Below are 144,179 nucleotides of genomic sequence, written 5' to 3' on the forward strand. Positions count from 1 at the left end.
TCTTGAATTCTAGAACCAAACCAAACAAACAGAAGACATTAATTTCCAAAACCTACTGATTTCTCTATGTCAGATGATGCTTAGAAAGAATCCCAGAGAGGGATGCCTGGGTGGCTCAGTCTGTTAAGCGTCCTACTTCACCTCAGGTCAGTTCATGGGTTCGAGCCCCGCGTCGGACTCTGTGCTGACAGCTCAGAGCCTAGAGCCTGCTTCAGAATCTGTGTGTGTGTGTCTCTCTCTCATCCTCCCCTACTCACTCACTCCCTCTCTCAGAAATAAATTTTAAAAAAGACATTAAAAAAAGAAAGAAAGAAAGAATCCCAGAGAGAGCGAATGAGCACTGGTGTTAATAACTCTAGAGTCGGAGATGTAAACCTTAAAAAAAAAAACCCCTCTTTTAAATGACCTCACATTAGAAAAGGGGGATCCATTTCAAAACTAGGCTAAGAAATTGAATTAACAAATCAGAAAACATTTACAGAGCTTAGCGGTACAAACTTCCATGAAAGCAGCAGAGAGAATCATAATGTGGCTCCTGTTCTTAAGGAATTTATAAGGATAATACATCAGAAAAATAAAGGAATTAAGAGACAATTTTGAACTCTCCTTGAATTATCTAATAATCTGGAAGTAGGAAGCAAGAAGCTGGATTGGATTTATTGTTCTAAACTGTAGAAGAGACATGATGTAAATTGCATCCCAACGCAAGAAAGGGTGTTCTAAAAATTTGCAGTGTTCAAACATGGAACAGACAAAAGTTTCAGGTAGCAGATTTCATTCAACAATTATTCATGCATTCAGCTTCCTCACTTGTTACACACATGTGTGCTGGAGTGATGGGGTCTATCAGTCCACAAGACACCTTCTTATCTTCCATGGGTCACAATCTTGGGATGCATCATATATAGATAGTTATTTGACATGGATATTCTGGAAAGATACATCAGGATTCTTTTTTAATATCTTTTCAGGAGACAAGACATATGTATAGAAAACAAAATATCAGCATTAGATTTAAATTAAAGGTCAAGAGAACAGCAAGCAGTGAGAGTCATTCACCAGGACAAGAGAAATGTGCTCGGATGGTTCAGCAATATTGCTTAGAACCAGGGGTAGGTTTGAGAGAACTCTACACAGGGTTAGAACTTAGACAGTGAGCCAGGACATTTCAGGGAGAATTGGGCAGAGAATCATCTAGGTAGAGTAGTGCATGGAGTGTTCAGAGATCAGGGAATGATTCAACTTTACTGAATAAAGAATTCATAAAGGTAGCTGTAGAGAGAAATCCAGGTTGTAGGAGAACTTGAACAATGTCAGCTTTTCCCAATTTTCAGGAAATCATGTCATTATGCCATTATCTTTATGACTTTTGTATTAAGCATATACCATTTATTACTTACTTGGTAATCTTTTAAGATTAATGGACATCTTTTATGTTGCCTCATCCTAAACTCTTCTATCCATACGTTTATGAGTCATAAAATATCTAATAAACATGATAGTGAATCTGTAACTATTAAAAGTATTTACCTGCATATCTTGCAAAATCAACTTGCTTACCCCTCATGGAGCATGGACCACATTTGGAGAATTAATGTTTTAAAAAATGGAAAATCCCTGACTTTTTTGGAATTTAAGTAATGTAATAGGATCTGGACTTCAGAGAAAATTCATCTGGTGGCTACATGTCAAATGAACAACTTTGGGAGGTAGGAAGATCAGTTAAAAAGCAGAATCTGGTTTAGCATAAACAATTAGGATGGGAAGAGACGTTTATTTTATTTGTTTATTTATTAATGTTGATTTATTTTTGAGAGAGAGACAGACAGAGGATGAATGGGGGAGGGTTAGAGAGAGAGGGAGACACAGAATCTGAAGCAGGCTCCAGACTCTGAGCTGTAAGCATACAGCCCAATGAGGAGCTCGAACTCACTGACCCTGAGATCATGACCTGATTCGAAGTCCGATTCTCAACTGACTGAGACACTCAGGTGCCCCAGGACAGGAAGAAATGTTTAAAAGAAACTTTACAATGAATTAGATGTGGGAGCAAAGGGAGAGGAAATTGTCTGAAATCCTGTTAAATAGATAATACCTATACCTAATATTTTAAAAATAATTAGCTTTTTAGAGGCACAAGGAAATCGTTTCCTGAAAATGAGATTTTGGATAATGTACCAGTACAAGTACTTAGGGAAGAGGATTTCATTAAAAAAAAAAAAAATGGACAGATTTGGGTGCCTGGATGCCTCAGTCAGTTGAGCGTCCAACTTTGGCTCAGGTCATGATCTCACAGTTCACGAGTTCAAGTCCTGTGCTGGGCTCTGTGCTGAGAGCTCAGAGCCTGGAGCCTGCTTTGAATATGTGTCTCCCTTTCTCTCTGACCCTCCCCCACTCACACTCTGTCTCTCTCTCTCTCAAAAATAAATAAACATTAAAAAAAAATTTAGGGGTCCCTGGGTGGCTTAGTTGGTTGGGTGTCCAACTTTGGTTCAGGTCATTATGTCACGGTTCGTGGGTTCAAATCTTGTGTCAGGTTCTGTGCTGACAGCCCGGAGCCTGGAGCCAGCTCCGGATTGTGCATCTCCTCTCTCTGCTCCTACCTCGGTTGTGCTCTGTCTCTCTCTCAAAGATAAATAAACATTAAAAAATTAAAAAAAATTTTAATGGGCAGGGCTATAAATATGAAGAAATTGTATGACCTGAAGCCTAGCTTCTTGGTTTTCAGCACATGAACTCTACAGCATTAGCCGATTCTGGAGAGGTCCAGAGACTCAAGTCACTGGGCATTCACTAACTTACTGACCATGTTATAAGCTGTGTTTTATAAAGTGGTCAGATAAAGCTCCTACTTTTCAGACTATTTTACAGCCTTTCCCAGGGAAACCAGCAACTGTGCTTCCTGATGAAATCCTTTTATAATGCAAAAATTGAGGGCCACTGGTTATGAACGCAATCATAAGCATGTATATCTATTCTCCCTTGGCATTTTGTGAGCTCTGTTGAAACTAAACCTTGTCTTACACTCTGTTCTGCGTCTGTTACAGACACATACATAAGTTCTTAGCAAATTGCTATTATGCTGGGTGCCTTCTAGAAGAGTTGAGTATTGGCCCTATTATTGGAAACGTTGAGCTACCAGGAAAATATATTTTATTTAAAAAAAAGAGTTCAACAGGGACGCCTGGGTGGCTCAGTTGGTCAAGCATCAGACTTCTGCTCAGGTCATGATCTCACAGTTCATGAGTTCAAGCCCCGCATCAGGCTCTGTGCTGACAGAGCGAAGCTTGCTTGAGACCCATTCTCTCTCTCTCTCTCTCTTTCCCTTTCCACACTCATGCATATTATCTCTCTCTTAAAGTTAATAAATAAATTTTTAAAAAGTTTAACAGCCAGTGTTTTGTGGATTGGGATGAACTCATCTGATCGCTTACTAATTTCACTTTTTGAGTTGAATAAACCTCTGAACCAGTGTCAACAAGGACATTGCACACTTGAGTCAATGTGATTTTGTACTTCTGGCTGTCAGTTTTATTGCACAACATTCCTTCTTAATGTGTTGTGTAATGTTTTTCTGAGAAACAGGGCTTTACTATAAAAGTGTCTTCAGTGATATCAGATATGAGAATCTGAATTTATCAAAGACCACTAAATTCTAATGATGATTACATCCTCTTTTCCAAAATACGTGGCAATATTTGCCATCTTTGTCCCATGTGTCGGTGCACTGGACACTTTCATCGCCGCAGTGTATAAACATGCTGTCATTTTACCAAACAGGACAAGAAGTCCAGTTCCAAAAGAAGAAGACTTTGTCCTGATGAATAGGAACATAGATGTTTTGGAGAACGCAGTTCAACTGACAGCCATGGAAAATATTATCCTTTCTTTCGCTGGCTGGGATAGTGTAAAGGAAATTTGAAAGTTGGAAAGAGTATGGGCATTTGGAATTTATGAAAGACTATTTTGCTCATACTTGTTTCGACCAGGGTGCATATATCATTGTTACCCCAGAAGACAGAATTTATGGCTCGGTTTTCACAAGAGAGACCATTTACCTCTATCTGGAAGATATTCCAGACCCTAAGGTGAACTGGATTCCATGTACAGATCCCCAGAGATAATGTCATTAACCTTTGATTGTTGGACAAAAAGTTGTGATATTGTAAAAATACAAATAGCAAATTCATTAACCTTGACTAGTATTCTTTTCTGGCAATCAGTTTATGGCCCTGGACCCACAAGCCTCTTCATAATGTGTGCCATCTGGCACGGCTTTAGATGATGATTCTTGGTGAAGAGCCAAAAATTAAGTCCTCCATTAAGAGAAACCTCGGGCTGCACGTAGCCCCAGTCCCAGTCCCAGGAAAAGCCTCAGACTGTTCAAGGCTAAAGCCATCCTCAGACCGCCCTCAGTTCAGCTAATCAAAAAGAAAAAATAGAAACATTCCTATGGTCTGAGTCAAGGCTGGAAACTGCAGATACAAACTAGCCAATTTCTCACTGCTTGTCTGAACCCCATGTGGGCCCTTTAAACTCACCTCACAACTGGTCATTTTCAAAGATTCTCAAAAGTCATGATTGGGTCCCACCAAAAGTAATGAACACCTCACAGACACTGAATGGTCGAAGCTGTAATTGTAACTGGTGCTTATATGATGATGCTACATGTACTGTAACACCCTCATCCCTTACTCCTTAAAAACCCTGTTCGCTATTGTTCTTGGCTTCACCTTGCTGCCATGACACCAGCAGGCTGGGTGAGCCCCTGCTCAAGCTTGTAATAAAGACCCTTTTGTATTTGCATCGGTGCCGGCTCCTTGGAGTGAGGGGCCTAGACAAACTAAACCAAAAACTCAACCAGCTTTTCTGCTTCTGTACAAGTGCTTGCACTACGGGAAACTAAAACCTAACTAGCTCCTTCCGCTTCTGTACCATTGCTTAAGGCTTGAGTTTCAGCCTCCCCGGAACTATCAGGCAGCTGCACACTGCCCAAGGCCGAAGAAACTGCCCACCACATCACTCCACCACACTACCCTGGCAACACTCAATCAGGAAAGGCCAGCAGCCACCCTCCGCCTTACTGAAGGAAGGGCCTAGGGAGAGAGAAGTTAACCTGTTAGTCGCTGAACAAGACCCTAGACTCGCTCTATGATTGGCTGAATTCAAAGGTATCCTAAATGTTATAATTGGATCCCGCCAAAAAACCTGATGGCGGGAACCAATCAAATATGGTATATGTTCATATTTAAATATCAACCAATGACAAACCTGTAACCATAGAGATCCCCTGTCCCTCCCCACGACTTGTTTACTCCTGTCTATAAAAAGGCTGCAAAGGCTTTTTTCAGGGCCTCTCGGCGTCACCGGCGACGAGTGTGCGGAGGTCCGGGTTCGAACCTGCAAATAAACAACCCTTGCTGATTGGCTTTGACTCTGGTCTCTGGTGGTCTGTTTTTGGGGTCTCTCGAACTCTGGGCGTTTCATTGGTTGGTTATTTATTGTGCCTTTCTTTAATGAATGGCCTGTGTATATACAGTTTTTATAATAAATATGCTCCATTGGGTTTCAACAAAGTGAAAAAGCTGTAATAGCTAGGACTTCTGTTCCCAAGTAAAGTAAATTCATCCATGAATATTTGCCTCCTTTGCAGCAATGGTAAAAAGAGAAATGAACTTAGGTTTCCAAAGAGCTCTGATATCGCTCTCATTTGCCCTGTGGTGAGTGTGGGAGGTGGAAATCCCACAGAACTTGAAAAAGGAAATATTGTCACCAAGACCACAATGTGCCACCTCCTAGCTGTGTGATGTGTGGCACCTAAATGCTTCGCATCTCTGTTTCTTTATCCATGAAACTGAGATAATAAAATTTCCTGTCCTACTTCCTGTACACAGTAGATGAGAATGTCAAGTGAAATGATACACGTAGAATCTAAACACCATTGTGCTGCCTCCAATGTTAGCCGTCTCTATTCCCTTTTTATTTTTTCACAAAGAGAACTGGATCCGAACATCTTTGTTTTCTTGTTTTTGAGAAAATTAAGCAATTATTAATAGCTATAGTTTAAGTGTAACTTTCTAATGTTTATTTCATTTTTGGGAGACAGAGATACAGAGCACGAGGTGGGGAGGGGCAGAGAAAGAGGGAGATCCGGAATCCAAAGCAGGCTGAGCTGTCAGCACAGAGCCTGTCTCGGGGCTTGAACTCATGAACCAGGAGATCATGACCTGAGACGTTTAACCAATTGAGTCACCAGTTGCCCCGTTTAAGCATAACTTTCTTAGGGAAAATCTGTATAAAATATAAGACATATTTGTGAAATTATTTTAGGTGTGTTGACTTTTTAAAATGGTTTATATGTATTTCCTTTAAAAGGCAAAAATCTATGCATTAAAAAGTAATTTCATTTGCTGACTTTAAATTTGCATGCATCTGTTCTGAACTATATCCATTGTACAAGAAAACGAATGTCTTTAATAACTTTGACATCTGGAAGTGAATGGGGAGTCAAGTCCGATGCTGCAGCATAAGAGCTCTACTGTGTGAGCAGTCTTGCCCCATGAGTTTCAACTTTGAAAAATAATCTCTGAGTGTTGCATCGTCTATGTTTATAATAACAACGTTAACATTAACCCAATGTTTACTTTGATCATGAGGTTTTTTTCCAGAGCAGGAAGGACTCATTATTTGCAACAATCCAAGACGCTGATACTAACATTCACTCTATTTGCCTGGGCTGATAATACTGACTTTCCTAGGGGAAAGAGCTCCTGAAGCCTGAGAATTAATCTCAGATGAATTATTTTAAGTTGGGGAGGTGGGTGACTGGTGAAATTTCAATATTAATGAGGGTTGCAGACATTTATTCAAATGGTAAGCTTTCAGCTTTGACTTACAAAAGGAGAAATCCAATATTTAATATAATGGTAATATTGGTTTAAAGAAAAAGCCACCCCAGGGCGCCTAGGTGGCTCAGTCAGGTAAGCATCTGACTTTGGCTCCTGATCTCCCGGTTTGTGAGTTTGAGCCCTGCATCAGGCTCTGTGCTGATGGCTCAGAGCCCAGAGTCTGCTTCAGTTTCTGTGTCTCTCTTTCTGCCCCTTCCCTTCTCACATTCTATTTGTCTCTCTCTCTCTCAAAAATGAATTAACATGAAAAAATTTTTTAAAAATAATAAAAATAAATAAAAATAAAACATGCTTTTAATGCTACCATTTTTTTCCCTAGTCATATTTATACCTAAACGAGATAATAGAGAGCCACATGGTAAACCTCGTGTATTTAAATACTATCACTTGGAATACTGACGTGTCTCATACTCCTTTGAGCTGTACCCATGAGGAACTAATAGAAGATAGCAAAATGCCCTAATTACTTAGAAAAAGAAAAGAGAAAAAGGAAAAGAAAATCCGTGATAGTTTTATTTAAGGTTTTAATGAATATCAATGGTAAAAACGTTGTCCTATTTTTCCCGAGAGCAAAAAAAAAACAAGAAAAACAAAAGAAAAGGTCTGAAACAATAGTCATAAATCTGTCCTTTCTCTTCAAAGGTTAAGTCAACTGATCAACTGTAGAGAGGGTGAGAGATGATGGAGAGAACCCAAATGGCTTCTAGAAGCAGTAAATCCATCAGTTTCATGGGTTGTCCTCCTGTAGTTCGAAAGTCCATAATGGCCATTATTTCTTTATGGAACATCTACTTGGTTCCAGGTACCTGGTACATATACATATTATCTCCTTCAATTTATAACTATTTCCATTTTTCATATCAGGTGAAAAAGGAGGCTTGTGATATCATATTGGTAATTAGCACAACAGGAAATCAAATCCAGCCGTTTCCATCTCAGCCCCCATCACTGAGTAGACTCAGAGCTCCTGGATGCACCGTAGTGTATTTGAAATCACCAATGACCAGTGAATCCACTCCTTTGACAGAATGTTCTGGTTGTAAAAATTGTTCTTTTCTGCATGTCTGTTTCTCTTAACTTTAGTCTTTGTACTGCCTTTATTATTTTATAATATTGTTGTTGTATATATATGACTCCCCTCCTTCAGATTAGAGCCTTTCAAAGATTTGAAGCCACCTATTATTCCACCTATTTTATCACTTCAATCCCTTTTATTTCTGGGTTAATGTCTCCAGTGTAGATGGACTTGGCTTTGAAAAGCAATTTCATAGTCTAAATCTCAGGGCAAGAGAGAAGCAGTTATGTTATAATGACAGATAAGGAAACCGAGCCAATATAGTGAAGTCCGTCTGTTCGTTCTTTCGTTCGTTCTTTCTTTCTTTCTTTCTTTCTTTCTGTCATTCGTTTGTTCTTTTTTTCTTTTCTTTCTCCTTCCTTTCCTCCCTCCCTCCCTTCCTGCATCCCTCCCTTCCTCTCTTTCTTTCTTCCTTTCTTCCTTCCTTCCTTCTTTCCTTCCCTTCCTTACTCTCTCTCCCTCCCTCCTTCTCTCCCTCTCCTTCCTTCCTCCCTCTCTCTCTTCCTTTCCTCCTCCCTCCCTTCCTTCTTCCCTTCCCTTCTTCCCAAAATATTGTAAGTACATAATGCTGCATTTGTTCTCTATAGAAGTTGATTGACATAGGACCGACTAATTACTGCTTCCTAGTAAGACTATGGCTAGAATTCTAGAAAAGGTTCTCCCCATTAGAAGAGTGTGTTAAATTTCAAGCCCATCATTTGCCTGCCTGGAAGCACTTTATAAGAGAAAGCTTTCCCTCTCTTCCTTCTCCTCTTCCTCCACCATCTTTCCAGTGCTTCAGTCTCACACTGCAATTGAGAATCTGGCACATTAAAATAGGTTAGCCTTCAGGGGAGGTTGGGGGATGGGCAAGATGGGCAAGGGGAGTGGGAGGTACAGGATTCCAGTTATGGAACGAATTAGTCACGGAATGAAAGGCACGGCATAGGGAATATAGTCAATGGTATTGTCATGGTATTGTATGGTGACAGATGGTAGCTCACTGGTGGTGAGCACAGCACCGCATATGGAACTGTCGAATCATTATGCTGTACACCTAAAACTTACGTAATATTGTATGTCAATTATACTTCAATAAAGATAAACAAAATAAAACATGTTAGCTTTCATAAAGATGAAGATTATGTTGCATGTGAAATGTTAGACGTTTTCTGATTTGATTCTTAACCTAGAGCTTGTGTTCTAACTAACAGGCAAATAAAGTATCATTCTGGAAGATTAGAAATCACTAAAATACAGTAACTTTAAGGCAAGATCTATTAAATCAGGTTTGGCTACACCCCTGTGCAACAAGGCTCAGCTGCATGGCCAAGGACAAGTCCATTTACGTTGTGGCAAATATTGGGGACAGAAGCCATGCAATGCCAGTGACCCTCAGTGTCTCCCCAATGGTTGTTACCAGTACAACACTGATGCAGTGTTTGATTCTGAGGGTAGGCTGGTGGCAAATTACCAGAAGGTAAGAATTTCTTCTTTTGTTTGTTTGTGGTATGTGTGTACACTCTTTTGTTGAACATGGCTAAGAAAATTGTTATGAATTCCTTTCTTAATTATTATACTTTAGTTGAAAAGAGGGTTTCATTTACTTTGGCTTCATACAAGGGTCTAAGTTTGAACTAATCATAAAATAGAATTTGGCAGAATACTGAATGTGATAACAGTCTCACAAAGGTGTTAATAGTCTCTGAGAAAGAAGGAGAAATGCTCTTTCATCCATGATTTAATACCAGGTTAGTTTTTTGGCTCACTTAATCAACATTCATAACATGACTAAGATTTAGTCATTCATTCTATTAGGACTCTTCCCTTCCCTTCCCTTCCCTTCCCTTCCCTTCCCTTCCTTTCCCTTCCCTGTCCTTCCCTTCCCTAAATGTAAGTAAGCTCTATACCCTGCGTGGGGCTTGAACTCATGACCCTGCAATCAAGAGTCACATGCTCTACCAACTGAGCCCGCCAGGCACCCTCCTTTAGGGCTTTTTTGATTGCAACATTAGAAACCCCCAGATGAAATTTACTTTAAAAGCACCACAGAATTTCCTTATGTATCTGAAAAACTATCAATCATGGGAAGGGTAGGTCTAGTTTCAGATGTAGTCCAGAGGCTTAAAAGACGTCAGCCATTCCTCTAGCTCTCTTCACCTTTGTTACGGCTTTTACTTGGGCTGTGGTTTTAGAGGCCACATAGTGCTCACATTTTTTAGCAGCAAAATCCAGAGGAAGAATATAATTGTTTACTCCTAGTAAACCTGCATAAGCCTCATACTGCCTTGACTCCAGTTAGGCTACGTGCCTTCCCTGAGCTGATCCCTGTGGGACAAAGGACAGGCTGCCATCAGAGTGTAGGGTGGAGGAGGGAGCAATCCTCACTCAAGGGGAGGGGGGATAGCCAGACCACACACGTATACACATCAAGCCTAATGGTACATAGGAGCGGAGCAAGTACTCTTGACCGAGGCAAAGTGGATTTTGGAGCAACAATAAAGCTGGAAAAAAATTACCATGGGCTTACTGATGAACAAGTTTTAGCTATTACATTGCCTAAATTCACATTAAATGTACTTCACTTACATAAACCTAGCAGTATCAAAGGGAGATATAACAAAGTTAATTTTATTAACATGTGTTAGACCTCATACTGGCAGTGTTGTCAGTATCGAAAGAATACAGTGATAAAAATCTGAAATTTACAAGATTCAAATTTTCAACCTGTGATGCTAAGACAAATATTCACCTTTTAAATATCATTTATAGATATGATTTCATTCATTAGTTGTGGAAGGGTGAAATTTTCTGATTAACATCATAGTAATAAAACTTCTAGGCAGTGGTATATTGGGTGTGATTTACACAAATTTATGTGTAAGAGTTTTAAATATGCACATCAACATGGATGGGAAAAATTTTTATGGATATGAAACACCTCTGCTTGGTAGTTTTCTTATGAATTTCCCCCTTATTTGGTTTTTGTTAACAGTACAATCTTTTTGCACCCAAAATTCAATTTTATTTCCCCAAGGATTCAGAATTTGTGACTTTTGAGACGTCTTTCGGGAAGTTTGGCCTTTTCACTTGCTTTGATATTTTTTCTCACGATCCGGCTGCGGTGGTGATGGATGAGTTTCAAGTGGACAGCGTTCTCTACCCAGTGGCACGGTACAACACGCTGCCCCTTCTGTCAGCTGTTCCTTTCCACTCTGCGTGGGCCAGATCCATGAGGGTCAACCTGCTTGCTGCAAACACCCACAACACCAGCATGCACATAACATGCACAGGTAACTCGCACGTGTCCTGCAGCGAGTGGCCGTGACAATCTTAGGAAGTTTTCATTGACTTTCAAGCCACACTTTTCTTTAATAATTCTTTTATTAACTTTAATGTCACAAAATTAATAATAGCATGGATTTCTATACTGACATGTTTTAAGGACCATTATCCCTATGAGTACTGAAGGAGGTAAACACTATTATCTCAATTTCACATGAGGGAACATTGGAGTTAAAGAGAAGCCAAGTCACATAAACAAACAAACAAATGAATGAACAAACAAAAAAAGCCAGATCTAAGCAACTTTTCCATCATTAATAGTGAAATAAATCTGGGGGGCGGGGGCAAGATGGTGGAGAAGTAGAAAGCTCCGTACCTTTCGCCTGCACCCATTTCTGAAACAGAGAAGGCCTGAAGTCATGGGACACTGAGCCACAGGAGTTTCGGAAGAGAAAGAGACAGAGTACACTGGGAGGGAAACCTCATAAGTGCGTGAGTGCAAACTGCGGAAGATAAAAGCGGGATGGGACCCAGAGATACGGAGGGAGGGGGGGGAACCCGGCTTGAGTGCAGCTGCGGTGAGTGATAAACCAGCGAGTGGTGGTGAGCTGCTGCGAGTCCAGGGGAAAGGAAAGAAAAACTGAGGTTGCTCATAGAACCGTCCCTGGAGAAGAGAAAAAAACCTCAGCTTGGAAAAAGTGTTGTTTTTTTTTTTTTTTAGCTCTGGCTGGGGTGCTGACTTTAAACTAGGTGCCCCAGTCCCAGAAGGCGCCAGGAAAAACTGCAGTGCGCGCCCAGCACCATCCAGGGCGGCGGCCTGGGGAAGTGGAGGCAAGGCCTGCGGCGGTGGGGCCTGCAGCCCGCTGAAGCGGCGGCGTGGGGCGCTGCGGCATCCCAGACTCGGCGGGCCTGAAGTTGCTACGTTCGGCAAACTCACTTGGGTTGTATCGCTGCTTGACCCGGCGGATCTGAGGCTGCGACACTTCCCCCACCCCCCACTCAACACCCCGGCAACAGGGAAGCAGTGACCTTCGGACCTTTCAGGGCGGTATAACAAAGCCCGCAGACTGGGACCTGGAAACGAGGCGGGGCATGGAGCATAGAGCTCAGCCCACCCTGGCTACATCCGCAGCAAATGGAGATCAGACCCGAAGAAGTGATTTGCAACACTTGGTTGAGAAGGGACTGGCACGACATTCGTCTCTGCACAACCACCAAGGCAGGGCCTCAGGCAGTGGCCAGCAGGCACAGTGGAGACAAGACCTGCCAACCCCAAACCACGCCCATCCCCTCCAGATACCTGTTTTGTTGTTGCTGTTTTTACCTGAGCCTGGGTTTGCGTGTTTATTGCTTTTCTCTCTGCATTTGTGTACCTTTGTTCCCTCTGTGGTTGTCTGTTTTCTTTTTCCAGGGCTGCCTCAAGAAACAAGCCAAAGTACACATGGTGGAGAGTCCCAAATACCACTGCCAGTAGGGAAACAAAATAACCAAATGCTCAACAAGAGAAACGAAGAGACACCATCCAAAGAACACTTCCTGAACAGACAGGCCCTGAACAGTCAAAAATCCCTCTCTAATACAGCAGAACTCGCAAGGGCAGAGTGTACAACAAGCTTTTAAAATTAACAAGAGATAGAAAGCTAACCAATATGATGAAACGGAAGAACTCTCCTCCAAAGAAAATCCAGGAAGAAATGACAGCTAAAGAACTCCTTAAAACAGATATAAGCAACCTAACTGGACAAGAATTTAGAACAATAATCATAAAATTAATCACCGGGCTTGAAAAAAAGCATGGAGAACATAGAGAAACTATGGCTACAAACAATACGGAGCTTAAAAATAGTTATGATGAATTAAAAAATGCGATAAATGAGATACATAATAAATTGGAGGCGTCCAATGCACGGATTGAAGAGGCAGAAAGGATAATAAGTGATTTAGAAGACACTATTATAGAAAAAGAAGAAACTGAGAAAAAGAGATAAACTAATCCAGGAACATGAAGAGTCTGAGAGCTCAGTGGTACAGTTAAATGGAACAATATCCGTATCATAGGAATTCCAGAAGAGGAAGAGACAGGGAAAGGTGCTGAAGGAGTCCTGGAACAAATTATAGCAGAAAACTTCCCAAACCTGGGGAGGGAAGTAGATGTTGAAATTTAAGAGGCACAAAGAACTCCCCTCAGACATAATTTGAATCGATCTTCTTCATGACATATCATAGTGAAACTGGCAAAATATAAGGACAAAGAGAGAATTTTGAAAGAAGCTAGGGATAAAAGGGCCCTAACATACAAAGGGAAACCTATCAGAGTGGTGACAGACCTATCTAATGAAACGTGGCAGACCAGAAAAGAATGGCAGGAGATCTTCAATGTGATGAACAGAAAAAAATATGCAACCAGGAATCCTCTATCCAGCAAGCCTGTCATTCAGAATAGAAGGAGAGATAAAAGTCTTTCCAAAGAAACAAAAATTGAAAAAATTTGTCACCACTAAACCAGCCCTACAAGAAATCCTGAGGGGGACTCTCTGAGGGAAATGTTGCAAGGAACGCAAGATACCAGAGACACCACCACAAGTATGAATCCCACAAAGGACACAATGACTCTAAACCCATAGATTTCAATAATAACACTGAATGTAAAGGGGCTGAATGCTCCAATCAAAAGACACAGGGTAGCAGAATGGATAAAAAAACAAAACCCATCTATTTGCTTTCTACAAGAAACGCATTTTACACTGGAAGATACCTTCAGATTAAAAGTAAGGGGATGGAGAAATATCTATCATGTTACTGGAAGTTGAAAGAAAGCTGGGGTAGCTATACTTATATCAGACAAACTGGACTTTAAATTAAAGACAGTAACAAGGGATGAAGAAGGGCATTATATAATAATTATAGGGTCTATCCATCAGGAAGAACTAACAATTATAAATGTCTACACACCGAATATGGGAGCACCTAAATATTTAAAAAAATTAATCACAAACAGAAACAATCTTATAGATAAGAATGTGATAAAAGCAGGGGACTTTAAAACTCAACTTACAGCAATGGATAGATCAACAAGACAGAAAATCACTAAAGAAACAATGGACTTGAATGACACATTGGACCAAATGGATATGACAGATATATTAAGAACTCTACATCCTGAGGCCAAGGAATTCACTTTCTTATCAAGTGTGCATGGAACATTCTCCAAGAAAGATCACATACTGGGACATAAAGCAGCCCTCAATAAATATAAAAGGATTGAGATCATACCATGCACACTGTCAGATCACAGTCCTTTGAAACCTGAAATCAATCACAGGAAGAAGTCTGGAAAACCTCCAAAAACGTGGAGGTTAAAGAATACCCTACTGAAGAATGAATGGGCCAATCAGGCAATTAGAGAAGAAATTAAAAAGTATATGGAAACAAATGAAAATGAAAACACAACAATTCAAAATCTATGGAATGTGGCAAAGGCAGTCCTAAGAGGAAAGTACATTGCACTCCAGGCCTATTTCAAGAGATTAGAAAAAGCACAAGTGAAAAATCTAACGGCTCCTAAAGGAACTAGAGGCAGAGCAACAAAAGCACCCCAAACCCAGTAGAAGAAGAGAAATAGTAAAAATCAGAGCAGAAATAAACAACATAGAGACCAAAGAAACAATTGAGGAGATCAATGAAACCAAGAGTCGGTTTTTTGAAAAAATAAACAAAATTGACAAACCTCTAGCCAGGCTTCTCAAAAAGAAAAGAAAGAGCACTAAAATAGACAAAATCATGAGTGAAAATGGACCTACTACAACCAATCCTGAGAAATACAAGCAATTATCAGGGAATACTATGAAAAATTATATGCCAACAAATTGGACAACTTAGAAGAAATGGACAAATTCCTAAACACACACTCACTACCAAAATTCACACGGGAAGAGATAGAAAACCTGAAGAGACCCATAACTAGTGAAGAAATAGAATCAGTTATTAAAAATCTCCCAACAAATAAGAGCCCTGGACCTGATGGCTTCCTTGGGGAATTCTACCAGACATTTAAAACAGGATTAATACCAATTCTTCTCAAGCTATTCCAAAAAATAGAAATCGAAGGAAAACTCCCGGACTCATTTTATGAAGCCAGCATCATTCTGATTCCCAAGCCAGACAGAGATCCAGCAAAAAAAGAGAACTACAGGCCAATATCCTTGATGAATACGGATGCAAAAATCCTCAACAAGATACTTGCAAATCAAATCCAAAAGCACATAAAAAGAATTATCCACCAAGATCAAGTGGGATTCATTCCTGGGTTACAAGGCTGGTTCAGTATTTGCAAATCAATCAAGGTGATACATCACATTAACCAAAGGAAAGATAAAAACCATACGATCCTGTCGATAAATGCAGAAAAAGCATTTGACAAAATACAGCATCCCTTCTTAATAAAGACCGTCGAGAAAGTCAGGATAGAAGAACTTACTTAAACATCATCAAAGCCATCTATGAAAAGACTTCAGCTAACATCATCCTCAACGGGGAAAAACTGAGAGCTTTCCCCCTGAGATCAGGAACACGACAGGGATGTCCACTCTCACCACTGTTGTTTAACACAGTGCTGGAAGTCCTAGCATCAGCCATCAGACAACAAAAGGAAATAAAAGGCATCAGAATTGGCAAAGAAGAAGTCAGACTTTCACTTTTCAGAGATGGGACATGATACTCTACATAGAAAATCCAACAGACTCCACCAAAAGCCTACTAGAGCTAATATATGAGTTCAGCAAAGCTGCAGGATACAAAATCAATGTACAGAAATCGGTTGCTTTTTTATACCCCAACAATGAAGCAACAGAAAGAGAAATCAAGAAACGGATCCCATTTACAATTGCACAAAAAGCCATAAATTCCTAGGAATAAACCTAACCAAAGACATAGAGATCTGTATGATGAAAACTATAGAAAACTTATGAAGGAAATTGAAGAAGACACAAAGAAATGGAAAAGCATTCCATGCTCATGGTTCAGAAGAATAAATATAGTTAAAATGTCATTACTACCCAAAGCAATCTACACATTCAATGCAATTCCAATCAAAATTGCACAGCATTCTCCTCAAAACTAGAACTATCCTAAAATTTGTATGGAATCAGAAAAGACCCCGATGGTCAAAGTAATATTGAAGAAGAAAACCAAAATAGGAGGCATCACCATCCCAGACTTTAGCCTCTACTACAAAGATGTCATCATCAAGACAGTTTTTGGACCCAAGAGTGTACAGCCAACTAATCTTTGACAAAGCAGGAAAGAGTATCCAATGGAAAAAAAGACAGCCTCTTTAACAGATGGTGCTGGAAGAACTAGACAGCAACATTCAGAAGAATGAAACAAGATCACTTTCTCACACCATACACAAAATAAACTCAAAATGGATAAAGGATATGAATATGAGACAGGAAACCATGAAAACCCTAAGGAGAAAGCTGGAAACCTCCTTGACTTCAGCCGCAGCAATTTCTTACTTGACACATCCCCAAAGGCAAGGGAATCAAGAGTAAAAGTGAACTATTGGGACCTCATCAAGATTAAAAGCTTCTGCATGGAAACGGAAACAATCCATAAAACTAATAGGCAACCAACAGAATGGGAAAAGATAGTTGCAAATGACATATCAGATAAAAGGCTAGTATCCAAAATCTATAAGGAACTCATCAAACTCCACACCCAAAAAACAAATAACCCAGTGAAGAAATGGGCAGAAGATATGAACAGACACTTCTCCAAAGAGGACATCCAGATGGCCAACAGACACATGAAATGATGCTCAGCATCCTTCCTCATCAGGGAAATACAAATCAAAACCACACTGAGATACCACCTCACGCCAGTCAGAGTGGCTAAAATGAACAAATCAAGAGACTATAGATGCTGGTGAGGATGTGGAGAAATGGGCACCTTCCTACACTGTTGGTGGGAATGTAAACTGGTGCAGCCCCTCTGGAAAACAATGTGGAGATTCCTCAAAAAATTAACCATAGAAGTCCCCTATGTCCCAGCAATAGCACTGCTGGGAATTTACGCAAGGGATACAGGAGTGCTGATGCATAGGGGCACATGCACCCCAATGTTCACAGCAGCACTCTCAACAATAGCCAAAACATGGAAAGAGCCTAAGTGTCCATCAGCTGACGAATGGATCAAGAAGATGTGGTTTATCTACACAATGGAATACTACATGGCAATGAGAAAGAATGAAATCTGGCCACGTGTAGCAACACGGATGTAACTTGAGGGTGTTATGCTGAGCAAAATAAGTCAGGCAGAGAAGGACAAATACCATATGATTGCACATATAGGAAGATTAGGAGGAACCTAACGGAGGACCATGGAGGAGAAGAAGGGGAAAAATAGTGGGAGAGAGGGAGGGAGGCAAACCATGAGATACTCTTGAATGCCGAGAACAAACTGAGGGCTGATGGCGTGGGGGAAGCCTGAGGGGGGAGATGGGCATGGAGGAGGACACTTGTGGGGATGAGCACTGGGTGTTATATGGAAACCAACTTGACAATAAACTATTCAAAAAATTAAAAAAAAAAAAAAGAAAAGAAATAACTGGAGCAGAAAGAAAAAAATAGTGAAATAAATCTTTGTGCTTAAGGTGACAAAAATCATTTTAGATTTAATGAGGTCTTTAGAGTTTTTCCTTCATTGCATCCATGTTCAAGGGATATAAGCTCCCCTCTTGGCTTCTTGGTTATTCGTTGATCTCGGTGAAGAAACTTAAACACAAATAAATTACATAGGCCAACAGAGAACTAAAATTATTATTTGTGTTTGGGGAATTTTCTAGTTGTTGTTAAGTTGGCTAAAAAAGAGGTAGTTTAAGTAAGAAAGAGATGTCACCCAAGCCAGCTGATAATTTCAGGGCAAGCAGAACCTTATGGAGGACACGGAGTCATACTGGAACTATGCCAGGCTAACAAGCTATCTCCTTAACTATCCTGAAAGTGCTTATGCTTTCCTAAGGCCATATCTAATTTCTTCGGGGAATGATTCTATGAATTTGTGACCATGCAAAATTTGCAACCAATGTTTGTGTTACCTTGTGTCCCCAAAGGGAGTGGAATCTATGTGCCAGAAGTGGTAAAAGTGTATCACTATGATGTGGAAACAGAGTGGCCTGCTGATGCTGTCAGAACTGAAGTCCGGGCCTTGAAGTGAACCCACCTATCCTGCAGCTGCTGATTGGAGTGCTTATGCCAGAAGTGTCAAGCCATTCTTGTCTGAACAGTCAGCTTTTCCAGGGATGATTTATTTTGATGAGTTCACTTTCATTGAGGTTAAGAGAAACAGGAAATTACACAGTTTGCCAGAAAGACCTGTGTTGTCACTTAACTTACAAGATGTCTGAGAAACGAACAGATGAGGTGTATGCACTAGGTGCTTTTGATGGACTGTACACAGTAGAAGGTCAATGTACAGGTAAAAACTACTGACATAGGTTAGAGTGGATTGTTTATGTTTTTCTTCTATATCATTATTGCATTTCTTTAAAAATTATGCTGGATTCAGTTACTTGGTAGCACATTACATTTATCACTGACATTTCCCCCCAGAACACTTTATTTATTTAGTCTTAGCAAGAACAGGATTTCTTTTCTTGGGTGCAAGGTAAAACATAAAGCAGCTTGACTGGTTCTCAGCCAGCTGGATTTGAAAAGACTGTAACTTCCATGCATTCTCATTCTGTGTCAGGTTACTTTAGAACATAGCTTTCCAAACTGTCTTCAACAGGAGTCCATTATCAGAAGTTCAGTTCACATAATGATGCAGTGCAATGCAGATGCTTGATTAAAATTTAAACAAATATTTTATTTATTAATTCAGTTCGAATTAGAAACAGCCATAATTATGAGCAATGGCAGTCTGACTTTTAAAGTCTGATTTATTGCATTTCACTTTATTAAAGAGAGAGAGAGAGTTAGTCCTGACCTATTGAACTGATTTTAGAATTCACTAATAGTATATGACCTCCAGTTTGAAAAGACTGCTTAAGAGATGTAGGGGATAAAGGCAGGCTACCCCAAAAGGAGCCATTTGGGCATGAAGATTATTGTGACTTAAAAAGCAATCAGAAACCAGAAGAGTCAGAAAAAAACTCTTTACCTCCCCCACCATTGTTTATAAGAATTTAGATCTAGGATCTGCTTCAGGAAGACAACTACCAGCATAGACAACAATGTCAGGACATGAACTAGGAGTGGCAGACAGGGGGGTACCTCACAAGCCCTGTTTGATCCAAGGCCTCCATGTCCCATGGTTTCTAAGAGGTCCAGCAAACATTTGTTTACCAAATGGTTATTCTTTCTCATCTTTCTATGAATTGCATTCCTTCCCTTTGAAGTCCCAGACCCGTATGCCCTTCTCCTCACTCCCAAATGATATGAACACCTCATTTGGCCTGTTTTTGGAATTTCCATGTCTGTATGGATTCCCATACACACATTTTAAAGTTGACTTTCTCCTGTTAATCTGTCTCATGCCCATTCAGTTCTCAGTCTGGCTAGAAGGACCTTGAAGGCGACAGGAAATTCTTCTTCCCTGACAGATGCAACTTAACAGATCTTCCTCTAGTCCTTGAGATCGTGTCTTTCACGGAGAAAATATTTCCAGGATCTCTGACTACTTATCTCCCCTTTGCCTACCCAGACATGCACGTTACTGAAGTGTCAAACCACTGACCTGAGAACTTGTGGGGACCCCATGGGGTCAGCTTGCACCCAGTTTGAAGAATTCTCCCTCAGTGGTGCCTTTACAACATGTTATGTTTTCCCACAGATCATTCTCATTGGAAGCCAACTTGCTCCTGAAAGACACTATGAGGTAGGAGGAATTCAGGATGATCCATTTCTTTGAACAGATGGGGTAGACAGGCATAATGAAAATCTTTGACATTATGACACACTGTTGCAGTGTGCGGTTCACATTATGTAGGCAGAATTTTAAAGACATGGGAAGCTTTAATATGGAGAGAGGTTGTGGTTCTAGACGTCTTTAGGTGGTGACAGAGAACTTGGGGTTCACTTTTTCTACGTAAAGGTGATGCTCAGGTCCAAGGTAACAGTAGGGTTATGGAAAAATAAAGATATTGATTGTGACGATGGTGTGGAAGGTGTGGAAGGCCCGAGGTAAACACATTAAACAATGCACCTACAGCTTATTTCATGGGGATATTTTGAGAACTTGTTATAGTGACAGCAGTAATGATAGTAATAATGGTAGTGTTTCATGAGTTAAAAGAATTTTTTTATACTCATCTTTTTTAACCCCCTGCGCAATAGTTTATTTGCTGCACTTTCACCCAAATCTCTCTACTATTTGACCTCTAGATCTGACACATGGGTCTTCTGACATCACATCCCATGTGCCTGTTACTATTTTAGAGTGATGTTGTCAGAGGAGGTCTCTGAGCTGGAAACCAAAGCTCTGCATGGAGTTAATCCTTTGCTTTCTTTGATCGGGTTTTATGAGATGGCCGTCTGAGGAACCTCTTTGCTTGTCTTAGTTATGGCCCTCCATAACAGAAGAGTGTTCGAGAAGGACCCTCCGCGCTTAGGGCAAGGACTGGGGAGATGATAAGGATAAGGAAGGGGATAAGGATCCGCTCCCTCTGGCAGACTTTTAGGATTACCCTGGCAAAGAAAGGGAGAGAGAAAACAAAAGCATCATGTCTGTTTAGAAGAGATGTCACAAACTGGCCAAAACAACAAACTTAAAATTTAAAAAACGTTGGATGGGTTGTACATGTTTTACATTTTCTGTGTCTGATATAGCACAAACTCATTTATGTGTGAGCTGCATGTGTGAGCCATGTAGATGCAATGTAAGTATATGTAAGTATAGGTATGGGTAGTGGACCCTACAGTTAAATGGAGGGGGACTTAGAAAACTCCCTACTCTAATGTATGCAAATGTTTTTCTATCATGTGTAAATACACAGGGGGCACATTAAATATGCAGAGGGCTTTTGATCCTAGTTGATTAAGATTTAGGAAGTTAAAAAAACAAGGGCATCTTGTAAAGTAATTATGAATAACTTTTTAACTGATTAAAATTCTTCTATTATCTGTTTGTTATACTCTTAAATTCTATTTGCATGGAAATAAGATCCTTAGGACAGAAATAAAAAAGAAAAAAATGATCTCCTTCAGACCACACCCTGTTTCCTTCTGGAATTATTCCATGCTAAAACGTATCCATTCCTGATTAAGCTCCCTGGATTCATAGATTTGTTGCAGCCTGTGCTACCCTGGGAGCTCCCTGGGAGCTTCCTTAGAAAGGGCCTCCCTGTCACCTTTCCCCCACTGTCTCCTGGCACCCTAAGCTCTTTTTTCCAGCCAGTCACTGATTAACACTGGGAAGAAATACACAGGAGAGCAGGGAGCTTTCTGGTTCATGCGGGAGTGGTTGAGGATCACTCTGGGTTGGGGACATGTTAGTCACCCAGAAGATGACAGTTGTTAGCCTAGATTTTTCCCAGATGTGTATTTCCCTTCCATTTCATTCAACCCGGTTGTAGGAGGCTGGAGATATTCTGGACAGCAGGCGACACCCTTGACCTCTGCTCCCATCGTGTCTGGATTTTCTCTCCAAGGGCTATGACATTCAGATCCTAAGATTGTACCAGTGCCCCGGACTCTTTGATGCGGGACATGGGCATCTTCTGTCCTAATGGTCTTGTGCTGGCTTTTTCTAGGCTTCTTTCCTCTCTTTCCTAGATAGGTGTCTGGTGACTGCATTGTACCTGGTGGCCTCAGCCTCCTCACCACCTTTCACCCCGTGCATCTTATGTAAGTGACCTCTGCCCCCTTTCTCCAGCTTGACGACTGCAGAATCACCAGATCCTGTGTTTCTTGGCTCCTACTCAGCATGACTCAACAAGCAAGCTGTCTCTCCGGAAGGTGTTTTGATCCTTATCTTTTAATACCACTTTTTATTTCTCTGACTTGTTGTCTCTGTCCTTGTCTCCCTCCCCCTTTCACTGTATGTGCCATGACTTATAAATGAGGACCTCTGATAGACTCAGTCCTCAGAGCAGTGCCTTCCTCATCTAAATTCTTTCTTTGGAGAGTAGAATTATTCTTCTGGCTTCAGCTAGTATTCCTGAGTCCGCAGAGTATAATTCGCAGGTAAGCAAAAATTATTTTTTCTTTTTTATGGGAGCCAGTTTCAGTCACAGAATAATGGTTAGGACTGATATTTAAAAAATAAACATTTTATTAAGTTCTATGGCAAAAATATATATATTCTTACAGTGTAAATAACTGTGTCAATCAGATTCATGTCCATAGAAAGTTGAAAGTGTTCTAGTCAGTAAATATTAAATAACAAAAATTCAACGGAGTAAATTTAAAGGTCAAATTGGCTTTATTCAATGATTCATGAGGCCAGCAGCATTTCATCCAGGGGTGGAAAAAAAACTCTACTGAGGTTTAGGAAAGGGAAGGTTTTTAAAGGCAGAGAAGGAGTGGAAAAAGAAAAATTATTATCAAACAATGCATTATTTTTTTCAAGGTGGCTCTCCTAAGGGGAACTTAAGGATTAATTTCTAGTAATCCTGAAATTAATTTCTGAAATCCAGAAGATTTCAGGTTGTCTGGCTAAAGGTCACATTTCTGCAAGAAGCTGAAGCTGCCAATTAGGTTAGGTAGTAAGTCTCGGTGGGGTTTAGAATAGATGACTCCATTTTGGGTTTGCTGTCTTCTTTTTAACAATATTAATGGGGTGCCTGAGTGGCTCAGCCAGTTGGACATCCAACTTCGGCTCAGGTCATGATCTCACAGTCTGTAAGTAGGAGCCCCCCACTGGACTCTGTGCTATCAGCCCAGAGCCTGGAGCCTGCTTCGGTTTCTGGGTCTCCCTCTCTTTCTGCCCCTCCCCCACTCATGCTTTGTCTCTGTCTCAAAAATGAGATTAAAAAATTAAAAAAAAAACAATATTAATATCTAGGCCTTTATATTTAGTAGCAACACAAAGACAGATTTCTTATCTTTTATTATACATAACACATTATAACTCTGACTCAGGTCCCATTTCTGATCACCACCCATAATTCTGACACCGAGTTCTGATGTGGGGGAGGTGGTTCCCACACCCGTAAGCAGTTGCCTAACCCCAGCTGGAGGTCCTACAATTCAACTCGATTCTGAGTAGCATCTCTATACCTGGAGATAGTGTTGGGACCCACAGTTGAGGGGCTTGGCCCCACAAAATTGCCCTCTCCCCACTTTAGACGTCAAACCCAGATTGTTACCTGTGCTTCTGACTGACTGGCTATACAAAGGAGGGTCCGGGGACCCCTTCCTTCAGTTTCGTTAATTTGCCCTAGTGGCTCATAGAACTCAGAAACATTTTACATCAGATTACCAGTGTTACAAAACAAAATTCAACTGAGTCAATTTGAAGATCTAACTGGCTTTGTGAAGTGATTCATGAATCAGGCTGGTGGCATCCCATTACACGTGGAAGGAGCTCCTTGGAGCTAAACTGGAGAAAGGTATTTGAAGGCAGAGAAAGGGCATTTTAAAAAAATGGAGGAGGAGAAGGAGAAGAAAGGAATTTATTAGCAAGGAATGCATTGTTTAGCCAAGTTGCCCCTCTAAGTAGAGTATAAGTTCTACATACTACTCTACTCCTGGTCTAGATTGACCAGGAAATTTGATGTTGACTGGTTACAGGTTACATGGGGTAACATTTGGGGTGTTGCAATCTCCGTTAGGTTAGGTAGTAAGTCTTGGTTTACTTGATAGGGTTTTGGGGTTATGATGGGAGGATCCAGAGCTAATGGCCAAGGAGGAATTCTTGAAGACGTCTTTGGTACAAAAAGGTGATTTTACTTTATTTTATTTTTTTAATTTAATGTTTTTAATTTATTTTTAGAGAGAGATAGAGACAGCATGAGCAGGGGAGGGTCAGAGAGAGAGGGAGACACAGAACCTGAAGACAGCCTCCAGATTCTGAGCTAGCTGTCAGCACGGAGCCCAACACGGAGCCCTAACCCACGAACTGTGAGATTGTGACCTGAGCCGAAGTCAGACACCTAACCAATTGAGCCACCCAGGTGCCCCAAAAAGGTGATTTTATTAAAGCAGGGGGATAGGCCCCTTGGTAGAAAGAGCTGCACTGGGGTTGTGATGAGTAACTGACTATATACCACCAGGTTGAGAGGGGTCAGGGATAGAGCAAGTATCTAAGGTATTTTGGAAGCAAGGCTAGCTACTGTTAGGAAAACACCATTTATTACTGTTTAGTAAAACCTCAGTCATGAGACCCTTCAGATGTATATTAGGGAGTCATAAGCTTGGGGTATGATTGCCAGAATGTTTCTTGGGGCAGTTGAGATAAAGGAAGTCTCTAAAGGAATTTTATATGTTAAAGTAGACTTACAGGATCCTGGGGGGTTGGGATAATGTTCATCCAAGACTCCTCTGTGCCCCTAGCAAAGTGTCATCATCGAGGTAGCTGAGCTCCAAGACGGAGGTCACCCTGCCTGTTTCAAGAACTCGTCAATGGGCTGGAGGCAGTAAGGGAATTTACTTTTTCATTTGCCTTTGTTTCCCACATCACCATGGCAAGTACTTAAACCCCCTTACATCTTGATGAGGGTGATATTAGGGCTCCAGGAAATAGAGTCTATAGGTTTGTGGAGATGAGGCTATGGATAAGATTGCCTTTTTCTTGCAGTTTACTAAGTTATCTGTCAACTGAAGGAGACCCCTGTCCTGTGTGACTGTGATCTCTATCAGGCAACCGTTTGCTTTCTTTCCTTTCCTTCTCCCTGTTCTTGGGCAGCCAGAGATGTCTGAGAAATATCGCTCATATCCCATCTGGTGGTGGCGGGGGCTTCTGTTAGCCTGTACTTTGCCCTCAGCTTGCCGCATGCTCCCTCAACACACTGACTTGGGGCCTTAAGTGATGCCATTTGGGCTTGTGATTTTCTTTTTAACAATTCCCTCCTTTTGATCAGACTTTCAGCTTAACTGAGAGATGTGACCAAAATTTACGGCATTAATGTCACTGCTCTGAAAGTTCTTGAATCTTTCGTTGATTCTTTGCGTGGCATTCACAGGTCATGACTTTATCTCTGTGATATTTGCAGATTGTGAATTTAGGTTTGCGTCCTGTAAATCAGTCATCCTTGGTTCCTTTGCTGCTGCATTTAAAGCTTTTGAAAGAATATAATGGACCAGAAAGGTTATCTTGATTACTTTAAGTGGGATAATTCCCAATGTTTGGAATACCCTTTGAAGCCATGGTCCCTCTTTCAGGGTCATTGAGCTCAGGAGTCAAGAAAGAATTCTTGAAATATTTTTGGTGCAAAAAGGTGCTTTTATTAAAGCAGGGGACAGGACCCATGGGCAGAAAGAGCTGCACTTGTGATTGTGAGCTGTGACTGATTATATATTTTGGAGTTTAACATATACGGATTTCTGTACATTAAAGAAGACTTACAGGATCCTGGAGGTCTGGCTATCATCAAGCTGTTGCTTTTAGTCTCTAGCAAAGCATTAGCATTAAGCAAATGTGAGTTCCTTGAGGAATGTCACATTCTTCCTGTCTCAAGTATTTATCAATGGGTGCAAGTTGTAAGGAAATTTAATTTCATTTACATTTTTTTCACCTTTGTTCTCTTCATTATTCCCTTCCCCCCCCACCCCTCCCCCCAACAATTTTGACCCTTAAATCTTTAAGACTACTGAGGTGGAAGGTCTTATCTTCTGTACTTTTTTCTGTGTAGAGATGTCCCTACCTATGGGTCAGCATTGGTCAGTTGGGGGAATTTATATAAAGGAGTTACGAAAGCAGTGACAGTCAAGTCCAAGGCAGACAACATATATGAATCTCCTTGAGTACAAAGGATCATGTGTCAGCTTGAAGTTATGGAAGTGAAGGAGTCTAGGCACCAGGCAGGGAGACACTGGAAGAGACCACAAATTAAGATTAATATTATTAGAGAAAAAGAAGCCTAATATAAAGAGACCTTTGATAGTCAACTAAAATTTTCCTTTTGTCCAGAAGTTTAAGCAATCATTAAAGGAGAGAAAAGGATTATGTAAAGTGCCACTTTGGAGATTCATATCTTTTAGCAATCTTGTTCCATTTTTGTGATAATCTGAAATATATCTTTTAAAAAATATGGAATATATACACTACATTCCACTTTGATAATGGCACATGTAACTACTTATGCAGCTGTTAAAACATGCAAGGCCATATAATTTTGTAGAATTGCTTTACACATCAGTGTAATATCAGCATTGAGTAAAGAAATACTGTTTGTGAGTCATTTAGTGCTTTTACAGTTTATTTATTAAGGGCTTCCATATGCCAAATGACATTCCTTAGTCCCATTGATGGAACAAAGATGGACGTTAAGTGATCTTATCAGTGAAGTATTTATTGTGTCCATCATTGTTTTAAATTTGAAGATTAGCCAGGGTTGTGATAGTTTTGATTATACACCCACGAATCCAAGCAAAACTCAAGGGGCAATGACCTATTACCCATCCTGGAGGAAGTCAGGGCCCTAGGTTAGATCCACATAACCACTGGATTCCATTTGGAGCTAGCCATCTAATTCTGCACTACCTTGTCCAATCAGTAGCCTGGAATACGAAGATTTGAGAACATATTTCTAGAGATAGCCATCCCAAATGTCATGTGCTATTTGTCCAGGTATCATATGTATGGTTTCTTTGTTTCTAGTGTAAAATTGCTTTTTGACTGAGTTGTCCAGTGAAGGGGTGTGAGCCATAAATATTCATCCCAGATTTGGTATATATACCATCCTGGGTAAATTGATAAGTAGACTTTTGTAATCTAGGCATTCCTTGATGGGCATTAGCTAGTGGACTTGTGAATTCAATTAAAACCTTGATAGTTTTAGGGTATGAAAAAGTTTGGTTATGACCCAGAAAATTCCAAGTCATACTGATCATGGGCCAAGAAGAAACATTGTGTCTAGTGATAGAATTATCACAATATATGTTAGTGTTAGGATTATGTATTATATCTAAAATATAAGTGTATAAGGAGTGCTAAGCAGTGCCTTGTAAAGGAGAAGCCTATTGGGGTAACCCAGACATGCTCTATATGGGCAAAACTCCACATATCCAACAGTCTGTTTGATTCTGAAGTCCAGTATAATGTCGTGCCCATTGTAGAAAGGAATTGTCTATTAAAATTGGTGAACAGAGAAAAAAGAGAAATTATACAACCTTCATCATTATTTGAGATCTTTTACAAGTCCACAAGAATAAGAAGTGATGTTAGTTTGTTCATTGTTTCCTACGAAGGAGTTACATGTATTATTCTAAATTTTCGAGTCCAGGAGGAGTGTCCCTTTAATTTTATTGCAGTGGGAGTACATAATATGAACTGACATGGACTGGGAGTTTAGGTCCTCTGCTATGTTTGACTTCCAATCTTTTAAATAAACCATGTCTCTGGGGCTTGCATGGGGTAAACTTTTGGTCATAGTTAAATCAGATTTGGGGAGCATGCACTCAGTATATTTATTAAGTAATTTGTGAATTAAACCAGCCTCACGTGAGTAATTTAATAAAGTATTATAATCATCAACTAACAACAGATCCACTGTAATAAATGGTTTTCTGCATAATAGTTCAAAATGGCTTAGTCCTATAGGCCTTTTTGGAGCAGTCCTCATTCTGAAAGTCCTATCAGTAAGAAAGTAACCCAATTTTCCTGGATCTCCAGTATAAATTTAGTAAGGTGTTGTTCTAAAGTATGATTAGCATGGGGCACCTGGGTGGCTTTGTTGGTTGAGCATCCAACTCTTGATTTCAGCTCAGGTCATGATTTCAAGGTTTGCAAGATAGAGCTCCGTATCGGGCTCTGCATTAATAGCATGGAGCCTGCTTGGGATTCTCTCTCAACCTCTATCACTCTGTACCACCCTTGCTCATGCTCTCTTTTTCTCTCTTTCAAAAAAAATAAACCTTAAAAATTTGAGGTATGATTAGCTTTCCCTACCTTTCCAGAGAATTGTGGTGCCAGGCTAAATGTAAACATTATCTAATTTTTAAAGTTCATGCTATTTGTTGAGTTATTTGTGCAATAAAATAAGGGCCATTGTCACTTTGAAGGGATCATGGAGCCTAATCTAGGAACAATGTCTCACAACAGGACCTTGGTCACTTCTGTGGCTTTCAGTTTTACATGGAAAGGCCTTGACTCATCCAGGGAAAGTATCGACAAACACTAGTTGGAACTTCGGCCTTTGCAAGGAGGCATTTGTGTGAAATCAAGCTGCTAGTCCTTTCCTGGGTATGTTCAAGTCTTCAGACTGGTTTGAAAGACTGCACCTTCCAGATTTACGTGTGCACAAAAAATACAGGATCGACAGGCCTATTTCATAATAGTTGTTAAATTTATTCCATCATATAGATATATATTTTTAATGGTTATTTTATTTTTCAGAGAGACAGAGAGAATGTGAGTGGGGAAAGGAGAGAGAGAGAGAGAGAGAGGCACAGAATCTGAAGTAGGCTCAAGGCTCTGAGCTGTCAGCACAGGGCCTGATGTGGGGCTTGAACTCGTGAACCACAAAATTATGGCCTGAGCTGAAGGTCAGACACTTGACCGACTGAGCCACCCAGGTGCCTCAATCATCAAATATATTTTTAATTAAATGTTCTAAAGCATTTTTGCCCAAATGAGTAGCCTGCTGTAAACCTGTATTACATTTCACCAGTTATTTTTGGGTATGAAGATTTTCCCCTTGTTATTAAGAAGCCAGTCCTGTGTATTCTTTTTTTTTTTTTTTTTTAATATCCTCATTTCTGGACTATGTGAATTTCTTGGTGTGAAGAGACTGGAGTTATGGATTGTATTAGAGTTAACCTGATATATGTTCACTTTGTGCTGCCTGCTTGGCTGCATGGTCTGCCAAATTGTTTCCTTTAGATTCTAAATTCATACCCTTATAATGTATTCTAGGTGAATGACAGTTCCCTCCTTAGGTAGGTGTACAGCCTCAAGAAGGTTGATTATTTCAGGCCCATATTTGATTGGGAAATTATGACTTGATAAAAATCTCCTTTCCTTCCAAATTGCTCCATGGGCATGTAGCATCAGGAAAGCATGTTTAGAGTTAGTATAAATATTAATTTTTAGGGCTTTTGCCAATTGAAGAGTATGGGTAAGTGTTATTCATTCAGCCTTTTGGGCAGATACCCACTGGAAGGGCTTTTGCCTCAATGGTCTTAATTAAGGTCACTGTAACATATCCAGCCTTTCTCTCGTCCTTATCCATGAAGCTACTGCCATCAGTAAAGTAACCATTGTCTGCATTTTCAATAGGAGAATCTTTTCAGTCTGGTCTGCTAGAATAAACAAGTTTGATAACTTCTGAGAAGTTATGTTCTAGCATAGAAGTATGATGGTCAGGTCCAGGAATCAGGGTAGCTGCATTTAAAGTTTGACAGGCAGAAGTATTATTTTAGGGTCATCTAAAAGCATAACCTAGTATTTAGTAAGTTGACCTCCTGTTATCCATTGGTGGCCTTTGGTCTCTAGGACACTCTGGGCCTGATGTGAGGTCATCACTGTCAAGAAATGTCCTACAGTAAGTTTTAAAGCTTCTTCTACCTGTTGTTGCAGGTAGAAGGGCTGTTGCAGCCACTGCTCGAAGACAAGAGGCCACCCTTGTGCTACATTCTCAACTATCTTCAAAAAAGAGCCCACTGGTCTTATTTTATTTCCTAATTTCTTGATAAGAACTCCCAAAGCTTGTCCCTGTTTTCTGCTACACATAAAGGAAAAGCTTTTTCTAAGTTTGGTAAAGCCAAAGCTGGGGCTGACAAAACCTTAGTTTTTAGTGCTCGAAAGGCTGTCTGCTAGGCTTTAGTCCTTAAGTCATACAATGGTATGGTTAAGAGCCCAAATCCAGGAATCCATATGTGGCAAAAACTTCGCATGTCTAGGAAAGTATGGAGTTGCTTCTTTGTATTGGGGGCTCAAGATCTAATATGGCCTTTTTCCTGTCAGTAAACATTGTCCAATGACCTGATGTTAATTCATATCCATATATTGTGCCTTCTGTTTAGATATTTATGCCTTCTTATGGAAGACACAATACCCCCATCTGCCAATAAATTAAGCAAGGTTATAGAATTACTATCAGACATCTCTTTTGTGGGACTGCAGTTTAGAATATCATCCATGTATTGAATTATTTTTCCTTGAGGGGAGGATATATCACAGAGGTCTTTGCTAAGTGCAGCCCCTGAGAAGGTAAGGACTGTCACTAAACCCCTGCATCACAACTGTCCACATTAACTGAGCAGCCTGTGGGCTTAAAGGTGAGGTCCATTCAAAAGTAAATAGTGGCTGTGATTTTGCACTCAGAGGGATGTAAAGAAGGCGGCTTTTATTTTATTTTTTTATTATTTTTTAAATTGTTAACTTATTTTTGAGAAAGAGAGAGAGATTGAGAGAACACAGCAGGGGAGGGACAGAGACAGAGGGAGACACAGAAACTGAAACAGGCTCCAGGCGCTGAGCTGTCAGTGCAGGGCCCTATGCAGGGCTCAACCCCACAAACCATCTAAGAATCACCCACGAACCACCCACAAACCACCCATGAACCACTCAGGAACCACCCAGGGACCAAGCTGTCAGCACAGAGACCAACACAGGGCTCAAACCCCATAAACCGGGAAATCACGACCTGAGCCGAAGTTGAATGCTTAACTGACTGAGCAACCCAGGTGTCCCCCAAAAAAGGCAGCTTTTAAATCAAGTATAGTAAGCCAGTTAGTATCACCAAGGGCCTGGGTGAGAATAGTATATGGATTTGGCACTATGGATGAATAGGTAAAATTGCTTCGTTTATAGTTCTTATATCTTATACCATTCAATAGTTCCCATTTGGCTTTTTTACTGGTAAAATTGGAGTATTATAAGGAGATTCACAGGGTCTTAAAATATTATGTTTGAGAAACTTAACAGATGTTTGTAACTGGCTTTTGCCTGCAGTTTTATGGGATATTATTTATGAGGCATAGTGGTTGGTCTTTTTAAGATCACTTTAACTGGTTGGGCTTTAAGAGCCCCTCATGGGACCTTGCAATCCCAGACCCGTGGATTTACATCCTTCCAAATATTAGAAGGGATATCAGGGTAAGGTTTTAATTCTCCAAGTGTTAAAGAGAATAAGCCATCCTCTTTAGTAAGAGCAAACTGCTTCCTAGTTTATACATTAAGTCTCATCCAAGAAATGGAGTGGGACAAGACAGAAGGACTAGAAAAACATGAGTAACCAACTGACTTTTTTTTTTTTGTATTTACAAGTTAAAGGCATTGTCTGATAGCATGTTTTGGTTTCCCCACCTATGCCAACAATTTTATGGTTAGAAATACCAGTAGGGCCTGAGTGCTGAACAAGAAGAGAGTTAAGTGTCTTCTTTGTCAATAAGGAAATTGATAAAATTACCTTACACATCCAGGGTAACCTGGGCCTTAGTCATCCTGATATCAAAGGGAGCCAGACCAGCCTCAGAGCTTCATCATATGAGTTCTTCATATTCTTTCAGTTGTGCAGGAAAGTGGGTTCCTGTCTTCCTCTTTCTCTGGAAATAAGGGTGGCCTCTCTTCCAATGTCCTTCTTTCTCACAGACAGGACATGACTCTAGTAGAGAGCATTTGTTTGGACATTCCTTGCTCCAGTGTCTGATCTGGCCACACCTCTAGCATGGGATCTTACCTGGTCCTTTGTCTGATACCTGCTTTTTCTTTAGCCCCTGGTTAGTCTGGCATTGTGGTGAATCTGTGATAGTGGCAGCCAATATTTGAGCCTGTATTTCTCCCTGCAATTTAGCTCTCCATTACTTTTCCTGTCTTAAAACCATACTGCTATTATGAAAAACTCCAGTAGCCCTACCCCAAGAAGCAAGAAAAGTCTCATATACACAACTTAACCTTACACCTAAAGGAGCTAAAAAAGGAACAGCAAATCAGACCTAAACTCAGCAGAAAGGAAATAATAAGATTAGAGTGGAAATAAATGATATAGAAACAAAAACAATAACAAAAACCCAATAGAATAGATCAGTGAAACCAGGAGCTAGTTCTTTGAAAGAGTTAATAAAATTGATAAACACCTAACCAGACTATCAAAAAGGAATGAGAAAGGATCCAAATAAATAAAATCATGAATGAAAAAGGAGAGATCACAAGCAATACCAATAATAAGAAAATATTATGAAAAATTATATGCTAACAAATTGGGCAATCTTGAAGAAATGGATAAATTCCAAGAAACATATTAATTCCCAAAAACAGGAAGAAATAGAAAGTTTGAACAGATCCATTACCAGCAAAGAAAGTGAATCAGTAATTAAAAATTTCCCAAGAAGCAAAAATTCAGACCAGATGGTCTCCCAGAGGAATTCTACCAGACATTTAAAGAATGTTCCAAAAATCAAACTGTTCTGAAAAGTAGAAATGGAAGGAAAACCTTTGTTCCAAACTCATTATAAGAGGCCAGTTTTCTTGATTTCAAAGCCAGACAAAGCAAAGCAGGAGGCATCATGATTCCAGAATTTAAGCTATATTACAAAGACAGTATGGCACTGGCACAAAAACAGACACATAGATAAGGGAACAGAATAGAAAACCCAGAAAAGGAACCATAACTGTATGGTCAACTAATCTTTGATGAAGCTGGAAGGAATATTCAATGGAAGTCATCTGCGAAAAGTGAAAGTTTGACTTCATCTTTGCCAGTTCTGATGCCTTTTATTTCATTTTGTTGTTTGATTGCTGATGCCAGGACTTCCAGGGCTGTGTTAAACAACAGTGGTGAGAGTGCACAGAAAGAGAAATCAAGAACCTGATCCCATTCACATTTGCACCAAAAAACCATAAAATACCTAGAAATAAACATAACCAAAGATGTAAAAGATCTGTATGCTAAAAACTATAGAAAACTTATGAAGGAAATTGAAGAAGACACAAAGAAATGGGAAAACATTCCATGCTCATGGATTGGAAGAATATTGTTAAAATGTCAGTACTACCAAAGCAACCTACACATTCAATGCAATCCCAATCAAAATTGCATCAGCCTTCATCTCAAAGCTAGAACAAACTATCCTAAAATTTGTATGGAGCCACAAAAGACCCTGAATAGCCAAGGTAATATTGAAGAAGAAAACCAAAATGGGAGGCATCACAATCCCAGACTTTAGCTTCTACCACAAAGCAGTAATCATCAAGACAGTATGGTATTGGCACGAAAAGAGACACATAGACCAATGGAATAGAATAGAGAACCTTGAATTGGACCCAAAAGTGTACAGCCAACTAATCTTTGACAAAGCAGGAAAGAGTATCTAATGGAAAAAATACAGCCTCTTTAACAGATGGTGCTGGGAGAACTGGACAGCAACATGCAGAAGAATGAAACTAGATCATTTTCTCACACCATACACAAAAATAAACTCAAAATGGATAAAGGACCTGAAAGTGAGACAGGAAACCATCAAAACCCTAGCGGAGAAAGCAGGAACCAACCTCCTCGACCTCAGCTGCAGCAATTTCTTACTCAACACATCTCCAAAAGCAAGGGAATCAAGAGCAAAAATGAACTATTGGGACCTCATCAAGATAAAAAGCTACACAGCAAAAGAAACAATTGATAAAACTAGTAAGCAACCTACGGAATGGGAAAAGATAGTTGTAAATGACATATCCATTTTACAAAGGGCTAGTATCCAAAATCTATAAGGAACTCACCAAACTCCACACCTGAAAAACAAATAATCCAGTGAAGAAATGGGCGGAAGACATGAACAGACAGGTATACTTCAAGTGGGAAACACAGTTTTTATCAGCACCCCACCCCCATCCCATATCTTCAGCTTGTCTGGAAAACATATATATAATCACAAAGACATATTGATAACTCATGCTAAGTGACAATTGAATGAAGTCTAGCTGCAGGTGTTCAACGAGTCTACAGGGAGATGTCTGAGGACACTGGAGACAAAATTACTTCTTTTAGAATTATGGGTCCGACACGTTAGACATTTTGGTAGACTGTCTTTGCAATTTTATGGAGGTTTTCCCACTAATGATTATTTATCATTTGAGTCATCTTAAATGCACTACAGTGGTTGAAGGAACGCAAAAATTTAAGAAATGGGGCTTGTCGAGGACCTGGCAAAAATGAAACAAGCATCTTGGGTTTCCCATGGCCTCAACTATTCATTTAATTTATAGCCATTGCTTATCTGCCTCCATTTCTCTGATTCAGAAGCAGACTGTTGCCATGTTAGAGGGATATCAGGATAGCAAAAGTCTGGCAAAGAGGTACCATCAGAAGCAGAATGGTCCTCATCCAAATGTGCTACAGTCATTATAGATTCTGTTGCTGCAGCCTTGTCATGGAAGGCGGCTTGATCACATATTGAAAGTTCTTTCCAAAGATTTCTTTTTCATAAACCTTTTTTAATTTTCTTTTTTTAAACTCAGATTTGTCCTATGTTTTCCCTCTTTAAAAAAACAGTCTCACTTTAGGAGAAAATTACTTGATTTTCCCTCAACAAAAATATATCTCTGCATCTCACAATTTTTTCTTACCAAAAACATCCATCTTACTTTCTTTGCACACAAAGTTTTTTCCCTTATTATTTCCAATGATCTAATAAGTTACACTTATTAGAATTTTTAAGCCTTAGAAACCTTAATTTCTAATGAAAATTTAGCAGTAATTGTAAACTGTTTTTTCACAATTCTCTAGATTTGCACGTTTATGAATATATCTCATAATTTTTAGAAGCATATGCCTTTTTAAATTTTCCAGTGGAACATGAACAGATCAGGACATCTTTTAGTTTCTCTGCAACTAGAAGTCAAAATTACATAAACCTATGTTTAGTGATTAATGTTTTAGTATTTTGTTTTATTTGGAAGTGATCTAGATATTTAATGAATTTATGTATGTATGCATACATATATGTATGTATGTAAATATGCTCCATGACCAGCATGGAGATCAATGCAGAGCTTGAACTCATGACTCTGAGATCAAGACTTGAGGTGAGATCAAGAGTCAGACACTTAATGGACTGAGCTACCCAGGTGCTTCAATATTTAACAAATTTAACTTAACTCATCATTTAACTTAACTCAGCAAAATTTTAAGGTTCTAGGTTCCCAATAAGATATAGAAAAACTATTTAAAATGTTAGTTTTACTTGTTCTTAACAATTTATGCTTAGGTTACTCATAAAAACTTTGCGATACATTAAAGTCAATCAGTCTTCCAAGTTATTTTTCTTTTTCATTAATTATTTTATTTTATTTTTTATTCTTTGAGAGAGGGAGAGCACAATCAGGGAGAGGGGCAGAGCGAGAGTGAGAGATAATCTTAAGCAGGCTTCATGCTCAACATGGAGCCTGGCATGGTGCTTGATCCCATGACCATGGGATCATGACCTAAGCTGAAACCAAGAGTCTGATGCACACCCAACTGAGCCACCCAGGTGCTCCTCCAAGCTAATTCTCTTTTAAATATTCTGTAACAGGGATAATATTGACTTATAGGACTTTAAGTAAACCTAGGCAGAATAAAAGTTTTTTATTTCATTGCTGATAAATCTAAAGACATGTTTATTTTAATGAAACCAACAACCTTAAACAAGCTTTCATATTGAATAGTTTTCTGGATCACATGAAATTGAAAAAAAACCATTTGGGTTAGTTTCTATCTTTTTGAGAGGTCTAGAATAGTCAGTCCTTATTAGCACTTGTCTTCAAACCAACTAAATAGAACTCTTTTGAAAATTAATGGAGTTTTTTAACATTTGTACTTGTTCCTAGAATTAATCTTAAGAAAGCTGTGCTAGAGTCTGGTCACAAGAGCCTTTTTAGCAGTTAATTTTAATGTGTTTTTTTTTTTCTTTTTTTTGAGAGAGAGAGAATCCCAAGCAGGCTCCACTTTCTCAGGGCAGAGCCTGACATGGGATACCAACTGACAAACCGTGAGATCATGACCTGAGTCAAAATCAAGAGCTGGACACTTAACCAACTGAGCCACCCTGGAGCACTGGCAGTTTATTTTTTTAAATACTTTTCATTTTTCTTTCTTTCTTTCCCCCTTCAGTCTCAGGTAATTTTGGGCTATGTTTGCATTGCAAAGACATAAGATGTATAACATCAAGGGGAAGGAAAAAAAAGTGAGTTCTTCCAAGAAGGATTTTGATTTTCTAAGGCCAATAATTTATAGGGTTTTTCAGATAAACAAGGGAAGTTTTGGGATTGGAAAGGAATAGGTGAATTTTGAACTGCCTGTAGACTGACTTTTGTTTTGTAAAAGATTTATAAGATAAGAACGTTGTTTTCAATTCCTCAAAGAATTGGGTTATAAATTAAATAACATTATAGGTTAATCCATCTATCTTATGACATTATCCTCTTTTTTTGCTTTCCCTCTGGGTACATAGTTTTGTTGTTTTTTTAATTCCAGTATAATTAGCATACAGTATTATATTTGTTTCATGTGTACAGTACGGCGATTCAACAAATCTATACATTACTTATTGCTCATCGTGATAAGTGTACTCTCAATCCCCCTGATCTATTTCACCCATCACTCCACACAGTTCCCCTCTGGTAACCATAAGTTTGTTCATAGTCTATATTTATGAGTCTGTTTTTTGTTTTTTGGGGATTTTTTTTTTTGCTGTTTTTTAGGTCTCTTTTTCCTTCGTTAGTTTGTTTTGTTTCTTAAATTCCACATAAGTGAAATCACATACTATTTGTCTTTCTCTGACTATTTCAGTTAGCATTATACCCTGTGGATTCATCCATTTTGCTGCAAATGTCATTCTTTTTTATGGCTGAGTAACATTCATTGTGTTCAGCGATCAACGGACACTTGGGTTGCCTCCATAACTTGGCTATTGTAAATAATGCTGCTTGGGTACATAGTTTTAATTGTAAATATTTCTGGCAGTATTGAATAACATCTCATGGGTGTCCAACAGGCCCCCAAAGAGAGTGCAAAGGATACTATCTTCCTCAAACCCAGAGTCACTCCCACAGACAGTCAAAAGAAAAAAACAACTTGTACGTAACAGGCGGGCAGAAAGCCAAGCCTACTTATGCAAAATGAAACAAGTAAGAAGGCAATTCCTATCCCTTGGAGATAAAAGAACAATACACAACGGATTTGCATTTGGAAATGAAGGGACAACAGTGAGAATTTCTTTTTCTCCCTGGACGGGGCACCACAGAGATTCAGAAGAACTGATTCTGGTAAGAATTTTCATCTTTCACTGGCTTTTGACAGTTTTTCCAGGAACCCCTCTGAAGGCTCTGGTATCCACCAGAGTTTCCCTTTAGCTGTTTAAGGAAAGAATGTAGCAGTTAACCAGAAAATTCCCGTTTCTTCAACTCTGGGAGGATACGGGAGTGTCTGTAAAAGCATTAAATTGGAAGACTTTTGCTTACAATTAGGTAGTCTTTCTAGAGTGGGAAAACAATTTAGACAGAGGATTAATAGAATGAGTACACAGAGGAGGGTAGAGGTGAACCATAAGAGTTACATCAGTCTAATTGTTGTTGTAGGTAGTCAGGGAGCAAGAATTTCCCATTCCTTTCAGGACCCATCAGGCCAGATTAGGAATCAAACTGACAGGAGACAAATTAATAGGAGAAAATCAAATTTAATTTTGTATGTACTGGGAATTCACATACACATGGAAATTCCAAGATAGTCGGGCAAAATGAGGTATGTATGTCACTGTGAAGTAAGGAGAAGAGCGTGGGCTCTGGGACTTTAGAGGGAAGAAACGCAACTCACGGGGAGATAAGAAAGAGTAAAGGTTGGTAAACAAATGTTTGCAGACCTCTAAAAAAATGTGAGACATACAACACTTTGATTAAACAAGTCTTGCTAGGTTTCTTCCTGTCTGCCACACCTAGTTCATGTCAAAACATAGTTACCTATGGTGATAGCTCTCTGCCTGGAGCAGATCCTCTATCTAGATTCCTTTTAGGCAGTTGTGGAGAAGGTAAAGAGCTTTTCCTGAATCTGCTGGGATTTGATTACTTTCTTTTGGTCAAATTTTTATTAAATTCTAGTTAGCTAACATATAGTTTATTATTGGCTTCAGGAGTAGAATTTAGTGATTCATCACATACAATACCCAGTGCTCATCCCAACAAGTGCCCTCCTTACTACCCATCCCCAAACTAGCCTATCCCATGGAACCCCTCCCCTCCAGCAACCCTTGGTTTATTCTCTAAAGCTAAGAGCATCTAAGGTTTGTCTCCCCCTTTCTCTTTTTTTCCCTCTTTCCTCTATGTTCATTTGTCTTGTTTCTTAAATTCCACATGGGGTGAAATCATATGGTATTTGTCTTTCTCTGACTGACTTATTCCACTTAGCATAATACACTCTAGCTCCATCCACATCATTGCAAATAGCAAGATTTCTTTTTTTTTTTATAGCTGAATAATATTCCATTGTATATGTATATACCACATCTTCTTTATCCATCATCAGTCAATGGACATTTGGTCTCTTTCCGTAGTTTGGCTATTGTTGATAATACTGTTATAAATATCAGGGTCGTGTACCCTTTTGAATCTATATTTCTGTATCCTTTGGGTAAATATTTAATAGTGCAATTGCTGGATCATAGAGTAGTTCTATTTTTAGTTTCTTAAGGAACCTCCATAACGTTTTCCATACTGCACCATGTTTGCATTCCCACCAACAATGTAACAGGGTTCCCTTTATCTACATTCATGGCAACACCTGTTGTTTCTTGCAGTGTTAGTTTTAGCCATTATGTCAGGTGTGAGGTGGTATCTCATCATGGCTTCTATTTGTATTTCCCTGATGATGAGTGATGTTGAGCATCTTTTCATGCATCTGTTAGCCATCTGGATGTCTTCTTTGTTGTTGTTTTTTTAAATATTTATTTATTTATTTTTGAGAGAGAGACAGAGCATGAGTGAGGGAAGGGGCAGAGAGAGACACCCACACCCACACAGAATCTGAAGCAGGCTCCAGGTTCTGAGCTGTCAGCAACAGAGCCTGATGTGGGGCTCAAACCCATGAGCCATGAGATCATGACCTGAGCTGAAGTCAGACGGTTAACCGACTGAGCCAGCCAGGAGCTCCTGGATGTCTTCTTTGGAAGAATGTCTGTTCATGTCTTAAATGGGCTATTTCTCTTTTGGGTGTTGAGTTTGGTAAGTTCTTTATAGATAGATACCTAATCAGATATGTCATTTGCAAATATCTTCTCCCAATCCATAGGCTGCCTTTTAATTATGTTGATTGTTTCCTTCACTGTGCAGAGGCTTTTTATTTTAATGAAGGCCCAGCAGATCATGTCTGCTTTTGTTTCCCTTTGCCTCTGGAGATGTGTCTACTAAGAAGTTACTATGGGCAAGGTCAAAGAGGTTGCTGCCTGTGTTCTCCTCTAGGATTTTGATGGTTTTCTGTCTCACATTTAGGTCTTTCATCCATTTTGAATTTATTTTTGTGTATGGTATAAGAAAGTGGTCCAGTTTCACTCTTCTGTATGTTGCTGTCCAGTTTTCCCAACACTACTTGTTGAAGAGACTGCCTTTCTTTCACTGGATATTCTTTCCTCCTTTGTCAGGATTAGTTGACCATATAGTGTGGGTCAACTATATTTCTGGGTTTTCTATTCTATTCCATTGATCTATGTGTCTGTTTTTGTGCCAGTACCATACTGTCTTGATGATTACAGCTTTATAATATAGCTTGAAGTCCAGAATCGTGATGCCTTCTGCTTTGCTTTTCGTTTTCAAAATTGCTTTTGTTCTTCAGGATCTTTGGTGGTTCCATGCAAATTTTAGGATTGTTGTTTTAGCTCTGTGAAAAATGCTGGTGGTATTTTGATAAGCATTGCATTAAATACATAGATTGCTTTGGATAGTATAGACATTTTAACAATAATTCTTCTTTTGATACATGCGCATGGAATGTTTTTCCATTTCTTTGTGTTCTCCTCAATTTCTTTCATAAGTGTTCTATAGTTTTCAGAGTAGAGATTCTTAATCTTTGGGTCGGTTTATTCCTAGGTATCTTACAGTTTTTGGTGTAATTGTAAATGGGATTGATTCCCTGGTTTCTTTTTCTGCTGCTTCATTATTGGCGTATAGCAATGCAACAGATCTTTCTTTCTCTTTCTTTCTTTCTTTCTCTTTCTTTCTTTCTTTCTTTCTTTCTTTCTTTCTTTCTTTCTTTCTTTCTTTCTTTCTTTCTATTGTCAAGTTAGCTAACATACAGTATGGTATTGGCTTCAGGAGTAGAGTTCCATGATTCATCACTTACATACCACACCCAGTTCTCATCCCAACAAGTCCCCTCCTCAATGCCCATCACCCATTTTCCCCAGCCTCCAATCCCCAACCCCATCAACCTTCTGTTTGTTCTCTGTATTTAAGAGTCTTATGGTTTGCCTCCCTCTCTGTTTGTATCTTATTTTTCCTTCCCTTCTCCTATGGTCTTCTGTTAAGTTTCTGAAATTTGATGTATGAGTGAAATCATGTGATATCTGTCTTTCTCTGACTGACTTATTTCACTTAACATAATACCCTCCAGTTCCATCCACGTTGAATGCAACAGGTTTCTGTACATTGATTTTATATCCTAAAACTTTGCTGAATTCATGTATTAGTTCTAGCAATTTCTTGGTGGAGTCTTTGACTTTTCTACATAGAATATCATGTCATCTGCAAATAGTGAGTTTGATTTCTTCCTTGCTGATTCAAATGCCTTTTATTTCTTTTTGTTGTCTGATTGCTGAGGCTAAGACTTCTAATACCTTGTTAAATATGGTGAGACTGGACATCTGTGCCTTGTTCCTGACTATATAGGGGGGTGATGGACATGGAGGAGGGCACTTGTGGGGATGAGCACTGGGTGTTATATGGAAACCAACTTGACAATAAACTATTAAAAAAAAAAAGGAAAACCTCCCAGTTTTTTCTCATTGGAGATAGTATTAGCTGTGGGTCTTTCATATATGGCCTCTATGATGTTGAAGTGTGTTCCATTTATCCCTATGTTGTTGAAGGTTTTTATCAAGAATAGATGCTATATTTTGTCAAACACTTTTTCTGCATCTATTGAAGGGATCCTATGGTACTTATCCTTTCTTTTATAAATGTGGTGTATCACATTAAACAATTTGTGAATAATGAATCACCCCTGTTGCCCAGGAATAGATTTTACTTGATCGTGGTGAAGAATTCTTTTAATGTATGGTTGGATTTGATTTGCTAGTATCTTGTTGAGAGTTTTTGCTGCCTGTAATTCTCCTTTTTAGTGGAGTCATTGGTTTTGGAATCAAGGTAGTGTAGCCTTACAGAATGAGTTCAGAAGTTTTCCTTCCATTTCTATTTTTTTTTTTTTTGTAACAGTTTGAGAAAACTAGGTATTAACTCTTCTTAAATGTCCGGTAGATTTCCTCTGGGAAGCCATCTGGCCCTAGACTTTTGTTTATTGGGATATTGTGATTACTGAGTCACTGTCTTTGCTGGTAATGGATCTGTTCAAATTTTCTATGTCTTCCTGTTCCAGCTTTGGTAGTTTGTATGTTTCTTGGAATTTATCCATTTCTTCCAGGTTGCTCAATTTGTTGGCACATAATTTTTCATAATATTTTCTTATAATTGCATTTCTGTGGTGTTGGTTCTCTCCTCTTTTATTCATGATTTTATTTATTTGGTCCTTTCTCTTTTCTTTTTGATAAGTCTAGTCAGGGGTTCATCAATTTTATTAATTCTTTCAAAGAACCAGCTTTTCCATTAATCTTTTCTACTGATTTTTTTGTTTCTATATAACTTATTTCTGCTCTATTTTTAAAAATTATTCTTTAATTATTATTATTATCCTTTCTTTTGCTGGATTGCTACATACTTCCCTCTTCTGACCTCCTTTGCTGCATTTGAAAGGTTCTGAGCTGTCGTATTTTCATTTTCATTTGCTTCCATGTATTTTTTAATTTTCTTCTCTAATTTCCTGGCTAACCCACTCATTCTTTAGTAAGATGCTCTTTAATCTCCATGTATTTGTGGTCTTTCCAAATTTTTTCTTGTGTTTGACTTCATGTTTCATAGCACTGTGGTCTGAAAATATGCATGGTATGATCTCAATCTTTTTTACTTGCTGAGGCTTGATTTGTGAATCAGTATGCAATCTATTCTGTTTACTTTGGGAACCCTTGCTTTCAAGTGTACTACTTAGATGGCCTTATCTAATGGAAACATTCTCCATCAGGACAATCATAATTCTATGTTGTTTTTATTACAATGTTACCATTTCTTCATTATCTACCATTCTAGATAATCACAGCCCCCAGCCTCATAGTTTTTAGACATGAAATAAGTAGGTGTAGCAGAAGGTGACACACTTGACTCTACTGATTTTAAGAACCCCATTAGTTAAGTGTTTGTTTATAGGAAACAAGATAAACAAAGTGGGCATCTTGATGCCCAGCAGTAAACAAAAGCTGTCACTGAGGACTGGTTAAGTGAAGGCTGAAGCCCACCACTAGCAACTCCCATTGTGGACTAAACCAGCAGAATTCATTATGGAAACTGCAGACTGGAACTGGGGAAAGGACTAAACCAGGAAACTCCAGTAAATGGGGACTTCAGCGTGGAAATTAAGAAGGAATCCCAATGTGGAATTGCAGACTGATCAAAGGCTGAGGACTCACACTCCATTAGAATTTCCTGTTGGTCTAACCTACCTGTTAACCCTGGACTGGAAAGCCGATTATGTCAGGAGCTCGAATGCAAAAGGAGCAGAGCTTGACCGAGAGGGACTTACCAATGGCCCTCAGGAGAAGCAAGACAGTGAACTCAGAGGTGTTCACAGAACCTTATACCTGTGTTTCTCATTGCTCCCAAACATAGTCAAAATTGTGCTTCAGATCCTGACAGTGCCCCCAAGGTAAAACAAAAGAAAACAATTCAGCCAAGTAAATTTGAAGATCTCATTGGCTTTATTTTTTTTAATTTTTAATGGTTTTTTTTTTTTCAATTTCTGACAGAGAGAGAGAGAGAGAGAGACAGCATGAGCAGAAAAAGGTCAGAGAGAGAGACACAGAATCCAAAGACAGGCTCCAGGCTCTGAACTGTCAGCACAGAGCCTGACGTGGGGCTTGAACCCATGAACCGTGAGATCATGATCTCAGCTGAAGTCTGACGCTCAATCGACTGAGCCACCCAGGTGCCCCTCTCATTGGCTTTATTAAATGCTTCATGAATCAGGCAGCATTCCATCTAGTAAATAGATGAGAGCTCCCCTGAGGTTTTGTAACTGAACCAACGTTAAGTTTATCCTTGGCGTGTCAGAAATTGCTCCAGATTAAGTTGTCACACAAAGAAAGATTTATCTGCAGCAAATAAGGACAACATGACGGAATGGCTTCTGGTGCAGTGACTCTCCAAGCAAGGGTGAATGGATTCTCTTTATTTAAGTTCAGGGTGAATATTTAGATTAGGAAGCCTCCCCTTCCTAGGTAGAGGTGTCATAAGGTCATGCCCAGGGCCTTAGAGAAACATGCCAATAAGTGCATGGTGTGTTATGTAAATGAGGCCTGTGCTCTTCCTTGGGCAGAGATTTTAGTATTACAATGAGGTAAAGGTAGTTGTTGGTCATTTTAGAGGTCATTTGTTGGTACATCTGTGCAGGCAAGTCAGTTGAAGCTCCAACTGGCTGGAGGTCTTGTCACTATTGCCTGAGGGGTGATTTTGGTTTCTGTTTATCCGAGTTAGGGGATAAGCCTGGAAGAAGAGCTTACAGAAAAATGTGAGACAAAGTTTGGTGAGTACAATCAGGTGGGGAGTGAGGGTCAGGTCTTGGGGGCTTGCAGGCGACAGTTTTTAAAGGGAGAGAGAAGGCACAAAAAAAAAAAAAAAAGAAAGAAGAAAGGAATTTATTAGCAAGGAATGCATTGTTTAGGCAAGGTTGTCTTCCTAAGGGTAGTGGTAGGAGCCTATCAGTAAAATTTTCTAGAATTGGCCAGGAAATTCTAGGTTGACTGGTGAACAGTTACATCCTTGGGGTGTTGCAATTACATACAAGTTAGGTGTTAAGTCTTGGTTTACTGACTTGGGGCCCTAAGTGATGCCATTTGGGGGCCTGTGTTTATTTTATTTATTTATTTTTTTAACATTAGTTTAATTAAAAAGGATATAAGTCAGGAACAGCCAGATGGAAGGGATGCACGGGACAAGGTATGGGGAAGGGGTGCAGAGCTTCCGTGTCCTCTCCAAGCATGCCACTCTTCACCCACCTCCATGTGTTCACCAACCCCAAAGCTCTCCAAACCCCTTCATTACATAGGCACTCTTGATTAAATCATGGTTCTCTTGCATTGACTTCCCTTGGATCAGCTGGATCAACTGAATTAGCTGTGACAACAAAAGAGATAACTGATGAGGGCAGGAAAGTATCCAAAGGTCTATGGCAAGCTGGTGGCAGTATTGGGGTAATTTCTTAAATGACACACTTATTAGGTCTTTTGTGTATCAGGTACTGTGCTGGGTATTGGGTACATAGAGAAATGCAAGAGGAAGTGCCCACCCCATTCAGTCTTTGTTCTCCTCTCTTTTCTCCTGTTTCTGGTTCTTTCTACTTGGGCTGGGCAAGATTTGCTGCTGAGTTCCTTTTGGAGTTTGCTGCCTTGGTTGCTGTCAGTGAAACCCCAGATACTGTAGGTCTTATTCCAACTCTAGGCAGTGGAAAGTCACATTTTCCCTCTCAGGAGGTAATCGTCTCCATCTTTCAGTTTTGGCTGGAAATCTAGTGGTATTAATCAAGGCTTCTCTCCACCTAAAAGTTTTGTTGGGCGGGGGGTGGGGGGGGGCGGCGGTAGGGAAGTGGCACTTGGCACCTGGGTAGCTCGGTTGGTTAGGCATCCAACTCTTGATTTCCACTCAGGTCATGATCTAATGATTCGTGAGTTCAAGCCCCATTCGTGAGTTGGGGCTCCAGGCTGGCGGTATGGAGTCTGCTTAGGATTCTCTGTCCCTCCCCTGTTCACTTCCTCTCTCTCTCTCTCTCTCAAAGTAAATGAATAAACTTAAAAAAATAAGTTTCGTTTGGGCCAAAGGCAGGCCACTGCAAAATGTGCCACTTTGGCATATGGGTTATTTTAAATAAAACTTACTTAAGAAACAGTCATTGCAAAAAGAACACTCTGACTCCGCCTTGTCTTGAGAAAACAAGGCAGCGAATCTCTTCTGTAGAAGGTAGTCTCTGTGCCTGGAGGTAAATAGATTCTTATCACCAGAGATAGGAAATTTAGAGCCAAAAAAGCTGTTACTTTTTATTTAATTTACTACCCCAGCCCAAATTCTGTTTTGAATTCCTTACTAATTGAAGCTTCCAAAGTTATGTTTTCTTTGTCCTGTCGATTCCTCCCAGATTTATTGTCTCTTTGTCTAAAACGTATAAAAACTGTCGTCCTTGGTAATTTCTTTAGGACTCTGTTTCATTACCGGACCTCTGTGTGTGTGTATTAAAGCTTTGCCTTTCCACACCCCCACCCTCCTGTTAATGTCTCATGTCTTTTTAACTCGTAGACTAGCTGGAAATTCTTGAAAGCAGAGGGTGTTCCTCCCCTACGGTTGGTGTGGCCAGCTGGATCAACTTCCGCTGGATATTTGCTCTGAAGATTCTGCAGCTTTGAGGTCTTGAGAGATCTGACATAGAGCTGGCAGAAGGTAAGGTCTCTTACCATGTCAGCCTCTGTGAGGTCTGGTAGAGTGAGAGTGATGACAGTCTTTCTCTCCCTCTCTCTCTCTCAGATGAGATTAGCCGGAGAAAATATTTGTGGAACTAGTTCCTTCGGTTTCATGACTCTTGGTAAAATTTGGTAGAGTACTGTTTGCTTAGCTGGAGAAAATATTTGTGGAACTAGTTCCTTCGGTTTCGTGACTCTTGGTAAAATTTGGTAGAGTACTGTTTGCTTGGTGATCCCTTTCCTCTCAGAGGTGGTCTTTGTTTTCCTTGGTCTGTGTGTTTGGTATTATTTGTCTTAAAAGGGATTACCATAGAGCAGAACTCAAGCATAGACCTTACCAGCCTGCTGTACAAGCTGGCCCCACTAAGTGATTGATGAGTTCACAGTCTCTCATCAGTGTCAGTTTAGACGTACTTTGCTGTGAATCCTCTGTGCAAAAACCGGATGAGGGTTTTCCTTTCATCTTGGTCTATGTGCTAAGAGCTTGGCTTTGGGACCAGTGAGAACATTCGCTCTGGCCTCTGGAGGGTGCATTTGCTGGAGTGCACTTTGGTGGCCAGTTGAACAGAGTGGAGATCTGAGATGCCCACTGACAGGGACCACGCTCTTTGTCCGGCTGTGGCAGCTCTCAGGGGAATTTGTCATAAGACGCTCTAGACCATAAGGGCCTTTGTCCGCTCAACTTTCATTGCTGGTTAAGTGCTAGAAAAATCCCATTCTGGTAGCAAGTGCCTACTGACACAAATTAGTGGGTCTGTGACAGGAAGGGGGAGACTGGAGACACTCGACACACCATGTCATTCTTACCAAGTGTCCCCAAAGGCCTTTGCTTTCTTATGCTATTCTTGAGAGTAGACTTTTGGATCATGGGGACTTCATTGACTATACCCTTTCTAGGGATGCCTTTTGTATCTTCGGTTAAGCCATAAAAAGGCTTATTGGTTTGAGTCACTATTAATAGTAAGATCTTACTCATCAATGACCAGAAGGTGAATCCTTTAAATTAGTTAAATTAAAAAAAAACTTTATAGAGAGCTCTCAATTGTCTTATTGTATAAAGCTAGCCTTAGGGGCTCCCGACAAGACAAAGAACAGAAATTAAACTTTTCTCTCCCTACAAGATTTGTAGGCAGCATTCCAGCTTAATCTCAAGTTCAAAGTATACAAATGACTCTCATAAATGCTGAAATGTAGTAGAAGCACCTGAGACAGGCAATAAGGCTTGCTTTGCTCTGACAAGCCTCTGCCAGCTTTAGGCATTTCTATGCAATGACCTTGGCAGATACATGTTAGACACCCCACCCCAAACCTGCCTCCAACAAACAGAGAACTCCTGTCCCTTGAACAGCAGCAGATGTTTTAAGTTATAATGCCTCTTTCCCTTCACTTGCAAAAGACCCTACTGGGTTGCCTGTTAAGTCGGTGAAGCATCTGACTCTTGATCTCAGCTCAGGTCTAGATCCCAGGGTCATGAGTTCAAGCCCTGCATTGGGCTCCACACTGGGCATGAAGCCTACAGATATTTAGAAGAAAAGATCCTACCAAATTTAAAGGAAGTAGCTTAATGGCTAGTCACAACCCCACTCACAGAGAACTTGATTGGTTGTGAAGGGAAGTTTCTTTCAGCTCATGGTTACATACAGTAGTTAGTGATTAGTCATGCCAGAAGGCCTCCCTGGAACTCTGCCTCTCTTCACAGAGGAAGCAGATGACCAAAATTTCTTCTAGGACCTCCTTCAATTAATCGGTGGAAGGCTGATAGTCAAGGCTTAATATAATAATAAAAGCTCAAGGTTAAATTATGTCCTGAAAATACTTTATACAGAGTTTACAAAGGCATAAACTTTTGATTTTTATAGTAAATGAATAGTAGATGTTTTAGTTAAACATCTCCCTGATATAAATAGAGTTTAGTTAAAAAGGCTGGATGGGCACCTGGGTGGCTCAATCAGTTAAGCATCTAACTTTGGCTCAGAGTATGATCTCACAGTTCCTGAGTTCTAGTCCTGCTTCAGGTGAGCCCAGCTTCTCTCCCTCTCTCTCTTCTCCTTCTCTCTCTGCCCCTCATGGGATTCTCCCTCTCCTTCTCTTTCTCTCTCTCCTTCTCTCTCCCTGCCCCTCGATTATTCGCACTGTCTTTCTCACTCAAGGCAGGTCAATCCCTTGATATTGAGGGTGCAATCCAAATCTTTGGGGGAATAAAAACAAGTGTCTTTATCTTACAAGTCTCTACAAATCTAGAAATGCAACTCTAAAAACAAGTCAAAGCCCACCTATCTTTACCAATCTCAGAATCTTGCCTATTTCTCTCAAAATGCTTATAGATATTATAAGAGATCAGGATATTGGAGCAAAATTGTCCTAAGAAAAGAAACAAATTTTTAAAAAGCATTTAGCCCACATTTCTTTAAAAAAACAAAACGAAAACAAACTTGCATTCTTTCTCTATCCCTTAAAATTATCAATTTTTATCGTATCGTTGAAATGTAAACACAGCCCACACTTGCCTGAGACTGAAGGAAAAAGGCAGAGAAGGGAAGTCTTTTAAAAATACAAACTACTAAAATGGCTCTTATGCCCAGGCTCAAGCATCTCTGATAATAGGTCAGTATGTCCCCAAAAGTCCACCTCAGAGAAAATTTGGATACTTTCTCTATGCCTTTGTGATATAAATTTTCTACCTAAAGGCCATTCTTTGAAATACAAAGTCTAAAAACATGTTTCTCATCAGAAGGAAGTAAAAGAGAGAGAGAAAAGGTATATAAAAATCAGGCCTATAATGTTCTTGCCACAAAACAAAAACTCTAAGATCCTTGTTTATATCTGTAAGTATGTTTGCATATATGTTTGCATATATGTTCATATTGTTAAATAACAAAAATCCAACAGGGTAAATTTTCAAGATCTAATTGGCTTTATTCATTAGTTCATGAATTGGGCAGCATCCCACCTAACCAGTAGAAAGGAACTCCAAAGTGCCTTTGGAGACCAAAGGAACTGCTTTTGAAAGTAGGGATGGAGTGGAAAGAGATAATTATTAGCAAAGAATCCATTGTCGTAGGCAATGTTGCCCTCCTAAGGGAAATGGAAGGAGTCTGTCAATAAACTTCTTGTGCTGACCAGAAAATTCCATGCTGACTGGTTAAAAGGTTGCATTCTTGGGGAATTGAAACTGCAGTTAGTTTAGGTATTAAGTCTTGGTTTACTGACTTGAAGCTTTAACCTAAGTAATTCCATTTTAAGCCTGTGGTTTTCTTTTTAACAATACTTATGTTGTAAGGGTGAGATATTTTTCTACATCTGGATGGTATTACTAAAATTAACTTGTAAAAGAGCCCTATTTAGTTGGTTTAAAGGCAAGCACTTATTTTCAAGTTCGTATGATCTGGGAAAGTATTCAGTGTTAAAGGGAATTTAAGGTTGTTGGTTTAATTAAAATAGACTTGTCTTTAAAATTATCACCATTAAAATAAACTTTTATTCTGCCTCAGTTTAGTTCAAGTCAAATAAGTGGATACTATCTCTGTTGTAAAATGTTTAAAACATTTAGCTTGGGAAGACTTCCATGTCTCATATAGTTTTTATGGGTCATCTAAGCATAATTGTTAAGAACAAGTAAATTGAATGGATCTGAATTTTAAAAGGTTTGTAGGTAAACTTTTAAAGTAGTTTCCCCAAATCTTTTTTGCAAGTTGAAACCTTGAAGTTTTGCTCACTGATAAGTTAGGTTGAATTCATTGAATATCTGGCTTATTTCCAAATGAGATAAAATAATAAACATTAAATACTAAACATAGGTTTATCTACTTATAGTTTCCTTATTACAGAGAAACTAAAAATAAATTTGGGTCTGTTAGTAAACATGTTTTGTGCTTTGTTAAAAGATTGTACTATGAAGAAGCACATGTTTCTAGAAGCTATAAAATATATTCAGAAATTTGCCAATCTAAAAAATGCTGGGAGCGCCTGGGTGGCTCAGTTGGTTAAGCGTCCGACTTCGGCTCAGGTCATGATCTCACGGTTCTTGGGTTCGAGACCCGCGACGGGCTCTGTGCTGACTGCCAGCTCAGAGTCTGGAGCCTGTTTCAGGTTCTGTATCTCCCTCTCTCTCTGATCCTCCCCTGCTCATGCTGTCTCTCTCTCTCTCTCAGAAATAAATAAAACATTAAAAAATTTTTTTAAAAAATTGGTGGAGTGAGCTGCCTGGGTGGCTCACTTGGTTGAGCCTCTGATTTTGACTAAGGTCATGATCTCACAGTTCATGAGTTTGAGCCTCACATCAGGCTCTGTGCTGACAGCTTAGAGCCTATAGCCTGCTTCAGATTCTCCCTCTCTCCCTCTCTCTCTCTCTCTCTCTCAAAAAGTAAACAATAAACATTTAAAAAAATTTAAAAATGCTGGAGAAACAGACAATTCACATTTTTTACTACTTAGTTTTCACTAGAAATTGAAGTTTGTAAGGGTTAAGATTTGTAATTAATGTATGTGATTAAAGCTGCTAAAAATGAGGGTACCTGGGTGACTCAGTTGGTTAAGTGTCAGACTCTGGATTTTGGCTGAGGTCATGAGCTCACAAACTGAGATCAAGTCTAGTGTCAGGCTTGGCATTGACAGTATAGGGCCTGACTGAGATTCTTTCTCTCCCTCTTTCTCTGTGCCTCCCCCACTTGCATGCTCTCTTTTTTTCTCTCTCTCTCATATAAACTCAAAAAAAATTATAAATGACTAAGATTTTATTTATTAAATAAATGAATTTATTTAAGAATAAGTTTTAATATGAAGAGTACACTGATAGAAAGAAAATTAGAATTTGGTTTTTTTCTCTGTTATAAAAGCTTTCTTTGGGCGTCTGGGTGGCTCAGTCGGTTGAGTGTCCGACTTCGGCTCAGGTCATGATCTCACAGTTCATTGGTTCGAGCCCCGCGACGGGCTCTGTGCTGACAGCTAGCTCAGAGCCTGGAGCCTGTTTCAGATTCTTTGTCTCCCTCTCTCTCTGATCCTTCCCTGCTCATGCTGTCTCTCTCTCTCTCTCTCTCTCTCTCAGAAATAAATAAAACATTTTTTAAAAAATCTTAAAAAAAAGCTTTCTTAGGTGATTGGTTCGCTTTTTATTAGAAATTGTAAAGAAATTTTCCTTACCTCTAATGTAATCTGCCTAGAAAAAGATTGTATGTTTGTCTTTATCAAATCTTTGATCATTCAAGAAAACCGAGTCTTCTTAATATTAAAAGAGCTAAGATTTGTTTACAACTATGTAACCCTCTGTATTTGCCTTTAAAATCTTTTATTGTCACTTTGGTTCAATTGATAATTAAATAGTTTTATAATCTGTGACCATTCTTTAATTAATTGTTTGAACTCATGATATTTTTGATGAGCTTCCCCAAATCAACATTTTTTGAAATATTTTGTTTTTTAAAAATTTATATTATTTATTTATTATTTTTAATAGTTTCTTGTCAACTTAGTTTCCATATAACATAACACCCAGTGCTCATCCCCACAAGTGCCCTCCTCCATACACATCACCCACCTTTCTCTCCCCCCCACCCCCATCATCCCTCAGTTTGTTCTCGGCATTCAAGAGTATCTCATGGTTTGCCTCCCTCCCTCTCTCCCACTATTTTTCCCCTTCTCCTCCCCCATGGTCCTCCGTTAGGTTCCTCCTAATCTTCCTATATGTGCAATCATATGGTGTCTGTCCTTCTCTGCCTGACTTATTTTGCTCAGCATAACACCCTCAAGTTACATCCGTGTTGCTACACATGGCCAGATTTCATTCTTTCTCATTGCCATGTAGTATTCCATTGTGTAGATAAACCACATCTTCTTGATCCATTCGTCAGCTGATGGACACTTAGGCTCTTTCCATGTTTTGGCTATTGTTGAGAGTGCTGCTGTGAACATTGGGGTGCATGTGCCCCTATGCATCAGCACTCCTGTATCCCTTGCGTAAATTCCCAGCAGTGCTATTGCTGGGACATAGGGGACTTCTATGGTTAATTTTTTGAGGAAACTCCACAATGTTTTCCAGAGAGGCTGCACCAGTTTACATTCCCACCAACAGTGTAGGAGGGTGCCCATTTCTCCACATCCTCACCAGCATCTATAGTCTCTTGATTTGTTCATTTTAGCCACTCTGACTGGCGTGAGGTGGTATCTCAGTGTGGTTTTGATTTGTATTTCCCTGATGAGGAGGGATGCTGAGCATCCTTCCATGTGTCTGTTGGCCATCTGGATGTCCTCTTTGGAGAAGTGTCTGTTCATGTCTTCTGCCCATTTCTTCACTGGATTCTTTACTTTTCAAGTGTGGAGTTTGGTGAGTTCCTTATAGATTTTGGATACTAGCCCGTTATCTGATATGTCGTTTGCAACTATCTTTTCCCATTCTGTCAGTTGCCTATTAGTTTTATGGATTGTTTCCTTTGCTGTGCAGCTTTTTATCTTGATGAGGTCCCAGTAGTTCATTTTTGCTCTTGATTCCCTTGCCTTTGAGGATGTGTCAAGTAAGAAATTCTGCTGTTGAGGTCAAGGAGGTTGTTTCCGGATTTCTCCTCTAGGTTTTGATGATTTCCTGTCTCACATTCTGGTCCTTCATCCATTTTGAGTTTATTTTTGTGCATGGTGTGAGAAAATGATCTAGTTTCATTCTTCTGCATGTTGCTGTCCAGTTCTCCCAGCACCATCTGTTAAAGAGGCTTTTTTCCACTGGATACTCGTTCCTGCTTTGTCAAAGATTAGTTGGCCGTACGTTTGTGGTTCCAATTCTGAGTTCTCGATTCTATTCCATTGGTTTATATGTCTGTTTTTGTGCCAATACCATACTGTCTTGATGATGACAGCTTTGTAGTAGAGGCTAAAGTCTGGGATGGTGATGCCTCCCATTTTGGTTTTCTTCTTCAATATTACTTTGACTATGGGGGTCTTTTCTGGTTCCATACAAATTTTAGGATAGTTTGTTCTAGTTTTAAGAAGAATGCTGGTGTAATTTTGATTGGGGTTGCATTGAATGTGTAGACTGCTCTGAGTGGTAATGACATTTTAACTATATTTATTCTTCCAATCCATGAGAATGGAATGTTTTTCCATTTCTTTGTGTCTTCTTCAATTTCTTTCATAAGTTTTCTATAGTTTTCATCATACAGATCTCTTCTATCTTTGGTTAGGTTTATTCCTAGATATTTTATGGCTTTTTGTGCAATTATGAATGGGATCAGTTTCTTGATTTCTCTTTCTTTTGCTTCATTGTTGGTGTATAAAAATGCAACCAATTTCTGTACATTGATTTTGTATCCTGCAACTTTGCTGAACTCAGCTCTAGTAGGCTTCTGGTGGAGTCTGTTGGATTTTCTACGTAGAGTATCATGTCATCTACAAAGAGTGAAAGTTTGACTTATTCTCTGCCAATTCTGATGCCTTTTATTTCCTTTTGTTGTCTGATGGCTGATGCTAGGACTTCCAGCACTGTGTTAAACAACAGTGGTGAGAGTGGACATCCCTGTCATGTTCCTGATCTCAGGGGGAAAGCTCTCAGTTTTTCCCCATTGAGGATGATAGCTGAGGGCTTCTCATAGATGCCTTTTATGATGTTTAAGTAAGTTCCTTCTATCCCTACTTTCTCGAGGGTCCTTATTAAGAAGGGATACTATATTTTGTCAAATGCTTTTTCTGTATCTATCGACAGGATCATATGGTTTTTATCTTTTCTTTTATTGATGTGATGTATCACATTGATTGATTTGCAAATATTGAACCAGCCCAGTACCCCAGGAATGAGTCCCACTTGATCTTGGTGGATAATTCTTTTCATGTGCTGTTGGATTCGATTTGCAAGTATCTTGTTGAGGATTTTTGCATCTGTATTCATCAAGGATATTGGCCTGTAGTTCTCTTTTTTTGCTGGATCTCTGTCTGGCTTGGGAATCAAAGTGATGCTGGCTTCGTAAAATGAGTCCAGAAGTCTTCCTTTGATTTCTATTTTTTGGAATATCTTGAGAAGAATGGTTATTATTTCTGTTTACATTTCTGGTAGAATTACCCAGGGAAGCCAACTGGCCCAGGGCTCTTATTTGTTGGGAGATTTTTGATAACTAGTTATGGGTCTGTTCAGATTTTCTATCTCTTCCCGTGTGATATTTGGTAGAGAGTGTGTGTTTAGGAATAATCCATTTCTTCTAAGTTGTCCAATTTGTTGGCATATAATTTTTCATAGTATTCCCTAATAGTTGCTTGTATTTATGAGGGGTTGGGTGTAATAAGTCCATTTTCATTGATGATTTTTTGTATTTGAGTGCTCTCTCTTTTCTTTTTGAGAAGCCTGGCTAGAAGTTTGTCAATTTTGTTTATTTTTTCAAAAAACCAGCTCTTTGTTTCATTGATCCGTTCAACTGTTTCTTTTTTGGATTCTATATTGTTTATTTTTGCCCTGATCTTTATTATTTCTCCTACTGGGTTTGGGGTGCTTTAGTTGCTCTCTTAGTTCCTTTAGGTGAGCTGTTAGATTTTGTTTTTGCACTTTTTCTAATTTCTTGAAATAGGCCTGGATTGCAATGTACTTTCCTCTTAGGACTGCCTTTGCCACATTCCATAGAGCTTGTATTGTTGTATTTTCATTTTCATTTGTTTCCATATATCTTTAAATTTCTTCTCCAATGCCTGATTGGCACATTTGTTCTTTAGTAGGTTGTTCTTTAACCTCCATGTTTTTGGAGGTTTACCAGGCTTCTTCCTGTGATTGATTTCAAGTTTCATAGCATTGTGATCTGAAAGTGTGCATGGTATGATCTCAATCCTTTTATATATATTGAGGGCTGCTTTATGTCCCAGTATGTGATCTACCTTGGAGAATGTGCTATGCACACTTGAGAAGAAAGTGAATTCCATGGCCTCAGGATATAGAGTTCTAAATATATCTGTCAAATCCATCTGGTCCAATGTGTCATTCAAATCCATTGTTTCTTTAATGATTTTCTGTCTAGTTGATCTATCCAATGCTATATGTGGGATATTAAAGTCCCCTGCTATTAGCACATTCTTATCCATAAGATTGTTTCTGTTTGCGGTTGTTTTCTGTATTTAGGTGCATCTGTATTCGGTACGTAGACATTTATAATTGTTAGCTCGTCCTACAGATAGACCCTGTAATTATTATATAATGCCCTTCTGCATCCCTTGTTACTGCCTTTACTATAAGTCCAGTTTGTCTGATATAAGTATAGCTACTCCAGCTTTCTTTTGACTTCCAGTAGCATGATAGATATTTCTCCATCCCTTTACTTTCAATCTGAGGTGACCTCAGTTCTATAATGAGTTTCTTATAGACAGAAAATAAATGGATTTTGTTTTTTTATCCATTCTACTATCCTATATCTTTTGATTGGAGCATTTAGTCCATTTACATTCAGTGTTATTATTGAAAAATACAGGCTTAGAGTCATTGTGTTATCTGTAGGATTCATGCTTATGGTGGTGTCTCTGGTACCTTGCGTTCCTTGTAACATTTCCCTCATAGAGTCCCCCTCAGGATTTCTTGTAGGGCTGGTTTAGTAGTGACGAATTCTTTCAATTTTTGTTTATTTGGAAACTTTTATCTCTCCTTCTATTCTGAATGACAGGCTTGCTGGATAGAGGATTCTTGGCTGCATATTTTTTCTGTTCATCACATTGCATGTTTCCTGCCATTCCTTTCTGGCCTGACAAGTTTCAGCAGATAGGTCTGTCACCAATCTGATAGGTCTCTCTTTGTATGTTAGGGTCCTTTTATCCCTAGCTCCTTTCAGAATTCTCTCTTTGTCCTTATATTTTGCCAGCTTCACTATGATATGTTGTGCAGAAGATCGATTCAAGTTACATCTGAGGGGAGTTCTCTGTGCCTCTTGGATTTCAATGTCTGTTTCCTTCCCCAGATTGGGGAAGTTCTCTGCTATAATTTGTTTGAGGACTCCTTCAGTGACTTTCCCTCTCTTCCTCTTCTGGAATTCCTATGATACGGATATTTTTCCATTTGATTGTATCGCTGAGCTCTCGAACTCTCCTTTCATGTTCCTGGATCAGCTTATCTCTCTTTTTCTCAGTTTCCTGTTTTTCTATAATTGTGTCTTCTAAATCACTTATTCTCCTTTCTGCCTCTTCAATCTGTGCATTGGATGCTTCCATTTTATTATGCATCTCATTTATAGCATTTTTAAAAATTCATCACACTATTTTTAAGCTCCATAGTCTTTGTAGCAATAGTTTCTGTGATGTCTCCCATGCCTTTTTCAAGCCCATTGATTAATTTTATGACTATTGTTTTAAATTCTTGTTCAGTTATGTTGCTTATATCTGTTTTGAGCAGTTCTTTAGCTGTCATTTCTTCCTGGAATTTCTTTGGAGGAGAGTTTTTCTGTTTCGTCATTTTGGTTAGCTTTCTATCTCTTATTAGTTTTAGAAGCTTGTTATGCACTTTGCACCTGCGAGTGCTGCTGTACCAAAGAAGGCTCTTTGACTGTCCAGAGCCTGTCCGTTCAGGAAGTGTTTTCTGAATGGTGTCTCTTGGTCTCTTGCCGAGACCTTGGTTATTTTATTTCCCTACTCGTAGTGGTATTTGGAATTCTCTACCATGTGTACTTTGGCTTGTTTCTTGAGTAGCTGCTATAAGGTTTTCTCAGTGGACTCTGTCTCCTTTTCCTCTGAAACTCCTGGATTCTGTAAGGGTTCCTATGGCTTCAGGCCTTCTCCGTTTGAGAGATGGGGGCGAGTGTAATGTACGGAGCTCCCTACTTCTCCTCCATCTTTCCTCTCCTCTAAAGATTTTATTTTTAAGTTATCTCTACAGCCAACATGGTGCTTGAACTCACTACCCTGAGATCCAGTCACACACTCTTCCAACTGAACCAACCAGGCACCCCCCAAAATCAAAATGTAAAATAAAGTCTTCTGACTATAAGCTAATTGAAATGTTCCAGAGGACCTCTGGAATATTTCAATGATTCTGTTTTCATCATAAAAGAGAGATATGAAACTAATTAGGCTTGCTTGGTAAGTTAAGTTACACAGGAAATTTTGTCAAGTAAATAATACTAAACTCTCTTGTATTTGTGTAGATATGTACTACTAAAGTCAGTATTCTGGAAATTGTATGAAATGCCTATAAATCTGAAAAGTCCTGGTATGTAATTACCTTAAAATGTTATGTGTGACCAACAATAACCAAATTGCCTTGCCCATTACATAGTAATGAATTCTAATCAGATCTTTAATCATGGATTTTTTAAGTCCTTTATCATTTATGGACAGTTATACTTTTTCTCAGATGCTTTTACAACATTTGCCTGCACATGTGTTTTATCTACAGTGAGACTCATGGAAAGAGCTCTGAGTGTAGGTTTATTGGGGTTTTTTGTTTGTTTTTAAAGCTTTAAACAGATTTTCAAAAAATATCTTTGTTTACTTTTGAGAGAGAGAGAGAGAGAGAGTTAAGCAGGGGAAGGGCAGAGAGAGGGAGACAGAATCCAAAGCAGGCTCCAGTTTCTTAGCTGTCAGGGCTCGAACTCATGGACCTTGAGATCATGACCTGAGCCGAAGTTGGACGTTTAATAGACTGAGTCACCCAGGCGCCCCAGAGTACAGGTTTTTAATAACCTTAAGATGATAAAACAAAACCTGGTAGGAATTTCTGGAGCTAGTGGGAAAACTGGATTCAATCAGAACAAAAATTACTATCACAAGACTAAATGAACTGAGGATGATTATAATTTTCATGAATTTTTCAGTTTGAAACATTGCTGATCTTTTAAGGTTTTGCTTTTCCAGATTTAAGGAAACTTTCTCTTAAGCTAACTATGATCTATAGCAATTTGACAAAAAAAACTTTTCAACAAATTAAAACATATACCTTTTCTTTCTATCTGATCCCTTCAGAATTTTCAGTGAATATTCTTATATTTTCATGGCAATGTATCCATTTGCTTAAGGTCAATAAGAATCTGTTCTTGTAACAAAACATAATTAAAAACATTGATTGTATTACTGAGGCTTTGACTGGAATGTTATATTTGAGGGAGAACTGCAAAAACTAAGATATGACCAGACAGCTTTAAGGAACTAAGGTTAATTATGTGAAGCCAATAAAACTCTTCGGGAAAACAGCCCAATACCTTACTTATGGGATTGCCGGCAACCTTACCAGTTAAGAAGGTCACTTCTTGGCAGGTGCAGAAACTTCAGGATATTTTGAGAATCTCAAGAAGAGAAGAATGAATCTAAATCTATAAATATTAAATGCAAAGTCTGATGGCGTATATTTGGCTTGGCTTCTGGCTTTGAGAGGCTATGAAAAGTTCAAGCTAGAGATTCTTTATAAAAAGTTCCAACAAAGCAGATTTAAAAGAGTCTATATGATAAATTGGTATTCTTGCTGAACTTTTATAAATAATCAGGCCAAGTTGTTTCTTTTTAAGTAGGTTTATTTTATAAACAGATCAGTCTTGATTTGACTATCTTTGGTAAAATCAGGGTGCTTATAAAAGAAAAATTATGTTTCAGTAATACACCTTTGTGGATATTAGATTCTAAAACAGTTCATTATAAATAATATTAGATCCATGGGGAATTTGGTTGGCTCAGTCAGTTAAGCATCTGACTTCGGCTCAAGTCATGATCTCCCGGTTCGTGAGTTTAAACCTCACATCGGGCTCCATGCTGTTAGCACAGAATCCCGCTTTGGATCCTCTGTCCCCTCATCTGTCTGCCCCTTCGCTGCCTGTGCTCTTTTCTCTGTCTCTCTCAAAATAAACGAACTTAAAAAAAAAAAAACCACAAATGAGACTAGATCTTTATTTTTTTCTAGTTTCCTTCAATGTCTGGCTACAACTCTGAATTAACATTACCAGTTTTTCCCCATCATTTTGACTTGGAATCATTTTGTAAATAAAATTTCTCCTTTTTCTGAAGCCTCATAAACTAAATATAAACAACTTGATGTAAACTTCAGAGAAGCTACCACAGACAGCTCATATATAGATAATCTTCACGCCTGTTACTCTGTGGGTCCCTCAGAAAGGTCACCAGAGACACTTGATGTACAAAGGAGTCTGCCAAATTGTCCCTGCCTGCCCTAACCCTATTTGAAGATGCTTTAGCCTGCCATCTAGAAATCTTTTTAACTGGCTATGCTCAGAACTCAAAATCAGTTTTATGATTTATCTAATCTTAACCATTATTTTTCTTTTGTTTCCATAAAAATGCCTCTTATTTACTACATGATTATTGAACCATAGGCTTAGCTTTGAAAACACATAAGCATCACGGCCTTCTAAAGTTCATTTAATTAAACTAGACCATTGTCAGAACTGAAAGACTGTTTAATGAGATAAAGCAATCTGCCAGCTCAACTTTGAATGTATGACACTTTTAGGGAAGTTTCAGAGGAGGAAACTGTAGGGGCCAAGAACAGACCACCCCAAAATATGACTACTTTGGCATAATGATTATTTTATTTATTGTTTAAAATTTTTCCCAGTTTAATTAATTATAATTTATTGTCAAATTGGCTAACATATGGTGTGTAAAGTGTGCTCTTGGTGTTTGGGGTAGATTCTCATGGTTCATCGCTTTCATACAACACCCAGTGCTCATCCCAACAAGTGCTCTTCTCAATGTCCACCACCTATTTCTCCTGGCATATTGATTATTTCAGTTATTTATTTAGTTTATTTATTTTTGAGAGAGAGAGAGACAGAGACAGTGAGAGCAGGGGAGAGGCAGAGAGAGAGGGAGACACAGAATCCAAAGCAAATGCCAGGTTCTGAGCTGTCAGCACAGAGCCTGACTCGGGGATCAAACTCACCAACCATGAGATCATGACCTGAGCCGAAGTTGGATGCTCAACAGACTGAGCCACCCAGGCACCCCATATTTATTATTTTAAGTAAAAGTGACTTAAGAAACAACCTATGCAAACAAAACAAAATAGAACCAACTCCGACAACCCCCCATCTTTATCTCCAGAAAACAAGAAATAAATTTCCCGTTTGAAATGTAGCCTCTCTGTACCAGAAGGCAGAGAGATCCTTCATATCAAAGATAGGAAATTTAGAGCCATAAAGACTCTATAAACAACTCTTGTTACTTTTTATTTAATTTACGACTCCAGCCCAGATTCTCTTTGGAAGCCCTTGCTAATTGAAGCCCCTGAAGTTAAGTTTTCTTTGTTCTGTCAATTCCTCATAGATTTATTGTCTCTTTGTCTAAAGAGTAGGAAAACTGCCTGCCTTGGTTATTTGCGAGAGCACCTGGCAATTAGTCAATGACAGTTAACATGATCATACTAGTTATGGCTCCAACCACCTGCACCTTAGAATATGGCCTCATTTGGAAGTAAGATTGTTTCAGATATACATTAAGATGAGGTCATTATGGAGTAAGGTGGGCACTAAATCTAATGACTGATGTCCTCATCAAAAGGGGAAATTTGGACTCAGATGTGTGCATGGGGAGAATATCATGTGTCGACACAGGGAGAAGATAGCCGTCTACACAGAGAGACACCTTGCCTTCCCTTGTCGCCCTCAGGAAGAACCAGCTCTGTTTTCCTCTGAAACTTCTTGCCTCCAGAACTGTGAGAGTGTTAAGTTTCTGTTGTTGCCCAGTTTCTGGTCGTTTGTTATGACAAGGAAACATATATTTCCTTATTAGATCCTCACAAATCTCTTCAATAAGAATTCTGTGTTAAGATTTGTTTACATCTCTGTCTAGGATGTAAAACCGTAAGTATTGCTTATAGTAGATTTTGTAATTTGCTTTTAAGGGACTAGGTTCTGGGACTCACATGACTTATTTATTGTGTTTTCTCTCTACACATATCAGGACTTGCTCTGTTTATCAGCAGTCATTGGACTTCAGCATGATTACTTCTCTGTTGCTGGCTTTTGTGGCAATTTTAGCTTCCTGTGTCTTGAAAGTCAGCTCCCTGGATACCTTTATTGCAGCTGTCTATGAGCATGCGGTGATACTGCCTAACACTGCTGTAATACCAGTGTCCCATGAAGAGGCATTGGCATTAATGAACCAAAATCTGGATCTTTTGGAGACAGCGATCACTTCAGCAGCAAAACAGGTACCATCTCTCAACTGTGCTAGATTCCATGTAGAGGAAGAGTGGGGACAGGGTCACTGTCAAGTTCAGTTATACTTTTGGATGATATATGTCTCAGGGAAGCCAACAACTTTTGCTCTACAATCAGAGTCCTCCCTCCTTCTCAGAGTTATTACAGCCAGGATACTATTATGCTTCCCTGAGTGAGACAAAGTTAAGAAAAGAATGGCTTCATCATCATTAAGTCGCGGCAGACCTTTAAGGAACTTGCTGTGAATTTCACAACTTTGCTCCTGTCCCTTTGCCGCACACGAAGGAGTCAGGACTGGGCGCTGTGCCTTACAGTATTAGCAGCCTTGGTACACTTTTGTGCTCTTAAGTGTGTGCAGGTTTTCAGATTAGTTCATCACACCAAACTAAAGTTAAGAAGTTGCAAATTATTTAATATGCATCATGTACTTCATACTTCATTCTAATTACAAGGTAAAAGTATATATGTTAATGAATAGTAAGTCCTTGAGTTCAATGAAGGGTTAGGTTTCAGTGTGTGGTTTGAACGGTATGGTTTAAATAAGATATTCGTAGATCAGGTATAGAGGAGGGATATGTAGAGTGAGTCATGAATATCTATATATAAGTTACACATTACATCTTACATTTACATCAATACACATTCTTATACATACACAAATTATAAAGGTTATTAAGAATTCTGAGGTTCTTTTGCACCCTTAGTGCAGCCATTTTCTTAAAGGCTGCAGCAGCTTTCAGGATGACTCTCCCATCTGAAGGTGCCCTGGTTAGTGCGGGGTGTCCCTCTGGGCTTGGCACACTTCAGGTAACCAGTGTCTGAGTGCCCTCCTTCTGAGAAACCAGACTCACTTTTGCAGGATACGGAGCAGGGAAGGCTGGAATGGAGGAGGAAGTAAAAACCAAGACTCTTGAGTATAAATCAATCCGGTGACACTCAGACACAACATCTGACCGAAGTCCAGAGAAGGGAAGTGATTTTGAAAAGAGCTGGATTTACAATTAACTGCTGTGGGTGGTAAACATGTAAAGCTATTGATGTTTATGGAAGAACGAGAAAGTTGTCTAGAAATGGCAACAGTGGGATTAGACAATAAAAATGGCTGGGTTGAGAAAACAAGTTATAAAAATAGAGAAAACAAAGGATTAAGACTGAAAGAAAAAAAAGCCTGGTTTCTCATCTACTCAGTTGCTCAGGTCATCTTCCAGACTTCTCTTGGAACATTTCCTTAATTGAGAAATTTTTAATTAAGGTACATTTTTCGCAGGGTGCACATATTATTGTGACTCCAGAAGATGGTATCTATGGCTGGAATTTTACCAGGGAAACTATCTACCCATACTTGGAGGATATCCCAGACCCTGAGGTGAACTGGATCCCTTGTAATAATCCCAACAGGTAAAGAAACAGATGGCAGACAATTCGATCATGAATTGTTACCTGGAAGAACTTCGTAGAAGATTTATGCATAAGATTCACTATCAACTTGAAGTTCAAGATGATTTTATTATTTTTCATCTGCTCTGGATACATTTACTAGGGGAGTGAATATGAATTGTGAAATCACCGAGATCAGTGTTGGAAGGTCCCATAGAAACCACCAACTTGAGTGTGAATATATTTTCCTTGAAGTAATGAATCTGGAGAGACAATAGCATAAATTACTTATGGTTTACAAAGGTAGTTGGTTAGTGGGAGAACCAGAATCAAACTCTAGGCTCTGACTTTTTGTCAGTGAACAAAATACTGTTTCCCCATATGGGCACTGTAATTTGAAAACTGAGAAAATGGTAAAAGTGTCACATGTTAGTTTAAGATAGAAAATTTCCCTTTTACATTAATAAGATAGCTAAAGGAGGTTAATGTGAGTGAAATCCTGAGAGCTTAAGTTAATTACTGGTGTCATTGAGTTATGTGAGTGGTTTAAGTCGGGGGTAGACTAACGAAATATGACATATGATGAAAGTAGCACTATTTTTTTTAGTGTAAGCAAAGCAATACCTTCTATATCTAAGAGAAGTATCTCTGTTAACTCACTTCTTTCCAAAGACAAGTTGCCAACATCATTAAGAACTCCTGTTTTGGAAATGCTCTCAAAACCATGCAAACCAACTACTGTAACTGCTTATAGAGATACCCTGATTTTGACAAAGTTCAGTATTATTTATTCTTAATGATCTACTTCCTTCATATTTTATTGTATCATCATGATTCAATGCTAGATTTTCAGCTTTTAAGGGGTAAGCACTCTGTGGTCACTTCCATTAGGTATTGACTTCACTTGATCTGAATGACCTTTTCCCAGAACCACATTTCCAAGGGCCTCTTGGAAATCCCCAGAAGACCCTTCCATACATTCCATTTCAGGAAATCTGGTTGCCCTTCCTTTTGTCCATCAACTAATGACATCTCCATTCCTTGCCTTCATTCATTTATTCAACTTTGTGTGGGCGTACTTATTATGTACAGGCACTATTCTGGATAGTAGAGTGGACAAAATAGATTAAAACACTCTGTCTTCCTGGAGCTTATATTATAGTGTGGGGAGATAGTCAATGAAAAAAAGATAATATCTATTTAGTTATCTATTATCTCACTACTTATCTATGCCATGCAGTAAAGATAAATGTTATGGAGAAAAACAAAAGCAGGGCTGGTGAATATGGCAGCAAGCAAGGGCTTAAATTTTTGGTCATCGGTTGGCTTCATGGTAACATCTCAACAGAGATTTGGAAGAATTGAGGGAGCAGGTCATATGGGTGTGTTTTCTAACAAAGCATTTTGGAGCCTTTCCTGGATGCAGCAAACAGTCCAAAAAATGTAGTTTAAATCTACATATAGTAGAATATATGATGTACTTTCAAGATTAATAGTCAGGAGGGAAACATGTAACTGGAAACTGAAACATGTAACAAGAAACTGAAGTTTCTTGTATATAACACGTAACTGGGACTGTTTAAGAAATCCCAGGCACCAGGCTTCTATTTCAATGTACTATCTACCATTTGTGGAGATCTGAGAAGACTTGGACTAAATATGTTTCAAGTCATTCAACGTGTTGTGTTTACATCTATCTCGTTCAGACAATAATTGAAGCAAACAAGGGAGAACAACTATCAAATAGTCATTCTTTATATAAATGCATTAAAACAATAATTTTTGATGTGGCTTCTCATCCTTATTGGTCTTTTTCAAGGATATGTTTTGTAGATAATTGCTCATACTAATTGTGCCAATTTGTTTATAGATCTGTCTAGATTTCCTACTCAAAGAAAGCTTTTACTATTGCCAGCAGATGGCACCAAATTCCCATTCATTCACCAGTAATTTTACCCTTCTCAGCTACTCTTCAAATTTTTACTTTTTTTAATTTTTTTAAATGTTTTTATTTATTTCTAGGAGAGAGAGAGAGAGAGACAGCGTGAGCACGGGGGGGTCAGAGAGAGAGGGAGTCACAGACTGAAACAGGCTCCAGGCTCTGAGCTGGCAGTCAGCACAGAGCCCGATGCGGGGCTCGAACCCACGAACCGCGAGATCATGACCTAAGCGAAAGTCAGACGCTTAACCGGCTAAGCCACCCAGGCGCCCCTCTCAGTTACTCTTCAATAACCTAGTATTAACCATTTATTATATAAAGATTGTGCCAAAAAAAGAATAAATATGTCTCTATGTTATATATTCTGAGTTCTCACTTTTGAAGATTGCATTTTAATTGATTTACTGGGACAACTATTGGTAACATGATAAAGAATAAGGAAACCAAACATTAACAAAAGTTCCAGTATTTCCAGTTCTGCATACTGTCTAGCACCAGTCTAGACCAACCCTTATTGCTTTTAACCTGAACTATTGCAACAGTTTCCTAAAATTCCCTACATTTAGCCTCTCACCATTCTAGTACATTCTACACCCTAATGCCCTATTATCTTAAAAATAATTCAGGTCATGTTACTTCCATCCTCAAAACCTTTAATGGTAACGTTCTGTTGATTACATTTAAAGTAAGCTTTTCAGCTTCTTTTGCTGAGCTCTATCTTTTATGACCCCAAGTGCACCTTTTTAAATTTCCCCTTTCTTTTTCCTCCATAAAGATGCCTCTGCTCCAACCAGATTGACTACTTCCTTGAACAAGATTTCCCTTTTCGTAACCTCCAAAAGGTTATTTTTTTCTAATATTTTTTATTGAGGTAAAATACACATAACATAAAGTTTATTATCTTTTTTCCTTTTATAATTTATTGTCAAGTTGGTTTCCATATAACACCCAGTGATCATCCCAACAAGTGCCTCCTTCATGCCCATCACCCCTTTTCTCCTCTCCCCCACCTGCATCAACCCTCCGTTTATTCTCAGTATTTAAGTGTCTCTTATGTTTTGCCTCTCTCACACTCCTTAACTATTTTTTTCCCCTTCTCCTCCCCCATGGTCTTCTGTTAAGTGCTTCCTGTTCCACATATAAGTGAAAATATATGGTATCTGTCTTTCTCTGCCTGACTTATTTCACTTACCATAACATCCTTGAGTTCCATCCATGCTGCTAAACATGGCCAGTTTTCATTCTTTCACATTGTCATGTAGTATTCTATTGTATACATAAACCACATCTTCTTGATCCATTCATCAGTTGATAGACATTTAGTCTCTTTCCATGATTTGGCTATTGTTGAGAGTGCTGTTATGAACATTGGGGTGCATGTGCCCATATGCATCAGCACTCCTGTATCCCTCAGGTAAATTCCTAGCAGTGTTACTCCTGGGTCACAGGGGAGTTCTATTGTTAATTTTTTGAGGAACCTCCACACTGTTTTCCAGAGGGGCTGCACCAGTTTACATTCCTACCAACAGTGTAGAAGGGTGCTCCTTTCTCCACATCCTCGCCAGCATCTCGCGTTCTCTGATTTGCTCATTTTAGCCACTGACCGGCGTGATGTGGTATCTCAGTGTGGTTTTGATTTGTATTTCCCTGATGATGAGTGACGTTGAGCATCATTTCATGTGTCTGTTGGCCATCTGGATGTTCTCTTTGGAGAAGTGTTTTTTCATGTCTTCTGCACATTTCTTCACTGGACTGTTTTATTTTCACGTGTGGAGTTTGGTGAGTTCCTTATAGATTTTGGATACTAGCCCTTTATCTGATGTTATTTGCATAAAGTTTACTATCTTAACCATTTTTAAATGTGCAGTCAGTGGTATTAAGTTTATTCATATTCTTATCCGACCATTACCATCATCCACCTCCAGAACTCTTTTTTATCTAGCAAAACACAAAACCTTGTGACCCTTGCACAAGGATAACATGCAAATTCCTTCAACATGTCGTATTTTTAGAAATGAAAGAGGAGACATTATGTTCACATGAAATCATAGAAATACTAAAGAACATAAGAAAGAGACTACTATGAACAATTAAATGCCAACAAATTGGACAACTTAGCATAGATTTATAGAAACAGGAAACCTACCAAGACCAAATCATGAAGAAATAGAAAATTTGAACATACTAATAATGAGTAAGGATATTGGATCAGTAATCAAAAAACTCGCAATGAAGGAAAGCCCAGGACCAGATGGCTTACAGTCAAATTCTATCAAACTATTAAAGAAGAATTAATGCCAATCCATCTGAAACTCATCTAAAAAAATTAAGAGGAGAGAACAGTCTTTTATGAGACCAACATTACCTTAATGCCAGAATTAGATAAAGATGCCACAATAAAATAAAGCTATAGGTCAATATCCCTGATGAATATAGATGTAAAAATACTTATTAAAATACTAGCAAACCAAATTCGATGGCATATTGAGAGGATCATAAACCATGATTAAGTGGAATTTGTCCCTGGGATGCAAGAATGTTTCAATATATGTAATCAAAACATGTGATACACCACATTAATAGAATGAAACATAAAAATCGTATCATTTCAATAGATACAGAAAAAGCATTTGACAAAATTCAACATATTTTCATTTTAGAAACTTTCAACAAAGTGTGTAAAAAAGAATATATCTCAACATAATGAAGACCATTGGTAGCAAGCCCATGGCTAACATCACCCTCAGTGATGAAGTTTGAATTTTCCCTCTAAGATCAAGAAAAGATAATATCGATATTCCTATTCTATTATTACTGGAAGTCTTAGCCAGAGCAATTAGGCAAGAAAAGGAAATAAATGGCATCCAAATAGGAAAGTAAGAAGTCAAATTGTTGATGTTTGCTGATCATACAGTCTTGCATAAAGAAAATCCTAAGGACTTCACCAAAAGCTATTAGAGTTAACAAATGAATTCAGTAAAGTTGCAGGATATAAGATCAATGTACAAAAAATCAGTAGGATTTTATATAATAACAATGAACTATCTTAAAGAAGAAATAAAACAGTCTCATTTGCAAAGCATCAAAAACAATAAAATACTGGGGTGCCTGGGTGGCTCAGTCAGTTAAGCGTCCGACTTCAGCTCAGGTCATGATCTCACCGTTTCTGAGAACAGAGCCGTTACACCAAGCCCTGCCCAACTACATCCTCCAAGCACATCCCCTAGATGACCATCCCAAGTCACTCCACCTGCTTAGAAGGCTTCATAGTTTCAGTTCTAGGGGAAACTGGAATGTACTTTCATTCAGGTTTCATCTTGTTTGCTGGTTCATTTATTTATTCCTTTTCTTTGCTTCTGATCTTGCTTAAATTGTTTTCTTTTTTTCTATCTTTTTATCCTTTCCTTGGATATAGAAAGAGAAAATTTTATTTTTTTACATTATTTTTTATTTTTAAAAAATTTATTATACTTCATTTTATTCTATTATATAATTTTATTATTTTTAAAATTTTTCTTACCCTTTTCCCCTTTTCTTTCCTTTTTTTTTCTATTATATCAAGCTTCTTCCAACAAGCAGACCAAAACACACGTAGGATATAGCTTCCTTTATTTGATTTTTTGTTTTGTTTTGTTTTTAATTTTTTAATTTTAATTTTATTAATTTTTTCCCCTCCAAAATGACAAAATGAAGGCATTCATCCAAGAAAGAACAGGAATAAATGACAGCCAGGGGCTTAGTCAATACAGATGTAAGCAAGATGTCTGAACTAGAATTTAGAGCCACAATAATAGGAATATTAGTTGCTTTTGAAGAAAGCATAGAATCCCTGTCTGCAGAGATAAAAGAAATAAAATCTTTTCGGGATGAGATTAAAAATGCTATAACCAAGATGCAATTTCGAATGAATGCCATTGATGGCGAGGATGGATGAAGCAGAGCAGCGAATCCGCAGTAAAGAAGATAAAATTATGGAGGAGAATGTAAAAGAAGAAAAGGGAAAGGCAAAAGATCATGATACAATTAGAAAACTCAGTGACTTATCAATAAGGAATAACATACAAATAATCAGAGATGAAGAGAGAGAAAAGGAGGTAGAAGATTTATGTGATCAAATTATAGTGGAAAACTTTTCTAATCTGAGGAAGGTCACAGAAATCAAAATCCAAGAAGCACAGAGAACTCCCATTAGATTCAATGAAAATCAACCATCATCAAGGCATATTGTAGTCAAATTCACCGAATACACAGACAAGGAAAGAATTATGAAAGCAGCAAGGGAAAAAACGTCTTAAACCTATAAAGGAAGATAGATCAGGTGCACAAAAAACCTATCCACAGAAACTGTGCAGGCCAGAAAGGAGTGACAGGATATATTCAATGTGCTGCAGGATATATGCAGCCAAGAATTCTTTATCCAGCAATCCTGTCATTCAAAATAGGAGAGATAAAGAGTTTCCCAGATAAACAAAAACTAAAAAGAGTTTGTGATCACTAAACCAGCCCTGCAAGAAATTTTAAGGGGGACTCTATAGGTGGAGAAAAGACCAAACCAAACAAAAAAGACCAAAAGCAACAAAGACTAGAAAGGATCAGAGAACATCACCAGAAACACCAGTGCTACAGGGAACACAATGGCGCTAAATCCATATCTTTCAGTACTCACTCTAAAGGTCAATGGACTAAACGTTCCAATCAAAAGACATATATTGCTTACAAGACTCATTATAGACCTAAAGACACCTGCAGATTGAAAGTGAGGGGATAAAGAACCATCTATCATGGTAATGGTCATCAAAAGAAAAGAAAGCTGGAGTAGCCACACTTATATCAGACAAACTAGATATTAATATAAATATTTTAACCAGAGATGAAGAAAAGTATCATATCATAATTAAGGGGTCTATCCACCAAAAAAATATAACAATTGCAAAGATTTATGCCTCCAATATGGAGCACCCAAATATAGAAATCAATTAATCACAAAGAAACTCATTGATAATAATACTATAATAGTAGTGGACTTCAACACCCCACTTACAGCAATGGACAGATCATATAAACAGAAAATCAACAAGGAAACAATGGCTTTGAATAACACACTGGACCAGGTGGACTTAACAGGTATATTGAGAACATTTCATCCTAAAGCAGCAGAATATACATTCTTCTCAAGTGCACATGGAACATTCTCCAGAATAGATCACTTACTGGGACACAAATCATCCCTCAACAAGTACCAAAAGATTGAGATTATACCTTGCATATTTTCAAATCATAACACTATGAAACTTGAAATCAACCACAAGAAAAAATTTGGAAAGACCTTGCATACTTGGAGATTAAAGAACAGCCTACTAAAGAATGAATGGGTTAACCAATGAATGAAAGAAGAATTTACAAGTACATGGAAGCCAATGAAAATGAAAACATGACAGCCCAAAACCTATGGGATGCAGCAAAGATGGTCATAAGAGGGAAGTACATAGCAATCCATGCCTTCCTGAACAAGGAATAAAGGTCTCAAATACACAACCTAACCTTACACCTAAAAGATTTGGAAAAAGAAGGGCAAATTAAGCCCAAAACCAGCAGAAGAAGGAAAATAGTAAAGATTATAGCAGAAATCAATGATATTGAAAAAAATAAAAAAACAGTGGAACAGATCAATGAAACCAGGAGCTGATTCTTTGAAAGAATTAACAAAATTGATAACCCTCTAGCCAGATTGATCAGAAAGAAAAAAGAAAGGACCCAAATTAATAAAATCATGAATGAAAGAGAAGAGATCACAACCAACACTACAGGAATGCAAACAATAATAATAGAATGTCATGAACAATTATATGCCAAGAAATTGGGCAATCTGGAAGAAATGGACAAATTTCTAGAAACATAAACTGCCAAAACTGAAACAGGGAAAAATAGAAAATTTGAAAAGATCCATAACCAGTAAAGAAAGTGAATCAGTAATCAAAAATCTCCCCAAAACAAAAGTCTATGGCTGGATGGCTTTCCAAGGGAATTCTATGAAACATTTAAAGAAGAACTAACACCTATTCTTTTGAAGCTGTCCCAAAAAATAGAAACAGAAAGAAAACTTCCAAACTCATTCTACGAGGCTAGCATTACCTTGATTCCAAAACCAGATAAAGACCCCATCACCATTTTTTCATGAACATATAAGCAAAAATTCTCAACAAGGTACTAGCAAACCACATCAAACAATACATTAAAAGAATTATTCACCACGATCGAGTGGGATTTATTTCTGAGATGCACGCTGGTTCAATATCTGCAAATCAATGTGATACATCACAGTAATAAATGAAAAAAAAAAAAAGAACCACATGATCCTCTCAATAGATGCAGAAAAAGCTTTTGACAAAAAGTAATATAGCTTTTTTAATTCCTTTTTTAAAATTTTGTTTATTATTTATTTATTTATTTATTTATTTATTTATTTATTGTTTAATTTACCTGCAAGTTAGTTAGCATATAGTGCAATAATGATTTCAGGAGTAGATTCTAGTGATTCATCCTCTATGCATAACACCCAGTGCTCATCCCAAGTGTCTTCCTTAATGCCCGTTACCCATTTAGCCCATACCCCCTCACCCAGCACTCTAACAGCAACCCTCAGTTTGTTCTCTGTATTAAAGAGTCTCTTACGGCTTGTCTTCCTCCCTGTTTTAGTTCTATTTTTACTTCCCTTCCCTTATGTTCATCTGTTTTGTTTCTTAAATTCCACATATGAGTGAACTCATATGATATTTGTCTTTCTCTGACTAATTGCACTTAGCGTAAAAGTCTGTGGTTCCATCCATGTAGTTGCAAATGGCAAGATTTCATTCTTTTTGATTGCCAAGGAATACTCCATTCTATATACCACATCTTCTTTATCCATTCATCAGCCAATGGACATTTGAGCACTTTCCATACTGTGGCTATTGTTGATACCGCTGCTATAAACATTGGGGTGCATGTGCCCCTTTGAAACACACACCTGTATCCTTTGGATAAATACCTAGTAGTGCAATTGCTGGGTCATAGTGTAGTTCAATTTTTAATTTTTTGAGGAACCTCCACACTGTTTTCCAGAGTGGCTACACTCGGTTTGCATTCCCACTATCAGTGCAAAAGAGATCCTCTTTTTCCACATCCTTGACAACATATGTTGTTGCCTGAGTTGTTAATTTTAGCCATTCTGACAGATATGAGGTGGTGTCTCATCGTGGGTTTCATTTGTATTTCCCTAATGATTAGTGATGTTGAGCATATTTTCATGTGTCTGTTAGCCATCTGGATTTCTTCTTTGGAAAAATATCTAGTCACGTCTTTTGCCCATTTCTTCACTGGACTATTCGTTTTTGGGTGTTGAGTTTGATAAGTTCTTTACAGATTTTGGATACTAACCCTTTATCTGATATGTCATTTGCAAATATCTTCTCCCATTCCGTTGGTTGCCTTTCAGTTTGTTGATTATTTCCTTCACAGTGCAGAAGCTTTTTATCTTGATGAGATCCCAATAGTTCATGTATGCTTTTGTTTCCCTTGCCTCTGGAAATGTGTTGAGTAAGAAGTTGCCTTGAATACGTACATTGCTTTGGGTAGTATTGACATTTTAACAATATTTGTTCTTTCAATCTATAAGCACAGAATACTTTTCCTTTTGTGTGTGTGTATTCTTCAATTTCTTTCATAAGCTTTCTATAGTTTTCAGTATAGATTTTTCAACTCTTTGGTTTGTTTTACCTTTAGGTATTTCATGGGTTTTGGTGCAATTGTAAATTGGACCAATTCCTTGATGTCTCTTTCTGCTGCTTCATTATTGGCATATAGGAATGCAAATGACTTCTGTGCATTGATTTTATATTCTGCAACTGCTAAATTCATGGATCAGGTCTAGCGGTTTTTTGGTGGAATCTTTTGGGTTTTCCATATATAATATCGTGTCATCTGCAAAAAGTAAATGTCTGACTTCCTTCTTGCCAATTTGGGTGCCTTTTATTCCTTTGTGTTGTCTGATTGCTGAAGCTAGGACTTCCAACACTATGTTGAATAACAGTGGTGAGAGGGGACATCCATGTCCTGTTCCAGGCCTTAGGGGAGAAGCTCTTAGTTTTTCCTCATTGAGGATGCTATTAGTGGTAGGTCTTTCACATATGGCTTTTAAGATTTTGAGGTATTATCCTTCAATCCCTACTTTCTTGAGGGTTTTTATCAAAAAAGGAACAGACCTGCCGCTAATATTGGCCATTTGTGTGGCCATTTTTTTTTTTTTTTGAGAAAAGCCTATTCAAGTCTTTTACTCAGTTTTAAGTCAGAGTTTTGTTGCTGTTGTTGTTGAATTTTAAGAGTTCTCTGTTGTATTGTGAATATAGATATATAATGTTCTTCTGTCTCTTATAATCTTTTATTATTTAAAGTCAATTATGTCAGATACTAGCAGGGAATGTCTTAATTTCCCCCTCACATTTGAAGAATAGTGTTGCTGAATATAGGATTCTTAGTTGAATGCATTTTTTCCCTTTCTTTTAGTGCTTTAAATATATTGGCCCCTCCCTTCTGGCCTCTAAAATATCTGATTAAAAACTGTGATAATCTTATTGAGGATTGCTTGTATGTTATCAATTGCTTATCTCTTATGGCTTTCAACATTCTTATTTTGTCTTTGTCTTTGATTAGAATGTGTGTTGGTATGGGTGTCATTGAATTCATCCTTCTTGGAGATCATTTATCTTCTTGGATCTTTATACTCATGTCTTTAATCAAATTTGGAAAATTTTTGGACATTATTTCTTCAAATAATCTCTCCATTCCTTTATCTCACTCTTCTTGGACTCCTAGAAGGTGTATATTCATCCACTTGGTGGTGTCCTACAGCTCCCCTACGCCTTGTTCACATCAATCTTTTTCTCTTTCCATTCTTTCAACTTGCTCATTCCAATTGACTTACCTTTAGTTTATTGATTCTTTCTTCTGCCAACTCAAATACATCTCTGATTCCCTTTAGTAAATCTTTTATTTTAAAGTAATTTTCAGCTCCAGAATTTCTTTTTGGTTTATTTTAGGTTTTCCATCTCTTTATTGATATTTCCATTTTGTTCATACATTATTTTCTTGACTTTCTCCACATTTGCCTTTAGTTCTTTGAGCATCTTTAAGATCATTGTTTTTGTCTTTGTCCCGTAGGTTTGCCATCTGGTCTTTCTCAAAGATAGTTTCTGTAGGTTTCTTCTTATTTTCCTTTGAATGGGGACACACTTTCCTGTTTATTTGTATGCCTTATGACTTTTTTTTGTTGTTGTTGACAAGTTGATATTTGAATCTCAAAATGTGATAATTATGGAAATCAAAATTTCCCCCTTCCTCATCGTTTACTGCCTTTTGCTTGTTTATTTGTTTTGTTTGCTGTAGGTGTTTCTGTGCTAGGCATAAGCTTGAGGTATAAACTTATCTTTTGAAGCCTTGTCTTAGCCTTTATTTTTCTCTGGGCATGTGTGGGGACTTTCTAAAATCTCCTATATATGTGATTGCTTTTGTATATCCTAGTCCTTCAATGTCTGATTCCTGAAAGGAAAAAAAAAATAGCAAAATTAAAGAAAGGGGAGAGAAGACGACCCTGGCTCTTTAAATCCTCTAGAAATTATTTCAGCCAGTGGGAGAAGGACTTACAACACTGTAGTGGTGGAGGTGCAACAATGGCTACCTGTCCCTGTGTCTGCAGCTCCAGGACAAGAAGCAGTTATCAGTGCTCAGAATACAGTTCCCTGATATTTGGAGGACAGGGTTTCTATCGCCCAACCTGATCCCGTAAACTACCTGCACGGTGTTCCAGGAATACTTGCATGGCTGCCTGGCATGGGGATAGGGGTAGGGTAGAGTATGGGAAGCCACTGCTGAGTGAGATAAGAGCTGAAATGGACTGAAACTAACTGCAATTTGCCGTCCAGGCCTTCCCCCTGGAACTTAACAACACTTGGAATAGATTCCAGAAATTCACTTAAATTCCGCCAGCACGAATACTATTTACATGGAAGGATGGATTCCTGGTACTTTGTACTCTGCCATCTTCCCAAAATTCTCCTCATTCCAAGTTGTTTTTGTTTCAATTGAAATATTTTTTAATGCCTCTTTTCTTCCAGGGTTAGTGAGCAGAAGATGTATATCTTTGCCCCAAAATATCTGTGAGATGTGACACGCATCATAAGCTAAACATATAATGAATACATGATTATCGATAATGATAAATGCTATGAAGAAAAAGATACATGACTAGAATCTTATCCTAGTATAGTTTTCTACAACCGAATTCCCACAAGCATGTACTTCTCCAAAGTCTATTCTTGTTTTAATTCTTCTCTTCTATTATGTTATTTAGGATTCAGTTTTGTGTATGTCTAATAATAGCTTCAGGCAATATAATACTGAATTTTATGAAAAGATAAGCTTGATTTTTGTTTTCCTCTTCCAATGAACACATATTAGGTTTGGCCACACCCCAGTGCAAGAAAGACTCAGCTGCCTGGCCAAGGACAACTCTATCTACATTGTAGCAAATATTGGGGACAAGAAACCATGCAATGCCAGTGACCCTCAGTGTCCCCCTGACGGTCGTTACCAGTATAACACTGATGTGGTGTTTGATTCTCAGGGAAAACTGGTGGCACGTTACCATAAGGTAAAATTAATTTGCACACAGTTCAGTTATTGAATGTTTAACAAAATAAAGTGGACAAAAAGGGAAAAAAATCATTCTTGTTGATAATAAGCATAATTTAGAAGCAGAGTAGAGACAAAGCAATGATTAGGTGTGGTAAGCTCCTATAAAGAGGTTCAAGAGGTTTTCTATGCATTTAGGAATACAGGAATGTACCTTTGGAAGCATGTGAGAATCAGCGGGAGGTACCTACACTGAAATATAATATTGCCTTTAGACTTTGTCTTTTTAAAGACATGCTTTGGCAATGGGTCAAGACTAGAACAAAAAACTACCTACCGGATACTCTTGGTTTTGAAGAGAAAGGAGCAATTCTGTCCATGGAAACTAGTTAAGTGTTCTTGGCAAATAGAAGTTACCTATTTCACTCCTATGTCTTGTAAGATTCAGTAGGGTCTTAACAAATAAGGATTCCCTTCTACATATCTATAAAATATAGAGATTGAACCAAAGGCTCCTATCAGCTGTAGTATTCTGATTCTCTAACACATCTTCCCTTTGAAGACAGTGGTTATAGATGAAATTGGCACTAAGAGATATTGGCTTCCACTTTTTCAGACACAGTAATACCCAGACCAACTTCTGAAAAGAGACTTTTACCCCCTTTATCTTCTGTTTATTACAGCACAATCTTTTCATGGGTGAAAGTCAATTCAATGTACCAAAGAAGCTTGAGGTTATAACTTTTGACACCATCTTTGGAAGATTTGGCATTTTCACGTGCTTTGATATACTCTTCCATGATCCTGCTGTTACTCTGGTGAAAGATTTCCATGTGGATACCATAGTCTTCCCAACAGCATGGATGAATGTTTTGCCACATTTATCAGCTATTGAATTCCACTCAGCTTGGGCAGTGGGCATGGGGGTCAACTTCCTTGCAGCCAATATACACCGTCCCCAAAAGAGAATGACAGGTAATGTGTAATCTCTAAGATTTACAAATTTTATGTAATCAAAAAAGTAAAATAATAATAATGCTTTTTCTAGCTAACATGTGCCCCTTAATATAATGTTTCCAACTCTTATTTTTTGCATATCTAGCTGGTGACATACTATAGAGTCCATCTCAATCTAAATTGCTTTGTAGATTTGTTTAGTTTTATTCAACTTATAGGCACACTTTTTTTTTTCTTCAAAATCTACCACTTCTGACCAGAAAGTTTCTCTTATTGGCTTCTTGGTATCAAGCTCTGTTGAATTTTCTCACACCTGTTGTTCTTCTCAGTATATTTTACTGAAATTAATGAAATAGTAAGCTTAGGCAGACTAAATATTCATGTGAGTTTAAAATAATAATAGCAACCGTGCAATCACTTTTCTATGTCAAATGCCATTTCCAACGTCACTTTCAGGAAGTGGCATCTATGCACCTGACTCTCCAAGAGCATTTCATTATGATATGAAGACAATGGAAGGAAAACTCCTCATCTCACGACTGAATTCTTCACACCACCCTGTAATGGTGAATTGGACTTCTTATGCTAGTAACATAAAAGCATTCTCAACAGCAAATCAGGAATTTAAAAGCCCTGTCTTTTTTGATGAATTCACCTTCCTGGAGCTTACAAGAGTCACAGGAAATTACACAGTTTGTCAGAAAGAACTCTGCTGTCATTTGAGCTACAAGATGTCTGAGAAGAAACCAGATGAAGTTTACGCCCTAGGGGCATTTGATGGACTACATATTGTCGAAGGGACTTATTATCTACAGGTAATGCTTGTTTTGTTGGCAGAGGAGTTAACCAGGCAAAATACAGGACACCCAGTTGAATTTGACTTTCAGATAAACAATGACTTGTTTTATTTAAGTGTGTCCCACTTCAAGAAAAATATGTGTCCCAGTTTTGAGGCTATATGTACACTAAAAATTTTGTTGTTTACCTGAGATTCAAATTTAATTGGGCATCCTGAACTTTTATTTGCTAACAATTGCAATCCTAGATGTCAGTCCAATTTTAAGCTGACTGGAAAAAGGCAGATTTATTAACAGTACCCGCATTTAAAATGATACAATAATCAAGGTACAAGCGATTTTAATGGATGATTAACCTCCGATATTTCTTCCTTGAACAAACATACCCATTTTCTTGATATGTTCACGAAAGCTTTTTATTTTTATTTTTTGTGTTTTTAAATATTTATTTTTGAGAGTGAGATCAACAGAGCATGAGTGGGGAGGGGCAGAGAGAGAGACACACACACACACACAGAGAATCCAAAGCAGGCTCCCTCCAGGCTCTGTGCTGTTAGCACAGAGCTCAACAGGAGGCTCAAACTCATGAACTGCAAGATCATGACCTGAGCCAAAGATGGACGCTCAACTGACTGAGCCACTGAGGCACCCCCACCTTTTTTTTTTTTTACTTAAGGACTTGACATTAAGTATGTCCTGGAGACATATAGAGTTGCCTTCTGAGATACGCATAGAGTAGTTTACTGCTGCAGAGATTGGTATCACACAGCCCTCGATGTGAAAGGAAGACCTATGGTGAGGTGCAACTACTAGAAACAAGCAACTTCCATGTTCCTCATTGATTATAGGCTGCCCTCCTCTTCCTTGACGTGGCTACCATCCTATTTCATCCAGATTGTTGTAACATCCTCTGAACAGGGCTTCCTGTTGACAGTTTTAGCTCCATCCCATCCACTTCCTATACTCTAATTATAACAATTACTAAAAACCAATTCTGATTATTTCCCTCTCTTCCTTAAAATGCCTCGCTGTCTCCCAACTAGCAAATCAAATTCCTCACCAAAAAGATACTCAGAAATTCTTGACATGTACCTCCTCCTACTCTCTGTTCTCTTCTCCCACTTCTACCCACATGTGCCCTGGGCTCCTCTCATGTTGAGACATTTCCTCATCCCCAGCATGCCAGCATCTGTAGACCCTCTGGATGTTTCCACAGGTTGTCTCCTTTATCTATGATGGCCCCACAACTCACCATTCATGGTGCTGTTCAGGTGTTATCTTCACCACGAGGGCTTCCCTGACACTTCCTATAGCACCACGGCCACCTTTCCACCTGGGCTAAGTACCTCAGACATCCTGTGCTCAGATTTATCAGGGATATATTATGTGAAATTATGCCCATACTTGTTTGAGACTGAAAACCCTTTAGTGTTGGAACTACCGTGCAACATGTTTACTGCATGATAAGCACTCTATTAATGTATCTTCATCTGGACACTTGTTGAGTGCCTACTACATAGTAGGTATATATATTCAGTGCTAAGGATATGAAGATGAATAATTCAAGGCCCTCCTCTTGAAGAACTTAGTAGGAGGGAAAGACATATAAACAGATAATGTCAGTACAAGTTGGGATGTGATAGAACACAGAACGCACATTTTGTTGTAGGAATACTAAAAAGCTGTACCTAGCCTAACTTGGGGATTCATGGAAGTTTCTGGAGACAGGATGTATGAGCTTAAGCTTACGCTATTATCTAGATGAAAAAGAGGGGGAGGAAATTTTAGGTGGAGTGGAGAGTATGAGCAAGGGTGAAGATGTGTCAAGAAGTATGGTATGTGGGTCAGTGTTACTAAGGCATAATGTAAGAAACAAGGATTGGTGGAAGATGAGCCTAGAGGCAGGATTACGTTTGGCAGGATCTTGCCTTTCATGCCTAAGGGTTGGACTTTATTATCTGGGTGACAGTCTTCTGTGGGAAGGCATTCAGCAAGGGAATGATGTGATCAGATCTGCTGTTGCATAGATCACTGTTGCAGTGCCGTGGAGGGGGGAACGAGGCACAAAGACTAGTTAGATTATTAAAATGGTCTTATTAAAACCTGTATCAAGATTATGTCAGTAGGAATAAGAGCAGGGTATGGAGTCTGGCAATATGTAGAAGACTAAACTTAGATGCTAATTTGACAGAAAAGCAGAACGAAGGTGCTAGAAAGACAGGTTTCCAAGAGTGGCTGGGTGATGTATGTTTCTGACAGGTCAGGATTCTAGAGGGGGAGCAGACTGAGTGGCAGTGGAGAGATTTTCAGTTCAGCTTTGGATATTCCAGTTTTGAAGTATTTATGGGACATTCAGCTGGAGATGTGGTACCTGATACCAGTAGCAGAGTCTGGAGCAGCACCTCAGATAAAACGTGTTAGTATGTCTGCTGGAAAACATGGGACTATTTACCCTAAACAGCTTAAATAAAAACATGACGGCCTTATGTTAGTTCAAGTTAGGTTTCAATGTCCAATGTGCTACAAAAACCTTTATTTTCAGTGAACTTTGGTCTTGGAATTAACGATGAGGGATTTGGGTGTTGGATTATATTCATAATCTTTCATAGTCTAACTGTGATGATAACTAATGCCAGAAAAATCTCTGTAACACCAAAATCTAGTTCTTAACTAAGAAGAGAAGACAAAGAAAAGAAGATAAGGGTACAATAACTCCGCATCTTGCTGCGGAGATTTTCCAAGTGTTCTATACTGAATTTTAAGGCCATGGGGAAAGAAGGTGTTGTTAGCATTTTCTAGAGTAGAGGATGGTGAAAGATTGGGTAAAGATTTATAGCAGTGGTTATAGGAGACTGGGAAAAGGAGCAGCCTACATATTTTAAAGAATCATTGAGTAAATCAATGGATAAAGAAAGAATAAACTAAACAAAGGAAGTTCATTCCCTTTACCCCATATAACCTGGGTGACCTTCCTCTTTAGATTACTTTCTGTACCCTTTGTCCTTTCCATTTCCTCCCACCAAGGTCCTCCAAATCACCTAGTCTTTCTAGTCTTCTAGAATGTAAAACTATTTTCCAACAGGGTAAGAAATCAGGGATATAACATGATGAGAACATAGATTCTGGAGTCAGAAATTCTGGCTAAATCCCTTCTTTACTGTATAGTGGCCACCAGGTCAACCTCTTTAAATCTCTGGTTCCTTATCTATAACATGTGGATTCATTTTCAGTCACCAAATATTTATGTAATGCTTTCTGTGTTCAAGCACTTGATACAGCCTGAGGATATTAGGATGAGCAAGACAGATATAGCCCCTGTCTTCATAGAGCTTGGGGACACAGGCACTGAAGAGAAAACTAAGGAAATCACTAGTTAGTTTTAGCTGTGACAAATGCCACTAAAGGCAAGTACCATGGACAATTAAACCATTCAACTGGAGGGCCTAGGAGGGAGTAAGGATAATAATAATTCTTTATAGCATTTTTGGAAACTTTGATTTAATAAATAAATATAAAGAGGGGCACCTGGGTGGCTCAGTCAGTTAAGCATCCAACTCTTCATTTTGGCTCAAGTCATGATTTCACAGTTTGTAGTTTGAGCTCCACGTTGGGCTCTGCATTGTCTTCCTTTCTCTCTGCCTCTCCTGCTTCTATTCAACTCTCTCTCTCTCTCAAAATTAGGAAAAAACTTAAAAATAAATAAATAAATGTAAAGAATTTAGCACCATGCTTAGCATATAGAAAGTCCTCAATAAATGTTAAATTATTATTATTATTGTTGTTGTTGTTTGTTAATAAAAATAACATAACTTTTTGTTTTATCAGGCCTATACAACCAGGTTTTACTCACATGAACACTGGCTCTGTCGTAAGCAGCTCCTGATTCAACTCCTTTATTTCTTTAGTCCCTCTCATATGCCAGAGAATATCGCTTCCTACCACCTCGATTGCTTCTATCACTTCTTTCTTCATTTCCATAAAAGTAATGCAGGGGCACACCTAGGAAGACAGCACTAAAGCCTTGTAAAACACTGGTTTCTTCCCTAATTCATCTTGTCCTTCTTTCTGAAGGCAAAGACTTCTGAATCTTTTAGCTGTTTCTTCTGAAATTTACTTATCTGACACCATCTACCAGGAGCTAAGGAAGAGTCCACAGATTAAGACCTCGGTCCCACAAGACTGGTCTCCCCATTTGAGGCTCCAATCACATGTCCAGGTTATCATCTGCATTTCTGACCTGACTGACTGTAAATCAGGGCTTCTCATGATCTCTGCCTTGGGTTTGCTAATTTTATGGAATGGCTCATAGAACCCAGGAAAGTACTTTATGTACTACTAACAATTTGTTACAGAGGATATTTTATTATTTAAAAAAATTTTTTTATGTCTTTTATTTTTTATTTTCAGAGACTGAGACAGAGAGTGAGTGGGGGAGGGGCAGAGAGAGAAGGAGACAGAATCTGAAGCAGGCTCCAGGCTCTGAGCTCCCTGTCAGCACAGAGCCCGACACAGGACTTGAACCCACGAACCGTGAGATCATGACCTGAGCCGAAGTCAGACGCCCAACTGACTGAGCCACCCAGACACCCCTACAGAGGACATTTTAAAGGCTACAAAAGAATAGCCAGTAGAAGAGATACATAGGGCAAGTATGGAAGTATCCCAAGCATAGGAGTTTCTGTCCTCATGGAGCTGGGGGCATGCCATCTTTTTGCCTGAATTGTTCACCAACCTAAAATATCTCTGAACCCTGTATTTTGGGGATTTTTTATGGAGGCTTAATTTCATGACACGATTAATCAAATTATTGATGATTGGTGATTAATTTAGCCTCCAGGTCCTCTCCCCCCTGCAGATACAGCGGTGGGGATGGTGAGGCTGAAAATTCCAACTCTCTAACCAGGTGGGTGATTTCCCTGGTCACCAGCTTCTATCCTGTGGTTATTTAAGACTCTCCAAAAATCTCCTCATTAATGTGAATTCAGATGTGGTTGCAAGAGGCTTGTTATAAGTAACAAAAGGCTTTCCTTTCATATTTCACCTCGTATCACTAAGGAAATACCAAGGATTTTAGGGATCTTCTTGCCAGGCACTAGAAAAAGACCAAATATATATTTCTTACTATATTTTCTTACACAGTACCACACACCTCCTTTATTGCTGTTGTTATTAAGTTCCTGGAAGAGAATGAGTGGGTGATAAAATGTTTTCAACTTACAGGTCTGAAAATGCCTTTCCTTTCATATTTGATGGAGGATTCCCCAAGGTACAAAATTCGAGGTCATTGTATTGCTACTGAGAATTCTTGAGTGATTTTGATCCCTTGTCCTTTGAATGTGTATCCCCCTTCCTACTGTTTGCTCAGAAACCTTTTAGAATTTCCTCTCCTCCATGTTTTCCCCTCTGGAACCCCTATTTTTGGAATCCTGTGGTTTTTGGATTTGTCCTCTAATTTATGTTATCTTTTCTTTGCTATTTCTTTTTTTTTTTTTTCATTTACTTTCTGAGAGTTTTTCTCCTCTTGATCTTTCAAACCATGCATTGAGTCTTTTATTTTTGTTGACATGCTTTTATTTTTCAAGAACTATGTTTTTGCCTCACGAATTTTGTTTTCTCTGCTGATGTTGTTTTGTGGATACAGTACTTTACCTCTTTGAGACTATTAAGGAAATTTTTTTTCTTGTTTTCTTTCTTTTAAATGTCTCATATTTTGAGAGAGAAGGAGACACCAAGGGTGAGCAGGGGAGGTGCAGAGAGAAGGGAGAGAGAGAATCATAAACAGGCTTTGCACTGTCAATGCAGAGTCTGAAAGAGGACTTAATCTCAGGAGCTGTGTGAGATCATGACCTGAGCCAAAATCAAGAGTCAGATGCTTAACTGACTGAGCCCGTAAAGTGCCCCACAGAAATTTTTTTCTTGAAGCTTCCTTTCCTTAAATAGTCTCTTTTCCCCTAAAGTTTCTTTTATCTGCCTGTTTTGCTCTCTGTTTCATGTTAGAAGCTTTCCTCATAAATACAATAACCCTTTAACCTTACCAAAAACTAACCGAAAGGCTGAGCATATGAGTGATACTTGCACATTTTAGCCTTCAAAGTAGCTTAAAATTGTTAGTAGAGTAATCCAGCCAGGCATTTTGTGAGGGGAATCCCTGCCTAAGTATATTTGGGGACTTCCTCTTGGGATGGGTCAGGTTTCCAAGGTTTTAAAATTCTTCTAACTCCCTTCCTGAATAATGTTACCTAATTTAGCAAATTAAACTACAGCCCTAGTAGATTCAAAGTTTAAACAACAAATATTAAAAATATATAAGATTGTCTGATGCAATATTTGGGACATACTTATATACTGGAAACCATTTTTGTACTATTAGTTTATTTAAACTTCAAATTTAAATTGGGCTTCTGTCCTGTATTTATCTGTCAATTTTAGTTCTGAAGGATAAAGTCATCATTGCTGACAGCATGTAGAGAGCCAGCTGGGAGAATGACCTTGCCGGACGCATCCAGGGTGGAGGGGAATGATTTCATCATTTAGTAAATTTCATTCATGTAATCCCCTCCAACTAGGTTTTTCAAAACCTCTACTAAAAAGCATCTGCCTTACCCTCTCTGGAAATAAAAGCCCCATCTTTTACTGGAATAGGGGATGGAGAGTTGCCCAACCATGGCGGTGACTCAGTATCTGAGGCACCCTTAACAGCTTCCTACCACTTTTCCTTATGTTAGCCACCACACCTTTACCAGCTCCTGAGGTACCCGGTGCTCCCAGGGATGGAAACTTCTGAGCATTCTGCTGAGTAGAAAGGGCTGATTCATGGCTCTCTTGCTGCCAGATTAGGACTTGGCTTTCTTTAGGTCTGCAAAGTCAGTGGCTACTTTTGCATCAACCACCCCAGCTTCCAACATTAAGCCATTCTCTAAGCCTCCTATTCCCCTATCCTTACGGGTTTACGTCTTAAAACAAACAAGCAAAAAACTAAGGTTGACTTTAGTAAAATATCAAGGGAATAAAACAGAAGCATGTATTCATTCTTCCTGTATCTGAAAGCTGTTTGTATCCCATTTTAATATACTTGCTCTAAAGATCTTATTCTCTAACAAGGGGACCAATTAGAGGCTGTTGCTTTAGTGAGGCAGGAGGTAAGGGTGGCTTGAAATAAAGTTTGGAAGATGTAGTACAGGTTCAATGAATATGGATCTTCCTTTGGGGGACTTCGCATCTGCATGGTGAGATGATTCACATACTTAGAGTTTACATTCAGATGCTTATGTAGTAGCCAAGTAGAGTATAACTGCGCCGTATAGTGAGAACTGTTTCAGTTCTTATTCAGATATAAAGTATGTGACTTTTCCAACTCACACGGATTGCCTCTAGATCAACTCTAGGGTTCATTCTAACTTTAAAGTTCTTTTATGATGGGAAATAGGCAAAAATGTAGAGATTAAACCAGATTTCACCTTTTGAAAACAATGGAAGTCAATTATTCAAAGCCTTGCCAGCTTGCGAACAATGAGGGTATAGTTTTTCATGGCTATAGACCAAGGACTGATTGTTTCTTTATGAGATCTAATCTGTTTGACCATGAATTACAGAAAGCATTGGGGTCTGAAGTCCTTTATTTTTATTACTAGTTGAATTATGTGTCCGTCAATGAACTGAATTAATCTATGAAAAAATAACATTATTTTATCAAACAAAAGGGCCTAGACATTGCAAAGGCATTACTTCTAGGTCAGAAGGGTGCATCAGTTGGCTTTCCTAGGACTCACTGGTTGGCATTTACTTTCCTAGATTTGTACTCTGCTGAAGTGTAAAACACTGAACTTAAGCACTTGTGGTGCTGCGGTTGAAACTGCTTCCTCCAGGTTTGAAATGTTTTCCCTCAGTGGTACTTTTGGAACCCGATACGTCTTCCCCGAGGTGTTGCTGAGCGACAGTCAGCTTGCACCTGGAGAATTTCAGGTAAGAACCTTTGCTTAATATTGACAATTCATGTCATGTGAGAGGAAGCACTTTTTGACTACGAAACCTACTCAAGTGTTTGCAAATATCACAAAAATCTCCATTTGGAAAGGATAAAGTTGTGCTTAGGAATCAGGAAGGACACTGAGCAGGTTGAATTTTTTGTCTGGAAATTCTTAGTATAATAATTAGTGAGTCCTTGAGAAATCTATAAATATATATATATTATATATACATATATAATTATGGAGACTGCTGGGAGGAGGCTGACTGTTTAGGATCTGCTGAGTAGGAAGAAGACTCCAGAAAGGTTTCAGGACCAGCCCCACCAGGGGGAACCCCTTCACATCATGGACAGTGATAGCCTAGCAAAGTTAAAGGGAATTCCTTTCATTGTGCCCTCTGTGATCACAGGAGAAAAAGAAGGAAGGAAAAGCTGGGGAGAGAGAATCTGACAGTGGCTGAAATTGTCAAGAAAGCAAACACTTTTTTTTTTTTTTTTTTAAAGGCCAGAAATAGTTCCTTACCGTAAGCTCTACCCAGTCATGTTTTTCCCCTGACTTTCCTATGGGTTCTGCTCTTACTTCACTTTCCTTTAGCAACAGCTACTGTGGGCCACCAGGGACAATGAACACGTTGAGGGGCTGTGGGGAGCGAAGGACAGGGATGACGGAGGCCCAGCTCAATCCCCTCAGTCAGTCCCTTCTGTCCACTTGGAAGAGCCTGTTTTGTCTGAGAGCATTAGATTTCTCTTAGATACTCTCATACCCGTTGCTTTATGCTTGTTAACTCACAGAATGCTTCCTCAAATAAGTAAATTATAAGATACCGATTATAGCCATTTCAATAATAAATGAATCTATGCCAATTCCATACCTTCAATTTTTCCTGTGATGTGTGGTCTTTTGTACAGTGAATACAATTATTTACACATACATATTTCTCTGTTTTTAGATGCACGTGCACACACACACACACACACACCCACACCCACACACCAGGTAATAGAAGCCAGATGCACAGTGACACAATTTTGAAAGGTTAAAATGCATGAAATCAGAGTAGCAATTATATCCACATTTTAGGGATTTGGGTGAGAAAAAAGTAAGTACAATTTCTGACAGAAGAGAAGTTAGCCATTATTTTTATTGCTTCCTCCTCCAGTTGCACTGAATTTTTTAAAAATTTTTAAAATTTTTTTTAATGTTTTACTTATTTTTGAGAGAGAGAGAGGGAGAGAGAGACAGCGTGAGCAGGGGAGAGTCAGAAAGAGAGGGAGACACAGAATCTGAAACAGGCTCCAGGCTCTGAGCTAGCTGTCAGCACAGAGCCTGACATGGGGCTCAAACCCACGAACCGTGGAATCATGACCTGAGCCGAAGCCAGACGCTCAACCGACTGAGGCACCCAGGCACCCAGTTGCACTGAATTTTAAAAGTGTGTTGTGGAGTTGTATACTTTCCCGGGAGACCCAGTTAATTTCTCTGTGCTTTAATTAGGTGTCAAGTGATGGACGCCTGTTTAGCGTGAAGCCGCCATCTGGACCTATCTTGACTGTAACCCTGTTTGGGAGGTTGTATGAGAAGGACTCGATATTAAAGGCTTCATCAGACCTCAGGGCACACGCACCTGGAGTAATGCTCGGAGTTGTAGCACTGATTGTGTGCTCATTCAGTTGGTAGAATATTTCTATTTTCCCTTTTCTATTTTGCATGATTTAAAAAATCTTACCTTCGCTAAGAACAGAAGGATGGATCCCAGCTTTTGATAAGAGTGGCCATGGTGCTCTAATTTTTCCTGTGATCTGTGGTTTTTTGTACAAGTGAATACAATTATTTATACACATATATTTCTCTGTTTTTAGATGCACACACAGACACACACCAGATAATAGAAGCCAGATGCACAGTGACACAGTTTTGAAAAGTAAAATCCATAAAATGAGAGTAACAATTATACCCACATTTTGGGGAGTTTTGGTGAAAAAAAGGTAAATACTTTTAAAGTCCTTCAACCAGTTACTTGATCATGGAAAAGACTGCACATGTGCTAACTGTCACAACTGTGTGTGGCTGTCACAGGAAAACACAGCCACATTTATTTAAGTATTGTTGATAGCTGTTTTTAATGTGATGGTGGAGAAGTTGGGTAGTTATGACACAGGTCCTATGGCCAGAAAAGCTGCAAGTATTTACTGCTCGGCCCTTTACAAAAAAAAGTTTGTTTGCTCCTGCTCTGAAGTATTAAATAACTACAGATGTTAGTATTAAAAACCTTTAAAGCAATTTAGTGAGCAAACTGCCTGTGTCTTTCTTATAATTTTTTCACTAAAAGAGAAATAGAATATCTTTATTTGCTTTGTATTATATACCACCCCACATGTGCGTGTGTGTACGCGCACGCACGCACACACACACACACACACACACAGATTACCTTGATTAACTTATGACCAAATGTGCTAAGTAGACTAATACCCCAAATAAGTGAAGATAATTTTTATAAACATGATTGATATCCATTCACTGTGAGCTACCATATCACAAAGTCTTTTGTTGGATTTGGTACTTTCTAAAATTCCTGGAAGAAAGCATATTAGTTTTTATTTTCAAATTTTTCCTGGAGATCAACTAAGAACTACTCATATGAATATACTATGTGATATTTTCACCTGTGACAAACTTACTAGCTTGTCTTAGAATGATTTTTCTTAAAATTAGACATTACAAGCAATGAATTTATTTTTTTAAAATGGTATTTACTACATCCATACCCAGATCTGACTACTTTTTCGCTGGGCATTTCTTTAACACATACGTATGTATCTTACAATAGTTTTAATGTGCTTTCTAACTGTGATTTTTATTTCCTCTGCATAAAACATTTGCAATACTCTCTTAATACAAACGACCCAATTCCAAGAAAGACCAATGCTCAAATATATGCTCCTTAATCTCTTTATACTTTGATGAATTTGAATCGTCCTGTCTACAGCCATATCATCCTGAATGTGCCTGATCTCATCTGAATGGTCTATAGAGCAATTTTTGATGAACTTCCTCATTTAAAGATATCATTTGTTATCAACTTCATGATTATGTAACCACCCCCTCTCTCACTGCAGTAGCCTTTTACTAAGATGGTCCCTAATGGTTCCTACCCAAGCTCCATGGAGAAATTCTCCATGATTAACTGTTTTGATGCTATTGATTCTTATGTTATTTTTTATATATTTTCTGAGCCTTGTCATTTATAATAAATATGAACTCATTGCTACTTGTACTATAATACATATCTGTATTTTAGCTCTGCTTAAGTGTTTTAATGATTTTACTTGTTTTGTCTTTTAGTTTTTTAATCTAAATAATATATTTCAGGTCTCCTATAAGCTGAATTATGTTCCCCTTCAAATTCATATATTGAACTCTGAATTCCATACCTCAGAATGTGATTGTATTTTAAGATAAAGTCGTCTTTTAACAGGTAAAATGATGTCATTAGGGTGGACCTTAATCCAATACGACAGGTATTCTAATAAGAAGAGGAGATTAAGACATAGGCCTGCACAAAGTGGAAACTATGTGAAGACACAAAGGAAGATGGTCGTCAACAAGCCAAGGAGAAAGGCCCTCATAAGAAATCAACCTTATTGACAGTTTGATTTGGATTTCTGGCCTCCAGAATCTTGAGAAAATAAATGTTTGTTGTTTAATCTGTGGTACTTTATTATGGCAGCCCTAGCAAACTCATACAAATTCCAATCCCCTCTCCTCTCCATTTCCCTCATAAATTGAAGCTTAAATAGAATGGTTCCCTAATTGAGAATATCCAGCTAGCCTGGTTCACTGAGACTCAACTAGATACTCTTAGAGAAAGATTGTTGATGAACTGATACTGAGTCATCAGACCATCTGGGTGTTCTGGAACCAGAAAGTCACACTGATGAAATCATGGAATTAATCTGTCCTTAAATATTCCTTTTCAGGACAAGAAGAACCTGTTGATACAACTTAGTGAAACAAAGGACATTGTTTAAGTCAAAAACATCTCTCAACCGATAGACTATGCACATAGCTCTGAAATCAGCCCCACACTATAAAAGCATGCCCTTATGGGACTCCGGGGTGGCTCAGTAGGTTGAAGTCCGACTTCAGCTCAGGTCATGGTCTAACGGTTTGTGGGTTTGAGCCCCGTGTCCGGCTCTGTGCTGACAGCTCAGAGCCTGGAGTCTGCTTCAGATTCTGTCTCCCTCCCTCTCTGCCCCACACCTACTCATTTGCTCTCTCTCTCTCTCTCTTTCAAAAATAAATAAACATTTAAAAAAATTAAACAAAACAAAACAAAAAAACAAAGCATGCCCTTATGCAAAGGAGAACAGTGATCCAAACCGACAACATATCATTTCAAAATAAACATTTTTGTGGTAGATACTTTTCCAAAAAAAATACTATACCATCCAATAAATATTTGAGTAAAATTCATCTTATACTTTTGGGTGACATTAACTGCCTTTTTAAAAGGGCCCATTAGAAAATAAACCCCTATGTATTTAAGGATAGCAATCATCATGGCAAACCTCAACACTTCATACATTTTTAATTTAAAGAAGAAAATTGTTGTAACGGTGATAAATTTAAAATATTAAACCCTTCAATAAACCCTAAGTGCTTCTTTGGTATTGCATTTTGACAAATATATTACATATTCATTGTAACATAACAAATTACTGTCAATGTAACAGCTTTAAACCACAAATGTTTATTATCTTACACAGTTTCTAGGAGTCAGGACCTGGGAATGGCTTAAATGGGTTTTCTGGCTTAAGGTCTCTCTTAAAGTTGTAATGATCCTGTTCTCAGGGTTACAATCATCTTAAGTTCTGCTGGGGCTGAAGACTCCACTTCTAAGGCCACTCACATGGTTGTTGACAGGCCTCAGCTCCTTGCTAGAAGCTGGCTGTGGCCTTTGTTCCTTACGCATGGGCTGCCTGAAAATTTTCACAAAAAGACAACTGAGTCTCCTAGAGTGAGTGATGAGATAGACAGGTATTTATATATATATATCCATCATCTCTATCTCTATCTATCTATCTATCTATCTATCTATCTATCTATCTATCTATCTAGGGAAGGGTGGAAGTTTCAGTCTTTTATAGCCTAATTTTGGAAGTGACATCACTTCTGCCATATGCTATTAGTCACACAGACCAACAGTGGTACATTGTGGGAGAGAATCACACAAAGGTAAGAATATCAAGAGGCAAGGATCATTGCAGATCATCTGGGATGCTGGCTATTAAGGTAAGTATATATTCATATTTATATATGTTTTCTATATAATTTTAAAACATAGGATTGTTTCCTTTTGTTTTTGCTATATATGCAATATGTCTTTCAAAATACACTCCCAACATTTATATCTGAAAAGTGTTGTGCCAAAGAACTTTGTACAATTATTTTCTATACTAAAGATTAAATAACTTAATGATTTCTCTTCTGGGTAAAATTCAAATTGCTTGGATTAACTCATTTGTGGTGACATCATCTTCTCCTGATATACACCTGTGACTTATTTACATTCACTTCTTGGAAGTCTATTTTATAAAAGAATATACATTAAAAAGTAACGTAGAATAAACAGCATAAGTTCCAGAATCACTAATTCATGAAATGACACTACTAGGAAAAAGGGTCTTAAGATCATCAACATATTAACTGTTTTTTTTCTTTTTGAATCAGCAAGGATTTTTTTCTAATAATCTATAAAAATATAAAACAAATGTAAAATAACAATTGAAGTGCTCTGAATAGCAAGAGGAATATGGCAAAAATCAACTAGAAAGTCATTATCAATGTCAAAAGCTGCTCTGAAATCTATCACGTGGCTCTTATACTGAAAATTAACCTCACATTCCCCACATTCCTCAGGTTCCCCATTCTGAATGTCTTGGGTGTACTACAAATGAATTACCATAATTTTTGGTTTTGTAATCACCGAGTTTTAGACTGGGTAAATACTTATATTCACCAGTAAAGCTTAGTAACATGCTGTCATAATCAATAAGTTTAGTATTTTAAGTACAGACAGTATAAAACCAATTTCTTTCACTGTGCTATACTTTCTCTTTACTATGTGTAGTAGTCAGGATAGGCCAGCTTGTGGTATATTAACAAATAAAACCAAAAATCTCCTGGCTTAATAAGGTGAAAATTTATTTCTCACTCAAAGTCTACTCCAGTGTAGCTAGCCTCCATATCAAAGCTCAAAGCTTTTTCATTATGTGCTGTTTCCTTATTACCAATGCTCCCATAATTTCTGGAGCATGATAAAAGAATGTGGAGAAATTGCACACTATGTTTTAAATGCTTTCATCCAGGGGCGACTGGGTTGGGCATCTGACCCCGGCTCAGGTCATGATCTGAGTTTGAGTTTGAGCCCCACACTGGGCTCTGTTCTGTCAGTGTGGAGCCCACTTTGGATCTTCTGTCCCCCGCCCCGGTCTCTGCCCCTCCTCCGTTCACGCGTGCTCTTTCTCTCTCTCAAAAATGAATAAACATTAAAAAAATATGCTTTAATCTAGTGATACTTGTCATTTCCATTTGTATTTTATTGGCCAAAGCAAGTCTATGGACTTGCCAAATTTAAATGCGCAGGAAGTACAATTTCCCTGTGTGTCCAGGAAAGGGAAGGGATTCATAAATATTGACTAGCACTAGTAATGTCTATCACTTAACCTAAGTCTTCAAAGGCATACATCTTACATTCTTTTTCCACTTTAGCATATAGAAATCACCTAATAAGTGTCTGCCATGAGTCATCTTTATCATTCTTTTATTCTACAACATATATTGAGACTATAATCCTTGCCTTCTACCCCGTACTTCATTGTTAGCCTCATGTGTCTGCCAATTGCAAACCAAGATGATCAGTTTCTTCATCTTGCCCTTTCCATTAACCTGAAGGCAACTTCAACTGTATCTTTTTACCCAGAGTATGTAAAGTCATCAGTAATGTCTTACGTATAGTGTTTCATAATTTACAAAACATTTTCAGATACATTTTCTGTTATTTCACAAAGTAGGTACATTTTTCCCCATTTTTATCTTAGAGAGCAAAGTGTTGTTTTCTACTGTTTTTACTTATGTGCCTCAGATCCTCAAACCAGAATCTTTCAATTTTATGCCCAACACTTTTTCTAGCATTCCAAGTTACTAGTTGTTCCTTATACAACCACGCTAGACTGTGGCTTTCTGAAAGACTCGGTGTTATCTTGCTGATTGAAATGCTGGACACTGATTATTGTGTCACTGATTAGTGATTATTATTATTTTTTGAGAATATTAAATTTTTTTTAATGTTTACTTATTTCTGAGAGACAGAGAGAGAGACAGAGAGAGCAGGAGAGAGAGGATCCCAAGCAGGTTCCATCCTGTAAGCACAGAGCATGATGTGGGCTCAAACTCACGAATTGTGAAATCATGACCTAAGCCGAAATCAAGAGTTGGACACTAACCAACTAAGCCACTCAGGCAGCCCCTTGCTTAGTGATTATTAAAGCCAGATTTTAATTACATCCTTACCTTTATAGGAAAGTTATGCCACATTCTACATAGTCTTATAGCTTTAATAGCCACAGACTTTGACAGAATGCGGGATGAGGGCTAAGGTGAAAGTACACGATTAGTACTAAAGCATATACATATCCTGGAACAAAGATTGAACTTAGTTGGTCACATTTGTTGATGTGGAATGGAGAGTAAAAATTTGCTGTGAAAAATTGGGAGAAGATTGTCAAAGACTGGGAATTTTTCAGTCTTGAGAGGTAAGTTTAGAAGTATCAATGACTATGTGTTAACAGAAGAATGAGCTCTTTTAATCTTTCTATTTTGAAATTCGTTCCATATGGTGGTCTAGCCACAGAAATATGGCTAGAGCTCTTATCAGTGTTAGTGGCTATTTAGCTATCAATACGTTCTAGAAACTTTGAACTCCTGCCAAGGCAAATAAGGCCCACCTGTCAGTATGGTGGTAGATTACCTAATAAAAAGTTAATGTTTGGGCAATGTGCTTTGCAGATGTGTTGATTGGATAAACTTTGAATAGAGTTATGAAAATATTAGTATCATGAAATTCTCTTTTAACAGATTATGATGTTGATTTAACTGAAATTCATTGTGAACCAGTTGATTTTTTTCTTTCTGTCTATGATAAAATTTCATCTTGCTCTATCAAAGACAATTACTGAGGGCTTATTTGCTGTTGCAATATGAGTAAAAATGGATTGAAAACCCTGCCATTGTGTACCTAGTTATAGGAAAGTAGCTGTTGTAGAGGTAGATTATAAAAGCAAAATGGCAAAAAATAAAATAAAATCTGATAGCCTGAAATTATTCCTTAAGTACATATATAATTTAATTTTAACTGAAATAAAGATATGAGAGTTATCTTCAGAGACTGTTGATAAAAATATACTATAATGATGATAGTTATTAAGACTACCAGTACTATTTTCAGGCAGAGAAGGACAGATGCCATATGTTTGCGCATATAGGTGGATTAGGAGGAAGCTAACGGAGGACCATGAGGGAGAAGAAGGGGAAAAAGAGTTGGGGGGAGGGAGGCAAACCATAAGAGACTCTTGAATGCTGAGAACAAACTGAGGACTGATGGGGGTGGGGGAGAGGGGAAGGGGGGTGATGGCCGTGGGGGAGGGCAATTGTTGGGATGAGCACTGGGTGTTATGGAAACCAACTTGACAATAAATTATAAAAAAAAAAAAGACTACCAGTACTATTTTGAAAATGTTCTGATATTACTATTTAGTTTGTTATAATTTCATCTTTTTTAGCTTGTACTTAATAAGATTCCCCTACCCACCTATCCATACATGGATGTTAGCTGGAATTTTCATTAATGTAGTAATTATCTCAGTTTTTTCCTATCCAGCTATTTGGAGGGCATTGGGAATAAACCAGAGAATTTTATGTAATGCCCTTCACCCAGTGACTGGTCTAGGTTCAGTAAGTTTTTCCTCCTCTTCTTTCTCTTCTCTTCCCCTTTCTCTTTTTTTCTCCTCCTCCCATGTTTCCCCCTCTTCTTTCTCTTCCTTCTTCACCACTGCTCTTTCCCATCCTCTTCCTCCTTATTATTTCTCTTTATTACTACTGACATGAACCAAGCATTGGCTGTGCCCACATGAACAGTATGTTCAGGTTCTGACTTCAAGATCCTAAAATGTGAGAGAAGGTTCTAAGCAGCACACTGTGTAGAATTCACCATTTAAATTGCTGCCCTAGTTTATTCTCTCCCCTCCAATGGGGAAAACAAACAAGCAAGCAAAAAGGGTAAAAGAGATGAAGGTTACTTTATACTGGGTCACTCCATTCTGGGGCCCTGAGGAAGAGAGACCTTCTATAGGCGGTGAATATAACATCTGGGTCAGAGATTCAAGTTCAATCAGAAATTAACATTCAAGGTGACATGTCTTGGGATAGGTTCAAAAAGAGAAACTAGCCTTCCTAAAATATAGAAGCCAAATGTCACTTACATTCCATTCTTCTATTTGTGGTGGTCAAAGAATATATATACAGACAATCCTCTAAAACTCATAAAAATATTCCGGGTTGATGGCATTGGGATGATTTTATTTATCTGTCAGTCTATTTTCTTAAAGGGGTTTTAAGAGATTTATGAGACTTGCCAACATTTGGTCTGTCTTTAGGCTCTGAACTAAACACAGTTTTTGAAGCAGCACTTTGCTATTTAGCCTTCATATTATTAGTTTCCAGAAATATTACTTGCTGAGTTTCTAAATTCAAAGAGTTATACTAGGCTCTTAAGATATAAATGCTTCAGGGGCACCTGGGTTGCTGAGTAGGTTAAATGTTGGACTTCGGCTCCTGTCATAATCTCCCAGTCTATGATGTGGTTCACGAGCTCTAGCCTGGTGTGGGGCTCTGTGCAGACAACTCAGAGTGTGGAGCCTGCTTTGTATTCTGTGTCTCCCTCTCTCTCTGCCCCTCCCCACTTATTCTTTCTCTCTCTCACTCAAAAATAAATAAACATTAGAAAAGATATAAATAATTCAGATGTGCTAAGATATTTTGATATAAGTGGCCTCAGATATAATATTCAGCTCTAATGTAGAGATCTGTATGGAATTTTCTGTAGAGTCACTTGCCTCAGTAGCTATTGGATTCCATACCCTTGGATGGCTTCATGCTTTCACAAGGCTAGTGAAAAGTATCGCTGTCATATCTTGTACTTATACACTGTCTGTAAATAAAGCCAAGAAATTGACAGATTGTACCAAGTTGCCATTTTTTTTTTTTTCAGGGGAGAGGGTTCTATTTCCTGGCTGGTTCTCTATACTATAAGCTCTAAAACTCAATTGTCTCAGTGTCACCAGAAGTGATCAGACTCTGGGAAATGGAGCCACTTTAACTAAACTCACCAAAGACAATTTATAAATTAGAGTGTGTCTAGTTGTCTGCACAATGGGAGAAATAAAATGGCAGCAGAGAGAAGTGGAACTTCAGAGTTGGACCTGCCTTTGATTTCTGGCTTTGCCATTTGCTGTTGTGAGACCAAATTCCTTAGCTGCCTTGAGCATCAGCATCCTTAAAGGTGATAGGACAGTACAGTGTCTGGCATCCAAGAAGCACTCCATAAGTGATTGATTGCTTATTCCCAAACCAGTTGGATACCCATTTCAGAACAGCAGCATCTTTCATACTATAAAGCTTGTTTGGGAAACTCAAATACAGTTGACCTTTGAACAATACAAGTTTGAATTGTATGGGTCAACTTATAGGCATATATTTTTTTTTAATAAATACAGTATAGAACCATAAATGTCTTTTCCCTTCTTTATGATTTTCTTAATAACATTTTCTTTTCTCTAGCTTATTTTGAGAACACAATGTGTAATACATGTAACATGCAAGATATATCTTAATTGTGTTATTGATAAGGCTTCCAGTCAACATGGGCTACTAATAGTTGAGTTTCTGGAGAATCAAAAGTTATACACAGATGTTCGACTCTATGGGGAATCAGCACCCCTAACCCCTGCATTGTTCAAGAGTTAACTGTCATGCATATAGATCTGTTTGCTAAAAATCAATTAAAATTATAGTAAAGAACATTTATATTCTTGTGGAATACTTTTCAGGAGGCCATGACAGTTTTCTGATCAGTTTTCTTTCACAGTAGAAGTAGTGCTGCCTACCTGATCATACGCATGTCTCATATAAGGAAAGGCTTATCCCAGATGGTGCCAGGGCTATGCTGTGATTTCAGGGGCTTGAAGCCACATTTTTTATACCAAGATCTTTGTCCCACCTGGCCCAAAATCCAAAAGTTGAGGCATTCTTTTATGCATTGAAGACCTGGTTTGTTTAAGCCCTTTCAATGGAAGCTTCTCTGGGCATGGCCGTATTTGTTTTGCTGTTGAAAATTTGGGGTCATTCATGACCATTCACTGAAAAGATGAGTTCTAAAATGGAAAGAAGTGGGAGGGCATCTGAAAATAATGAAAGACATGAGAAAAAATCTTTGCTACATATATGGTAAAAATTTAGGGGTGCTTAGGAAAGGGGAAGGCTTCCCATATCAGAGATTCTCCTTAAGTCTAAGACATTTCTGGAATAGTTTCCGATAACTAGTCATCCCTACAGTAACCTTAGAAAGAGGTTTATATTACAGATTCTTGCTGTAACAACATTGCTTCCTTTTTATATCAGTGTGAAAGAAAACAGCCCCAAAGGTACAATTCAAATGGAATTGTAAAGTCTTTCCTTTTCCTTATTTTTGCCTCAATAGACTGATTTTCCCCCACTGGAAGTGATGTTTCTACCCTGATTGTCTTCTGTATTTTTAGCAGAATGGAGAAAAGGATCTTACCAGTAAAATGGTTTTGAATTCCCATTATTTTGCTTTGATTGATGATATGAAACCTTGTAATATCTCTTCCATAGTCCATATCAGGGGTCCGTAAACTATTTCCTATAAATAGTTTTATTGGACACTGATACACCCACTCATTTATGTATTGTCTATGACTACTTTCATGTTAGAATGTCAGAATTGAATAGTTGCCACATACCTATGGCCTTTAAAGCTTAAGGCATTTACTATCTAGCTCTTTATAGAAGCAATATACTGATTCCTCACCTATATGGTAAGGAAAACCTCTATGAATCTAAAAGCAGACACTTGACTCCTTGCTTATTCATTTCATGACTTATCATCTTTACTAAGAATTTGATTCATTTGTGGTGCTAGCTGGCCATAGTACTCATCTATTTTCATCATATTGGAAAAGAGTATTTATGCCAACTACATTCTACCTCGATGAAAAAAGAAATATTAGCTTGATTTCTGGGTTTGCCATTTGCTAGTAATATGATATTGGAAAAGCTACTTAAATTTTCCCAAACTCATCATAATGAGAATATGGGAATAATGATATCTACTCCATTTGGTTATTGTGAGGGTTAAGTGAAAATATTACTTTAGTGCTTAGCATAAACCCATTCATAATAAAGGCTCAATGAGTATCATTGCCATATAATAGAAATAACTTCAAAAATATATTTTGAAAATCTCATCAACATACCCACAGAAACATGCCATTTATAAAAATGGTACTAAGTTATTAATACAAACAAAGATACTTCAGTTTTGTTCTTTGCAAATAAAACAAGAGGGATAAAGTTATTCATTAACTTGGAATTCACTGGGCTCACATACTGGGAATTAAGATAGTTGCTAATTTCTAGTTTTTAAATGTGTGTGTGTGTGTGTGTGTGTGTGTGTGTGTAACAAGCAGGAATTAGAAACTAACTTCACTGCGTGCAGTACACAGTCAAAACATCTCTGTTGATAAAAAAAGATGCTGGGATAAGATAATACAATTGTAAAACATGATTGTTACTGATTAAAAGATTTTAATTGTCCACTATGAAATTATTTTATTAAGATTAAATAAGAAGTTTTTGCATATATTTCCCTATTTTAAATTTAGCCTGTTTGTGAAGTGCTCTGAAACTTCTCTTTTTTCTCTCTCTGAGACTTTCTTTTCAGATTCAGCTTATATGTGACCTCCTGGACGTAATCTTTCCTAGCTACCATGTGTGGGTTCCAGATTTCTCCTTTGTGCTCCCATAACTCAACCTTTCTGTTTTCATTCAGCACTTTCTATATTGTACCTTATCTGTTTGCATGTCTAACTCACCATTAGTTACATATTCCTGGAAGGAAGAATCATAATTATATTTTATCCCGCACACTTACCACCTAGTGATTATCAGTTAAATAAATGTTCAGATTAAAAGAAAGAATATGAAATACATAAAATGAAGAAGAAGACTTCTTAGTGCAGTTTTGTAATTAACATGAGTGAAATTATGAGAATTCCATATTTATGTAATATTTTGATTTTAAAACCTTTCAAAGTGAAGAATTAACTCAATTAGTAAATTATCATCATTCAACCAATAAATATTTACTGAGCAAATGATTTGCAGGCACTGTTTTAAGTAATGGGAGACAGTATTGAGCAAAGCAGATAAGATCTCTGATTTCCTAGAGCATCATAAACTCCAATACATGAAGCATTGTGCATGCTTGCAAAGAAAACTTACTCACAAAATGACAGGTGTATGTGTGATTCAGGCAAACATTCATGTTTGGAAAGATGAATGGTATTTTCTATCTACTGTTGTAAGAAGGGAACTGGGATGTTATTTCTTGAACCAACCTTTAATATCTAGAAATTTCTGAAGCAGGAAGTTAGAATTGCCTAGTAAAATGTCAACTTCACTTATGTAAACCATCATTTTCATTTTATGCTTTTTCTGCTTTTGCGATCTCAGTTTTTTAGTGGCTGTTTAGATCATGGGTGGTCTATTGTGTGTATCAGTGTTTCTCTGTGTCGGTGTTTCTGCAAGGTGGGGAAAGGGGTAATAGATCTCCGGGGCTTCATTCAGAGAAACAACACAGTAATTTATTGGCATGACAATTCTGTATAACAAACCACCCCGAAACTCATTGGACCAATGGGCTTCACTGGAGCTCGGTCTCCTCATGGGAGGGGATGGAGGACATTCATAGATATAGAGTTCTCCTAATGACAAGGGTTAGAACTGGCACACTTTTATTTCTGTCCATATTCTTTTGGCCGAAACAAGTAAAGTAGCAAAGATCAAGTTCTAAGGACACGGTAGTAGCTTCCATTCTCAAAGAAGAAAAGACTCAGGTATAGATGCCAGTCAAGTGAAGAACTGGGACCAATAATACCCCATCACAACGATCCTACGATTACTGTGGCAGAGTAAGAAATAGAAATAGATGAGAAACTGTACTTGTTAAGATAGTCCTTTTGCTGTATTGAAGGGTCTGGCTCCATGTGCGAGAGGGCCATTTTGGAAGTTTTATATGGAGGAATTAAAAAACTGATGGACCAAACATATGTGACCACCTAACCTCGAAAGCAGTGTTTCTATAATGGTGATTAGTAACATTATTGGAGTATAAATTCCACTAATTAAAAAAAAGAAATAAAATAGAAAAGATCACAGTGGGTTGAGTGAAGTAAGCCTGTTCCCTAATGAAAATGTTTGCTTCTGTTATGGATGCATGCCTACATGTGTACTGAGTCATGATATAAAATATATTTCTTCCTATTGTGGTTAAAACAAAGTTTGGGAAAGCTGTTGTTTTAACTTATTTTCTATCTATAAGATGTTATTGGGCTTAAGTACATTCTAATTTTTCAGAATAGTCCTCTGGCAGGTGTGTTATCTGTTTTGAAATTGAACTGGTTTTTTAGTGCTGGTTCTTTCCTTTGTAAAGATGTCTCCTACAGGAGTACTTTTCTTTCAAATCAATCAACAATGAAGGCAGTTTTAATGGACACGTGTTTTTATATATATGGTGGTAACACCCATGCCTGTGGTTACCGGTGGCCCATGTTTGAGATTATTTTCAAGGTAATGGTAATATTTACCTTCTCTATTTAGCTTGCTCACTGCTAGCTTCCTGATGCTGGTTTAGAATAAAAGCACCTCCCAGTTATATGTATCAATAATATACTGTTACCTTGCTTCAGAAAGATTTATTATAAGCTTATCTTGTCCAGATTTTAATATTTGCGTCATCTGTCCATGTGAACTGTGGCCTATGGTAGCGCAGCAGCTGTTCAGGGGACACACGCTGAGGGGCCTCCTCCCAAAGACAGTGTTAACTGCAGCAAGCCTGTCCACTCTCCCGTCACTCTTACCTGAGAAGGTAGGTCTGAATGCTCGCAGGGACTAACCTGTGGGCCTACGTAATCTTTTTTTTTTTTTTTTTAACATTTATTTATTTTTGAGAGAGAGAGGCAGGGGAGGGGCAGAGAGAGAGGGAGACACAGAATCCAAAGCAGGCTCGCACACAGTCACAGGGCTCGAACCCACAAGCCTTGAGATCATGACCTGAGCCGAAGCCTGACGCCTAGCGGCCCCTAGGTAATCTTTTACTGACAAAATGGAGACAGCCATGAAAGTTATCAATGGTTTGGTATTTACTCATACATTAAAATTTAGGATTGTTTAATAGAAAAGTTAACAAGTTTTCTGTAATTTAATTTCTTAAAACCTGAGTTAGTAAGAGAAGCTAAAAAAGAGTTATATATTTTTAAATAGTATGCCTTACATGTGCTTTTAAAATGTTTCACTTTTATTAAAAATTCACCTAAGAAAACTGAGGAAACCTGAAAAGTTGAAACATGGTTTTTTTTAATCTCCATTTCTTATAAACGAAGAAGGAAATTCCTTTTGTGTATGTTAGCTAATGTTAGCATATAAAAATGATCCTCACAGAGATTTATAGGGTTTTAAATTAAATTGTGGGTTATTGTTACTATATGCTCAATTACAAAACCAAAATCTTACTTGCACAAGTATTAATTGGTGGGGAAAATCCTGGCCCTTTGCCAAATGACTTTACTCTTTAGCGTGTGTGTGTGTGTGTGTGTGTGTCTGTGTATCTACATGCCATTTATGAGGTTGATTAAGTTAAGAAATTTTTAGTTATGATGACCTAAATCTGATATATATTATCTTGTGCAAGTCTACATAGCAGAAAAATCTTCTGGGTTGAACAACATGGGCATTTTAACTTGAAAAAATACTGCTAGAGAAACTTGCCAAATAAATGATTATTATTATTAACCTACTCATAATATTGTTGAAGATTGTTTTTTCTCTTATCTATCTGTCTGTGTTGATGGATAAGCAAACAAATGGAATTCGCCATGCTTCCTGTTTCTTTAAGATGGAAAAGATTGCTTCCAGTGATATTACCTTCTCAAGACTCATGACTTAAAAATTTGACAGAATTGTTTCTCCTATCCCTTATTTCTTTCTCTCCTTTAAAATAAACGTTTTTCAAAAATATGTTTAGTATTTTGAGAAAGAATACTGGATAAATTACAGAGTTGCAAACATATTTTTGGAATAAAATTATTGTCAAGTTTATTTCTAATTTTATTCTAAATTTGTATAGAACAAAAACAGGATATGGGCTCATTCCAGAAACTTAGCAAAACTTTAATTTTAATATAAGACTAATGTGAATAAATAACTCATGTAAAGAATTATATAAGCACAAGAAGTACAAATTGCATAATTTGTTAATAATTACTCACCCGGAGTTTGTTTGTTTTTTAAGTTTGGTTAAAGTGTTGTTTGAAGCAATTCATGGACAATACATTAAATTTTATTAAATACTTTTTTTTCTGGTTATGAAAGTAAAACATTCTCATAGTAGAAAACTTGGAATACGTAGAAATTATAGAGAAGAAAGTAAAACTTTCCTATTCTTTCACCCAGGAAAAAATGTTTTGCTAAAATTCAGTATTATTTTTCTTTTTTGTTGTTGTTTTTTTATTTTTTATTTTTTATTTTATTTTGAGCTTCAATCTCACCATCTCTGAGTAAATGATACTGGGCATTTGGAGTACACCATTCCATATCTATTTTCCATGCTTATTCAAATGTGTGTGTGTGTGTGTGTATGTGTGTGTTTGTGATGTGTCTGTGTGTGTTTGTGATGTGTCTGTGTGTGTGTGTGTCCCTACAAGTAGCATTTTTGCAAATGTTTTTTTTTTTACTTGAGGAGATATCATTGCCATCTTTCTATGTCTCCAAATCACTTAATTTAACATCTTATTGAATATCTGTCATATCTACTATTGTGTGCATGTCTGCTAGAATTTCAGACTGTTTTAGTTCTTACTTTTGTTGTTGTTACAAAAACTACTGCTGGGTTGAACAACATGGGCATTTTAACTTGAAAAAATACTGCTAGAGAAACTTGCCAAATGAATGATTAGCTGTACATCTTGTCATCTTGTCAAGAAGCTTCACTTGGCCTACCCCTCACCAACCTGATAACAACTGGGAGACATTGGGAGAGCTGCACGTTTATGTTCCAGGTTAACATTAAGTTTTCTTGAAATACATGTTTTTTCATTTCAAGAACCTATTTTTTAATAAGCATTATGTTATATGATCATAATCCTTTTTGATTTACACTAAATCGTAGTTTAAATAATGTTACTCACTATTATTGCTTTTATTCTTTATCTCTTGGTATTTAGAATTTTTTGTTTTGATTTTATTTTTATATTGTTAGAGTATTTCCTGGAGTTTCTCAGAAGGTGGTCATAAATTCATATTGTTGTCTTTCTTTTGCCTTCATCTGACTACTGTTTTTGGCTGAATATAGGATTGTTGAGTTGCCATCCTAATTCCTTAATAGTTTCTAAACTTATTTCACTGCCCTCTGGCTTCTAAAATTACAATCTTATACTAGCCCAATCATCTTTCCTTCTTTGTGTGTGTGTGTGTGTGTGTGTGTGTATAAGTAGCATTGTTGAGATATAATTGATATGCAAAGAACTACAAACGTTTAACATGTACAATTTGATGAGTTTAGACATATGTTAACACCTGTAATGTTATTCTACAATGAAGGAATTTCTAACTTTAAACAAAGAAGATTTTCTTCTTTATCTTTGAAATCAGAACCAAGCTAAGTGTATGTGTCCTCACTTTATATTGGCCCCAGGGTGCACAAAAGTGAATTAATGAACTCCTTGGTTCATTTGTTCATTCATTCAATCCTTTATTCATTTTTGTGTTCAATGTTCCAGATGTTTCCCAGGCCCTGGGACTATAGCAATGAATAAAACAGCCCATTCCCTTATGACACACTCGCCTTCTTTGTTTCATTTCATCTTGTTTTTCCCAGTTATCCCCCTTTTCCCATTCCTTTCTTTCCGCCTGTAGTGACCCTTTAGAATGTACCTTTTTAATGTAGATTTAAATATATGTGTATTCTTGTAAGAGTTTCCTGATGCTTCTTATATATTCCCTTAACATGTTTATAACATTCCTCTTGGATGTTTACCTATTTGATAAGCTATGCACAGGATGCTATTGTAAATAAACACTTAACAAATGTTAACTCATTCCAGCCTCATAAAAGACCAGGAAATAGATTTTTTTTTTTTTTTTGCATAAAAAAACTAGAGGCCCAAGAGTTTGGGTAGCCTGTCCAAGGTCACAGAATAGGTGAATTGCCCAAATTACCTGGACTTGAAAGGCCACGCTCTTCTGCACACAGCTCCAACCTCATGAACTCAAAACTCAACTCCTGATTTCCTCCTGTTTCTTGCCCTTCTCCAATCACCATATTTTTCATCTCCATAAACATCTCCTCCACCTTCACGCTGCTCAAACAAAAGCCTTTCTATTTCCCTTGATAACTTCCTCCCAGCCCACACTCAGTGAATGTGCAAACCCTGCCTGCTATATCTTTAGAACATTTCCAAACTGACCATTACTCTCGGCACTCACTGCCCCTGCTATGTCCAAACCATCATCTTTCCTCCCCAGGTTACAGCGACAGCTTCCTAATCATCTCCTCATCTTTGTCCTTACCCTCAGCCTCTGTTCTCAGCACAGTAGCCAGGGTGGATCTATCAGAACCTGTCAGCTCATGTTGCTGGGTTCAAAACAAGTGCCTTCCTTGTTCACTCAAGGGCAAACAAAGCTAAAATTCTTACTGTGACCTGTTATGCCATATTCAGTGTAGCCCTGTACAGCGTCTGTGACTTCCCCATCTATTTTTCCCTGTTTTGCTGGCTTTGCTCTAACCCCATTGACATTCTGCTAATTTTGCAAATACACTAAGCATGTTCCCATCTCAGGACTTTTGGGCCTGCTGTATCCCCTCTCTAGATTGCACTTCTACATATCCACGGGGTTAGCTCCTCAGTTCCTTCAGATATTTTATTCAGTCAGCTTTTTATTTAAGTTTTCAATATGGCTACCTTATCCTGAAGTTCAATCCTCTCTCCAAACATTCCAGTTCCCTCTTCTCTGCTTTATATTTTCTCCTTAGCAACTATTGTAATCTAACCTTGTATTTATTGAGAACATTTACTGTCTGCACCGGCCACCCCCACTGGAATGTAAGTTCCTCAAGGGCAGGAAGTTTTGTTGTGTCTGTTCACCCTAGCACCTAGTTAGTATCTGACAGAGGGAAGGCATTTACTCAATATTTATGAAAAAGAATGTGTGAATTTCTATTTGTTTGTATTTTAGCTTAATGTATGTAATATTCTTCTACTTGATTCACAAGGTCAGTGATTTGGTCTTCAGTTGTGATTACTCTCTTTTATGACTTCTTTATGGATTTAAAAAATACCTGAGATAATTTCTTTTGTTTTCAGAACCTTTTTCCATACTCTAATTTGATCTTCTTGGGTGTTTTAGCTAAATTTTGTTTAAAGTTTGCTTAAATTTTTCTGTTTCTAGAGTAGTTTTTCTTCTCTTTTCTTTTTTAATTTAAATTTTATTTATTTATTGAAAAAGAGAGAAAGAGAGAGGTAGCAAACAAGCATGAAACGGGCAGAAAGAGAGAGAGAGAGAGAGAGGATCCCAAGCAGGTTCTGCACTGTCAGCATGCAGCCTGATGTGGGCCTCGAACTCACAAATTGTGAGATCAGGATCTGAGCCAAAATTAACTCATATGCTTAATCTACTGAGCCACCCAGATGCCCCAGGTCCATGTTACTTTTAAATCCCCTTCTTCAAATCAGTCAGAGTATTATATACTTCAAAATTTTTCTTATAAAAACAAGTACAGTATAGCCATGGAAGGTTCTGGAACAAAAGAAAATGAAATCCTAGGCTATAAGGTTTTATATCTCTATTCCTAATTTTGCATTATGTATTAACTACAAAGTCACCATCTAGAAGAAACAGAAAGTCACTTAAATACATCCAAAGAAACCAACAAAGCATTGAGACGGGCTTCTATCTGAGCCAAGGACAACTCTTTATTCTTAGTTTCTATTAAGGTATCAAGTGGTCCCTGCCTTGAATTCGTGGTTATTTAACTGCTGTATGTTTTCTCCTTGGAAACTACTTTTGTATTTCTATTTGGCTTCTGGATTTCAGTAAAGACATACCAGAAGATTCTGCACTATTGTAACTCCAGGCCATGTTATTATTGTTTCCTTAAATAGCTGCCAGTTTCCTTGGGGCAAAAGATCTTGATATCTCTCTAAATGTGACTTGGAGTCAGGTGACTTTCTCCTATAGTGTTTGGGAGTGCTGAAAAATTCTTCATCAAGCTTGTGTAACGTCTGCCACTCCCTGGCTCTGTTCACTTGGGCACTAGGGATTGCAGCTTTATTTAAAATTTTTTAGTGTTTATTATTTATCTTTGAGAGAGAGACAGAATGCAAGTGGGGAAGCAGCAGAGAGAGAGGGAGACCCAGAATCTGAAGCAAGTTCCAGGCTCTGAGCTTTCAGCACAGAGCCCAATGTGGGGCTCAAACCCATGAACCATGAGATCATGACCTGAGCTGAAGTAGGATGCTTAACCAACTGAGTCACGAGGCGCCCCAACAGTTTTAGTTTTAAAAGCTATGACTTTTCCACTCTATTCTCCACAATTATCTTTTCAAGAGGCACCATAGGCCTCTTTTCCTATGACTTTGTAATTAATTATTACAACTGATGGCAAACAATGAATTTCTCCTTGGCTTAACATTGTCTGTCGAACATACTTTCCTCATCTTTCACAGAATTTATTCATATATTTTACCTTTTATGAAAGAGTGGTGAGGAAGAAACCAATTTATTCCTTGACTTAGAAGCTATGTACTCAAGTAAAACAGAAAGAAAGGGAAAAAAGAAAAGAATCTGGGAAACCAGCTGGGGGGCTACTACTTTCACAGTGGTTGGTGGCTTGGACCATGAAAACTGGTCTAATGATGGATATATTTTCAATGAAGTGTCAAAATATTTACTGATGGATTGGCTATATTGTTGAGTGTAAGAGAGAGTAGTCAAGAATTATTTCAAGGATTAGGTCTGAGGATTTTCAAGAATTAGTTGCCATTTTCTAGATGTGTAGGAAAGAAGAGGAGCTGGAAACAAGTTGTGAAGATTTGAGACTTTAAACATAGTCAATGGTTACACCCTCTGGGCAGCAGGAGATGTTTGTCCAGAGTACAAGGAGGAGGTCATGGTTGGAGGTATTTATCTGAGACTCATCAGCATATAGATTAGCTTAAAGACAGGAGACTGTAAGAAATCACCTAGGGAGCTGTTCTAAGTAGAGGAGAGAATCAAGGACTTGTCTTAGGGCAAGGGAATTGAGGAAGAACTAGCAATGAAGACTGAAAAAAGTAACCAGTGAGGTATTAGAACTTAAGAGTGGTGGCCTGGGAGCCAACGAAATAAATCATTTCAAGAAGTACCTTGAGAGGTGCCTGGGTGGCTCAGTCAGTAAGCATCTGACTTCAGCTCAGGTCATGATCTCACAGTCTGTGGGTTTGAGTCCGTGTCAAGCTCTGTGTTGACAGTTCAGAGCCTGGAGCCTGCTTCAGCTCCATGTCTCCTTCTCTCTCTGCTCCTCCCCCACTCACACTCTGTCTCACTCTCTCAAAATAAAATAAAGACATAAAAAATTTTTTTTAAAAAGAAGTACCTTGGGATACTGAGCATGATGAGTAGATGAAGCCTGAGCATTTATCACTGGGTTTAGTAACAGAGGACAACTTGATTAAAAATTGTTTTGCACTCTCAGCATCAGTGCCATCTTCTTGGAAAGCTCTGCACCACAGAGCCAAGTGGAAGAAGAAGTGGATGAGCAGGCTGAAGCAAAAAAGAAGAAAGATGAGGAAGAAGTCCAAGTAAACTGCTAGCTTGTACACCCATGGAAGTCACAGGAAAAGAAATAAGGAAAGCCAGAGGCCAGGAACGCTTGTACAAATTATTAGACTGCATGCCTACTTTCTAGAACTTGATTCAATGGATCTAGACATCCATCATCATTTGACCACAAGGACCACCTTTGAGAAACCCACCTTTCTCCTATCAAAACAGTCCCTTTTGATCCTTTGCCCAGGACCCTTGACTTTCAGGACTAATTCCGTTTTCATCTGTGGCTGAATGTAACACATGTACAATAAGTCATCTCTTCTGCTGTCTTAGCTGAAGAAAAAAACTTTTAATGAAGTGTTGACAATAAAAGTATCTCTGGAGCGTGTTCAAAAGGTTAGTAGGAAGGGGCACCTGGGTGGTTTAGTTACTTGAGTGTCAGACTCTTGATTTTCAGCTCAGGCCATGATCCCAGTGTCATGGGCTCTACACTGAGCATGGAGTCTGCTTAAAGTTCTCTTTCTCTTCTTCTCTGCCCCACCCCTCTTCTTTCTCTTTCTCTCACAAATAATAAAAACAGATTAGTAGGAAAAGAATGAAAGACAGAGAATGGAAATGACTCTTTTGAAGAGATTTTTTCTTTTCTCTCTCTCTCATAAAGGGGAGAAATAAAGTGATAATTAGAAGAAGTGGATCAAAAATAATCGCTTTTGGTGGAATTTATTCTTTTTATGGAAGAGTACTACATATTTGAATACGGAAGATAATTATTTGGAAGGGAAATACTAGAGAGGCAGGGAAGAGAGGAGAATTGTAGGTTATGTCCTTGAACAAGTATGAAGAGATACTTATGGGGCGTGTATGATGGGACATCATTGGTTATTTGCACTAATAAGGAGGATTAAGTATACAAACAGATGTAGGCTGGGGTAGGTGACAAAGTGCAGTGTAGATATTCTCTTCTGGGTTTTTTTTTAGTGAAACAGGATCAAGGCCATCAGAGAATGAAGATGAAAGAGAAGCTATCTGAGGTAGAAGGAGGGAGCAGGTGTGAAATAGTCATCTCAAAGAGGGGGAGAATGAAATTAATAGAAGGAGAGGTAGATTCTTGAGCAGTTCTAATGGTCCATACTCGTCACAAATTTAACAAGAGGCTCCTTGTGTGTTTTTCTCCACCACACTCAGCTACTTGAATATAGGAGGAGAGCAAGAGGAGAATTGGATTGGACAAAAGTTCAGGTTTAGCCAGGAAAGTATGTTAATGAGAAGGAGTTTAAGGTGATGCCAAAGACTATTGGAATCTAAACTGGGTAAAAAGATGAGTCTGAGTGAATGAGGAATAGTGAAAAGATGATAAAATAAATTAATGAAGGGTTTCAAGGGGGGTTGAAAAAGTGTTAAAAGAAGAGCACTAGTGACATGGATTAGGAAGACAATGTGGAGCTTGAAGTTAGTATTTTGGAATGATTTCATTCCTGATGAAGACAAATTCTGGGGCATGGCCACAGGAGTTTGAGATGAAATGGAATGGGGGGCATACTTGTTGGAAGACAAAGGGTCAAGGAGCTGAAAGTTCATTGCTGGGTCATTATGTGACATTTAAATTATCAAGAATTTTGGCAGGGGGAGTAACCTTAGAAAACATGGGCAGTAGGGGCGCCTGGGTGGCTTAGTCGGTTAAGTGTCTGACTTTCGCTTAGGTCATGGTCTCGCGGTTCGTGGATTCGAGCCCCGCATCAGGCTCTGTGCTGACTGCCCGCTCAGAGCCTGGAGCCTGTTTCAGAGTCTGTGACTCCCTCTCTCTCTGACCCTCCCCTGCTCACGCTGTCTCTCTCTCTCTCTCTCCTAGAAATAATAAAAACATTAAGAAAGAAAGAAAGAAAGAAAGAAAGAAAGAAAGAAAGAAAGAAAGAAAGAAAGAAAGAAAACATGGGCAGTAGGTCCAGAGCTAACCTTTTCAAGAAATAAAGAGAAATGCCTGGGGAGTCTGTAGATGTTTACTAGTGAAGGATGTATAGTTTGAACACAGAACTTCAAACATTCAAGGGGTGGTGGTTAGGGAGGATGGAAGCACAAGGATCAGCAATGGCAGTGAATGAGAGAGGAATTTACTTTTCCTCTAAGCTGTATGGTATAAAGGGGATTATGGATGCAGGAGAGAAAACAGCCACGTTTGACAAAGCTCCAAGGGATGAGGTATACTCAGGGGAGAGATAATCTTAGTTAGAACAAAGTGAGGGAAATAATCGAGAAGAGTTTGAAGACTTTGAGGAGTAGGGCGATGACCATGAGCTCCAGAAAGCACACTTTAAGGGTTTTATGAGTAATGGCAGATGGGTTCAGATTAGGGAGTTGTGCAGAACAGAAACTGAGCAGTTAGAGTTGGAACCTGGGACCAAGGGCATGGTGAGATTAGTGCTGATGGTCTTTACTGAGAAGTGGGAACACTCTACCACTGAGTTCCTATCATGCTAGACGGATCTATTCTAAACTATAACTCCTATCAGTATATTTTTAATTCGTATGCCATTTTCAAACATTAGGTGATCAGATCATTTGAACAGAATTGTTTGTTTAGTTAGCTAATCAAAGAGATTTATTAACTTTCTATATCACCATAGTAGGTTTAATTTGCATTATTTGTATATACAAATAATATATTATACAATATATATACAAATAATATATACACATAATATTTGTATATATATACAAATAATAATTATCTCTAGCTAGATAAATTCTTAGAGCTGGAAGAAAAGAAACAAAAATACTATTGTGTCATGTTTTTAGATAGGCATTTAACTCATTATGTCATCATAGGCCATTTATTTAAGCAATTAAATCTATTTAAAGGCACATTATAACACTTTAATATGTACTTGCCATAAATTATGTGTAATATTCTTTAAGATGAGCAAGAACAAATTTTTAATTGTTTTTCAATGTTTATTTATTTTTGAGAGAGAGACAGAGCATGAGCAGGGGAGGGGCAGAGAGAGGGAGACACAGAATCTGAAGCAGGCTCCAGGCTCTGAGCTGTCAGCACAGCTCCTTTATTTTTTTTACTTTTTATTTATTTTGACAGAGACAGAAACAACACGAATGGGGGGAAGGGCAGAGAGAAGGAGAGAGGGAATCTGCACTGTCAGCCAAGAGCCTGATGTGGGGCTTGAACTCATGAATTGTGAGATCATGACCTGAGTCCAAACCAAGAGTTGGACACTTAACCATTGACTGAGCCACCCAGGCGCCCCACCAGGAAAATATTTCTACTGAAGTGTCATTAATTTATCAACAATTTCCAAGATATTGTGCGTAACACCCTATTTCTCTGAAACCAGTATGTGCAAATATGAGAAGGAAGCCTCTGAGTCAATTGTTTTTTTATCTAGGAACCGAACATTTTGATGCACAAAGAACAAAACATACAGAGTTGTCAGATGACTTTTCCATACTTGTATGAATTTCATATTCAAAAATTGAACAGGAAGTTTGTTCCCCGCCCCTCACCCTGCCCCCCACCTTCCCTTACGTCTTTCTGGACTCTGAATCCCTGTTCAGCATATCAGGTAGGATTGTTGTTTTGACTGGCAGAAATTAATTAGCAAACATTTCTAAACAGTGATTAGGATGCGTTGCTTGATTCCTTTAATATGTCAAAGGCATAAGTAAGAGAAGGAAGGCAAAAGGGGAATTAGAAAAAAAAAGTCTAAGTAGAAGATGTATAACCTAAGTGATAGAGTGTAGTTGGGTGCACATTTAAATTACATAGTAAAAATCTAGCATTCTTTAATGAAATCTTAATTATAATTCAAATGTTAGTGAGTTCAAATAACCTATTTAGTTTTAACTTGCTATTTGTTCTGTCATAGAATAGGCCTGAGTGTCTGTTGAAATGCATCTTACAGATTTGTTTGGTATAATATATTTCCTTCTGGGAATAGAAGGCAGGGAGGAATTGAGGGAGAGGTGTTTCAAATTTATTAAGATATGCATTTTAGTACCTAAATATTTTATTCCTCCCTTCTAGCTATGGACGTATCTAGATTTTTTTAATTTTTAATTTATTTTTGAGAGAAAGAGAGAGAGCACGAACAGGGGAGGGGCAGAGAGAAAGAGAGGGAAACACAGAATCTGAAATAGGCTTCAGCCTCTGAGCTGTCAGCACAGAGCCTGGCTCAGGGTTCGAACCTGCAAACTATGGGATCATGATCTGAGCCGAGCCAAAGTCAGGTGCTTGACCAACTGAGCCACCCAGACACCCCTGGATACCTTTAGATTTCTGTGTAGTCTCAATCTAAACTGTCAGCCCAAAGGGAAATGGCAGGAGATGGAAAGGAAGGCAGACTCCTAGAATTCTAAGGCTTGTTGCTATTTTCTAGCATTTCAACCTAGTGACAGGTTGCCCACTGACAGCAGAAATTCACATTCTTCTCTCCCTCTCTCTGTGTATATGTATATATATATGTATGTGTATATATACCACGTATGTATGTATATATATATACACACATATATATATACCACATATATATTTCAAAATATGTAAAAAATTCCAGAATTTAGCTGAGAATTGTAGAATCATATAGAAACAAGGGGGACTTTTTAAAACTCAGTCTCTGGAGGCTTGGGTTCTTTAATGAGGCATGAGGAGGAAGAAAGTGCCATCTCTGTTTTAACAAGATTTTACTTTAATTTGTTTTATAAATTGGGACTTCATGAAAAAGTTTTTTTGATCAGTTTCAGAACTTTCAAAAACAAAGCCAAGACAGGCTCCAATGCGGTGCCCACAACCCACACCGAAGCCCAGATTCCCTGGGTTTCTCAGCCATCTTTTCCTGCACCACGTGATTACTTACCATAGGCTTTGGTCTGTATATTTAAAATCTCTAATACTTTGGACCACAGTATAATACTTCACTAGTGGGTACCACTCTTCAAGACAGCCTATGTTCTTACATGAAAGCTAAGAGTTTAATGTTCTTGAAACTAATTCATCTTGAAACTAATTCATTGGTCCTTTCTGCCGTGGAAAGAAAATACAGATTGGTAAAAATGAAACTGCACCAGTTTCATTGAGACCTCAGGGCATATTCCAGCTTTAATGGTTTCATGAACTGAGCCTCAATTTGCTGCCAGTATAATTACACCAACAAAACATGTGATGTCTCCCTTACAAGAAACAGTGTTTATATTGTAGATGTGAAATGTTAAATGACATAACACTTGGACTATTATGTTTGAGTGCTTTGCAAACTGGAAGCAAAGGTATGTAAGCTTCTTTCCATTGCAATTCATCATGAAGTAAGAAATAACTAATAGGCAGTCAAGTGCAAAAGCAGGCACTAGTGGATATAACCTGTATACAAGAGGCACATTTAAACTATTTCACTTTTTTTTTACTGAAATTTCTAAATTTTAATTCTAGAACTTCTGGGAATTTATATCTACCTGTTAGAATATAAAGCTCTCATACAAGACTTTCTTTTGAACAAAGACTATTTCCATAGATTGAGGTATATAAAGAATTCATCATTTGACCTTCTCTGAGCTAAAAAAATTGCAGTTTCATACACTTCAATCTAATAATTCAGCTTTTCATATCTAGCACAGTATCTGACATCTAGTAGATGTTAGAAAAATTATTGAAATGGATGGTTGAACTAAACTTAGAAATAAAAGCTCTTTCTAAAATAATTATTTTTTAGCAAGAAGTAATAGGAAAATGTGTTAGAAGCGAAAGGAATCAAAGTGCCAATGATTCATTCTCTCTCTTTTTTTCCCTTCCTGGGTTTCTGGAATAGGTATATGAAAAGCAAAGAAGAAACTCTAACCTGAGTATGGATTTTGAAGAAAGATTCCTCAACACACAAAGGAAGAAATAAACTGGTGGATAGCCCTCAGGCATGATGTCCCTTTGCCACAATATAATTAATATTTCTTGTGTAAAAAGCAGTTGGTCAAATGATGTCCGTGCTTCCTTGTACAGTCTAATGGTGCTCATAATTCTGACAACACTCATTGGCAATCTGATAGTCATTATTTCCATATCACACTTCAGGCAACTTCATACGCCAACGAACTGGCTCATTCATTCCATGGCCACTGTGGATTTTCTGCTGGGGTGCCTAGTCATGCCTTATAGCATGGTGAGATCTGTTGAGCATGGCTGGTACTTTGGAGAAGTCTTCTGTAAAATTCACACCAGCACAGATATTATGCTGAGCTCAGCATCCATTTTCCACTTGTCCTTCATTTCCATTGACCGCTACTATGCTGTGTGTGACCCACTGAGATACAGAGCCAAGATCAATATCTTTGTTATTTTTGTGATGATCTTCATTAGTTGGAGTGTCCCCGCTCTTTTTGCATTTGGAATGATCTTTCTGGAGCTAAACCTCAAAGGAGCTGAAGAGGTATATTACAAATACATTCACTGCATAGGAGGTTGCTCTGTCTTCTTTAGCAAAACATCTGGGATACTGGCCTTTATGACTTCTTTCTATATACCTGGATCTATTATGCTATGTGTCTATTCCAGGATATATTTCATAGCTCAAGGACAGGCAAGATCAATTAATGATGCATTTGGATTGGAAGAGAAAAATGGAATGTCACGAAACAAAGAAAGGAAAGCTGCAAAGACTTTAGGGATTGTGATGGGAGTTTTCCTAATATGCTGGTGTCCTTTCTTTGTCTGCATGGTCATGGACCCTTTCCTAGGCTATGCCATTCCACCCACCTTAAATGATGCATTGATTTGGTTTGGCTACTTGAATTCTACTTTCAATCCAATGGTTTATGCGTTTTTCTATCCCTGGTTCAGAAAAGCACTGAAGATGATTCTATTTGGTAAAATTTTCCAAAAAGATTCATGTAGGCATAAACTATTTTTAGAATCCCATCCATAAAATTGTTATATTTACTGTTTACTGTTTCGCAAAACAGCTGGTGATCATATTTTTGAACATAACATAATCAACCGCATGCACCAATTGCAGGGTCCTTCATCTAATATTTGAGCCAAAGAATGGCTAGTGACATATAATGCTTATATTTTGCTTCCTATTTGGGATATAGTAGATGAAATCTTTGCCATTCTTAGTATTACATAGAAGCTTTGCAAGTCCGGAATTTAAGGCCCTGCATAAAGAACTTTTCCTGTCCTTACCTGAACTGTCAGGAATTGACAGTTGTTCAATGGTGAAAATTATGGAGCTGCATTTGGGAATGCAAATTAGAATGACGTTGTAATCCATTTGCTCGAATATGTATGTTTTTTTGTAAAATCAAATAATGAATTCTTATTAATATATACCTCACTTTTAACATATGTTTATTTTTATTTTTTTATAATAAGCCTTCTTGACTCTCATTCTTGAAGAAAATTTGGAAAATAAGGAAAAAATAAAATATCATATAGAAACAAAATGAAAATAAAGATATCACTCATAGCTCACCTCCTGAAAAAACTTAAAATTCTTAAAAAAATTTTTTTAATGTTTTATTTATTTCTAGGAGAGAGAGAGAGAGAGAGCGTGAACAGGGGAGGGTCAGAGAGAGAGGGAGTCACAGACTGAAACAGGCTCCAGGCTCTGAGCTGGCAGTCAGCACAGAGCCCAACGCGGGGCCCGAACCCATGAACTGCGAGATCATGACCTAAGCGAAAGTCGGACGCTTAACCGACTAAGCCACCCAGGCGCCCCAAAAACTTAAAATTCTTAAAAACGTAAGTTTTTGGTACCTGTATAAATTTCACTTAGATTTAATTTATATTTCAATTTCTGAAATTGATTTAGATTTCAATTTCTTTTTTTTTTAATAATAGGAAATTAAACCAAGTTTCTGTCTGTTACCTGCTACTGAAAGTTATGAAAGTGTCTGGAAGGATTTCACCATATTTCAAGGTCATGCCTGATATGGTAGGACTCAAAATACAAGCTCTAGGAAGTAAAACAAAAGTACTTGTTCGGCTCCAGGCTGCACTGAAAGAGAAGCAGCCATTCATTACTGCAGCTAAGCATGAGGGATTAACAACAGGTATAATCGGAAGAGATATGCCACACCTGTTAAGATGGCATCTACAGAAAGGAAAAAAAAAGGAACAAATGATAATTTCAAATAAGATTCCCTGACAGAAGTGAGCAAACATTCTAAATGATAAGCATTGGTTTCCAGTTGGATTGTTTCTCATAAAGGCTTCAAGTAGTCTGCTGCATGGGGAAGAAATCTAGAGGTGCAGATTTATTTATTTACTAACAGTGACTCATGCTCATGAGTAGGTTAGGGTAAGGCAGCTAATTTTAAGTGAAATTAAAAACACCTACTTGCATACAAACATGTGTTCACAAACCCAATGATCTCTGAGGATATGTTAAATCCTTCTAGCTATCACAGTCTGTATTTCAAGACTCTATGCTTTGTTTCATTGATCTGACGAGATTTTTGTTCTGGTACATTTAAAACACACGAGTTACCCTTTTACTTAGTGTATGGTAAGACAAATTGTCATTGGTTGCTCCTAGTGTCAAAAACCACCTTGACTTTTTTTCATCTGAGGCCATTTTGTGGGATTCTAAAAAGGGAACAAAAGCATTTAGACAGTTTTCTGTACCTTACAGCAAGTTTCTGTGGTGGTCTCGTTTGTTCCCACCCATTCCTCTTAAAATTGTTCCCAGATATTTTGTACTTTTGAGTATGTGTGTTTTGTCTATTGTGAATAAATCTTTTTTTTTAAGCCATTATGTTTTCTATGTAACCATTATTGCTGACATACAGTAAAGTTGATTTTAGTTTTTTAGTTGATTTGTTTGGGCTTCTATTCTATGGTCATATTATCCTCAAACAATGATAAATTTATCTCCTTTCCAGTAGTTATGATTCTTATTTGTATTCTTCATTATACTTTATTAGTCAGAATTTCTAAAGCAATATTGATAGTGGTAATAAGAGTCATCCTTGTCATACATCTATTCTAAATTAATATTCAGGTTTTAATATTGATTCCACATTTGTCTTGGGCCAAATTCTGGCTCAGATAATTCTACCTTTTTTACTCAATGCTATGGCCCCATAGCCTATGTTTTTAATACTCATAATAAGAGATAGTCCATAACCCACCCTCTCATTGAAACGAGAAGAAAGACTCACTTTGTCTTTCCATATTCCCAGCTTTATTCTAGCTTTTATTCCATCATGAAGAAAGCATTTTTGTCTTTTAGTTGTTCAGATTGTATTTCCCAACTGGCATTCAATTTGCTTTTGAGAAATGTTGCATTCCGACAGGATATAGCTTGTTGGAACTGTAGTGAAAAGATAGACCCTTGCCCTTGCCCTTAACTAAATAGACAGGTTGGCAAGCAAAGCTAAAATTTTGAGAAATCCTTTCTTTGGTTTTTGAACTTTTAGCAATGGGAAAAAGACAGTGATCTTTAGCAGAATCATTAGCAAAAACAATGAAAACATGTGGGCTTCCATGACATCTACATGGTAAGATTATGACCAGACTGCTCTTGGTCTTATTGGGGTTCTTACTTAATCAGACTCTGGAGCTGCCTCACTGTCCATTTCCAAATTAACTTCTCCAGTCTTCCATGTATTCCATAAATCACAGATAATCTTCTAATAAATCCTGTTTGAAAATAATTCTTGGTTGCATCCACAGAAAGAATCTTAGCCTGATATAGTGTATTATGGTAAGTACCAAGAAAGTGATTGCAATGACAATGATTCCTTTTCCGAAGTCCAGTCATTTCCAGTCAAAACGGTCTCCTTTTCCACTCTCCTCTCAAAGAGGAGAATTTTTATAAAATATCACTCAGGAAGAGGTAAAAATAGGTACATTATCAAGGAAGTTTGTTGGAACTGATTTATTATTAATAATAATAAAGCCCATCTTAAGAGTTGAATAAACTAGAAGACCCATCCCTAATTTAAACTTGGTTCTTAAACTCAATAATCCAGTCTTTGGAGAGTCATAAATACTTGCCAAAAACATAAGTCAAACCATATGAACTCTAATCCATTGCAGATTCTGGTGAGTCATAGTTTCTGTTTAGTTGTACATTGTCAACAAAGGCTTGAACTTTAACTTCAGTGGGTAAAGATATATGAAGAATGATTTGTTTTTAAATTTAGCAGACTATATTAATAAAATAACTCTCCAAAGAGATATTTTGAATGTTTCACTCAAATAATCTAGCTGATGTAAGAATCAGATTGAAGTGTGTGTGTGTGTGTGTGTGTGTGTATGCGTGTGTGTGTGTTTTAAGATAAAGTATATATGCATTTTTCAAAGTGTTTTAATGTAGGTTATTGAGTATATGGTCAGCAGTAAAATGTATTCAAGGAACATAAATTTATCTTTGACAGGTCCTGACCATCTTTTCTGCATTGCTCCTCCTCCTGAAACTCCTTTCCCAAGTCATTACACCCCCGGTGACTTTATACCACTCCAACATTTTAACTTGGTTGAGGTTGGTTCTCCCGTGAAGTCATCTCAATATCAACCCCTAATTTGTTTCTATCTTTGATTTTTCCTGTGAGAGAGAAATCCTTGACTCATACAAATCAAAAGTACTTAGTCTATATATCAACTTAAGTGACTTCGAAGCTTAAAGTTAAGCCACTCACAATGGTTTATCAATGGTCAACTTTCTTCTTCATAAATATACAAGTCAGATAAACTATCACAGATAGATGATAAACTCTAAGATTTGTTTATTGGTCAGTGTTTTCACAATGTGATGTGTTAAAAAGTAGAGTCTCTCAACCCTGGATGCTGTTCAGGGAGTAATAATGTAAATATAAGTAGTGTGGATACTCAGGTCCTATGCAGAGAAAATGATCTGTGGTGAAGAGGGAAAGCTTAGAAGCCAGACACTATGTGTTTAAATTCTGGGACTTTATTTACCAGCTATTGTTTGGACAAAGTTATTTAAAAACTCTAAGCCTTAGTTTACTCACCTACAAAATGAGGACAATAATACTACCCACCTCACTGACTGTTGATTATTGGGTGAGAAATACTGCCTAGCATGGAGCTTTTCACATAAAAATACTTGGCAAACATACATTATTAGTATTATCCCTGCCATTTTATTGGCATACACCACGGTGGTGATTACTCAGAATATGCTCAGGCAATGTGCACAGGGAAGTTAACAAACAAACAGTTCATACCAGGTTTGTTTGTTTTTTTTAAGGTAGTACAGATTACATCATCCTCTTTCCTAATAAATTTCAAAATCACAAGTATGCAACAGAATAGCAGAAGATTTATTTCAAGGTCTACACAGAAGGAAGTTGAACCTGGTTTTCATATTTTTACATTGCTGGTCTGTGACATGTCAGTGTTTGACATATGGTATGTTTGAGAGACTATAGGGATTTTTATTTCTTTAAAAAATAATTTATATAAAATGTGTGTGTATATATAATACCTATATATTTATGTATACATATCTGATACTGATATTTGCAAAATAACTATTACCTGCCTATCTAATAAGTTTGAATGGCTACCTTGTGTAAGCCCTGATGCACATTAGTGTAAATCAGAGTCCAGCAGAACCCCATGCAGAGGGGTGTCTTCAAAGGGCTTTGCAACCAGACAAACGTGGGTTCAAATCCTAGCTCTCTTTGTAGTTCCTGTGCTTTCTCTCCTTTGTGCCTTTGCTTCTGCAGCCCCTGATGCCTGAAAGCCCTCCTCCTTAACTCTACCTCCCTTTACTGGCTGACATTCACTCATTTTAAAGGACTCATCTTGAGGGTAACCTCTCCAGGAAGCCATCTTTAATCCTTCCAGATCAGGTAAGTGGTTTTCTCTGAACTCCCAAATATCCAATGCACTTCCTTGTTGGTGCACGTATTGTGTTGAGATGTCCTTTGCCCCAAAGAACTATGAATTGCTGAAGTAAGAGAGTATGTTTTCTTTGTCATTGAACGCTGTGCTTAGCACAATGTCTGGCGCAGACAAGTCACTCTATGCATGTTTTTAAGAGGGAATAAATGAATAAGGGATAATAAGGTATCTAAGGGGATCAAGCTAATAAAAGAGACAGATTTGAGCCCCATTCTGTCTGGCTACAAACTCCACCCTCCAGGAAACGTATTTCAGAAAGTGGAACAAACTATAGGGAAACTATAAGAATTCAGTTTTATGCCCAGCCAACTCCAAGCAGATATGCTTAGATGGGTTTTATTTGGGCACTAAATGTGTATTCGTTATGATAGAAATGACTTGAAGAGTTAAGTTATTAAACCTTATATTCTGAAAGTAACCACATTTAGCGTACAGCTACCACCTAAGCTGATGTTTGAAGCCCTAACTGCCTTGGAAATTTTTAGGATGTTTAGACAGACTCAGAAGTATTCAATTTCAACCTGCAATCTAGGTTCTTTGGGTTACATTTCTTCTAACATCCATGAACTTGGATCCTTAAGAAAGAGGAATTCTGAATTTTACAGTTCATATAATACAGTGAAAACTTAGGGAGATAATAAATACTACATAGCATGTTTAATAAGGAGCTCAGGAACCCTGGTGACTTTATCTCTAGCACCTGCCACAGGGCCTGGTACAGGGTAGTTGCTCCAGGAAAGTTTGTTCAAGGACGGGAGAGAGGAAAGATAAGTGATGAGAATGTGGCATTTTTAAAGCAGCAAGAAAGATGGCTTCTCAAGTTATATCTTGAAATTTAGGCATTTTATTTTATTTATTATTTTTGTAATGTTTATTTTTTGAGAGAGAGAGAGAGAGAGAGAGAGAAAGAGAATGAAGGGGAGGAGGGGCAGAGAGAGAGGGAGACAGAATCTGAAGGAGGCTCCAGGCTCTGCACTGTCAGCCCAGGGCCCAATGCAGGACTCGAACTCACAGACTGCGAGATCATGACCTGAGCTGAAGTTGGCCATTTAATTGACTGACCACCAAGGCACCCTGAAATTTAGGCATTGTAATGTCATTTTCTCAAAGTAACAATGCCTTGACAGTCTAACTCTGGGTTTCCCAAATCCTTTCAGTCTGTGGATTAGCACTGGATGTGACAAACATTTTACAGATCATCATGAAATAAGAAAAGAAAAACAAGGTAGTGAATTTTTCATCTTGGAATGCTTATTCAGCTTAATAGATTTTCTTTTATCTTAGATCACGGCCTTGCTAAATGATCAGGATTAAGATGTTTCTTTTCTTTTATGAAAATACAGTAGTAATAGCTGGAAGGTTTTAAAAATGACTATTTGACAAACTGACATTTACCCCATGTTTTTAAAACTTTTTATATATGAAATTCCCAAACCCCTATACTGCCCTGTTACTAACCCCACCTCCGCTCTGGTTGGCTGAAGTGTGCTGTTAGTTGAATGCTTTTCCAGAAACTGGTGAAATATTCCAGACAGATGACTCCTTGTTTTTTGCTTTTTTTTTTTTTTTTGCTTGTGATGCTAGCTCTGTAAATACATTTACATCAAACATGAAAATAGACTAAGATAGAAATTGCTATTTTGCTTTCTTGCATCAGCTAAAGTTTTCTTTCTCAGATTTGCACTTTGCCTTTGCTTAATAGTCTGAGAATTCCCCAAACATTTGGTTCCTCAAATAAAGTTCTCTGCTAAATGTTTTCTGATCTCTACTGAGGACAACTGCTTCCCCAATGACTTATGGTGTGAAATTATTTCCCGTCATGATCAAGGCAGAACAGCAAATGTGTTAATGATGCCCGCTGGTCTCTATTTACTTGGAAGTTTGGCAAATGAGAACAAAGTTAAAGGGATGGTGATTACAAGTGTCCCTTCGGACTATGGACTCAGATTGTACCTTTAGAGTGTCAAACTGTAAATGAACTGCAGTGGGCATTGGTAAATATCCAATCAACACATTTAATTACTATTATTACCAATTCTCATAAGACTGAACAAACAGAAAAGTTTGCAAAAAGTGATATCATACACTTGAAATATGTTAGCTTTATTTTTTAAATGGGTTAAGGTTTTCATCTTGTATATATATTGTTCTCAGTATGGAAAACCATAAAAGTTTGGGGAATAAGGAAAAAACATATAGATCATCCATTGGTTTTCTGTCCATGGTTCTTATTACAAGGAGTAATAAAATAAAACAACACAACAAAAACAGTGCAGTGACACCTGTTTTACTACCAGGTAGTAGATTAGATGTGGGATTACCACAATGTTAAATTTGATCATGTACAACACGACAGGTTAGTTCTATATAAAAAAATGAAGTGAAAAATGGTGGTCATTACCCGGATAGGTGAGTTACCTAAACTCTTTTTCAAATAAAACCACAACCAAAAGAGACCAGAATTATGGCTTGTGATGTACAGTAGGAACATATTGGCCTGAGTTTATATTCAAACACTGTTGATTATTAGCTGTTTAGCAATGTTCAACAGAAGACAGCAATTTTCTAAAATTTCTTAAATTTCGGTTTTCTTATTTATAAAATGGGTAATGTGTAACTTTCAGTGTGTTGTGAAGATGTATTCATTCATTAAATCCCTTGTCCATTCATATAGCAAGTATTTATTGAGTACCTGTTACAACCCATTGGGTTAGTTACATGCTAAGGGTACAGACAGGAACAAGGCCAACATGTTCCTTGTGCCTCTGGAATTTTTGTGGAGATAAAAATGAAGGTTTTGGAAATAAAATGAGATTATACTTTATCACACATTGGCATAATGTACAGCACATAGTTCATAGCACATAGTCAACAAATTAGTTATTTTGATTATGATTATGGTTATTATTTCCAATTCACTTAGGCATTGTCAGCCTCATCCATACTGCAGAGAGATCACTTTCTGTTTAGCTGATATAATAAATCCTCAAAGTCATTGTGATCCTACTCTCACTTCCTCCTCCTCATTTCTGTTCTTGTCTGGCCAACTTACATAAAACACTCTGATGTCTTTGTCTGTCTATTGGGAAACACCACTTCATCAGGTGCCAAAATTCTATACATGCCCAATTAGACTAAATTGTCCCATTTCCCCATCTTCTCCTATGTTCTCCATTGATAGATACCACTATCCTTGCAATTGCTCAAGCTGAGGGTCTGGGAGGAATCCTTGGCTCTTCCTCATAATTACTCCCCATATCCTGTCAAGCATGGGTCATACATCTTAATTCTGGACCCAACTTTCCCTCCATTGGCTCTGGATAAATCCCACAATTGGTTTCATTCCTCAAGTCTTAACCTCTCTAGTACAGTCTCGACACAATAGCCACTGATTCATCTAAAACCCATATTTGGCCCCTTGTCCAAATGTCTTCCTGCTGTTGAACATCCTTCAGTATTTTGTAGTACTTTTTATATTACTTGCACCACAATATCCAAGTTCACTGGTTAACATAAAAGGCCATCTGTTGTCTGTCCTACCTACTTTTCTATCTATATCTCCTACCCTTCTTTCAAGCCTATTATATTTCAGCCACACCAAGTTACCTACATTTCCTGAAAATTCTGTGTCTTTTCGGAAACAGGCCTTTCAAAACTCAGACTTTGAACACTTGATTTCTGCTGTTCAGAATGCCCTTCATCAAATTGTTTATGTGCTGATTCTCAAGGCCTTACCACAGCAGAACTCTTTGCTGAAGTTCCCCTGATAGTCCCTCCTACCCAGGTGGTACTTTCTTCTCTGATCTCCAAAAGAAACTCAGGTATAGTTCTATTATTTCACATAGTGGATTGCAGTGTGATGATCTGTCTGTACAAGCAAATTAGTTTTTAATAAATACTGAGTAGAATATTTAACACAGTATATGTAAGGAACAAATGTTAAGCATAAAAATCACTAAGAGCATCCACACAGCCTAATACTCACTTTAGAAAACAGACATTATTTTTAAAAATTTCATTGATCTGTTGTTCTTTGCACATTCTTGTTGCTAACCCTTTGCCAGTTACATGTGTGACAAATATCTTCCCCCAGTTATTAGCTTATTTTTTCAGTTTCTTATGATGACTTGCTAAACAAATTCTTTATTCTCATGAAGTCAAATTTATCAAGCATTTTCTTTATTTTTTTGTCGGTTTTTTTTTTGTTTTTTGTTTTGTTTTGTTTTGTTTTTGTGACAGCAGTAATCCTTTCTCTACAATGAAAGCATAAAGAAATTTTCTTACATGTCTTCTAAGAGTTTTTTTTTTTTAATTTGAGAGAGAGAGAGAGAGAGCATGAGTGGTGGAGAGGGGCAGAGGGAAAGAGGGAGAATCTTAAGCAAGTTGCACATACAGCATGGAGTCTGACATGGGGCTCTTTCCCACTACCCTGGAATCATGACCTGAGCTGAAATCAAGAGTTGATACTCAACTGACTAAAGCACCTGGGCTCCCCTGTCTTCTAAGAGTTTCATAGATATGTTTTTCATATTTAGGTATTTAATTCACCTTAATTCTAGAATTGGTTGCTGTGTGTGGTGTGAGAGAGGGTCCAATTTCATTTATCTTTTCTGTAGAACTCATTGTTCTGCACCTCTAACCATTCTCCACTAATCTGTTGGGGGCACTATCATAACTCACATTTACATATGTGTACAGGAAGTTATATGTTTTGGGGCTCCTTGAAGGCTCCATTACCTGTACCAACACCACATTGTCTTAATTACTTAACTTTATATTAAGTCTTTAAATGAGATAAATAAAAATTCCCTTCTTCCCATTTTATTCCCTCCTGCTCTTCTTGCTTTTTCTTTTTCTTTATCTGGAGACTTTAGGTTTATGAGGCCCTTCATAATTCCTTATAAATTTTTGAGACAGCTTGTCAAGTAGCACACACGCACACACATGCACTTGCATGAGATTTTAATAGAGAATGTATCAAATCTATAGATCATTTTGTAGAAAATTAGCACCTTTATTACAATAATTCTTCTAATCCCAGAATATGGTATATTTCCTCATTTATTAAGGCTTCATTTGTATCTTTAAATAAAATTTTTAACCTTTTCCATAACGAACTTTCACATCTATTTCTCAAGGTACTTTATATATATTTTTTATTATGTTGTAAAGATAAACTTTCATAAAGTTATGATTTTCAGTTCTTTTTTGTTGTAAGTAAAGAAATATTTCTGTACACTGATTTTTTAAAAAATAGCAAACTTTGTTAATGTCTCTTATTGATTCTAAACATATAAGCATATATTTTGAATATTTTACAGAGATATTTGTATCATTTGCCAATAGTAACCATTTTTCCTGTTTCTAATCTTTATACACTTTTCTTCTGCTTTTCTGCACAGCCAAAGTCTTCAGCAAAAGAAGGAAATGAAGTGATTTTAGAGTGTTTCAGAAGGTTTCCTCATCTTCAAGAGAATAATATTTCATCAGTAAGTAAGATGTTGTTGAAAATCTTCATTTTTTGCAGAGATACTCTTAATTAGGTTAAGAAAATCACTTCCCCCCAGTCTGCTGCAAGTTATTTTTTAAAATAATAAGTAGATTTAATTTTATTATGTATCTATGGAGATAATAGAATGATTATCCAATCTTATTCTGACATTGTTGTGAATGACTGCAAGTCATGTCCTAAAGTCAAAATGTCAAACCATGCTTATCTACCTGGGCAAAAACGTAGGCATAATTTATTTTTTCTTAAAGAAAAATAATAACTCAGGGGCCGCCTGGATGACTCAGTTGGTTAAGTGTCCAACTTCAGCTGAGGTCATGATCTCGCGGTTTGTGAGTTCAGGCCCATGTCGGGCTCTGTGCTGACAGCCTAGAGCCTGGAGCCTGCTTCAGATGCTGTGTCTCCCTCTGTCTCTGTTCCTCCCCTGCTCACACTCTGTCTTTCTCCCTTTCTTTCAAAAATAAACATTAAATTTTTAAAAAAATAAGTCAGAACTCTGTATACTGTTACATTTGTGTTTATGAGTCAGAATAAGCTTTGATTTCCCTAGTCTGTATATCCTTCTGAGGATTTGGCAACCTCATATGAAGTTATGCTAACCTCATAAAATCAACTGGAAAACTGACTGTTTTCTGTATTCTAGATGGTTTATGTAAGACAGGAATTATTTGGTCTTTGAATGTTCAGTAGAGCTTGCTATTAAAACCATCTGGACATGAAACATTCTTTAAGAGAACATTTCAAACTAATCATTTCAATGGTCACAGACAGTTCTGTCACACATAGATGGTTCTACATTAATGTAATGTGTGGGTACCTGAGAAACCAATGTCATTAGCATTGTGCTCTGTGAATAATAGAGTTAATGGGGAAAATAGGATTACTGGCAGGCTAACCCACGGAGCACTGGAACGGGGCCCTAACAAAAACAAATATAAGCACAACAGAAACATCAGTAGAGTAAATTTCCACTGGAATTTGCATCAGCTTCACAGTGAACTTCTCTGATAGAATTTCTGCTTGCTCCTTTGAATTCTGGATTCATGAGTGCATTTGCCTCCAATAAAAATCTGTCTAATAACAAAATAATGTTAAAAATCTAATCTTGGGCACGCTATGGATCATTAATTTAAAAAAAAAAGTTGGGGCTCCTGGGTGGCTCAGTCAGTTGAGTGTCCGACTTTGGTTCAAGACATAATCTTATGGTCCATGGGTTCTAGCCCTGTGTCGGGCTCTGTGCTGACAGCCTGGAGCCTAGAACTGGCTTCTGATTATGTGTCTCCCTCTCTACCCCTCCCCTGCTTGTGCTCTGTCTCTCTCTCTCTGCCTCTCAAAAATAAATAAACATTTAAAAAACTTTTAAAAGAAAAGTTAACATTGGAGGAAATACCTCTGCCACCTTGTGACATGTATCCTCAGCTTTCCAAGAAGGATTCCAGCTGTGGCAAAGAGGTCCATTTTCAAAACCACCAAAGCAGCTACCTCCTGCTTCAGGAAGATCTCTAAGAGATCCATATGTTGCAAAGACCTTTTTTTTCCAATTGTTAGGAAGCCTGTCATAATTACTTCAAAACTTTCATGTGTTGGGAAAGATCACATAAGAATCAAAATATAATTCTGAATTATACTGACGTCATCCTACTATGGATCAGTTGAATATGAGCTAAGGAGTATTCTGGAAACACACACTGTGGAACAGACTGTCTTCCTTTTCTCCTTGAGTCTGTTTTTACAAACTGTATTTTTCTCGGAATTTGTTTCACAAGAGCTTTCAAATTTTTGGTGTAAAGTTGTTCATAATGTCCTATTGCCTTTTTAATATTTGCTGAATATTTAGTTACACATATTCATATGCCTTTTTACTTCTAATATTATTTATTTTCTCTTTCTCAAAAATAGCTAGGTTTTATTTAGCCTTTCTATTATTGTATGTTGGCTCCCTGTATCAATTACTGCTCTTATTATTTTTCCTTCCTTTTCTTTTTGTATTCCACTGCTCTTTTTCATTCTTTTTGGTTTTTATTATTCATTTTGAAAGAGTGTGTGTGTGTGCAAAGGAGACTCCCAAGCAGGCTCCACGCTGACAGTGTGGAGCCCAACGCGGGGCTCGAACTCACGAACCATGAGATCATGACCTGAGCCAAAATCAAGAGTCAGACGCTTACCCTACTGAGCCCCTTCACTGCTCTTTTTCTAACTTTTTAATATAGATGATTATTTAGCTAATTTTCAGTCTTTCTTCTTATATAAGCAAATAAGGGAAAATTTATCCTTTTCAGTTTTATTTTTAGATGACTCTCTGAAGCCTGAATACATTTTTTCATTGATTAGTCCAAAATAAGTTCCAATTTTAATGTTTGATTCCTTTTTCAGTCAATGAGTGATTTAAAAGTATGTTTTTAATATCCCAAGACAAAGGGTTTTCCTAGTAAACTTTTTATTTATTTCTGGCTTAATTGCTCCGTGTTTAGACAACCTGATACATATAATGTGAGTCTCTTGAAATTAGCTGAGTATTTATGGTATATCCTAATATTTTGTCAATTTTTTTAATGTTTTGTGTAGGCCTGAGAAGACTATGTATTCTGCAGTAGTTTTGTTGTATTCTCCTTATTTAAAATCTTACTGGTATTTGGTATTTATCCTTTTTTTTTTTTTTTTTACAATTTTTTTCTTAAATAGTCTCCATGGTCAATTTTTGGGTTGAACTCCTGATCCTGAGATCAAGAGTCACATGCTGGATGAACTGAGCCCGTCAGGTGCCCCTGGTACTTATCCTTTCATTTACTGATAGATATGTGTTAAAATATCCCACAAGGATTGTGGATTTTATCTAATTTTCCTTGTAGTTTGGTCAGTTTTCTCCTTTATGGTTTTGTAGACTGTGCTTGAATTTACATACATTACATCATCTTGGCAAATGGAACTCTGTTATGTATCCTTTTCAACTAGCGATACTCTTGCTCTTAACATATATATTGTCTTATATTAATATAACTACACAAGTTTTATTTTGATTTATATTTGTTTGGATTATTTTTTTCTATTTTTTTTTTTTTTGTAAATTTCAGGGACGCCTGGGTGGCTCAGTCGGTTAAACGTCCGACTTCAGCTCAGGTCATGGTCTCACAGTCTGTGGGTTCGAGCCCCTCGTTGAGCTCTGTGCTGATAGCTCAGAGCCTGGAGCCTGTTTCAGATTCTGTGTTTTCCTCTCTCTCTGCCCCTCCCCCTCTTACACTCTGTTTCTCTCCGTCTCTCAAAAATAAATGAATTTTTTAAAATAATTTAAAATTTTTAATTTAATAATTTTAAAAATTTAAAAATAATTTTTTAAAAAAGATAAATTTCAAAATGTCTCTGTTTTTATGTTTTAAATGTGTCTCTTAAAACAGCTTATAGTTGGACTTTTTTCTCAAATAACTGATACTTTCTTTTAAGGAGAGTTATAGAAGATGAGACCAAATAGACAGCCAGAATGGCTGACTTTTTAAGCCAAATTAGGTCTTTGTTATTCTAAGAAAGTAAGCCATTGGAGAGTTTTTTAGCACAAGCATATCATGCATATCTTTCTCTTTTCCCTCTCTCATTTCTTTTCCCTTCCTTCTTTCTTCCTCCCTCCCTCCTTCCTCCCCCTTCCTTCCTACCTTCCTTCCTTCTCTCCTTCCCTTAATTCCTTTCTTTTTTTTTTTAGTGTAAAAAAATGTTTAAAATCTACTTTGTTGGCACATGTTTGGGGTGGGGAAGGATAAGGGTAAAAATAAAGTAGAAACGGAGTGCAGCAGTGCAGTGTACACTGAGAATCTCAATACAAAGCATGTGAGTGACAGTGAAAGTTGCCACAATGAGTACTTCACTAATTCAGAGCAGTAGAAGTCATTCTCAGACCAAAGTAAAATTAATCCTACTTTTTGCAGATTAAAATAGCTAGTGCATATATTTGTAAAAATTTTTCATATGAATTTGGATTTTCAGAAACACTAAGAAACCCTTGAAGCAAAGTCTCAGTGATTTCACTGGGTAATAAACTATAATATTCATTTTCTAGAAATGAATATTAACTACTATAAGGCTACTTTTTGTGTCTGAATTAAAGACCAGCAGAAAGGAGTTCCCAAAAAGTTGGAATCATATCATGTCTAAAAGACCTTTCAATTCCTAGGATCATATAAACTACCAGAACTTAAAGAAATAGAAAATTGAACAGATCCATAACCAGTAAAGAAAATGAGTCAGTAATCAAAAATCTCCCAACAAACAAAAGTCCAGGGCTGGGTGGCTTCCCAAGGGAATTCTACCAGATGCTTAAGAAGAGTTAATACCTATTCTTCTCAAACTGTTCCAAAAAGTAGAAATGGAAGGAAAACTTCAATACTTATTCTACAAGGCCAACATTACCTTGATTCTAAACCAGACAAAGACCTCATTACAAAGGAGAATTTATAGGCCAATAACTCTGATGAACACGGCAGCAAAATTTCTCAAAATACTAGCAAATCAAATTCAACAGTACATTAAAAGAATTATTCACCATGTAGGTGGTGCTGGGGTGGCTCAGGTGGTTGATCTTGGCTCAGGTCATGATTTCACAGTTTGGTCCCTATGTCAGGCTCTGTGCTGTCAGCGTGGACCCTGCTTGGGATTCTGTCTCTCCTTCTCTCTGCCCTTTATCTGCTCTCAAAATAAATAAATAAATAAGCTTAAAAAATAATTATTCACCATGTTCAAGTGGGATTTATTCCTGGAGTGCAGGGGTGGCTCAATAGTCACAAATCAATCAAGGTGATACACCACATTAATAAAAGAAAGGATAAGAAGCATATGATCCTTTCAATGGCAGGAAAGCATTTGCCAGAGTATAGCATCCATTCTTGATAAAACCCTCAACAAAGTAAGGATAGATGGAACATACCTCAACATCGGAAAAGTCATATATGAAGGACCCACTGCTAATATCATCCTCAGTGGAGGATGAGAGGTTTTACTCTACAGTCAGGAACAAGACAGGAATGCCCACTCTCACCATTGTTATTTAGCATAGTACTGGAAGTCCTGGCCTCAGCAATCAGACAACAAAAAGAAAAAAAGTCATCCAAATCAGCAAGGAAGAAGTCAAACTTTCACTTTTCACTGATGACATGAACTCTACGTAAAAAACCTGAAAGACTCGGGGCGCCTGGGTGGCTTAGTCGGTTAAGCATCCGACTTTCGCTTAGGTCATGATCTCGCGGTTCGTGGGTTCGAGCCCCGCGTCGGTCTCTGTGCTGATTGCCAGCTCAGAGCCTGGAGCCTGTTTCAGTCTGTGACTCCCTCTCTCTCTGACCCTCCCCTGCTCACGCTGTCTCTCTCTCTCTCTCCTAGAAATAAAAATTAATTAATTAATTAATTAAAAAAAAAAGAAAACCTGAAAGACTCCATCAAAAAACCAAAACAAAAAAATGCTAGAACTGATGCATGAATTCAGCAAAGTCACAGGACACAAAACCAATACAGAGAAATCTGTTGCATTCCTATACACCAATAAGGAAGCAGCAGAAAGTGAAATCAAGAAATTAACCCTATTTATAATTACATCAAAACCCATAAGCTACCTAGGAATAAACCTAACCAAAGAGGTATAAGATCTGTATTCTGAAAACTATAGAACACTTATGAAAGAAATTGAAGAGGACACAAAGAAATGGAAAAACATTCCATGCTCATGGATCAAAAGAAGAAACATTGTTAAAATGTCTATACTACCAAAGAAATCTATGTATTTAATGCAATGCCTATCAAAATACCACCAGTATTTTTCACAGAGCTAGAACACACAATCCTAAAATTTGTATGGACCCACAAAAGACCCCAAAGAATCAAAGCAGTTTTGAAAAGGAAAAGCAAAGCTGATTCTGAACTTCAAGCTATATTACAAAGCTATAATCAAGACATTATGGTACTGGCACAAAAACAGACACATAGATCAATGGAACAGAATAGAAAACCGAGAAATGGACCCACAAACATAAGGCCAACTAATCTTTGGCAAAGCAGGAAAGAATATCCAATGGAAAAAAAGATAGTCTCTTTAACAAATGGTGGTGGGAAAACTGGACAGCAACATGCAAAAAAATGAAACTGGGCCACTCTCTTATGCCATACACAAAAATAAACTCAAAATGGATGAAAGACATAAATGTGAGACAGGAAACCATGAAAATCCTAGAGGAGAACACAGAGATCCACTGCTTTGATTTGGCCGTAGCAAATTCTTACCAGACACATCTCCAGAGGCAAGGGAAACAAAAGCAAAGATGAACTATTGGGACTTCATCAAGATAAAAAGCTTCTGCACAGCAAAAGAAAACAATCAACAAAACTAAAAGGCACCCTATGGAATAGGAGAAGATATTTCCAAATGACGTATCTGATAGAGTATCCAAAATCTATAAAGAACTTATCAAACTCAACACCTAAAACACCAAATAATCCAGTGAAGAAATGGGCAGAAGACATGAATAGCCACTTCTCAAAAGAAGACATCCAGGTAGCTAAAAGACACATGAAAATATGCTTAACATCATTCATTATCAGAGAAATACAGATCAAAACCATGATGAGATACCACATCACACCTATTAGAATGGCTAAAATTTTTAACACCGGAAGCAACAGATGTTGGTAAGGATGCGGAGAAAGAGGAACCCGTTTGCACTGTTGGTAGGATTGAAAACCTGGAAAGAGCCACTCTGGAAAACAGTATGGAGGTTCCTTAAACAGCTAAAAAGGGAACTATCTTATGATCCAGCAATTTTACTACTAGAAGTTATCCAAAGCATACAAAAATACTGATTTGAAGGGGCACATGCCCTCTAATACTTATAGCAGAAGTATCAATAATAACCAATCTATGAAAAAAGCCCAAATGTCCATAGACTGATGAATTGATAAAGAAGAAGTGGTATGTATGTATGTATGTATGTATGTGTGTGTGTGTATATATATATATATAATGGAATATTACTCAGCCATCAAAAAGAATGAAATCTTGTCATTTACAGTGACATGAATGGAGCTAGAGTGCATTATGCTAAGTGAAATAAGTCAGTCAGAGAAAGACAAATACCATATGATTTCACTCATATATGGAATTAAAAAAGCAAAACAGGTGAACATAGGGAAAGGGATAAAAAAAGAGAGAGGCAAACCATAAAGACCTTAACTCTAGAGAACAAACTGAGGGTTGCTGGAAAGGAGGGAGCAGGGGATGGGTTCCATGGGTGATGGGTGTTAAGGAGGGCACTTATGATGGGCAGGTAGGTATATAGGTGTTTTGTATGTAAGTGATGAATCACTAAGTCCTACTTCTGAAACTAATATTACACTATACATTAAGTAACTAACATTTAAATAAAAACTTAAAAAAGAAAAAGATTAGAAGGCTTAACTATCATAAGTATGAGTTTTGTTAAAAGCTGCTTCATCATTTTATAATTGTACCTTAAGCAGCACTGTTCATGAGGTCTTAGCACAATATACTAAGAATAAGGAACTGAAAGCCTAAAGGATTAAAAAGGAGGAAATAAAATCACAACTGTTTATAGATAGCATTATTAACCACATAGAAAATCCACAAAAATCCGCAGAGAAAGATTTAAAATAATACGAGAATTCAGCAAGTTGCCCCGTTCTTTCAGATCTAAAAGGGTTGATGAGAACTGTTCTCTTAGCCATATTTTTGCAGGGAGAAAAAGAAAAACAATGAATGGTAAGGTGACTGTCACTCTTCTTAGTGACTGGAAGTGAGACAACTATGAACTGTGACAATCGCAGATTTTCCTAAAGAGATGGAGGACACAGGTCCACTTTTCTACTGGAATTATTGGCCCCATTCATGCTTGATTGGGATCAGTTTCCTTAGGGCCACCTGAAACGCAACAGGTCAGCTCTGTTTTTACAATCATTGTGTAATAGCAGACTTAGGGACCTCAGGCTCAAGTGAAGACAATTTAGGTCTCAGAGACCCCTGAGAGGATAGAGAAGTGCTTTAGGCTTGTTAAGCTGTTAGACTTTAGAACAGCAAGGGTTTGTTTTTGCTTTTTTATCCCTCTTAAATACTTCAATCCCATTTCCCGTGAGATTAATTGATAAATTCGAGAATAGCACAATCCACATAGCTCAGGTCTACTATTTCCATATAAACATTCACAGTGGTTAGAAAAGCAACAAGGAAATAAAGGTCCTTCTGGAAGGAGTTTAATTAACAATGGCATCATCTACAATACAACAGGTATGTGGTGAAGGGATTAAGGACAGACCTGTGCTTTCTCTTTCTTGAGGTTTTGTTAGGAAGTAAATTGTCACTCTTATTACGCAACAGCATTATTCACGACTTGATTCTTCTTTTTTGCATTTGTTTGTCGTGTGCAGAGAGAATGTGTAGGAATATAAGATAATAGGTGCAGGACTCAGTATAAATTTGCAATAGAAGGCAATCTTTTTATTATGTGAACAGGATAATATGTTGCCCTACAGTTAACACGTTTCTTGGGAAGAAGATATAGAATCCTGGAAAGTGTTACCTCTTTATGAATGGGTGAGCAAATTATCACTGCAATTCATCTAAGTGGAGCAGAAGGTTAAAGCACCCCTAGGATTTTACATACAACCCCATTCCTTTATTTTTTAAGAAAAAATATTTCCTGGTGAAATGTATTCTTGAATGTTCATCCCAACAAAGAAGGAAGAAAGATGAAAAGAAAGTCACCTTGATAGTGTTCTTTGCACATCACACACTGTGCTAAGGCTGTTCATATGTGTTATTTAATATGTTAAGATTCATTAACATTGAATATTTGATAGAAATTGAAAAAAACTGAAAGAAACCAATAGCTTGGATAAGGGCAGAATAACTCCAGAAAGGTAGAAAGAATGATTATCAAGAAGAAGGACTTTGTAAAGTCTGTTAAAAGTTGAAAAAATGGTTGCTAAAACAGAGATATGCTTAATATGGAAGCATTTACCAAATTTAATAAGGTAAAGAGAAATGATATTACATTAGAAATATCAGAAAATACTTTATTGCTGTGGACATGGTTTTGAAATTTAATCACTTTCTCAGGAAGTGTAGAAAACACTTATTTTTAACAATTTAGTAGAATAAGCTTTAGACATGGTATTCATTATTCATGAAAGTACAAGCAATTTATTATGTTCTGAGTCTTTAGTTTTTGTGCTTCTTTTAGATATACCAACAATGGAGAAAAGATTATACTTTAATTCTATTGCCATCCATGTAGCTGTATGTGCTTATATTAGTAGGTTTAAATTTTTTTATTCATTTTGAGAGAGAGAGAGAGAGAGATCATGCTCCAATGGGGGAGGGGCAGAGAGAGAGGGAGAGAGAGAGAATCCCAAGCAGGCTTTGTGCTGACAGCACAGACCCTGAAATGGGGCTCCAAACCACAAACCATGAGATCGTGACCTGAGATTAAATCAAGAGCTGATCACTTAATTGACCCAGGTGCCCTCGTTTAAAATTTTTTTAATGACACTTGAAGAATACAACCTTGAAAGAACTGTTTTATGAATTTAACATTCACAGTCTATCACTGTAAAAGATGTGAAAGATGTGACCATTGAAAGGTTTGAATTGCTGATGGATGTTACATGCAAGAAACATGCCAAATACACCACGGAGGACAATGATGCTTAGAGGGAAGTTACCTAAAAGTCTTGTTTGATGAAGTCATCAAATAGTCCTCCACTGTGCCCTTTCTGGTCTGGAGTATGAGGAAGACCCCTCATGATGTATACGAATGTACACATCATGCTCTGTGTTTCACAGAACTTTATTACTGTTCTTAGGGTTGATTGGCTAATTTCCTGAAGGTTAAAGGGAAGGGAGGTAAGCTCTGTACCCTAAGATCTGAAACTTAGAAGGATTGAGTCTGACTTTCCAAAAATGGACAGTAGGCTGATTATAATATCAAAGTCACTAAGCCAGGAACACAAAGAAGTTTGTAATTAAATCTTGAAGTGTGTCATCATGGAGTTGCCTTTAGCACAAAAATACTGTGTGTGTGTGTGTGTGCCTTTTTCATGAAAATGAAATTATTTATTTCTCTTAGCTTTACTTTCTAAGAGGGAAAGTGGCTTAACAATAAGCCAACAAAATAGAACTTTCTTTTCTATTTCATAGTACAATTGACCTTTGAACAACTTGAGAGTTAGGGACATCAAGCCTCCCTACTCAAAAATACATGTATAACTTTTGACTCCCCTAAAACTTAACTACTAATAGCCTATGTTGATTGGAAGCCTTACTGGTAACATGAACAGTTGATTAACACATAATTTATATGTGATAGATAGGTATATATGCTGTATTCTTACAATGAGGTAAGCTAGAGAAAAGAAAATGCTATTAAGAAGATCATTCAAGGAGAGCCTGGGTGGCTCAGTCAGTTAAGCGTTCCGACTTCAGCTCAGTTTATGATCTTGAGTTTAAGCCCAGCATTGGACTCTGTGCTGACAGCTTGGAGCCTGGAGCCTGTTTCAGATTCTGGAACCTGCTTCGGTTTCTGTGTCTCCCTCTCTTTCTGCTCCTCCCCACCGCAACACCCATAACCACTCTGCCCTTGTCTGATTCGGCTGCTCTGGCTGGTGAGATGCTTGTCAAGGCTCCAAGACTGGCTGAAGATGATTCTACCCAATTATTAGTCATTCTTAAATGATTCTTCCCCTTTCAAACAGTCTTGGCCTAAACAAAATAAAAATGCTATGAAAATAACACAACATATGAATGAAGCAATTTTCAAATAATAATAACATGCTGGTCCCACAAGGCAGTAGACTTTAATCAAATAGAAGCTAATTAAGTGTTCCAGACTTATTTGAGGAAGAAATGAATGTATTGTATAATATAGATCTATTCTTTCTATGAACATAAGGAACATCAATTATAATAAATTAGATAATGAACTTTTTCTTCTTCTCTCACTCTCCCCTCCCAATCCTCTCTCTCTTCCTCCTCTCTTCCTTCTTTATCATTTCTGGCTCTGGCATAAGGTAAGAGCTTCCTAAAAGTTGGTGATATAATTTGTATCTAGGAAAGTATAAAGTAAACAAAGATCATTTAAACCCAGGTTAATTCTATGAAGTTGCAAATAAACATTAGGATAAATACATGAGAAAAATCATAATTAATAGATCAGCATAAATCAATTATCTTCCTTGAGTCACCTATATTTTTCTTGAGTTTTTCTATGAAGACTTACATAAAATACAGAATATTTGATTATTATCTGACAAAATTTCATGTGTTCTTGCTTTTTCTGAAGGAAATATTGGATTGCTCTGGATATGGAAATGGATCTTGCCCAGAAAATGAAAGGCCTCTGGGTGTCCGAGCTGCTATGTATTCATTTATGGCTGCAGCCATATTCATCACGGTGTTTGGCAATCTTGCCATGATAATATCCATTTCCTTCTTCAAGCAGCTTCACACACCAACCAACTTCCTCATCCTCTCCATGGCAGTCACTGATTTCCTCCTGGGGCTCACCATCATGCCCTATAGTATGGTCAGATCGGTGGAGACTTGCTGGTATTTTGGGCTTACATTTTGCAAGATTCATTATAGTTTTGACCTGATGCTTAGCATAACGTCCATTTTCCATCTTTGCTCCGTGGCCATTGATAGATTTTATGCTATCTGTTACCCTTTACGTTATTCCACGAGAATGACGATTCCCCTCATCAAGCGGTTGCTCCTTTTCTGCTGGTCTGTCCCCGGAGCATTTGCTTTCGGGGTGGTCTTCTCGGAGGCCTACGCCGAAGGGATAGAAGGCTACGACATATTGGTGGCTTGTTCCAGTTCCTGCCCAGTGATGTTCAACAAGCTATGGGGAACCACCTTGTTCATGGCAGGGTTCTTCACTCCTGGGTCTGTGATGGTGGGGATTTATGGCAAGATTTTTGCAGTATCACGAAAACATGCTCGTGCAATCAATAACTTGCCGGAAAATCAAAATAATCAAATGAGGAAAGACAAAAAAGCGGCCAAAACTTTAGGAATAGTGATGGGCGTTTTCTTATTATGTTGGTTTCCCTGTTTCTTCACGATTTTATTGGATCCCTTTTTGAACTTCTCTACTCCTGTAGCTTTGTTTGATGCTTTGACGTGGTTTGGCTATTTTAACTCCACGTGTAATCCCTTAATATACGGTTTCTTCTATCCCTGGTTCCGCAGAGCGCTGAAGTACATTTTACTAGGTAAAATTTTCAGCTCACATTTCCATACTACTAATCTGTTTACTCAAAAAGAAACTGAATAGACTTCTGTAGGAGTGAAATGAAGCAAAAGTACGGGAACGTAGAAGAATAAAGTCACTTAAAGCCTGTATATGTATGTGCATGTGTGTATATGTGTATGTAGGTGTGTGTGTGATTTTGGCTACCAAGGTAAGCTTTTAGTTTCTAAGACTTGAGAAAAAAAACAAAAAAAGGAATCTTCTCTTTGAACCAAAAATCCGTCTTCCTCAGAATACTTCATATACCTATTACTTCTAGGGAGAAAAAAGGAAACACTGAGAAAGATAAAAAGAAGAAGAAGAAAAGCCAGGGACGGTGTGAGAAGAGCACACAACTTTGATACTATTTGGAAGGGATCAGAGCATAAGCTGAGCTTGAGAACCGCTGCCTTCTCTTAGCATCACGGGCACTTTGTGTGATACTTCCGTTCACTTTTTGTTCCTTAGTATCGGACCAGATGTAGTTTGAAACATCAACAACTAATAATTGGAAGTAAATAAATATAGAAATAATTTCAAACAACTAACAATAGAACTCCCTTATGACCCAGCAATAGCACTGCTAGGAATTTACCCAAGGGATACAGAAATGCTGAGGCATAGGAGCACGTGTACCCAATGTTCAGAGCAGCACTCTCCACAATAGCTAAAACATGGAAAGAGCCTAAGTGTCCATCAACAGATGAATGGATCAAGAAGATGTGGTTTATCTATACCATGGAATACTACATGGCAATGAGAAACAATGAAATCTGGCCATGTGTAGCAACATGGATGGACCTTGAGGGTGTTATGCTGAGCGAAATAAGTCAGGCAGAGAAGGACAAATATCATATGTTTGCACGTATAGGAGGATTAGGAGGAACTTGACGGAGGAACAAGGGGGAGAAGAAGGGCGGAAATGGTGGGGGAAAGGGAGAGAGGCAAACCATGAGAGACTCTTGAATGCTGACAAAAACTGAGGACTGATGGATGTGGGGGGAGGGGGGGATGGGCATGGAGGAGGGCACTTTGGGGATGAGCACTGAGTGTTATGTAGAAACTAATTTGACAATAAACTATTTGTAAAAAAAAAAAGAAAAAAGAAATAATTTCAAACATGCATATCTGTCAGGAACCAGTCACTGGTTAGCTGAGAGTTAACCTTTACTAGAATTTACTATTGTGAGTTAAATGTTTCTTTTTTAAAAAAATGAACTTTTTAAATTTATTTTGTGGGGGAGAGAGAGAGCAGGGGAGGGGCAGCGAGAGGGAGAGAGGGAATCCCAAGCAATGAAGCTCAAACTCATGAACCATGAGATCATTACCTGTGTGGAAAATCAAGAGTCAGAGGCTTAACCGACTAAGTCACCCAGGCACCCCAGGTTAAACGTTTCTTAAATGAAAGAATGGAAACGGAGTAACTGAGGCCACAGATTTCACTCACCGTTTCATTCATGTAACATCTTAATCACAGCCACTGGCAATTTTTTATTTATTAGCGGGAGAATTCTTCTTGATGCTGCCTTTCTTCCTGAGGCTCATCCACATGTTACATTGGTAATTGGTGTTCTGATTTTAAAAAATTGTTTTTAAATGTCTTTATTTTATTTTGAGAGACAGAGGCAGAGAGTGAGCGGGGAGGGGCAGAGAGAGGGAAACACAGAATCTGAAGCAGGCTCCAGGCTCTGAGCTGTTAGCACAGAGCCCGATGCAGGGCTTGAACCCACAGACTTGAACCCACAGACTGTGAGATCATGACATGAGCCGAAGTCAGATGCTTAACTGACTGAGCCACCCAGGTGCCCTGGTGTTCTGATTTTTAATAAAAGTAAATGTATTCCAAAGAGTTGTGGAGGGGGGTTGACTTTATTGTGCTTAACAGTTATACATACATGTTTGAATTAGAGTGTGATAAGAGGAAGAAGCTAAGAGGAAAACTAATATTTATACGGGGTGGGCTCTGGGTACTAGAAACTATATATTTGTTATATATTTGTTATTCAGTGGCTTTTTAGCTGTAAGTTGAGGCCCATTAGTAACTTGTGAAATGAAGTTAGTGGTTTGCAACCAGTGGTATGCTCCTAAGTGTTTGACACTTAACTCTAAAAAGAAAGGGAAAAAAGCCTTGATTTGTAGAATTAACTATATATATACATATAACTATGTTTATATATATATAGTTATATGTATATATATAGTTATATATATATGTATATATAGTGTATATGTGTATATATGTATACATATATAGTTTATATGTATACACACACACACTCTATCTATATACTCTTTCTCTCTATATATATGTTGTTCTTTACATTATTCCATGAAATGATGATCCAGTATGTTTATGTATGTGGGTGTAAACACACACATTAATTTACCTGAATGAATATATATATTCATTTAGCTGAAATCAAGCTATAAATGTGATGTCAACTGGCTCTCAGAATTCCTGAAAAGCTAACCTGTTCTTGTCACTGGAGAGTGGGCATGAGCAGTGCCAGCACACCACTGGATGCCAACAACATTTTTCATGAAAAGCAAACAGAAGAAAATAGACCATCTCAGAATATGTCACTTGCATGGAGGATAAGTATTGCCTTATAATGTTTTAATTTTAGTTATGTGTGTGTTTAAGTCAACTGCATTCCACTAAAATTTTTTGTGGTTAATTTCTTTATTTACACTATATTGATGGACAAATTAGCACTTTTTCCTTTTTACGGAAAAGCTTACATCATTGCCTGTAAATTTGCTTTGATCTCAGTTAATTGCACAAATCCCAACTAAGCAGTGACCATTCTGTGGTCAGCTGAAATATTAGTATTTTCTACCTGCCCAAAGGTGGCCCTGCCACATATTGCCTAGACCTTCTGCTAGCATGCCAATAGGTTGGGCCCTCTCCAGAGTCTTAGAGTAGAGAAGAGATGGTGCAGATTCTCTGAAATGGTGAAAGAGATTGCAAGTACAAAATAAGTGAGTAACTAAAGCCAGGTGCAGTTATGAGAGCTAATATGGTGTGTTGGATGCTATTGTGTCTTTTCAGTAATTCTTTTTAATGAAATACAGTAAAACCTTGGTTTGTGAGCATAATTCGTTCCAGAAATATGCTTGTAATCTAAAGCACTGGTATATCAAAGCAAATCTCCCTTAAGAAATAATGGAAACTCAGATGATTTGTCCTACAACCCCAAAATATTCATATAAAAATGATTATAATACTTTAATATAATACAAAATTCTAAAGAATGTACAAAATATAAAGATAAATAAACAAATTAACCCGCACTTACCTTTGAAAACCTTCGTGGCTAGTGTGAAGAAGAAAAGAGAGAGAAGAGTTATTGTGTAGGACAACTTTGACTATCACTAACAGAATCGCTGCTATCTATTGGCTCAGTGGAATCGTTTTCTTTTCATGTAACTTTAATAAGGAACCTATCCAATGACACTTGCTTTTGCCCCCTTTTGAGGATTTCAAAGAAATATGACATAGCATTGCCATTAAACAGATTCATCACTTGCACTGCTACAGACTAGTTTGGGTAGTGCTTTTCCACAAAATTTTGCAGTTTCCCACATTTTCCTCATCTCCCTAGTCTCATTTGAAGTGAGGGATTCTTCCACCTTTTTCTCCTCCTCCTCTGCCAACAAGATGCAGATGTAGACTTCTTATGATTGCAATTTCAGTCACTTGCATACCTCGCTCATATTTCTCAATGGTTTCCTTCTTAACTTCCACCATAATCATCTCCTTCTTATAACCACCTTTCTTTTCAACATTTTTCTGCCTGGGTTCCATTATGTACACTCTCATGGATAGTGACTACCGTACAGTATTGATCAACTCTTGTCATATACTGTATTTAATGTAACTGACAATAAGGCAGCAGAAGAAAAGGTCTATACCTACAGGCAGCCTGATCTAGAATGAATCAAAGTGTTCTTAAGTTGACTCTTGTATGAAAAGCAAAGGACTGTCCATAGGTGCTTTGAAGTGACAAAAAAATACACTAGTGCTGGTTGTAGGCACCTTCCAACGTTCTGAAAAATCACTGATTTCTGCCAAACACCACAGCCTGAGACCAAGCATTGGAGCATGATCCGATGATCACCCACAACCCTACAGTGCGCGTGCATGAGAAGACATCATGTACTACTCCCATTGCAAGACATTGCTTGTTTATCAAGTTAAAACCTATCAGTAACGTTTGCTCATCTTGGGGACACTCACAGAGCAAGTTACAATCCAAGGTTTTACTGTACTGATGTTTATGCTGCTTTGGTATTTGAACACCTCTTCCCCCCAACCCCCACACACAAATGTTCTGCTTTTATTTTAAAAGACCGATTGCTAAAAAAAAAAAAAAAAAAAAAAAAAGTAAAAAAAAACTTTAGTTTTACTGGAAAGTAGAGTTCTTTTGAATTAATATTTATTAAATTTCCTCCCAATTCCTTAACCTATGACTTTNAAAAAAAAAAAAAAAAAAAAAAAAAAAAGTAAAAATAAACTTTAGTTTTACTGGAAAGTAGAGTTCTTTTGAATTAATATTTATTAAATTTCCTCCCAATTCCTTAACCTATGACTTTAGAAAATAAAACTAAATATCTTGATGTAAAACTTACAACAAATTGTTTGTAGAGGTGTAGACAGTCTTTATTTTTTTTTTAATTTTTTTATTTTTTTTACGAAAGGATAATGTTTGTGATGGTGGTTATTGTTTCCTCTGGTGCTTACAGATGCAATAAAATTTTGGCAGTCCAATGTGCACCATAAAGTTCCTTCTAATGCTTCTTTCTTTTTTCTATTAAATCCTGTTCATATTTTAAAACATCAAATAGCCCCCTATAAAGTTCTGCTCACTTAGTCTCCTTTCATTGAAACAGATAATTTTCTCTATAGGTTTTCATGGCATTTTTTTGGTTTCAGAATGTAGTCATCCTGACTTGTTTGCTGTGGAAGAAAGTGATCCAGCCTCCTACCTACTGTCTGCCTTCCATCATTTCCCAGAGTTAGTAAAGTAGCCTCCCTTCCCCACCCAGGATTTGATAGCAGGTGGCAAATGAGTAAACAGAACCCAGAGCTATTAAATGCTTTGCCCTGGATTTTACAGCTAATTTTAAAAACTGAAACAAGAACTCAGCTCTTCTGGTGTCTCATTCAATATTCTTTGTTCACTGAACTGACGTTTTCAAGTTTTGTGACACTTTAACTGGCTTTTCTTCTTTTTCTTTATTAAGGATTTTGGTCAAACTGATATAAATCATTAAAGCAAGAATAAGTACTTCCCTCTTACCCCAGTGTCTTATTACATTCAGGAATAAAAGTGTAAAGAGCAACCTTTTTGGAGTCAGACAATTGTCCCTCTCTTGGATACCAGCCAATGTTTAATTTAGCCTACACATATTTATGTGTTTTTAATAGACAGAAAGGATACCTTATCTCTGGTACCTTATCTTGCCAGAATGAAGCCCAAAGGATCATGAAATTGATAGGAAATTGTCCTTCATTCGGAAAAAAAAGGAAACAACACTACTTGGGACATTAAAAATACACAGAATATTTCAATATCCTCCATGAAAGAGGGTTAGAAGAGCACCTCCACTGGGGCTCTGCAGTTAGCTCCTCTCTCCAAGCTCATGGACCTGAGTTCCCCACTCCCGGTCTCTTGAGAGCAGAAGCAAATTTATATAAACCAGATATTTCAATCCTCAACCCTACACTTGCTAGAACTTCCTGACCTCATACCTGCCAAGGCACCAGAAAAGACTCAATGATTCACAACTAACTTTTCAAGAGAGGGAAGATACTGAGTCAATAAAAAATAGAAAATGTACTGGGTTTTTAAAAATTGCTATCTTTTTCTCCTTTTCAAAATAATTGAACAGAGATAATTAAATTTTATGGAAAACCAGAAATTGTTGCAATAGAAGAGGTAAGGTATTTTTCTAACTAGAAAATGATAATTATGACATTTAAGTGAAAGAAACTTCTTAAATTTTCCATTTAAGTTTATTTGGCAAAGTTTATAAATTTCTGTGTGGTGGCATATAAAAAAATGTCTTTGTAAAACTCAAGAATTATGCCGAACATGATTTAATAAATGCAAGGTACTTCTACATTTCAATAATACTAAAATGCATTTTCCTCTTTAATATTATATTTTAATAAGCAAATCCTATTATATACTATTTAATTCACTACATATTTCATTTTTAGTATTTTTCTCTTGACAGCAGCATTGAGTTAAGGCATTCAGTTGCTCTTTGCTTCTCAAAATTATTCATTCGTTTCAGATACAAAGAGTGTCCAAACTGAAAAATGCAGTTTCTCTCTTGTCTAGAATTTTTTTTTTGGAATTCATTGGGCATACAAGTAACATAGGTATCTTGCTAAGATGTACATTTTGGAATGGCTTAAGATTTTTCATTCCCCAAAATACTGCCAGGAGATGATGATGGTCTGTGGACCATATTTTGATTAGCGAGGTCTAGAAGGAGAAACTAAAAGCAGATGAAGCCGTAGACTTTCTTGCTGTCCATAGATCAGCAATCAATTGTTGCCATAATTAGAGAAAATCAGAGGTGGTGGGAGGTTCACTGGACAGGAGCCAAAAACCCTAGGTTACAATGTTTTCAGTATTTAGTGGCAACGCCTACCTCAAGCCCTTAGTTATCGGGGGAATGTGGCTTTCAAGTAATTTAGAAACTTTAAGACACACAAAATCTTAATTGTTGACTAGGTTTCATTTAGACTACTGTTTATTTGGGGGGAAACAGCATTTATTGTTTTCTTAATGTTCTAATTTTTCCCAAACCAGATGTCTCTAATACCACGAGACGAGGTGCTTATTAACCAGGTTGCATCATGTGTTGGAATTAATTTCATTGCTTTTTATTCAATAAGCTGTAACCACATCCCTGCCATACACACAGCTCCGTATTCAGTATTGCAAGAGTAGGAATAGACTGAAGAGTAGGGATAGACTGAAATATTTTACAGTTAGGATGAAGTCATTTAAAAAAAACAATTGTAACATTTGTTGGGATGAGCACTAGGTGTGGTAGGTAAGTGACGAATCACTGAATTCTACTCCTGAAACCAATATTGCCCTGTGTTAGCTAACTAGAAATTAAATAAAAACTTAAAAAAAATTGTGCTGAAAAAGGAAATAGAAGTATTTGAACTTGAAGTCAGGTGTAAGATGAAGAAGTGGAACCACTTATCTCTGTGATCTTTGGCCATCCCGATAGTCTAGAATTATGCTCGGTCACTCTAATCAAGGTGTGCTGTCTCAGACTCTCCCTTGTATCCACTGAAAAATGTATATGTGATCTTGATAAAAGATGTATTTAGACCAATTCCTCTCGGGCTGTCTACTCTGACACATTTTCTGATGCATAGTTTTCGTAAAGATTCCTC

At 37.8% G+C, this 144,179-nt stretch overlaps 3 protein-coding genes and 1 pseudogene across 8 annotated transcripts; all 4 read left to right on the forward strand.

Moving 5' to 3' along the window:
- Window positions 1–3,661: 3,661 nt before the first annotated feature.
- On the forward strand, window positions 3,662–21,145 carry LOC120238355 (annotated as a pseudogene).
- Window positions 21,146–22,311: 1,166 nt separating this feature from the next.
- Window positions 22,312–88,595, forward strand: VNN1 (vanin 1). Of its 6 annotated transcripts, XR_005530192.1 has the most exons (12): window positions 22,312–22,430; window positions 37,317–37,587; window positions 45,916–46,056; window positions 60,924–61,173; window positions 62,451–62,581; window positions 74,991–75,183; window positions 75,848–76,139; window positions 76,578–76,936; window positions 84,710–84,880; window positions 86,380–86,554; window positions 86,745–86,870; window positions 88,364–88,448. XR_005530192.1 is itself a non-coding variant. In XM_039242034.1 (11 exons), exons 4-11 carry the CDS (start codon window positions 60,961–60,963, stop codon window positions 88,531–88,533), a joined length of 1,704 nt encoding a protein of 567 aa, XP_039097965.1. In that variant the 5' UTR covers window positions 22,313–22,430; window positions 37,317–37,587; window positions 45,916–46,056; window positions 60,924–60,960; the 3' UTR covers window positions 88,534–88,595. The 6 variants fall into 6 exon arrangements, 5 of the variants coding, with proteins under 5 accessions (XP_039097969.1, XP_039097965.1, XP_039097966.1 ...); XM_039242034.1 differs by lacking the exon at window positions 86,745–86,870 and having other exon boundaries at window positions 22,313–22,430; window positions 88,364–88,595; XM_039242037.1 differs by lacking the exon at window positions 88,364–88,448 and having other exon boundaries at window positions 22,314–22,430; window positions 86,380–86,558; window positions 86,745–86,837.
- A 24,420-nt stretch (window positions 88,596–113,015) lies between these two features.
- TAAR1 (trace amine associated receptor 1) lies at window positions 113,016–114,020 on the forward strand. The gene has a single exon (XM_039242039.1). It carries the CDS (start codon window positions 113,016–113,018, stop codon window positions 114,018–114,020), a length of 1,005 nt encoding a protein of 334 aa, XP_039097970.1.
- Window positions 114,021–132,095: 18,075 nt separating this feature from the next.
- LOC120238358 (trace amine-associated receptor 2) lies at window positions 132,096–136,795 on the forward strand. The gene is made up of 2 exons (XM_039242060.1): window positions 132,096–132,114; window positions 135,810–136,795. The coding sequence occupies exon 2, from the start codon at window positions 135,875–135,877 to the stop codon at window positions 136,793–136,795; it is 921 nt and encodes a 306-aa protein (XP_039097991.1). The 5' UTR covers window positions 132,096–132,114; window positions 135,810–135,874.
- The last annotated feature ends 7,384 nt before the right edge of the window (window positions 136,796–144,179 follow it).

This window comes from Hyaena hyaena, unplaced genomic scaffold, assembly GCF_003009895.1.
Source record: "Hyaena hyaena isolate Hyena2069 unplaced genomic scaffold, ASM300989v1 scaffold_204, whole genome shotgun sequence".
NCBI lineage: Eukaryota > Metazoa > Chordata > Mammalia > Carnivora > Hyaenidae > Hyaena > Hyaena hyaena.

Coding starts and splice junctions, on each gene's coding strand:
- VNN1 (XM_039242034.1), top strand. CDS start 60,961: ATGATTACTTCTCTGTTGCTGGCTTTTGTGGCAATTTTAGCTTCCTGT. Junction 76,937..84,709: donor AAGGGACTTATTATCTACAG/GTAATGCTTGTT, acceptor TTACTTTCCTAG/ATTTGTACTCTGCTGAAGTG. Junction 84,881..86,379: donor TTGCACCTGGAGAATTTCAG/GTAAGAACCTTT, acceptor TGCTTTAATTAG/GTGTCAAGTGATGGACGCCT.
- TAAR1 (XM_039242039.1), top strand. CDS start 113,016: ATGATGTCCCTTTGCCACAATATAATTAATATTTCTTGTGTAAAAAGC.
- LOC120238358 (XM_039242060.1), top strand. CDS start 135,875: ATGTATTCATTTATGGCTGCAGCCATATTCATCACGGTGTTTGGCAAT.